Source organism: Candoia aspera, chromosome 1, assembly GCF_035149785.1.
Source record: "Candoia aspera isolate rCanAsp1 chromosome 1, rCanAsp1.hap2, whole genome shotgun sequence".
Classification (NCBI taxonomy): Eukaryota; Metazoa; Chordata; class Lepidosauria; order Squamata; family Boidae; genus Candoia; species Candoia aspera.
Genome location: NC_086153.1, coordinates 321,646,710 through 321,790,888, shown reverse-complemented (window position 1 = coordinate 321,790,888; position 144,179 = coordinate 321,646,710). Strand labels below are relative to the sequence as shown.

Genomic DNA, 144,179 nt, shown 5'->3' with positions numbered 1-144,179 from the left:
GCCCACTTAGCGTGTCTTTTCATGCAACTGACAGTTTTTGCCCCATGAAAGTGTATGCTATGATAACACTCATGATAAGTGTTTTTCAAACTTGGCAAGTTTAAGAATTGTGGACTTCTGCTCCCAGAATTCCCTACACAGCATGCTGGCTGGAGAATTCTGGGAGTTGAAGTCCACACAACTTAAAATTGCCAAGTTTGAAAAACGCTGCTCAAGACGATTGAGAGACTTGGTGAGCACACATAAAGTATGTTTTTCCTCAATTGTGCCTCCCCAACATTGGAAGTGACTGGCTCAGGAAATTAGTTTAGCCAGTTTTCTAATACTACCCTGATACTATCTGAATAAATGCAATGTGAGGTCTTTGATAATTGATTTTTTAAGCTTGGTTGTTTTTTATGAGTCTATTCTTGGTCTAGATTATTCTGTGACAATTGCTTATTTTCTTTCACTTACATTGTGATTGCATTTTAATTTCTTATGTTCAGTGCTTTGAATGGCACATGTCAGAATCAGGGCATTCCTCAAGGCCATCATCAAGGGTTGTTCTCCAGTCCCCACAACCTTTAGAAAATAAGATCTTGGTGTGCTCACTCTATGTATATTCTCTCCAGAAAGATACTTCCAGACCAACAATCTTCCTTTGGGGGCTGAGGTAGAATGCAAAGTTCCTTTGATTTCCTGAGGCCTTTTAAGAACAATTAACCTTGAGTTAATTAGTTTTCATCCTACTTTTACCACGTTTCTTTTAAGCTTTGTATCTCAGAGTTCTTTATTCTAGTTCATCAACCTTATTAAGTTTGCATTAAGGCAGCCCTGGTAAAGTTTTATTTCAAAAAAAAGACTATATATCAAATGCATTAAACTCAAAAAAGCTGAAAGGAAGGAGAACAGTCTAAATAAACAAATGAGTCTTCTAAGATGAAATGCAACTACAGAGATAATGTTGGCACCAGCAGAAGAATGGTTCCAACAGAAGAGAATATCTGTAGCTCAGGGTTGAACTGTGGAGTCCTTGGTGCTCTCTGAGCTTGGCTGTTTTCACTGATGATGTTACATACTTGGGTAACGGAACATCTGCAAGCGAACAACCAAGCTCAGAGAGCACCAAGGACTCCACAGAAGAATGATTGTCTGTGGTAGTAAAAATATACCAGTAACTTTTCTGGTTTTCCCCAAGTGTTATTTTGCAATGTGTATTTTAAGTGATTTGCACACTACCCAGAGAACTGCAAATAGGAAATATAAGACTAAATAATTTGTGGCCTTTTGCCATCTAATACTAGACTATCACCCCAAAATCTGGTACCTGTAATCCACCATTCTCAAAATGGGATACAGCTCTCTGAAGAACATTTTCCGTTGGATTCCAGCTAGCTTGCCAACTTTAACAAGAGTTTCCTCACTGTAGTCACATCCCCAGTCACTGGATGTACACTGCAACCTCTTTAATCCATTCTTCCAAAATCACGGGCATAATGTTCAAATCTTCCCCTTGTCACCACTAACAGGGAGTAGAGGGGAAGTGAAGTAATCCAGTTCCTCTGTTGATCTCTATGTATCTGGACGGACGCTGCTAATGCATTGTTTCATAAACATATGTTGTGTCCCCGGAGTTAAAAGGGAGAAGCCGCCCCTGACACTCTGTACCAGTTACACAGACTAATGCTTTAAATATCACTTTTAATACTAATGTCAGATTATTAAAAGTATAATCCATTCCGCTGATTGGAACTGGTGAAAGCAGAAAGGATAAGAAGGCTTCTAGCTATGCATTAACACACTTCATGGAGTGCAAAGCCACTTTTTTCAGACTAAAGCACAAGGTTCTGAACTAATAGATTTGGCACTTTGCAAAGATTTTTTTTTTAATTTATACCCAGAGTGAGAAAGACAGGGAGAGAGAGATTTTAGTGGAAATCTTAATCTGCCACATGTATTGTGCTGTTGAGCCAGGTGGTAAGTGAGTAACAAGTGCAATATATCTCCAATTTGCTCTTACTAAGCCTCCAGCCCAACTTCTCATCCGCATGCTTTTAAAAACATTGTCATATATTTAAATAGAAACGCTAAGGGAGACTAAAAGGCACTCAGCCCAAAGCAGCTTTGCAGAAATGTGTTGGAGGAGACTAAAATAAAACTTACCCAAATCTCTCAAAGAGAAAGAAAAAGGTGCTCTTTGAGAATCCAGCTGCTTCTCTTCATACTTTCATCCCTCCAAAACTGGGCATTTGTTGTAAGGATGAAATCAAGTTTGCATCAGGCTAAAGGGTGGCATTTTTTTTAACACTGAGGTACAATAAAGGTGACACTTTGGGCATCGAACGTGCTGTCCAGTCAGGCCAAATTGAGTGGTGGGTCCCCAAAGGTTGTAGCAGAAACAACTTCAAGGTTGTCAGCCCTACAAGGAAACTGGACCCGAAAACCGGCTCCAAAGGAAAGTGAGAACTCTGTTTCATGGGCTCTAGCAACACAATCTTGAAAGTCTGCTTGTGCTTTTCCACCCTTCCCTCTTATACCCCACAGAGTCCAGGAGGCATCAGCCTAAGTCCCTGCTTAACACTATCTCCCTTCCCTGGACACAACACCATTGTCCTTTTGGTTTACGGAGTGGATTTTGCATAGCAAATCTGTATAAAACGTTTTATTGCAGCACACACCTTGCCCAAGAGCAGACTATTGCCCTCCACCCATCTAGGACTTGCAAGACAATGTTACTATGTAGATATGTCTTTAATACTCAGTCCCTTAATACTTAGTTCAAGCAGAAGTCTGTAAGTCTGTAAAGGGGCATGCAACCTTCACCTCCTTCCAAACATTCTTACTCTAGTTGGGGTGAGGTGCTGCTTCAGCGTGGTTGTTGTTCTTCTAGTTGCTACTGCACATCCGGCAAAGCTCCAAGCAGGACTCTCACCAGGATATGCTGCTCGCCATAACTTGTGGTCCTGGCAGTTGAATGATAGTCCTCTTGCCTGCTTGGAGTAGCTGCCTATCTCCAGACATTGCTTCTCCTTCCCCGTCTGTATGCCATTTTCTTACCACCCTTCCTCCTACACATACCTCCCCACTCTGTCTTAGCATTTGCTTTTGTTAGCTAAGAGCCTGGGTGGGGTGAGGCTGTCTCTGGATGTGGGCAAGTCCTTGAAAACGCCAGGGTGTGGCTCAGTTATCACAGGCAGCTGGAATGCTGGCTTGGATGCTTGTGAGTGAAGTTATGAATGAATGAATGAATGAATGAATGAATGGAGGAAAATGGGGTGAAAAGCATTTCTGCCTGGCTGCAGCTACTTTTCCCAAGTGCAGACAGCAATCCCAACTTACTTACTTACTTACTTACATTTCTCTGCTGCCCATCTCATACACAATGACTCTTCACTCCCTCGCACCTTTCAAGGCCATCTCCCTGGCTCTCCACATAGGTCCAGCCTGAGCTAGCATTAAATTTTGCCAGGGTCCTGGACTAACCAAGGAGCAAAAGCTGGGTCAGCAAATGTAGGCGAGGCATTTCCCCAGAGAGAAGTTGCACTAAAAACAAGCAGATGGGCAGTTTGGCTTCAGTGGGCTTTAAACCATCATCCCATTTTGGATCATTTCATTGTTAAGTTCAGTTCTGAAAATCAGTGTGACACTTCAATTCCAATCTTCAAAAAAGATTGATTCGATTTAGTTTTTCACATAGATTCAAATTTGATTTTTCAAACTGATTCAGGGAAATGGATTTCTGAATCATCCAATTAAACCACCGGCTTCCAATGCAATTGGACAATTTAGTCTGACCTTCCATTTCAACTCAGAAAGGCAGTCTGGTTTTTGAGAGTTTACCCAATAGGCTATTCTATTCTATTCTAAAGCCTTTGACTGTGTGGACCATAACAAATTGTGGCAAGTTCTTAGTGGTATGGGGATACCAAGTCATCTTCTTTGCCTCCTGAAGAATCTGTATAACGACCAAGTAGCAACAGTAAGAACAGACCACGGAACAACGGACTGCTTTAAGATTGGGAAAGGAGTACGGCAGGGCTGTATACTCTCACCCTACCTATTCAACTTGTACGCAGAACACATCATGCAACATGCTGGGCTTGAGGAATCCAAGGCTGGAGTTAAAATCGCGGGAAGAAACATTAACAATCTCAGATATGCAGATGATACCACTTTGATGGCTGAAAGCAAAGAGGAACTGAGGAACCTTATGATGAAGGTGAAAGAAGAAAGTGCAAAAGCTGGCTTGCAGCTAAACCTCAAAAAACCAAGATTACGGCAACCAGCTTGATTGATAACTGGCAAATAGAGGGAGAAAATGTAGAAGCAGTGAAAGACTTTGTATTTCTAGGTGCGAAGATTACTGCAGATGCTGACTGCAGTCAGGAAATCAGAAGACGCTTAATCCTTGGGAGAAGAGCAATGACAAATCTCGATAAAATAGTTAAGAGCAGAGACATCACACTGACAACAAAGGTCCGCATAGTTAAAGCAATGGTGTTCCCCGTAGTAACATATGGCTGTGAGAGCTGGACCATAAGGAAGGCTGAGAGAAGGAAGATAGATGCTTTTGAACTGTGGTGTTGGAGGAAAATTCTGAGAGTGCCTTGGACTACAAGAAGATCCAACCAGTCCATCCTCCAGGAAATAAAGCCAGACTGCTCACTTGAGGGAATGGTATTAAAGGCAAAAATGAAATACTTTGGCCACATAATGAGAAGACAGGGCACCCTGGAGAAGATGCTGATGCTAGGGAGAGTGGAAGGCAAAAGGAAGAGGGGCCAACCAAGGGCAAGGTGGATGGATGATATTCTAGAGGTGACGGACTCGTCCCTGGGGGAGCTGGGGGTATTGATGACCGACAGGAAGTTCTGACGTGGGCTGGTCCATGAAGTCACGAAGAGTCGGAAGCGACTAAACGAATAAACAACAAACCCAATAGGCTATGGATAGCTGTGGCTGAAAACAAGGCATTTCCTAGCAGCCCTGGATACTGACCCTCTTCCTGGAGCCAGCAAGGCCAAGATTCCCCACATAATGCCAGCCTTACTGTTGCTGCCCTCTTCCTGCTTAGCTGCCTCACAAGCAAAGGTCTGGTTCTGCTGAACAGCCACTGTGATGCAGATTCTGGGCTTTGGGGCAGGCCCATTGTCCTGGACTAGCAGGTAACCAGTTGACCACCAGATGGCAGTAAGACAACAGAGAGTTGTAGCTCTTTGTTGCTGTCTAGTGGTTATCTGGTAAGATGTGATGGTATGTGGGAATGACCTTGAGAGACTGGCCCCAAAGATGCTGCCTAGGGAACAGTCAGATAAGAGACAGCATAGTCCACAGCTGGATAGTGGGCAGGGCAAGAGGTTCAGAAAAGACGCTCCCTAATTTCTAGGCGTGTAAAGGTGATGGTAGGAGAATTGTACTTTCAGACTTGCAAGATTCTGTTAAGGTAGCCTTACTATAAAGTAGAATTAGCATATCTGGTCATGTTTCCTGTCTGGTCTACCTGGTAAGGCTGACATAGCCTGACCATGGTCACCTCTGTTCCTGAAATCTTGAAGCACAGATAGACCAGAATGTGGTGGGCAACCTGCGATCCTAGAGCTATTGATTTGTATTTATGTGGCCCCCAGGCTAATTTTGAAAACTTTGTGCAAGCAAGCAGTTCAGAGTGTCCTTTCCATGGCACCCCACTGGGGAGAAAGGAAGCGAGGAATAATGATTAGAGTTAGATAATTTTGGACTCCAGGTTTAATTGCCTTACAGAACTAGAGGGGAAGGCTTTTAATGACAACAGGTCCTATTTCACTTGCTTCAAAATGTAATTAACCAGCCATGCTGCATTTGAAGTTCTCTCCTCTTTTAAAAGGTCTTTGTAACCATTTAATATCAAGCAGGAGTTCTGTAAAGCACAAGTCTTTATTTAAAGTACTGCATTTAGGTTTTTTTCTCAAATAATTTATCTTAACATGAGAAGGGGCATCAGGCTTTCATCACTGCTGGCTGCACTAAAGTGTTTTCCAGCCTTCCCTGAGTTGGCAGAAAACTAGGGTAGCCTCAAATTTGCTGCCCCGGTTGCTGTCCATCAACAACCCAAGCCTGATGCCAGGGGTGTCTGCAGGGAGGAGGTCAAAAAGGTCCAGATGGCAGCCACAATCATGCAATCAAAGCCCCGCCTCTTTTTTATACATACATACAATAGGGCGGGATTTCAGTCACATGGTTTTGGTTGCCATCTTGACTTTCTTGACTCCCCTGCGGATACTCTTGCCTGGCGATCCCCCGTTCAGCAGGCTTCAGATGATGCTGAGGAACACAGGAGGGGGTGTCGCTTTCAAAACCCAGCACCTCTCCTGCTTTACTGGGCAGCTTCCACAGCTTGTCAATCAGCTGTCATGAGGTCTGGGGAGCTGCTGGGCTTTGGGCAGCTCGGCCCAGCTCTTTCCACCTGGAGGGAAAAGGAAAGGAAGAGTGTTCAGATATCTGGGTAGAAGGGGTATGTCTACCCTGGCCAGAAGTGGCTAAGAGGCAGAGGGCAATTCCCATCCCCATTGGTCACCTGACTGCACTACCAAGAGAATAATCTGCAGAGTGTGTAGGATTTTGCACACCTTTGAACTGCTGCAGGTTAAGCAGGAAAACATTACTACCAAAACGGTTGAGAAATTCTGCCACTATGAGGAAGCTCCAGAGTCTTTGTCCTTTGTCTGTCTGGGGACAAAATGTCCACCTGAACTCCTCTTCTACACATACCCATATTTTCTTCCCATTGCACTATGCGTCAATTATTTTTTTTTCTCCTCTACTGATTTTTATCCATTGAAGGCAACAGTAAACAAGAACGTGTGGGAAAATGAAAAAATATTGCAATAACTCTTGCTATTGCAGGTTACCAGATCCGTTGCCCTGCTTTGAACAAAAATGAACTATCTAGCCTTTCCAAATTCTGAACCATATTTTGGAGAGAGGATCCCCTCCGTGCATGGAACCCATAGCAGCTGCTCTTCCCCCCCACCCCCCTTTAAAAAAGGTTTGGGGGCATTTCCATACATTTGCCAGCTTTGACTGCACTAACCAAGGCAGTGGTTTGTTACAGAATTCACAATTTTTGTTTTATTTTATTTTTGTCTTTTACGAGATGTAAATGCTGCTCTGTAGGCAAGTTCTCAGGGGTTCTTATGACAAGGCTAAGAACAAATTACAGCACATACAGCAGAACAGAGTAACAGTAAAATAGATAGGAGCAACACAGAACCAGGAATACAGATTAACTATGGGGGCAGGGGGAATCAAGGAGGGAGCTCTTCACTTAACTTGCTCCCCCAGTGCTATTAGATGTATCAGAAGCACGTTAAAGCCAGCTTTTAGGAATCCTTTGGGAATCTGGAGCTGCCCATTCAGCACACCACCCACCTCTGTCATTGTACAGGCATCCTGTCTCTACACCAGATATTACCCAGGGGCCTGCTTCATCTAGTATCCTCATTAGTATGGAATACAGTTCCAGAAATGGAAAGGACTTTCAAAAATGGAATTGAGGATAGAATTGGCATCAATAAATAATAAAAATCATGTTGCAAATATAAAACTAGTGCAGGGGGGAGGGAAATAGGAATTGAAATTTGAAAGGGTACCTTGTCTAGCAAACCAGAGGAAGTTGACTAAAAGGGGGCAGGAGCTAATTATATGGAAATATTTCTATTTGCACATTTCACTAGAAGGCAAAGTGGAGTGTTCAACTAATATCTCCACAACTGACAAGAATATTAAGTTTTGCCTTTTCCTCAGCCCAACCACCTCGCTCAGTGTGCGTTCTGTCCGAGTTCCCATTAAGGTGAGCGCAGATCCCAACTCATTAATGAACTGAATTTTAGATATGATAAAGAATTTAGTGGCTGGCGTTAATTAAACTACAAAACAACTCCACTCGCCCTGATTTGCATTCCAAGTTGGAGCAATTAATTCGCTCACTTAAACTGATCAAGGTTTAATTACCATCACTCTGTGCAATTACTCCATAATTAAAGTAATTTGGTTCTTTCCACTTGCTGACACTGTCATTGAACAGCCATTCAGTGTACCAGAAGATGTGATAATTAACGTATAGAATAGCTTGAGGCAGTTTTCCCCTTCTTGTTTTTTCTCTCATATTCTCTCTAAGGGCTGCTTCCCTGATATTACCTGGCAGGTTAAAGGCAGTGGTGAGTCTTTGCAGGGCAGTAGCCTCATCCAACCTGGTGGTCTCCGGATGTGTTTGAAGATTGGAAACAGGTCCTAAGTGAGGTATAATGAACTATTCCAGAGCAACTGAAAGCCCACTCAAGTGGATCTCATTTTCTACAGGACACTCCATTTTAACTCCACCCCCATCAATCAGGAATGGATTCTGTGCCTATGGATGATAGCCAATCCTGCTCTAATGGGGCTCTTGGGGGTATTTGCATGTAAAGATGATGATGATGATGATGATATATATCTGGAAACTGATATTTCCCCCTTGGGCAGAAAGTGCCATTCTGACTACTTTAGAGTTTGAAGAACTGGGTTTGCCAGTAAGGTAATATGACTCTGCTAGTTATAGTATTTCATCAGCTGGCTTCTGTTGCATTATAGGATTCAGATGGACTCTTGAATATATTACAACTGCATGGCTAATCCTGCCAGTGTTGCTGATGCATGCCATCACCAGGCTCCCCTCCTTCCATCTCCAGTCTCAGCATTCTCTTCTGACATAGTCTCTGCCCAAGAAATATGGGCACTTAGCATTTGCTATGTCAGAAATTCTGAACAACTGGATCTGTATCACTGCATTATGACCCCTCTTTGAGGTACTCAGATGTATACCCAATGGGACAGAGGAAAGGCACAAGAATAAGCAGTGAAATTAAAAAGTCAGATCAGACATGGTTATTTAGCAAGGGTTGGAGACTTGAGTTACTGCTGCAGTTCTTATGAGTTCATTGCATCTGGAGCTTAATGAAAATAAATTGATATCTGTAAGGAACTTTTACTGTCAATTTCCTTGGGGAAGTCTGCATAATTTTACTATGATCTTCACAATAGCTTTTGGAAATAGAGTGGGTAAAAGATAGCAACTACCTCGAGTGAGCATTGGGGTGGGGTAGAGATATGGATCCAGGCATCCTCAATCATATGGGTTCCACATTGGCCATGTTGGCTACTTATCATGCAAGTTTATAGTTCCATTACATCTGGAGGATAACCAGTTGGAAAATGCTAGTTTAATGACAATGTGTTTTTAGTTCATTCAGGCTAGAGAAAAGCAGTAATTCTGGGCAGTTCTTTTACAGGGCAATCCGGAGCGAGAAGGGGAAGAAAATTCAGGCAGAGGAGCCATCACATACAAAGCCCTGAAAAACTAATTCTGGGTGGGTAGAAGCTTTTGATAGAAGATAGCTAAAGCAAAAAATAAATGCACAGCTGGGAGAAAAGGAAGACTTTAGGTGCACTCTAGCCAATCAAGTGCCTCTTCCCCCTAGCTACTCTAGAACATCTCTTTTGGACAGATCCACCACAAGAATATCAATACTGGACTGGGTTGCCAAAAACACTAGAGGTTTCCATGTCTGCAAAGGAAGAGCTGCCTTCTCTATCCACAGTCCATTTTCTCTCCGTCTTCTTGGAATTCCTCCTAGGAATTATGAGATGGTATCTTTACTAATCCAATTATTTAAAATATGTATGCATGTATGTATAAACCCATACTGCCTTGGCTTTCCTAGTTAAAAGACCTGAAATATTACTTCAGGAAAGATGGAATTGACAGAAGCTTATCAGAAATGATCTATACTGTAATATATATCACAGTAAGGGTCGCCAGCTGTCCAAGAAAAGAAAAGAAAAGTCTCCTGTGCTTTTTACAGCACACTTGCTCAGTTGTTTTTAAAACATGTGATTCACAGCACCGCTGTTGTAAAACACTGCCTCACTGAAGCATTGACAACAGCATCCTCCAGGTTCCAATAGGTTTCTGAACTGCTCGGACCTACACCCTCTTCACTATGACTTGGGATGAGCATCCGCCTGTCCAACCATTGATACAACTTTATCCAAACAAGATCAATACCCCCCTTAGACAATTAAAAAAATAACCTCACGAGGGAAAAAGCAGTTTAGGTTTATATGCTTCTCCAAACAAAATTCAGAAAATGGTTGTCTGTTCCTCAAAAGCTAGCCTGTGGATTTCCCCCTAGTGCTCTGAAATGGCTGTGCTGTGGAGTAGAAATAACTCTTTTCTGACTTCATATTGCCTGGCTGCATACTCCTCTTGTGTTAATGTTAATAATCCCTCCTTAATGGATACTTTCCCTAAGCCAGATGAGATGCAGGGCACTTTATGGTTGCCTTCCGGCAGATTTGTGTTACTTGGATCCGTTTGTTTTCATTATTTGGAGATTTGAGGATTTGGTCAGTTACATTTAAATGGATTCTCTGGGAAATGGACTTGCTTCTCCCCGCTTGTGCGTTTGATCTGGAAAAGCAGCACTCTCCATCTCAAAAGTTATTCCTGTTTCAGGGGAAGAAGCAGAAATCAATCAAGTCACTTCTCACCAGTGGCAGCTTTCTTCAACTTAGGAGCCCAGATGTCACCATTTTGAATGCTGTCTTTGGGTTCAAAGCAGCTCTTTTCTAACTGAAGCGTAAATCCACATTTCAACTATGTTTTTCCCATTGATCACATTTGACACTGCCAAACTGAACTTGAAAATGTTTGGTGAGTCTCTTTTTTTCCTCAGAAATCTTTTTCCTTTTTATACATAATTATATTATTTCCTAATTGCTTTATGCTGTCTTTATTAGAAAGATTTTAAGAATGCCCTTTTCTTTGTTCTTACTGATGGTATTTTATTGAATAAATTCATATTATATTTTATTTCACTAAAGTATATATGTTGATCAGCATGAGCAGCTATGTATATAAATTTAATAAATCGAATCAAATTTCACTGCCTACCTCCATCTGGTGGTAAATATCAGGCATTGCATGGGCTATCTACCCATCATACTTCTTGAGAATCAAGATAGCCTGACATTATCCCATCTATTTCCCAGCGGGATTTAAACTGGAAAAGGTGCCAACATTTCCAGACAAGGAGGCTACCAATTATTTCCTCTTCCTCTTCTCCTCCTCCTCCATTTTATAAAATTGTACAAATAGCAGTTGAAAGCAAAACTTATTTTCATTCCAAATTATTCAACAAAGGTTATACACTTAAAAAGAAAATACAAATTAAATATAAAAGAAGAAAAAGCAAAAACTCAAGGAAAATTACAATAGTACAATTAGATTTCTCTACTGTTTTACAATAATAACTACAAATTAAACCTAGGCTATATGGACTCATATTGTCCTTCTGCCAATAAAGAACAGTTCAAAGGCTGGTAGTTAACAGATTTCATTATGCCAAACTTTAGAGTCTGATTCACACAGTGTTGTTTTGCAACATGAGATATCCAAGGCTCTTCGTAAATAGGCAGGGTGGGTGACATCTTGGTCTCGGCACTTTCTCCTCAATTTGAACAATTTACTTCTGACATGAGGGTATTCTGTAAGCTTGTTCTCTTTCTTGAGCCTGAATGCTGCTACTCCAGGGCTGATTTCAGGTACAAGGCAACAACAAGACTACCTTCCCCCCAAATTCATAACCTGTAGTTTAACACTGTAGATCAGTATTTCTCAACCTTGGCAGCTAGAAAATGTGTGGACTTCAACTCCCAGAATTCCCCAGCCAGCATGTAGATCAATTCCTGCAAAATGAGATGTGAAAGCCGTGATTCAAAATGGAATCCCCACAGAACCTGAATTAAATATTAAAGATGCATCTAGAAGAAGCACATTGGATACAAAAGTCACAAGATAAAATCTGGCTTAGAGAAATGACCCCTTCAGATCTACCTGTTGGCTAATATGGAGCTTATGGGAAGACCTGGGCTCCCCAAACTCCTCAGTCCAGTCTGGTTAACAGACAGATACGTTAGCTTCTGAGTAGACCAGACAGCTCAAAATCCACTTTTACACACAGAGCCATGTTAGCCTCTGAGCAGAGCAGCCCTTTCAAAAGCCTTGTCAGCCTGAGGGGAACATGGGGCATTGTCTCAGGGATGGAGCGACTGAGGCAGACTACTCTAGCATCTTTCCCACTCGCCTTCACTTGCCCATAATGCACTGCTTCCCAAGTCTGTGGTGACCCCCTTAAACTAGCTCTGTGCTATCTTGAATCTCAGCTCCTGCTCCTGTTTTGAATGACAGATGTGCACATGGCCCACGTGGACTAAGCCAACTTCCCCCTCCATCCTGGCATGAGAAAGCTGACTGCTCAGTCTGGCTAGTTTTGCATGACATCCTTACCCCTAGTTAGTTTAACCCATGCTTTAGTCAGTGAATCCAGTTTTCTGCCTTTGCACAACACACTGAACCATAAATTGACCACATACCAGATTAAACATGGTTAGTTATCTCTTCTCATGAGAGACTGAGATTGATTTCTGTTCCTGTATGTAACTGTGTATGCAAAGAGGTATGAGACACAGAGAGAGAAAGTTTGATTTGTACCATCCACTGTTTTCTTACCATCCAAATTAAGCTTACTATTTTATAGCAAGGACAGGCTAAAAGGTGGTAGACTCACAGATGATAGAAATGCATCACAGTTCATCTCAGTTCAAACAGCTGCTGGTTGCTTGCAATGATGGGATGATCAGAAACAGTGAGGAACAGCAAGGTGAGAATTGTGATTTTCAGCTGCTCTAAGATTCTGTTGCTGCCCCGGTGATCACACCTTCTCATGGAGGATTCCCTAGAAGTTTTGTCCTTGCAGGAAATTCTGAGATCGTTCTGGATCAGGTTGTACTCAGGGTTGGCCAAAGGATTTTAGTTCTTCAGGGGCTGTGAAGTGGATGGTTACAGCCATAAACATTAACAGGACAATTGGTGCTAGGCATGGGAAGGTAAATTAAAACAGCTGGAATGACATGCAGAATAAGACAAGGCCCTTGGGCAGGAGTTGGCAGGATGGCAGCTGGAGTGGATTTCTGCTGGATTTTGCTTGGGAGACTTTTTTTTTATGAAAGTCTGTTGCAACTATTTCTAAAAATGCTGTAATTTTATGACTTAGATCCTGTGCTCATGAAATGAGTTATACAGTAATGACATTGACTTACAGGTAGTCCTTGCTTAATGACACTAATTGGAACCAGAAACTCCATCATTAAGCAACAGGGTCATAAGTTGAAAAACCATGCAGCTTAGCGATGGCAGTTCCAGCAGTCCCAGTTGCTGTTATTAAGTGAGGACCTCACATGACTGCAACTTGTGACTTCCTGCTGGCTTCCCCGTTGACTTTGCTTCTCAGAAGCCGGTAGGGAAGGTCACAAATTGCGATCACATGACTGCAGGACCCTACGACAGTCAGAAGTGTGAGCTGATTGCCAAGCACCTGAAATGCGATCACATGACCGCAGGGACACTGCGACAGCTGCAACTTCAGGGACCAGTCATAAGTACCACTCATTCAGCACCATCATAACTTCGAATGGTTACTGAATGAATGGTCATTAAACGAGGACTACGTATAGGTATAGATATTGTTAAGTAATTTACCCAATCTAGTGATGAGTCTGTGCCATACTAGTGCACACTGCAGCACAAAAGGGAACGAGGTCAGCCAACGTCAGAACCAGAGTCCCTGGGGGTGCAGCCAACCCTCCTTTCATTTGCCTCTTATGCCCACTATCTTACAGGTTGGCCAGCTGTGCTCAGCAGTCTTTGCTGGTTCCTTGAATATATTTCTGTTTCTAAGCTTGGAATATAAGCAGTACAAAGAGATAGTTAAAAATAGGGCCCATTTCCAGTGTTTGTCATATTTACAGAGTGACAATTTCTGGAAGAGATTCAAGATAATATTAAGGCTCACTTAGGCCTTGATCCAGCAAAGCCATAAAACATGTACTTAATGTTTAGCATGCCTGTAGTAATCCTAATGGAATGGTTTGTCCAAGAGTCCGATTAAAAGCTTTGTTGGCTAAATTTAGTACAGGGAATAGTCTTCCGGGGTACTCTGCAACAGCAACCTCTGCTGGGCAGCCAAAGCTACCATTTGTATAACCTAGACCAGTGTTTCTCAACCTTAGCAACTTTAAGATGTGTGGTGGACTTCAACTCCCAGAATTTCCCAGCCAGCATGTTGAAGTCCACATAGCTTAAAGTTACCAAGATTGAAAAACACTGATCCAGATCAGTAATCATCATCATCACTTTGTAATGTATTTATCACCAACCAGCACTGCTTCTGATTCAAGGACACAGTTTTCATTTTCCAATTAACTGCATCCAAGTTTAATGCAATTTTAATGCAGTTCATAGCTGTGCAAATGAAAAGAACAAGCCCATGTTCCTTTAATACTGGCTTGTTTCGTATAGGCATAGGCCCGATGTAGAGTGCAGTAAGGAGTGACTAAGGCTTGAATGACTGTGAGCAAAGCCTTTTGGTCAGGATGTGGTGCAATCAGTGCCCAACATGAAGCTGGGCAAAAGTCCTCCTAGCCAGGTCTGCTACCTGCTCCTCAAACAGGAGCCATGAGTACAGGAAGACCCCCAAATTGTATACTGATTATGTTTGGGGTAATGCAACCTCATCCAGAACAAGAGATGAAAAGTCCCCCAAACAAGGAGCCCTAAAACCCAGCTCCACTTAGTCTTGCTGGTGTTGAACTGAAACCTGTTCTTTCCCATCCAGACCTCCACAGCCTCCAGACACCAAGACAGAGCCTCCACAGCACCCCTCTGTCAGCCCAGGGTGGAGATATAAAACTGGGTGTCATCAGTGTGCTGATGATACCTCACTCCTTGCTATCAGATAATCTCACCCAATGGCTTCATATAGATGTTAAACAAGAACAGGGAAACTGTCGACCCCCAAGACACCCTGCAAAGCAGGGGCTGTGAATTAGACCTCTCCCTCCCTATCAGCACTGACTGGAAACAGCCCTGGAAAAAAGGAACAGTACCAGCCCAACACAATGCCCCCCACTCCCACCCCCATAGCCAATCCAGAGGGATACCATAGTTGATGGTATCGAAGGCCATTGAGAGATCAAGGAGGGCAAAGATGGATGCACCATTCCCATCCCGCTCCTGCTAGAGAACATCCACAAGTGTGATTAATGCCGTTTTGGTCTTGTATGCAGATCTGAAACCCAACTAAAGTGGGTCTAGATAATCCACTTCCTCCAGGGTTCTCTGAACCTGCTTCACAACAACCTTTTCAACCACCTTCTCTAGAAAGGGAAGGTTGGAGACAGGACAAAAATTGTTCAGCACAGTTGGGTCTAGCAATGGCTTCTTGAGGAGGGGGCAGACCACTGCCTCCTTAAGTGACATTTTTTGGCATAAAAGATAATTACACTTGCATTTGTATATGCCTTCCCATTCCCTTCCCCTTTAAGCCCTTTATAAAAAAATAAATATTTATCAGTCTAATTATTTTATGTATAACAACATCCAGAGTCTGCTGAAGTGGGCCACTATAATAAATTCAATTAAATAAATATATTAAATAAAACTCTTAGCACAAATTTAGTAGTCAAGAATGTTCTTCAGTAGTAGAGTACTAATTTTAGAGATTCATCAATGTTCTTTCTTATTCACACCTCTGTTTTGGAGCTCCCTGTGCAAGATCATGGACTCCTTTGGCACAGCACATGCAGACACCTGGTCCATAACTGTTCTTGAGACCTGATCCTTATTACCAGTTTCCTGGATTGTCACTACTATTTGTATTGTAGATGTTAAACAAGAATGGGGAAACTGTCAACCCCCAAAACACCCCACAAAGCAGGGACTGTGAAGTAGACCTTTACTATTTGTACATTTTAATGAACCAGTTTTCAGCCACTGATCCATGTTTGAGTTGGGTGGTGAATGCCAGGAAGTACAGGCTGAAGGCAGGTTCTACCAACAGTGAATGTGGGAAGACTGCAAAGGCCCACTGTTGAATCTGCATGAACCACAATTTGAGAATCACTAATTTATAGAATAAGCCTGCTGTATCAGAACTGCAAAAAATCCAGATGGCAGGAAAGCTTTCAAGCTTTCTCTCTCTATTGCAAACTCGCAATTGTCTGCTGTTTGATCTCCTCCTAGAAGAGTATGCTAGCTGGAGAATTCTGGGAGTTGAAGTCCATACATCTTAAAGTTGCCAAGTTTGAAAAACATTGTTCTAGAACAAACTCAAGTGAGTCTGCAAGAATTCCAACATGTATAGATAGACCAAAGCAATCAAGCAACTGTGCAAGTTAACAAGCATGCTTCATCAATACTTACCCAATGCACTGCACAATTCATGTAAAAATAAAGGAATAAAACTGGGAGGTGGTTATGATTAGAAGCCACTTTATGTCCCAAGAATATGATCTCATGCAGCAGGCTAATCTATTTGTTTTTCAAGATGCTTTAGTTTTAATGTTATAACTCTGCTCTTTCATTTCTATTATTATATATTATGTTTTTAATAGTTATAGCAATAAATTATTGCTATGGAGTAGGGAAAAAAAGAACCACTTTGCACTAGGCTGGGACACTGTCTTCTTTGTCCTTTGCAAGATGTGTGTGTCTGTGTGTACTGTATATCATACACTACACACACATAAAAAAGCATGTGTTAAATCTTGTGCAACAATCAATTCAACTCTACAAGTTTGGCTATTCAAATTACTTTTCCAAAAGTACTTTAAAATGCATTAAGTTATTAATTGCCTGCTGGCACTTTAATCAAATGGGGAAATTGACATAGCCAGAGGCATGTGTCTTTTTGCAGAAAGGAAATTTATTTAAGAAGGAACAGCAGCTCTTACTGCTTAATTTAAACTGAGAAAACTGTGGAAAATCAACTGCTATAGAAAATTAATAAAACATTTCCAGCTGCAAACAGTGACTAATTGTACAAGATGAAGACTGTCTGGAATTAATAACTTGCAATCTTCTGTGTGAAGAACCCCCTACCAGTTCAATTTACTGGGAGATTAAATTACTTCTAAGTTTGCCATATTAAAACAGAACATGAATCAAATGTTACTGAAAGCACATCTATTATTTACTGTCTGTGATATGGATATAATTATTTCCAAACAACCACAATGTAACGTGACCAGTAATATTTAAATGACGTTCAAGCAAATGTGATATATGCCACCATGGGTCCTGGAAAATCACCGCTCCAAATGGACTGCCGTAGATTGTGCTTCCATCTTGCCCCAGAAAGTCATTTCAAGTTTCGGAACTGTCACGAAGATCATTCGCTGGTCCTCATTACTCTCATAGCAATAGAAATATAGATCACACCTTACCCAGAATTAACACGGTTATCATTCTTTGAATAAATAAATAGAGCTGTATGGAAAGGTTCTTCGGAGTTGGATCATTATTGTTTCCCTGTAAGCCATTTTGTTTTCAAATCGGCCGACACAGATGTGCTTGAATTCAGAGTCTTGGGAGCCCTGACCTGACTTGTCCTTTGGCAAATGGTACTTACATACTGCTTCTGAACATGGAAGTTCTTGACTGAAGAAAAATCAAAGAGGCCAAAATCTCAAAATCGAGGAGGGCCAACTGCATATTGCTGTTGAATCCCATTAGACAGGAAGCTCTAGATAAGCCATGTCTGAGTGACATCTTCCTAAACCTCATTACTTTGTCCTGGCTGCTGGTTTGTTCCACAATACCTGGTTTATTTCAGATTGTGGTCCCAAGCTTGGCCTTAAGAGAAGCCATGACTTCATAGACCAGCTGATGGGTAGAAACAAAACAAAATCAGACATTGATGGGATTCCTGGATTTTGCTGAGTTTCTTTGACCCTGTTCCCATGGCACACACCCACTATTAACCTAACCATGGTTTTCTGAATAGACCCCATTTTCTGGTTTCATACAATACCAAGCATTCATCTCACCCAGGCTGGACTCACAAAATCTACCAAGTTAAAATGTGTTTGGCTAGTTAGTGTTTCAAATATTAGGTGAACCCAACCATTGTGATTAGTAAAAGTCATGGTGTATTGCTATTCACAAGGTATGACTCTCACCAATTGTGGCTTATTTAATAAATCATAGTTATTGAGCCAACTCTAGTTTAGTGCAATGTATGAAGTCACTCAATGAATTGTGTGCTTATCAAAGAATCTTCATTAGATTTCTAGAAAGCGTGGAGTTTTCCCAATGTCACTAATGAGCTAGGAGACCTTGGCACTGCTCTGGTTGGTCACTGTGCCTATAAAGAAGCTCTTGTTCCTGGACACTATTAAGAGAATAATGCCCTTCTGCCCTCAGATGAAAGCCCACTGAATAATTGGGTTATCTGAACTAATTAAACAGGCATTTAGAAGCATCAGTTGCTCAAGATCATGATTTCATTTCCAAATAGAATTAGCTCGGTTTAAGCTGGCCTTGAATTGCCCCACGAAGTGGAAATGCATCAACAAGAAAGAGGACAGAAGAGGGTTCAGATTTGCATACTAATTGAAAAATAATTATTACAGCTTGATTTAAAATATGCTTAAAAGTACATCTGCAAATATACATGTATAAAACTCCCCATTTAGAAAGCATTGCTAGAATTTAAGAAGAAACAGAGTCTCTCACCACAGAAAGAGGCTTGTGACCAAGGGAGCTGCTCAGTCCCTGCAGGCTGGCATCTTCAAAGCTTCACACTTTCTTCCCATCAGATCAGACTTGGAAGGAAAAGCTGTTCAGAGACGAAACTGTCCTCTGACAGCCATACAAATAAAAAATTGTCCTTCATAGGGTACATGGCCAATCTATTTTGAATTCCGTGGAGAAAATATATTCTGCATTGTTTTCTACCTGTCCTCTATTAGAATTTTAAAAAAAAATCCTTACTAGGTTCATTTCTTAGCTGGGACCTAAGAAACAGGCAGTTGCATGAAATTAAGTTCTTTATTCTTCACCCAAGAGAAAAAAAAATGACAGCAAGCTGTCAGGTGGGCGATTGCGCAGGCCCCCCTCCTTATGGCACATTATATACATTCCACTCAACTCCTCCTTTAGAATACCACCCCTTACTCAGTTACCCATACTCCACCTCAGCATCATTCCATATTAGGAATTTCCTTCCTTTTAACTTCCTTCCTTCCTTCCTTCCTTTCCATTAAGGAACTTCCTTCCAACCTTGCTATGGCGCCTTGACCATTATTAAACAATACCTTTCCTCTAGAGAAGCTATCTTTGGGATGTACAGCTTATCTTGTTTCTATGGGCACAGCTATCTATCAAGGCCTGTTAGAAAGGGAGAGTAAGAAAGCCAACACAACTCTTCAAGGAAATAAAACACGGCTTCAGAGCCATAATAAAAGTGCAAATGTTCTAATATAATAATGCTAAGTATAAAATATATGAATATGAAATATATTTGTATTTAAGTTTTATATATGTAAAATCTTCTATCACCTCAATCAATTTGATGAACCAGAATGTGCTTTGGAATGTTTAAAAAGGGAAAGAGAGGGAAGAGAATCTTGTTGGAACACTCATGGGGGTGATGTTCCTATACTTATTCAGTTATGTATGGTTTTATCCCCAGCAGTTAATTAAAATGCCAAGGGAAGAATCCCCTCAAGGTCTTCCAGTAAAGAAAGCCAAACTGGCTGCCCACAACTATGTACTTGAACTCTTGCCCCCTTTTTACATGCATCACATTATGGATGCCATCTTAGTGTTTTGATGCCTCTCCCTGCCCCCCATAATGCCACTGGTCCCCCAAATTGGCTTTTTCAACCACTTCCAACAATAAAGATTGATAAATAAATAAAGTTTTTTTCAAACTTTTTTCCTTAAAAAATTGCAGTCTTGTACCATATTTTCATACAAGTTATCGAAAGCCTACCAAAAGAGCCTTCAGCACATGCCAAGACCTGTCCAGAAGCATCTTCCAGATACTGAAAATGTCTCAGGCAAGCAAAGTGTTGCATCTTTGCTCTTTAGAAATAGTGCCCACTTTGCTTCACAAAGCAAATTTGAAGAGGTGTGATGCTTAAAACTTTGTCAAAGTGAAGCACCTCATTGGAGCTTTGCACAGGGTCTATACCCCAGGTGATTCTTCCATGAAAAATGGAGAATAATTTAACCTTATCTAATGCATAACTGAATGTTCTGTATGAGCAGTAGAATGACAGAATATAAATTTCTATAATTAAACAAATACAAATTCATAACCCCCTATTATGTCTTTCTTTGGGTCAATTTGTTCTCCATGTCACACACACTCATACACACTCACACACACACACATCACTGTAGCTTAACCTTCCCCAATTTGGTGTCCTCCAAATACACTTAACTTCGTCCTTTATTATCCCCAACCAGCAAAGCCAAAGTTCATGCTGGCTAGAGATGGTGGGGATGCCCATGACATCCAGAGAACAGTACTGAATGTCAGAAGAAAATGTCTTTGCATTTCTTCTCAGATAAGATAAGGGCAAAGGAAAGGGACACCCTTTGCACTCACCAGTTTGAAAGCTCCTGCCGTCGGTAATTAAAATATAATCTGCATATGCTGGAGCATCAACTCACACAGGTACTGTATGTAAATCAGTGTTTAATATCCTGATCAAATTCATCACTAGTTGTGAGCAGATTGGTCTATTTCCAATCCATGTCAGTTTACATATGTTCTTTCATAATCTCTTCTGCCCCTTTTCCATTTTAATTTGCACTTTTATAAAAAAGATATGCATTTTTAAAAAAATTCTGAACATATTCACATGACTCACAAAGACATCCTTGGTTGTTACAGAGCTGGGAAGCACTTTCACACAACACTGTTCCCACTTTTCAATTCATCCAAGAGAGGTGATTACAGATGTCAACGGGAGCCTGGACAAAGGCGGCATTGTACTGATACAGGCAGGCTCCAACCCTTTGGTACATGATTTGAGATTTCACACATATTTATGCAGCATTTGGACCTTGCAGCATAACAGTATAAGGCTGCTTCTATTGTTTTGAGGAAAGGACTGGATCTTGCAGATACCTCTGTCCTCCACCCTGTTCTAAAGTGGCCATGTAGTCACCTTGAACGCTCCAGTCCTCTTAAAGTTGCTGAGGTTGAGAAACACTGCCCTAAAGCCCTATGCTAATCCAGAATGGCCATCATCGCTGATTAGCATAAACCAGAGATTGAGACTAACCTGTGCTCTAGGCTAAGACAACATGCTTGGTTTTAAATAAACCTGCTCCCCTTGTTCAAGGGCTGTTTATGATGTGGAATAAAGTTAAGATGGCAGCAGGTGTGTTCATGCAAACCAGACCCATAGAGGGTTAGTATGTTGTGTGCAGAGCTCTGGTTTCAAAGGGTGAAAAGTGATTAGGAGTGTACATGGATGCACCAGGAATGCCTGTTGAAAATGCCTTAAACCAAATGTATTTTTCCCCAAAATTGTACAGCAGTGGTGGAGGGCAGCCCTTTGCTCCTGGGAAAATGCTTTAATGTGTTCCTGATAGTTGCTATGTGTGTACATGCATGAGCACTTCAAATCACATTTTATCCTTCATATCCAAATCTTTACACAGCCACAGTGAATGCACTCAGTGTTCCACAAAATACATGTTTGATTATGTACCTTTACCTTGACGTATCAATAATACATCTTAATATCCCCTTTGGTATGATTTTCTGCTGAGAATTGGGTTGCGAAATTTAGCCTGGATTTGGTATCTGTAGTTTCCCTTGACTAAGCAGCAAATGGCTGGGTTCACACAGCAGCCCCAAATCAAACACTCCATCTTATGGCTTGGCAAAATGTGCAAACCCAGTTTTAAAAAGGCAAAACTGAAAGCCCACCTGCATCTGAGTCTCTCCCCATAATTAGCATGTCAAGAAAGCTGGTTCCACAGTGCAGACTGAATGAGACCCTTGAGCTTCTCTGCCCATTCCCTACAGGTGAGTTTGGGAGATGGGAGAAAGGTCCAACCCACTCCCCATACAAACAAAATAACTAAGGAGAGCAAGCTGCATAAGCCCTGAGTCTGAGCCTTTAAACCTGAAGGTCTTTCCCCTGAGATGTCTTCGGAGCTCAGAAACTAAGGCAAGTATCCTGCTTTTTCATCCAACTTGAGCACATTGAAATCCACCCAGTGGTTTGCCCAGAGGCTATGCTGGCAAGCTACTTGCCTTTGTTTAAGAAAGGACAAAATCTACCCTTGAAGCTTCCTCCCGCTTGTTACAAGGGGAATTTCTTTTTATTTAATCCCATTTAGCCTTTAATACCCAACCTGCATGACTTCTTGTTGCTCAGATCACACAGCCTAGCCTAGAGGTGCTTCCTACCTCCTGCCCACCCTTGCTGCTTGATATCATCCCGGCTAGAGTCCCCAGAACAATCACTTTCTCAACCTTCAGGTCATCCTTCCCTTTGAATTCACAGCCTGCCCTTTTCATGGAGAGAGGGCACAAAAACCTGTCCAAATATCAAATGGGTATAATCCGCTTTCAGGAACTTTTGGTGGGACTTTTCTCTGTTTGATTAAAATACCAGGAAAATGTTCTGCATCCTGTAGACACAGTCTCTCTCCTGGGTCACCTTGCTTTGTAATTACAAACTCAAAGTGAAGTTCTTGGATGTCACTCTCTGCTTTGGGTCCAAATCCCAGCACAATCCATTGTCAGCTGTACTCTGGTGCTTTTTAAGATGGTACGAAAAGCATGGAAGAAGAATGCCTGGTTTATTCAGGAAACCCATCCTAGGCCAAACAGAGATTATGTCTAGTGTCTGTATTCATCTGTAAAACACATTTAACACACCAGAAGCCTAAAGCTGTTACTGAATCTATCCCACCATAAAACACATAAAAACATAAAAGGAATGTGGCTGGACCAACATAAAATATCATTTTTCTCCTCTTTAACAGATTTTAGTGCGGTGCCTCCCAGGAGAACTGAAAATGTTATGAAATGTTATGAAAATGACCACAAAGTAGTTAAACATCTACAGCAGTATTTCTCAACCTTGGCATCTTTAAGATGTGTGGACTTCAATCCCCATGCTGCCTGGGGAATTCTTGGAGCTGACGTCCACATAACTTAAAGTTGCTAAGATTGAGAAACGCTGATCTACAGTATTCCGTTGTTTCCTGAGTTATTACACTGGTCATAGGAAGGAGAGCTATGAGGGAGAGTGTACATGGTGGAAAGTATATTTTTACATTTTTTTCACTATAATTACCCAAGAAGTAATGATACATCATGAGATATTACTCCTTTTTTTTTTTTGCTTTTGAGTCAGTTTTGACTGCTGGTGACTGTCTGGAGAAGTTCCTGCAGTTTTCTTGGTGAGATTTCAGAAGTGGTTTGCCATTGCCTCCTTCCTAGGGCTGAGAGTGACTGGCCCAAGGTCACCCAGCTGGCTTTGTGCCTAAGGCAGGACTAGAATTCACCATCCCCTGGGCTCTAGCCTGGTGCCTTTAAACTAGTACACAAAGCTGGCTCTCTCACTACTTCTAGGGCATTATTAAAAGTATTTTACTGTTATTACTTCAAGTATCTGGACACTTGAGAGTCATCTGCTCAAGATAAATATCACAGATGTCAAGAAGAACAACTAAATAAAATAGAGACTCCCTTCACTTGAATTTGACTCCTGGTGATTACAGGACACAAGCATGTAGTTTTGTCAGAAATAATATGGAAGCCTTTTGGCACTGCTTCCTTCTGGAATATTTTTCAACTTCCCAGTCTAATGTATGGCCCTGGACTTCTCAGATGGTTTCCCATCTAAGTACTGATCTGGGCTAACTCTCCTTAACTTTCTAGATCAGCAAAAGTTGACCAAATGCTGCCAGCTGAGCTGGGTCAGTCTATAGGGAAGCACTCCTATAACTGAATGTCACTGTCACTGTGTGCAATGATTCTATATGCACAGAGGAAAGTAATTTGCTTGATGCTGGCTTGCCCATTGGCTTGCGTGTGGGAACTTACCATATGCAAAGGATCATTCAGGCATCTGAGCCCACTCCTGCAAGGTGAAGTTCAGACCCAATTTAGCCCAGGCTGCTAGATGAAAGAAGTCAGCCCTAGGATTTCCAAGGAAAATGAGAAACCTAATTAACTGAGTTTCAAACAAAACCACACAAAACTTTATTTTGCCATTGGGGGTTTTGCCCTTTCTGTCCAATTTGTAATTCCAGCAGAATTCCACATCCGCCCGTCTCGAAAGGAGACCTCACCGATCTGCTCATGTTCTTTTAAGTCACTCCACTTGGCCTGCAGGGGGCATCATAAGTAAATGAAGACGCTCCTTCTGCTGCTGTGAAATTAGTAACCCTCCATTAACTCCAGAAATAAGTCTACGATTTATGAGGGTCATTGCACTGGCATTTATCAAAATGAGCTTTTCTTCAAATTACCATCCCCAAGCCTCCTTGACAATTGGAATTCGCAAATACCAAAATAAATTTAGTAGCCACTCAGAACTTCCCATTCCTAATGCATTCTCTAGAACCTGCTGGTTCATTTCAAAATGCTCCCCCTCTCTCACTCACCCCACCCTCCCTATTCCTAACTAAACACCTATTATATTAATGTTTACAATCCATTTAAGTTCATCAGGGGTGGCTTTGCCAAAGGGCCTTGACTTTACTGGCGTAATTAGAGGATGCATTGCCCCCTAGTGGTGACTCATGCTTACAGAAGAAGCTGTGACTTAAATTGGATGAACCTTAAGGAAAGAGATGGAATTCAAAAACAGAAAGGAAATTACTCATACACTGTGAGACGGTGACATATAAGCACTTAGATCTGATATACATATTGAAGCCAGTTTAGTGGCCTGCTAGAACCACTAAAATGGAGCAGAGCTTATAACACAGCTGAGAAGCTGGCACAGAAAAAGAAAATTATCTTAGATAGCTTCAATGACTTCAGCAAAGGATTGTTACCTTGTCGTGGTGCTGGAGCTTGAGCACCTCAAGGATGCCATGAGCTAAACCGTGAAGGGCCACCCAAGACGGGAAGGTCATGACAGAGAGGTCAGACTAAATGCGATCCCTGGGGAAGGTAATGGCAACCCACCCCAGTATTCTTGCCGTGAAAACTAAATGGATCAGTACAACCAGAGATATGTCGGTATACCATCGGAAGATGAGACCCCCAGGTCGGAAGATGGACAAAATGCTACTGGGAAGGAACAGAGGATGAGTTCAACTAGCCCCAGACGTGATGACGCAGCTAGCTCAAAGCCGAAAGGACGGCTAGCAGCCGACGGTGCTGGTGGTGAACGGCGAATCCGATGTTCTAAGGATCAACACACCATTGGAACCTGGAATGTAAGATCTATGAGCCAGGGCAAATTGGATGTGGTTATTGGTGAGATGTCAAGATTAAAGATAGACATTTTGGGCGTCAGTGAACTGAAATGGACTGAAATGGGCCACTTCACATCAAATGACCACCAGATCTACTACTGTGGACAAGAGGACCACAGAAGAAATGGAGTAGCCTTCATAATTAATAGTAAAGTGGCTGAAGCAGTGCTTGGATACAATCCAAAAAATGACAGAATGATCTCAATTCGAATTCAGGGCAAGCCATCTAACATCACAGTGATCCAAATATACACCCCAACCACAAATGCTGAAGAAGCTGAAGTAGAGCAGTTCTATGAGGATTTGCAGCACCTACTGGACGACACGCCTAAAAGAGATGTTATTTTCATCACAGGAGACTGGAATGCTAAGGTGGGCAGTCAAATGACACCTCGAATTACAGGTAAGTATGGCCTGGGAGAACAAAACGAAGCAGGACATAGGCTGATAGAATTTTGTCAAGACAATTCACTCTGCATAACAAACACTCTCTTCCAACAACCTAAGAGACGGCTTTATACATGGACTTCACCAGATGGACAACACCGAAATCAGATTGACTACATCCTTTGCAGCCAAAGGTGGTGGACATCTGTACAGCCGGTAAAAACAAGACCTGGAGCTGACTGTAGTTCTGATCACGAACTTCTTCTTGCACAATTTAGGATCAGACTAAAGAGATTAGGGAAGACCCACAGATCAGCTAGATATGAGCTCACTAATATTCCTAAGGAATATGCAGTGAAGGTGAAGAATAGATTTAAGGGACTGGACTTAGTAGATAGGGTCCCGGAAGAACTCTGGACAGAAGTTGGCAGCATTGTTCAGGAGGCGGCAACAAAATACATCCCAAAGAAAGAGAAAACCAAGAAGGCAAAATGGCTGTCTGCTGAGACACTAGAAGTAGCCCAAGAAAGAAGGAAAGCAAAAGGCAACAGTGATAGGGGGAGATATGCCCAATTAAATGCAAAATTCCAGAGGTTAGCCAGAAGAGATAAGGAATTATTTTTAAACAAGCAATGCGCGGAAGTGGAAGAAGACAATAGAATAGGAAGGACAAGAGACCTCTTCCAGAAAATCGGAGGTAAATTCCAGGCCAAAATGGGTATGATCAAAAACAAAGATGGCAAGGACCTGACAGAAGAAGAAGAGATCAAGAAAAAGTGGCAAGAATATACAGAAGATCTGTATAGGAAGGATAACAATATCGGGGATAGCTTTGACGGTGTGGTCAGTGAGCTAGAGCCAGACATCCTGAAGAGTGAGGTTGAGTGGGCCTTAAGAAGCATTGCTAATAACAAGGCAGCAGGAGACGACGGCATCCCAGCTGAACTGTTCAAAATCTTGCAAGATGATGCTGTCAAGGTAATGCATGCTATATGCCAGCAAATTTGGAAAACACAAGAATGGCCATCAGATTGGAAAAAATCAACTTATATCCCCATACCAAAAAAGGGGAACACTAAAGAATGTTCAAACTATCGAACAGTGGCACTCATTTCACATGCCAGTAAGGTAATGCTCAAGATCCTGCAAGGTAGACTTCAGCAGTTCATGGAGTGAGAATTGCCAGATGTACAAGCTGGGTTTAGAAAAGGCAGAGGAACTAGGGACCAAATTGCCAATATCCGATGGATAATGGAAAAAGCCAGGGAGTTTCAGAAAAACATCTATTTCTGTTTTATTGACTATTCTAAAGCCTTTGACTGTGTGGACCATAACAAATTGTGGCAAGTTCTTAGTGGTATGGGGATACCAAGTCATCTTGTCTGCCTCCTGAAGAATCTGTATAACGACCAGGTAGCGACAGTAAGAACAGACCACGGAACAATGGACTGGTTTAAGATTGGGAAAGGAGTACGGCAGGGCTGAATACTCTCACCCTACCTATTCAACTTGTATGCAGAACACATCATGCGACATGCTGGGCTTGAGGAATCCAAGGCTGGAGTTAAAATCTCTGGAAGAAACATTAACAATCTCAGATATGCAGATGATACCACTTGGATGGCTGAAAGCGAAGAGGAACTGAGGAGCCTTATGATGAAGGTGAAAGAAGAAAGTGCAAAAGCTGGCTTGCAGCTAAACCTCAAAAAAACCAAGATTATGGCAACCAGCTTGATTGATAACTGGCAAATAGAGGGAGAAAATGTAGAAGCAGTGAAAAACTTTGTATTCCTAGGTGCAAAGATTACTGCAGATGCTGACTGCAGTCAGGAAATCAGAAGACGCTTAATCCTTGGGAGAAGAGCAATGACCAATCTCGATAAAATAGTTAAGAGCAGAGACATCACACAGACAACAAAGGCCCGCATAGTTAAAGCAATGGTGTTCCCCGTAGTAACATATGGCTGCGAGAGCTGGACCATAAGGAAGGCTGAGAGAAGGAAGATAGATGCTTTTGAACTGTGGTGTTGGAGGAAAATTCTGAGAGTGCCTTGGACTGCAAGAAGATCCAACCAGTCCATCCTCCAGGAAATTAAGCCAGACTGCTCACTTGAGGGAACGATATTAAAGGCCAAACTGAAATACTTTGGCCACATAATGAGAAGACAGGACAGCCTGGAGAAGATGTTGATGCTAGGGAGAGTGGAAGGCAAAAGGAAGAGGGGCCGACCAAGGGCAAGGTGGATGGATGATATTCTAGAGGTGACGGACTTGTCCCTGGGGGAGCTGGGGGTGTTGACGGCCGACAGGAAGCTCTGGCGTGGGCTGGTCCATGAAGTCACGAAGAGTCGGAAGCGACTAAACGAATAAACAACAGCTTCAATGAGCATGTCAGAGAAATACAGGTTATTTATCTTACACTCAGCCCTCCCAAGCATAAAGAATCACACGCTTAGACAGATTAGGTTAAGAACTAAACAAAATCTTACTGACTTTATTGTTGCTTCTGCTACATCCATCTTGGTGGAAAAGATGAAGTTCCTTTGTTCTTCTTTTCTTTCTAAATTCTTAGTTTTGCCCTAAACTCTCAGCCCTACAGCTGCCAAGAGCTGCATGGAAGAAAAGGGAATTCCAGGCCCACCACAAGGTGCCCAGAATGGATGAGAGCAGCACACATCCCTGTGCTGCTTCTGGTGGAGAAGGAGGAAGAGAGAGAGAGGAAGTGGGAGTGGCAACAAACAGCTCCCTCAGAGTTGCATTGTGGGACAACTCAATTTACATGTTAATCAGGCATGCTGGATTTGCCTGGACTTCCAACACATTCTTACTGGCAAAGCTCTGCAGCAAGTCAATTATCCATAAAGCTGTGATCCAAATAAGTTTATATAACTTATGCCACATTTTTCAGGATGCCAAAAGATTGTGTAGGTACTACTGCTATTTGCTATGAAGATTAACTTGGCTGCCAGTTTGGGAACAATTTTTTGCTGTAAGCCAATGATGACATCAGGAACGGTTACTGACTATTCTTTCTGACTTCCTGGGGAAGTAAATAACAGTGCGTACATGCCCTCACACAGAGTGATTTATTCATTCTTGAAAAGTAATGTGGGCGGATGCCTCACCCTCCATTTTCCTATGCATTTCACCAACAAAGAAAATTGGGATGAGTCTGAGATGTTTCAGTCTTTTTTAATTTGTATTGCTATATGGAAAAAAATGAAAAAATAGAACATGAAAAAGAGCAGAAAAATAAAAAAGAGCAAAATGCAAGATGAGAAGGAAAATATACCAAAAAAAATTATAAGAAAAAATCCCAATGATAATGTGAAAGAAGATATAGGGGAGAACAAATGCGTACAAGAGAACGGTTGTTGCAAAAACAAAACTAAGCGAAAGGTATTGGAGAATGTGTATAGAGAAGAAAAGATGGCTGTAAAAATGTAATCAAAGAGAGCAAGGAACGTGCAAGGTAAAAGAGGCAAAGACAATGTGGAGCAATTTCGGTAAAGACAAAAAAATAATGTTTTGGAAGTGGAGGAAGAGGGCTAAACAAGGAGCTTCCAGCAGAGTAAATGGAATTACAAATGAAAGTGACAAATTTATTTGGGATGAACTTGGAGTGATGGAGGGAGTATTTGAAGGAACAATAGTCAAATGTCAAACAGGGGAATTGAAACAAATGGTATAGATGTTAGTGTATAGAAAAGATGAAAAAGAAGCTTTAAATGTGAGAATATTGAAAGATGTTCAGCCTGAATGCTATTGATAGCGTTCAGTAGAGAACTGTGAAAATATGGATATGATTTATGTGTCGAGGGGCTGTGCGATTTGTTTAACATCTGCATGAAGACCAAATCAGTGCTTGACTAGTGAAAGAAACTCCATTATTGTTCCTCCATCCAAATTAAAAGATAGCAAGGGTGACTGCACCAACCGCAGGAGGAGAAGTTAATTAAGGATGGCTTGGCAAGTTTTTAACAGAATTCTCACTGAAAGGATATGGCAGATGAGAATGAGTAGAATTTGGGGATTTATGCCTTTCTGCAGGTCACTGAGAAATGTATGAAAGTGAACAAGAAAGATTATTGTATGTTTGTTGATGCAGAGAAACCTATGATAATGAAAAGGCTTGAATTATGGAAGTGAATTATAGCTCTATTTCATGCCTTTAATTTCTTTGGCTTCATCTTACTTCTTTTCTGTGCTTTGCATAATCCGAAAGGGAATAATTGGTGGGTGTGTACCTTGGTATAGTGGAGTACCCCTCTGTTAAGTGGCAGCAGCAAACTGAAACACAGAGGCAGATTCCATTCTCTGAGTCCTCCCACCCGGCCTCCACCAAATTATCCCTGGAGATTTTCTGGTTGGGCCATAGGAATAAATGGTGTGAAAATGCCTTGTCAATTTGGAGCTCTGTCTAGACCCAGTGTTGCCTAGTGGGTTTCAGAATTACTTGTATTAAGGGATAGAAGGGATAAGGTGCTGGGCTAGAAACCAGGAGACAGAGAGTTCTAGTCCCGCCTTAGGCATGGAAGCCAGCTGGGTGACCCTGGGCCAGTCAGCCCAACTCACCTCACAGGGTCATTGTCGTGGGGAAAATAGGAGGAGGAAGGAGTACTAGGCATGTTCCCCGCCTTGAGTTATTTATAAACATAATACAGGCGGGATAGGAAATAAATAAATAAATAAATTAGCTATCAGGTTGGAACCAAACTGGGAGGAATAGCTAAGCTCAAATCCTGGAAAACAGACACATGATTCAAGATGATTTTGGTAAGGTGGAGAGGTGGGCCCAAATGAATGCAGCAAGATTAAATGTAGAGCATTTTCAGACAACCATCCACGTCATTACCCAAAGCTTGCTAATACAACAGAAAACGGTCGGATTAGGATGGCTGTACTTTTATTGCTGTTCTGACATTCACGGTGTGGTTCCACCACTTCAGGGGGTGGGGTTGGTGGGAAGGATGACTGACAGAGCCAACTGGCTAAGTGCTGGATTCCCAACATGGAGCTTGGTGTGACCAAACTCTGTACTCTTATTTTATATTTTTAGATTCAGTCAGTTAATAAAATTGATGCAAACACTGAAGCTGCAAAGCATCCCTTCAAGCATGACCTGTATTTGCAACTATGCCTCTAAGCCTTACTCCTGAGGCATCCTTACAAAACAAAACTGTCAGCAACTGCAGCCCAAAGCTTGATTTGTCATCTTGGATAGAAGTGCTTTATGTTTGGCTACCCTCATCATGGCAACTGACAGCGGTGTCCGCAGGGCGTGGTCAACAATCGTCAAGATGGCAGCCATGATGGCTCAATTGAAGCTCCACTTGTTTTTTATAACTAACAGGCAGAGCTTTGACTGCACCATCGCAGCTGCCATTTTGACTTCTTTTTTTTAACCATACCCTGCAGACACCCCAGCAACTGATTTCTGCAAATGCCTGAAATGGGATCTATGGCTGCAGTAGCTATACGCTGATTTAATGCCAAGACAGAGACCTGGAAGGCAGGATGGAGTGTCAAAAAGGAATAGCCACTTTCTTGTTACAGAAGGAGAGCCACAGAGTTAGTCTACGGTAGCCCAAAATCAGATGGAGTCTGGTAGCACCTTTATTTACTAATACATTTTATTTAAAAGTATCAGCTTTTGTGAGCTGTAGCTCACTTCATCAGATGCATGGAGTGGTTAAACTGCTGTGGAATTTAAAAAGGGGATGGGGGAAGAAAGGATGCCTTTGCATAGAATTTGTTTTTCAGTATATAGTCCATGGTTCATAACCTGGTCATATTAGTTCAGAGGTGGGAGTGGTCTAGAAAAGGTGGACTCAGCAGTTCAGGATACACAAGGGGATTTGTGAGATGTGCTGGCAAATATTGCAGTTGCAGGCAGCCCAGAGAGAAATCAGCAGGCAGGCTTAAATCCATCAAGCAGGGCATCTCCCTCAGGTATTGCCTCATTCTTCAGCTGGCACAGTCGTGAGACTGCCATCTCTTAAGTTCAGGTCTCACCCCTCTCCTGCATCCTTATTTACCTCTTCTCTCTTACCAGGGAGAGCATGAGGGGTCTTTTTGAGGAAATGGTCCAGACCACCAACAAACAGACTGTGCTTATGTTCCCTGTGCTTTCATTATACAAAAGCTCAACAAACTTACTTGTTTCTGAATCTCTAAGTTAACGTTCATCACTAAATCTATACTGCATGTTATACTGTATCCATACTAATGTCTATGTCTACGCTTGTGTGTTTATCTAAGTTCTGCACAATCCTATGAACATTTCTGTTCTTAATTGCCTGAGCTTATAACAAAGTCTTTAGCCATCATTTAGTCACCTTCATGTTAGTTGGCTCCTGCTGCGGTCAACTGCTGTTCTGAACTGCAGCTGAAGCATTAGATAGTCTCTCAATCTGTTTTGTGGATGGGGGGGGGCAGGGGGAGAAGGTGCTTGACCAGCTGCTGGCTGGCTGTAGGCTCTTACAGTCTCTGCTTAGTGGTGAGGCTGCTAGGCTCTGCTTCCCTTTTCAGCTCATCTGCTGTTGGTTTGCTGAAATCTGCTCCTTCTTAGTCATCTGCTAAGCTACACTTTATTCCAGTTTCTCAACCTTGGCAACTTCAAGATGTGTGGACTCCCAGAATTCCCCAGCCAGCCTTGCTTTGTTCTGACAGTGTCAAGCATCAGCTTCACAAGCCCAAATGGTAGAATATTATGGCTCTGCCTCTTCGTATTCCCATTCCTTTTTTAAAATGCCCATGTATGGACATACATGCACAAAGATGTGTGTTCTGTTCTCATGCTTGTTCTCTCCAAATATTTGAATGTTCAAAACTAATCTGAGTAGGAAAGGTTTTCCACTAAGAGTTTCGTACTCACCATTGTTTACATCTCTTTACCTGACACTTTTTATTGATTAGTCTTGTTCTTGTTGCCAGAAGATGGCAGTAATACTTAAACTTTTCCTTCCTGGCTGATTTATTTCACATTATTTGGATAATGCAGCCTGGAAACTGCTGGCTCAAATACTTCCACAAAAATAGTCACACAGCTAGATAATTTTAGAACCTGAGCTTGTCTGGTGCCCCACCCTCCACTCACATATATTACTTCAGCACAGAACTAGGTTTTCTCATCTCTGTCCACACAGTGGGAAAGATCAAGGTACATGGATGGGATTTGAGAGGTCTTTGGGATGTCCCTGGAAGAGCTACGAGTTACAACTGGAGACAGGCCAGGATGGCAAGCATTCATCTATGCAATTGCTACAGGTAGTCCTTGATTTAAGACTTGTTTAGCAACCAAAGTTATGACAGCGCTGAAAAAAGTGACTTAGGACTGATCCTCACACTTACGACCATCACAGTGTCCCTGCGGTCATATGATCAAAATTCAGGCACTTGGCAACTGGCTCACACTTAGGACAGTTGCAGTGTTCCAGGGTCATGAGATTGCCATTTACAACCTTCCCAGCTGGCTTCTGACAAGCAAAGTCAATAGGGGAAGCCAGATTCACTTAATGACCACAGTGATTTGCAAAAAAGGTAGTAAAATTGGGTGTGACTCATTTAATAACTGCCTCACTTAGCAATGGAAGTTCCAGTCCCAATTGTGATTGTAAGTTGAGGACTACCTGTAATTCTTTCCTTCTCTTTTCCTCCTCTCAAAACCGTCTTTTGGAACAGCTTCTACATTTCTGATCTTTCAGGGTGAACCAACAAGCTTGCCAGCTCTGATAACGTAACTCTTTGGCGCATGAGCTGTATGGTATTGGACACTCACTTAAATCATGCCATCATAATTACAGCTATGAGATGTTTTGCTATATAATATGAGGGTTGGAACTATTGCATCAGTTGCCTTCAGCTACCAGTATATTCAGTACAATTCCATGGGATTAAGTAACAGTTTGTGGTGGAAAAAGGACTTTTAAAAAGTAAAAAGCAGATTTATAAATGAGTACTTGTCTGGCTGCAAATAAGAACAAAGGAGGCTGCAGCAGACCCAAATTTATTTTATTGACTGATTTATGAATTTGTAAACTGTCCCATTCATATAAATTTGTGTAGTGCACAGCAAGCAGTCCACAAACATGATAGAACTGATCCACATGAAAACAACTAATAAAAACATCACATCCCATCACATCAGATGGTTGCTCTCTGTCACACTACAAGCCAAATACTTGCTGAAATAAGATGTTGGAACCATTCTTATTTTCTGCTCCATCCATCACTATTTATTTATTTATTTATTTCTCACATTTATAGGGCCGTCCATCTCACACAAGGCAACTCTGGGCAGCGTACAACAATTAACACTTGCCACTTTCTAGGTGACCATCTGGGGGAACTTCACATGGTAGGACATGAGTTCCCGATAAGGGGGTTCAGAAAAGTCAAGATGCATCTGCAACCACGTGACTGAAGCCCCACGCCTTGTTTACAAATGTTGCACATGTTTTACATGATTGCCTGGCTGTGCCCACCATCCTGATGTTTTGCACACACACATTTTGTGGGATACCATAGAAACCATCTCTGCATGCTAAAAATCAACACACCTGAAGTAAGAGGCCAAACTTCTTGTCCTTGACATATTAGCTTTTCCCACATAAGGAGGTATATTGCATGTATCTTATAAGCTGCTCAGAGACAGTTTGGTTGGTGTGGTGTATAGTAAAGGTAAAGGTTTCCCTTCACATTAAGTCCAGTCGTGTCCGACTCTAGGGGGCGGTGCTCATCTCTGTTTCAAAGCCGAAGAGCCGGCGTTTGTCCGTAGACACTTCCGTGGTCGTGTGGCCAGCATGACTACACGGAATGCCGTTACCTGTCCGCTGAAGCGGTACCTATTAATCTACTCACATTGGCATGTTTTCGAACTGCTAGGTTGGCAGGAGCTGGGACTAGCAACGGGAGCTCACCCCGTCATGTGGATTCGAACCGCCGACCTTCCGATCAGCAAGCTCAGCAGCTCAGCGGTTTAACCCACAGCGCCACCATGTCCCTTTGTGGCGTATAAGCCCTGTAAATAATACAAAATCAAAATAAATCAAAATGTTGAAATCCAGGAAAGACTGTACCTTGTATTATTCAGAATGAGTATTTCACAAGTGCATTCTTACTGAAGGATACTCAGAGGCCTACTGACAACAGCAGCACTTCTGAAAATGCTTAAAGCAATGTTTCTCAACCTTGGCAACTTTAAGATGTATGGACTTCAATTCCCAGAATTCTAGCTGGGGAATTCTGGAAGCTGGAAGTCCACACATCTTAAAGTTGCCAAGGTTGAGAAACTCTGGCCTAAAGGCTCAGATCTCTTCCCCAAAAATGGTTGCTATTTGTTGGTGATGTTTGATGCAAAGCATGTGGAATCCAGAAGAGGGTACTCTAAGATTTCCAATGAGTTAGCTCAATAATTCTCCCTAGGATACTCCAGCTGTTCCCAACTTTTTCCCCGACAGGACTACTGCATCCCATGAAAAACTTTTGCAGACCAACCTCTACGAAAACTTGTAATTTATTATTACATTAGTTGCCCGAGCATTTCACGGACTGCTTACTGAATTCCCTTGGACCACAGATTAGCAAGACTGCTTTATCCACTTCTCTTTTTTGAACCTTTGTTGTCATCCTTGCTGTTCTCTGGTATACTCACTCTTTCTTTGCTCTGGCTGACAACAAAAGTCTTCTCCATGGCATGGAGCAAAGGACAGAACTTTTCTCCCTCTTGTGTAATATCAGGCATGTAAATGGGCTCACCCAGGTGGGTAGCAGTACCCAAGGGACTAAGGCTGATCTGGAAAGGAAGGTAGGGTTGAAAAATCCATAGCAGTCTAGAATGGGAAGTAAAACAAACAAACAAACAAACAAACAGATTGGAAGGTGGTGATGGCAAATCATTTACTGTATTTGTTTAATCTGTCAACTCAAGACAGCATACGTACCTAATGCTCCCACCTCCTGTTTTCCCCACAACAACTCTGTGAGGTTGGTTATGCTGAGAGAGAATGACTGGCCCAAAGTCACCCAGCCAGCTTTCATGATTAAGGGAGCAGTAGAACTCACAAACTCCTGGTTTTTAGCCCAGCACCTTAGCCAGTATCCCATACTGGCTCTCAATCACTGCCAAAGCACCACCAAGAAAACTGCATGGATGTGTTCCTATAAGTCACTAGATGTCAGTGTCAGACTGAAGGCAACTTTACTTTTGCTGAGCATGGAGGTAGGGCTAGGGAGTCACATCCTCCTAAATTAAGCCAACTTAATAGAACTTGAGTCATTCACAGGTCTGGGCCTAGATATTTGCTGTTGAGGTAAAGAACCAGAAGATACTTTCCTCCACATCCACCTCCATATTAAGCAGCTGACTGGGTCTCAATACTGCAGTGAAATATGGTCTTCTGCCTCTCTTCTGGGCAGTAGATGGGTTGAGGAAATGCAAGACAAGAAATACCTATTTGGTTTTCAAGATTGGGAGATAGTCTAGGGATAGGATCAGGTTATTTCAGAATTGCCTATCCCCAAAGGTTGCTGCCCATCCCACCAGATTGGACAGAGTAGTCATGCTTCAGGTCCCTTCAGTGAAGCTGGTGGGTCCTAGGAAGCATGCCTTCTCTATCATGGTGCCTGCCTTGTAGAACAGCCTTCCCTCAGAGGTATGGATGAACCTGATCCTGTTGGCCTTCCACAGAAAGCTGTGAAGACCTAGCTTTTCCAAAGATGTTAATGGAGCTCTGGCATAGGGATGTGTAATATGATGATTCTGTTTTTTTGTTGTTGTTTATTTGTTCAGTCGCTTCCGACTCTTCGTGACTTCAGGGACCAGCCCACGCCAGAACTTCCTGTTGGCCTCAACTTGATTTTTCCATAATTGATTTGGGTAACTGTACTGTTTTTTCTTTCTGTTCACCAGAGTTCCACTGGATAGATGGGCAGCTATATAAATCTGTTTAATAAATCCATAAATAAATAAATAGATGATAGACAGACAGACAGACAGACAGACAGACATAGAACCACTGGAAAGCTATTGATGGTACCATTCAACATCTGCCACTTGAGGTGGTTCCTTCAATCTTAATTCTTAATTTCTTTCTCATGATCCCCAGAATGAATTCTGTCTCTTTCATAATAGCTTTCTTCTGAAACCTTAAATCTGTAATTCTTTTTAGATTTTAAAAAAAATGAGAACCAGCCTATAAATGTAATAAATCTTAGTTAGCCACATCAGTATACTGTATGTGTGAAGTTAGATTTTTTAATTAAGTGATGCATACACTTTCTACTGTTGAATTGGTTGTGTTAATAATGCACATTCCCCCAGTCTAGAGATCACTTTTTAAAACAATTCACGCTCTCCTTTTTCCCCTGGCCTTCTCACTACCAACTCATGGTTAAAAATACAAGTTTTTGTGGGAGTCAACTGTTTAACCTGTTACATTTATTTTCATTCTACTTCATGATCTTTAGCCAATTACTGGACCATAAGAGAACCATTTCTTTTATCCCATGATGGCTACGTTTGCTCTAGAATCTAGAGTCTTTTTCACAGTACACCAATAAACAAAATTCCTAAATGAACATCTTAAAGTGATACCCAATCTCGTCCTTAGCAAATTAAAAAGCAAATGCTTTGAGAATAACCTGTCATATCATCTTTACCACCTTGAACTGTGTATTGCTTTGTTTTGTGTGTCCCACAGGGCAGCTTAAATCTTAACAGGTCAAAAACTGGCCTTCTGTTAGATTGCTGATCCTTCTGTCTGAGCAAGGTAGGAATGCAACCCTGCCCAGATAGACAATTACAGAGAAGTTGGACAGAATGGAAACCAAAGCTAGTGGATCCCTTCTCTTCTACGCCCTCTAATCCAACACAACACAAGTCCTTGGTAGGCAGAGAAGTCCAGCTGAATTGCAGGGGGAGATGAGCACAAAGCCCGTGTAAGGCTGGCTCAGGATTTTATAGCTGGTCTTTGAAGGTATTGCTGGAGGAAAAGGAGAAACATCTCCTTTCTGGGAAGTCAGTAATGAATTAACTTTCATAGCGGATAAACATGAAGCCAGTGAGGATCTGTCCACTTTCTCCACAACCAAGACTATAAAGATAGCAGTTGGGCTGGAGAAGGTGGAGTCTGATTACCAGGAAAACTCAGGTTTTTCATCTACAGAAAGAACCTGACAGAAGAGCTTTAATCCTGGTTTAGGCATGATGAGGAAGCTGCAGGATGGTGCTTAGTCCACCAATTTGGGAATAATGAAGATTCCAGTGCTGCTCTTGGGTGGGAGTCTTCATGTCCCCCACTTTATCTCAAGCTACACAACGGTTGGGCTGTTGCATCTGAGTGAGAGTTACTCCTTCAGACTGGCTTCCTTCCATTTAAGTAGTACATTCAGAATAGCAGCTCATGCTGAGTCATACATATAGCAAGCATTTCTGTTGAAAACATGAATCCTTTTTTTTAATTCACCACATACACCCCAAAATTTAAAATGTCCCTCACCAATTGCTGTTCTTTTTTTTTTTTAGGCACAGATGCTTGACTCTCATGTTTTAGATATTAAAAATACAAGAAAGAAGCATCAGAGATACAAGAATGTGGGTTTGGTTGGGATGGTGCACAAAGAAGCCTTGCAGCAGTGTTTGTCGACCTTGGCAACTTTAAGATGTGTGGACTTCAACTCCCAGAATTCCCCAGCCAGCACAGTGAATGGCTGGCTGGGGAATTCTGGGAATTGAAGTCCACATGTCTTAAAGTTGCCAGGGTTGAGAAACACTGCCTTACAGGCTGGAGGTTGAAAGCTGTTGCTTCCCCAAAAGACACAGGGAGGAAAGGGAAAGAGGAGGAAACAGCAGAAGTTAGAAATGAGGAATCTCAGGGAGGAGATGGGATGAGTGAGTTATTAGAAAGCAGGAAATTGGGACTTGGAAGATTCTCCTTCCTTCTATTGTCCCTTCCTCTCTTCTCTTGCGTCACTCTTGCCCTCCAAAAAACAACCCTCGATCCAAGGCCATTTCCTTCCTCTATTGCAATCAGCACTCTAAAAGCAATGGCATCAGAATACTGCTGTGAGACCCTTGTTGTGAGAGGCTGCATGCCAACGCCCCAGCCCAGATCAAACAATTGTCCCAGCTCCACCTAAACCTTGGATGGTCTGAAGAGGCTATGTTTGTTTAAGCCGTCTGGCTACTGGAAGCCTGTCAGAGTGTTTTTTCTCTGGGATTCACTGAGGGAAGGGCAGTTTTGATGGGATTTCCAGATTAGCTACACAGGTGTTAGCAAGCACCAACCTCATGAGAAATCCTTTTCAGGAGCTTTCCAGAAACTTGGCCTGTTCAAACCCCAATCTTTCCCTCACCATGAGAGGCATAGCAAGAATCCTTGGGCCCAAAGACAAGCGTAGGATGTCTTAAAACCCCAACTTAATCCCTATCTCATTCTCCCTATCTGCCTATAATCTTTGTCAGCTGCTAATGTGAATATAGGATGTTTTAAACTGCTATTTATTGTCTTTAATATTATACATTAGAATCAAATTCATTAGGATTTCCTAAGGACTATATGTTATTAAGGATCACTTTGGGAGAAGAATGCATTCCACAGCACTCTCTTTCTGAATCAGGGAGGCCTCTTTAATCTAAAACCAAGCCCTGAGCAAGCATAAGCTGCCCGTGGAATTGCCTCTGAAAGATGGTCTGCACAGGGAAGCTCTATGATTAGTATTATGGCAGCTACCAGATCTGGGTTGCAAAAATCTGGATGATCACTAGATGTCAGCAAAGATACTTGCTATCTTGTAGTAGTTGCCCAGATTTTTGCAGTCCAGATCCGGTAGCCCTAATATTTTGTCACCTGAGGACAATGATAGCATTAAGGAAATGGCAAGACCTCAAGAATTCAGAATAGCTCATGAGTCTGGCTGTGGAGAAGCATAGTGGACAGAACAGACCAGATGTTCTAAACATTCTCAGAATTGTTCTTGACTTCTGGAGGAAGAAATGGCGGACTGAAGACAGCTCCACGAAAAGCGGAGCCAACAACCACGGCAAAGAATGAAGAGCCAGTGAGTAGACCGGCTCTTAGAAACTCCTCTGGACAAGGAGAAGATGGGAGATCACCCACATGCACTCCAAACAGCTGCTCCTCACAAGGAGACTGCAAGACAGCAGTCCCTGGCAGTTTTGAGCACTGGAAGACAACAGGAATAGCCATCTTGCTTGATCAGCGCCTTTGAAAGGACATTAAGTTTGCAAACTTCCTTTTCTAATCACATTCAGAAATTGCTTAACTACTTTTAAGCTATTAGAGACCTTTGGAATGATAAGTCTGAAAATGACCTGTGAGTCTTCCTTCAATCCTTAATGAAAGAAAATTTTAAACGTAAGTTTAAGATTTTTTTTAAAAAATTGAAATAAATAGCAAAAAGCTAAATAAGACTTTGATCCTAAAATGTTATAAACAGATTAAAGGTCCAGATAAATTTGGAACAAGATTTTGGAATTAATTATAAAGAATCCTTCCCATGGGAAACAGATTTGTTTGGACTTTTGCAAGACAAAATAAAGATAAATAATTTTAAAAATTGAACACTACAGGGAACCAAAAAAATTAGTTAAAGGAAAAAAATACACAAGCCTGGTTAACAGCTAATTAACTGGGATGTATAAAATGATGCAAAATATTTTAACATCAGAAATACTGAAGGCCACTTTTGAAGAATGGAGTCAGAAAATAGTATCAACAATGTCGATAGTGACGTTTGCTTCTATGGATAGACTGTGTCCAAAAGATGTTTCAGAGGAACTGGAAGATGAGGAACAAGTTTCATTTGACAAGACAGAGATGGCATCAAAAGTGGATCTACAAATAACAGACTATGAGAATGACATGGAAAAGGATGTTTCACTGGACATACAAAAGAAACCAGTTGATGTTTTAAAAATCAAAGGGACATACAAATAATAAACCAAGAGAGTGACCTGGATAATTTTTTTATATTGAATTTACAAAAGAGGCTTATTAAAATTTTGAAGAATCTTATGAGAAGGGATAAAGAAGAAATGAAAAGAAATCAAGCTCTACAACATTATTTGAATGGACTAAAAATTAAGACTGTTAGAAATAAAAGAAAGGAATATAAAGTTGGTATATTTGATCGTTAAAATAAGATATGTTGTTACTTCTGGCTACCCTTTTTGGACTTTCTGCTGACACCAGGACTGAAAAGATGATGCTTTATGGATTTCTCTATAGATAAGAGATGGGATATGGGATGAAGAGATTATTGGTTGTAAATTAAGAGGGGGTGAAGAGTTACAAAAATTGTTTATACTTGTGATGAAGGTTGGAAGTCACTTCTTTATAGATTTCTTTTCTTTCTCTTTACTATATTCTTATTTTTCTCTTTTTTCTTTCTAATTTCTGTTTTTTTCCTTCTCCTTTGCACCTTTCACTCTTTCTTTCTATTCTTCTTTCTTTTTTGGTCTGTATTAGATTTTATTATTGTAATTAAAATCTTTAATAAAAATCATATACCCCCCCCCCAAAAAGAACTGCCATGTTCTTCAAACTGCAATACTCCAGAAGAAACCTTCTTGAAAAAAAAAGGGCTTCATGCTGTTCTCCCAGACTCCCTTTGTTTTTCTGTTATCCCCCCTATCCCCCTAGGGCTTTATCTAGGGAGGCTCAATGGATGGCCATTTTATCCAAAGAGGATTTATTTATTTGCACCACAAATAAAAGCATAGTCTTTGTGCAACCAATTAAGGGCAAAGGCACCTAAATAATGGCAAATAAACAACCAATTGTCCCTCATCTGCACTTGAGGGCCTCACAGACTTCAGAAGTGTATTATTTCCATGAGCAAGAGTTACGAATCCTGCCACATGATCAAGTGTTCTGCCTTCAGTGCCCTCGCAATGCACTTTAACTTCTTTCCCAGATCACCCTAGGGGCAGATCCCCACTGGGTCTAGAGCGCAACTCAGTGTTTAGCAGTGGAGCAGGTTATGCCCTCCAATTAATAAAACAAAGAATGGGATAAGATTTGTGAACTATCTGGTAAAACACTGCATGAGGCAGAAATTGTATTTTGTTCATATATTATAAGCCTTTGGTCAGAAGGAGGGGAGATGGAAGTTTTTTAAAAAAAACTTTAAAGAGAAGCTGCTGCAAAATTGTAAATGCCATCACAGAGCTACCTGATTCTGCTGGTGCAGTTGAATTCTATTTAGAAAGGCTGCCATTCTACTATTTTCTCATGAGGGGAAAAGTTGGATTCACGTCTGAATAGACATGTGCAGTATTGCAGGGTGCAAAACACATTTTTTCCCCAAAACATTCTATTAAAAAATCCTGCCATTGTGCTATTTCTTTTATTGGATTTCTTATTTAGGCAACTGTGTCTGTTTTCTGTTTTAATGTGTTGAGCTGCCCAGAGTCATTCTGAAATTGGGCAGTGCCAACATCAAATTAATCTATCAAAGAAATAAATTTATTGATTTATTTATCAAATTTTATTTATTTATCAAATTTTTATCACCGCCCATCTCCCCCACATGGACCCTGGGTGGTTCACAATAAAAACAATTTAAAATTTCAATAAAATCATAAATACAACCAATAATCAGCATAAAATGCAACGAAGTCCAAGCCACAGTGGATAAATGCTCTTATAGATAATTGACCAGAAAAAAAAAGAGAGGTTGAAAAAACCTTCTGCTTTGTTATTGTGTGATGAGTTTACTGTTTAATTCTCTGTAGAAGAAGGAGGCTACAATATTATACACACATGGAAATAAGCCTCAATGAGAGGTGCAGTTCTAGTGCTGTCTTGTTTTGGTATAAAGTCATCAGATGATGTCATGAACAAGAGGATTGCAGTTATGGAACATCTGGATTTATCTGGATGGTTTCAATGGACAGAGAATTTCTGTTTTGAACCAGAGGTTTCCATTTCAGAAGGAGCAAGGTATTGCTTCCTGTTTTTGAAGCTTCTTCATTGGAAGGAATTGACTTGCCCAACCTCTAAGTTTCTGGAGTCCTGCTGAAGCAGGAGATTCACATGCTGGGGTAATGGAGACCACATGCAGAATTGTTGACACTCTATCATGACAAGCACTGAAACAGGAGGGAAGAAGACTTTAAAATTACTTTATTTTCTGATGAGACTTAAGCAATGCATGCTTAGACATGGATTTGATGAGGCAAGACAAAGCTCTGAGTATTGGCTGGCAAGCAAGCACTGATGATTCTCTTGCTTACCTCTTGATCAGAAAAGATGAGCACTGCTTGGCTGTACTGCTCCACAAGTGCTCTGGATATACAAACATGACCAGGATCCTGCAGTTGAATATAATCAGAATAACTTGGATCAGTCTAAGATGTTTTTTAAGCTGTTATCAGAAGAGTTGAGGGATAAAAGACCAGTTGCTACAAGTGCCTATATCTAATGAGATTCAATTTTGTGTAGACATGCAGAAAAAAAGTGCCTTTTCAGCTGACACCCTTCCTTAGCAACATGCCATGGAAAAGTGTTTGCAGCTGATGTCCTAGCTTATTTTGGAAATGTCCATGTGTTTGTTTGCTTAGGATTTTTTGGCTTTTGCTGTATCTTTGGCTCCATCAGACCTGGAAAGTGGCCCTGGAAACCTTTCCCAGAACTCGGCTGTAAAAGATTCCTTCACCCTAGTGTAAACATAATGAAGAAAACATAGAGAAGTCAATATCTGGATGCCTTGTTTACTTGGACTTATATAAAGACTATCCCTTTAGGGCTTGAGAGACAGAATACATACTGGAGGCAGGGGGAAGGGGAAAAATACACACTGAGTTCACTTTTCCTGATTCTGAAATGTTTGGCAGGTATGAAGAATTACTCCCCCACAGACTTGGGAAGATAAAACAGCAGAAGAAGGTTTACTCTGCTGGGAAGATTGGGGGGAAAATCTGCCTAGAGTAACAGAAAAGATCTCCCTAGGACAAGGTCAGTGTTGAGAGATATTTAACTTTGCAGCTGAACTACAGACATTAAATAATTCCAGGAGGTCTTATCAAGAAGACAGCTTATCACAGAACTATCCCCATTTTTCTATGGTTATATTCTCACAACATGAGCATAACGAACCTTAGCTACAAATTCTGGTTTCCATAACCAGAGCCCATGCCGTCTATCTGGATTCAAGGTTCTTGGCAAACCAAATAATTTCACTGCCAACCAGCACTTGGGGAGGGGCGTAACACAGAGCATGCAAACGGTCCCTCATGATTGTTTGATTTATTGTGTTATTACTAGTGGAGTCTATGGATGTGGATATATCTCCTGATTAGAAGACAGCAAACCAGTGACTCATGCAGAGAAACAACAACACATTCTCTCTTCTCTTCAATTCTTGTCCTTATCTTCATGGGATTAGATGGGCTCATTTAATTATCCTCATAAAAAGAATTACTGGATTAGCCAATCTAACAAAAGGCTGATTGGAAGAAACTACATACTGTATGCAAAATCACATGCCAAACAATCTAAAATTCATGGCCCTTTAGGAACACTACTGTGTCAAAGTTTGGGAATTACATTTTAAAACTTTAGCAAGTGCCCCAGAACCCCCCAAAGCAATCTGATCAGCTGAGACTGCAGCTTTTCTGCAAATTCATTGTAACGCTAACACTTTCTTTCTCCCTTTCCTGTTTTCTCCACTACCACCACCACCACGACTGCCCCCCACCCCTGGAATTTCCAGGCTCCCTTCCAAGCTCAAATTAAAACAAAAACCATGGAGATTTTCCTCTAAAATTAAACAGAAGGGTCTGCTTTAAATGCTTTAAACTTGATCAATATAGTGATTTTCAATCAGGCTGTGTCCTTTACTATTTTTTTAACTTTATGTTTCAGAGGAAGAGTAACTCCAACCCTCAACAAATCAAAACTCCTGGAAGTGAGGTAGCAAAGTGGTTAACAAATTTCAAGCCCAGTGATTCTCAGGGCAATCCACTTCCTGTCCCTGAAGTGCCATTCCCAGCCAAAAGTAGGGAAGTCATAAAATTATCCTCCAGTTTTTCTCAGGTAGACCAGAAGACATTTTAGGTCAAAAAGTGCATCAGTTCAAGAGAGAGGCATGGAAAATGAGGATTGATGGCTATGCTAGCAATTTTTATTGCTTTATTGTTGTGAGCTGCTCAGATTGTGCTCTGAGATGGGTGGCCATACAAATCTATAATAAAATAAAAATAAAATAAAATAAAATAAAATAAAATAAAATAAAATAAAATAAAATAAAATAAAATAAAATAAAATAAAATAAAATAAAATAAAATAAAATAAAAATATGCTAGCAATTTATTTTAATTCCCTCTATTTTAATTCTGTATAGTAGCTTACAAGATTATTTAGTCCAGGAGTTGGGGACAGAGCAGTGTTCATTTGATTTTCCTGCTGCTTCTCAGCAACTCAATGTGGTTAGGATAAGAACAACCACTGGGCATGAAAAAAGTTGAGATGTGGAGCAAGTCTATACTCTCTCCTCCAATTTTATCTCCACAATTGCCATACAAAGTTGGTCTGAGAAAGAATGGCTAACCCAGTGTCACTCAGTGTGTTTCCATGGCTAAGTGTGAACTTGAATCTCAGTTTCCACAGCTCTAGTCTGACATGATGAGTAGCCACTAATAGCCTTGAACGTGGAAACTCTCCCAATTAGCAGTTGTCACTATACTTGTGGTAGCAACATCCACAGTTTGATTCATTTTAAGTTGTACTTTTTTTTGTCCATCCATAAGCCCCACATTCAGTGTCCTTATACAATTCTCCCAGTACCACATATCTACAGTTCCCAAACTGTGCCCCATGGCACTGTGGGGATCCACAGCAAACTCATATGGGTGCTGCGTGACGAAGTTCTATTCTTAGCGGGTGCACAAAATAAACTACAAACTACTCTATTTCCTTCCCTGGGTGGGCCTCAGGAAATCATTGACAGGTACTTCACCAGCCCTGTCAAAGGAAGAATATTGGACAGTGTATGAAGAATCTGGTGATGTTAGAACAGGATTTGATCAGGTAATACTTTGGCCTCTAAGAGATAAGGATGGGATCCATGTGCATGCTAAGGAGACACCTGATGCTTAAATCTAGTCTAGATAAGAGCAACACAGCTCACGGCTCTCAAGATGGCAGAACATCCATTTTTAAAAAGAAACGTAACACATTTCTTAAGAAAACAAACCTCAGTTTTGCCTAGCATTAATCCTTTAAAATTTGAGTGTCACTGGAAAGTTTTATCCAAAGGCCAGTTTCATAGTTGTGATGTGAACTTAATGCAGCTGGAAATAATGCAGGGAGTATCTGTGTTCGAGTACTGGAAGGCACCCAAAGTTCACTCAGACCACACAGTGAGACTTATTTCATAAAGGAAAAAAGTTCTCTCTGAAAATAGGTATGTGCACAAATGAGTGAGATCATTTAAGGGCATTGCACATGTCTAATTAACGGTATGAACATGTAATGAAGACATGCTCGGAAACTTCACCGCAGCCTCTCAGCACATATGATATTCTTGAGTATACACAGGCATAGCTGCTTCATGGTATATTCTGTGAGTATGACTCTTGAGAGGTGATGATCAACATACAGTATACTGTAGGATTCACACAGATTCTCAGGGCTTTGTTGTCATGAATGAAAATGGCTAAATCCACAGGTCTCCGGTCAAAATCCTTCTTCATTTATTCATTATAAAAAGGACAAATCATACAACTAGACCATATTCATTGTTCATTTAACCATATAGATTTTTTCCTCAGGATACAAAAAACTCTCTCTCTCTCTCTCTTTTGGCATCTCCCTTTCCATTTGCATCAATAGTTTTGTATTTTTGCAAGGAGAAAAAATTAGATGTTCATTGTCCACACCTGCCTCATTTATTTATTTATTTATTTACTTACTTACTTACTTACTTACTTACTTACTTACAAGGGCTTATACACAGCTCCAATCCAAAAGGACTCTGAGCAGCTTATATTGTATTCCCCTGTTACGGTAACCATGTGAGAAAGAAAAATAAAAATGGTATAACTACATAAAAATTAACAATTACAACTGAAATTCCAAAGCAAGCTTTGGTATCGAAGGAACAGTCCAAGACTGAACAAATCCCATAGTGGGCTTGTCATTCATGGCAGTTCCACTCTCAAGGTTTAACGGCTTTCCTAAAGCTTCACAGGTTGGGAGCTAGTCTGATCTCAGGAGACATGCCATTCCAAAGAAGGGGGCTGCAACAGAGAAGGCTTGACTTCATGGTCCTGAGGATGAGCATTCGAAAGAGAAAGGACTTTGAGCAGCCCACTCATCCCTATTTTATGAGGTGGGAAGAAGCCAGTGGGAGACGGCTGTCCCGTAGATGTCCAGGTCCTGAGACATGTAGCCTTTTAATACTGTCATCCACCGCAGCAGGGGTCTCCAGCCGTAACAGTGGACCATGCCACTGGATTAAGGTCTTCTGCTGAGAGAGTGGGACTGCCCCTGTGCAACAGCTGCTCCACTTAAAACTCCATCACACACAGGTTTCTGTTGTGCAATTCATCTTCATCTACAATCCATCTGCAATTCATCTACAACAAAAGAGGAGCTTCTGATTCAAATATAAAACAAAGCATTCTTAATATGATTTTTTTTTTTAAAAAATAGCAGGAGTCTGATTACATAATATCAAGTGAAAAATCATAGGTCTGGGTTTTTTTTTAAAAAAAGGTTTCAAACTGGAATCAAAGAGGACAACAAACTCAACACTAAGTAAACCTTTCTGGGAAGAATTCTAAACCAGGACACCACACCAGGAAGGCGCTATCCTGTCCTAGGGATCACCCACTTCAGCCTAGGGAAGAGGCATTGAGGTACGTGTTGTAGTAACCAAATCCTTTAGTCTGCTTAGGGTTTTGACCTCACCCCATTCACTGCAGGCTTTGTTTTGTCATCCACACCAAGACCAGCCAGATAACTCCCATTGAAAAAGTCTACAGCAGCAGAATATGCCAAAGTGGCAAATTCTACTGCCACCATGCCCTCACTACCATCACCACCTTCTCAAAAAAAAAGACAAGACTGAAAAAAAGTTATTCACACACTTGAACTGCTTTCTGGAATTTTTTTTTCTAAACAGTATTGCCAATTTCTGTTCCACCCCCACCCCCCAATAATAGCTATATTCTTGAACATGAAATTTTGTCACCCTAGTTTATAATAATAATAATAATAATAATAATAATAATAATAATAATAATTTAAAAAAATAAAGTCAAGTCAACCAAGTCAAATCCAAGTCAATATAACCTTGTCTCCCTCCTGAGGAATCTGTATAATGACCAGGTAGCAATGGTAAGAACAGACCACAGAACAACAGACTGGTTTAAGACTGGGAAAGGAGTACGGCAGGGCTGTATACTCTCACCCTACGTATTCAACGTGTACATAGAACACATCACGCAACGTGCTGGACTTGAGGAATCCAAGGCTGGGGTTAAAATCACTGGAAGAAACATTAACAATCTCAGATATGCAGATGATACCACTTTGATGGCTGAAAGCAAAGAGGAACTGAGGAGCCTTATGATGAAGGTGAAAGAAGAAAGTGCAAAAGCTGGCTTGCAGCTAAACCTCAAAAAAACCAAGATTATGGCAGCCAGCTTGATTGATAACTGGCAAATAGACAGAGAAAATGTAGAAGCAGTGAAAGACTTTGTATTTCTAGGTGCAAAGATTACTGCGGATGCTGACTGCAGTCAGGAAATCAGAAGACGCTTAATCCTTGGGAGAAGAGCAATGACCAATCTCGATAAAATAGTTAAGAGCAGAGACATCACACAGACAACAAAGGTCTGCATAGTTAAAGCAATGGTGTTCCCCATAGTAACATATGGCTGCGAGAGCTGGACCATAAGGAAGGCTGAGAGAAGGAAGATCGATGCTTTTGAACTGTGGTGTTGAAGGAAAATTCTGAGAGTGCCTTGGACTGCAAGAAGATCCAACCAGTCCATCCTCCAGGAAATAAAGCCAGACTGCTCACTTGAGGGAATGATATTAAAGGCAAAACGGAAATACTTGGGCCACATAATGAGAAGACAGGACACCCTGGAGAAGATGCTGATGCTAGGGAGAGTGGAAGGCAAAAGGAAGAGGGGCTGACCAAGGGCAAGGTGGATGGATGATATTCTAGAGGTGACGGACTCATCCTTTTGGGAGCTGGGGGTGGTGACAACCGACAGGAAGCTCTGGCGTGGGCTGATCCATGAAGTCACAAAGAGTCGGAAGCGACTAAATGAATAAACAACATAAATAAATAAATAATCCAGGATTCTATATCCTTTACATACCATTTTTTTTAATCCATTCAATCATGTCCGGTTCTTGGAGACTGCCTGAATAGTCCTTGTGGTTTTCTTGGCAAGGGTTTTTGGAAGTGGTTTGCCATTGTCTCCTTCCTAGAGCTGAGCACGCGCGACTGGTCCAAGGTCACTAAGCTGGCTTCATGTCCAAGGTGGGACTAGAACTTAGTCTCCCGATTTCTAGCCTGATGCTTTAACCACTACACCAAACTGGCTGTCATTCCATTCTGAATCTAGATTCTTCATGTACCTCTTAACCCCACCCTTGTCCCAAGCTCCAGCTTCAGGGTTAAGACAATTTCTTGTTGTTCATTAAAGCAGATAAATGAAAGCTGTCCATGCTTGAAAATAAGGCAATGAGGGAGGGGGAAGACATGAATTATAGAGTCCCTGAAGAAACTTTCCTATGAAATATCATATTCTCTCTTCTGATTAATAATGGAAAAGGAGTAGGCAAGGGGAAGGTTTAAGAAATCCCATCACAATCCTAGATGCGACGTCTTCTATAAAAGCCTATTCAATGCCTTCTCCAGATGTAATAGAACTGCATCTCCCAGGAATTGCAGACTCAACACATCTAGAAGGTCCCAAATAAAGGAAGATTGCTCTATAAGCCCCCTGCCAATTATTAAGACATCATTAATCAATCAACGACAGGGAGATGGATTGCCAAGCCACTTGGCCACAAATGAAAGCCAGATCTATCCCCAGTTATCTCAGTACATTTACAAATAATGTCCCTTGATTGGTCATGCACAGTAAAGCACAGAATACTGATGCCCTGAGACCAATTTAAACATACATCAAGTTCTTTTGAATGGATTTAGTCCATTTTTTAAAAGTGTCAGTAGGGAGGCAGCTTTTTCCATTTGCTCTCCTCTGCAGCAGCTGTGCTGTGTTGGACCTTTGGCCCTGTTTCTTCGCTGGGGACAGCTGTACCAGCACCATGCACCAAAAGGGTCCCTAATCAATACTGTGTGCTAAATCTATGATTATCTGCCTGAACTGCTCCTGCTGGAAATTGCTCATAGTCCAGGCTGGATATCTGCACTGATCATTGTAACTGCACAACTAGGGACTACAGCGGGACTAAGCCCAGCGCACCTTAAATAAATATTGTAACCCAGATTCATGATGATTTACTAACATTTACTAACATTTCTCTCAGCACAAAAAAGGCTAGAACTATAATTCCTGATCTCCTTATAAAATTAAAACAACTGGATTTCTAATAAGTTTTGCTGATGTACTGGATGAGAAAACTCATGATCTGTTTGATTATTCTTCTCCTGCCAATCAAGGCCAACTCCAGGTTGGAGAGCCTTTTGCCTACTTTAATACCTGCTGGGCTGTGGTTTACATTTTTGTTTTATTGGCCTCATACATGTGACAAAGTAGCCCAAAGCTTCAGCGAATAGGTTAGAACCTGAAAATGGAGGATCATAGCTGCCCAAGGCCCAGGAAAAACAGTAGCCCCAGTGAGTCCTGCCAGAGACTGTCCAAAGGCTGCATTCACACATTACATTAAGCCAAAATGTGGCTTGTTCATTTTGGCTTGCCTGTTGGCTGACCCCAGTACCTTGGTTTGTATAAATCATGGTTTATAGCTTAGTGGGTTAAATAAACCCAGCAAATTGTCCTTCAACAAACCACAGTGAAACAAACCACATATTAATGCAATGTATTATGTGATACTCCAGTTGCTGTTTTCCCCTTTCCTTTCAAATTTTTCTCCAAATCTTCTCTCTCCCACGAGCTTTGGGTTTCTCTTTACATACATAGTCTATATACATAGACTTTCTCAAGGAAAGCAAAGGGACATCCACTGGCAGGGGGGTGACAAAAAGTGAAGGCAGATGAGACTGTGCAACCAAGGCCTGTGTGATGAATGTAAAAAGGGCATAGTGCTTTGATCACATGGTTGTGGCTTGGTTCCCCCCCTTTCCTCCCCCCAGATACCCTTGCAAAAGAAGTTAACAAATTAGGGGTCCCAGTGATGCAGATAGATAACTGTAAGCCTTGTATTCTGACCTTGTGAGGATATAGATCTAAATCTGGAATCTCAGGAGTCAGGAAGCAGTAATTCAGGTGCTTCCTTATAGCCCAAAATATGTTTATTGATGCATAGCAAGTACAAGTTGAATACTATAGAAATGTGAAGGAAGATCCTGTCAATTTGAAGGCCAATGCTTGTTGCAGAGAGAGATGAGATAGTAAAGTGAAGGGCAGATTTGCTTAACTTACCTTAACTTACTCTTCACCCCCTCTAAATTTACAACCAATGATCTCTTCATCCCATATCCAATCTCTTATCCATAAACAAATCCATAAAGCATCAACTTTTCAGTCCTGGTGTCAGCAAAAAGTCCAAAAAGGGTAGCCAGAAGTAACAACGTATCTTATTTTTACCCTGATCAAATAAACCAACCAACAATATTCCTTTCTTTTACTTCTAACAGTCTTAATCTTTAGTTCAAACATAGTTGTAGGATTTGATTTCTCTTCATTTTTTCTTTGTCCCATCACAGAGTTCTTCAAGGCTTTAACAAGCCTCTTTTGTAAATCCAGTAGGAAAAAAATTATCCAGGTCACTCTCTTGATTTGTTATTTGTATTTCCTTTTTAAATTTTAAAACTTCAGCCAGTTTCTTTTCTAGATCCAGTGAAACATCCTTTTCTAAATCATTCTCTTGGCCTGTCAGTTGTAAATTTGCTTTCAATACCATCTCTACCTTATCAGGTAAAATTTGTTCTACATCTGACATTTCTTCAATAATATCTTTTGGAGATAGTTTGTCCATGGAAGCAGACATCATTACTGACACTGTTGATATTGTTGCTATTATTTTCTGATTCCATTCTTCAAAAGTCTCCTTCAGTACTTTTATTGCCATAACCATTTTGCATGCCTGTGTATCTTTCCTCTATCTAAAATATTTAGTCCCCTCTAGTATCCAGTTTTTCAAATCATGAATTTATTTATCTACGCTGTGTCTTATAAAAACTTCCAATCTGGCAGGAAGGCAAATACACTTTTTTTGAACAGTGATCATTACAAAGGTAAATATACAAACTGTGCTAAGAGATCTCTGTTGTCCCCTTGCTGGTTCTCTTGCTTAATATCTTGGCCTCTTTTCTGGGGAAAATGAATGCTCGCATCTTAAGGCATTGTCTGCTTAGGGGTCCCAACATTAAGCAAATGGAAAAAAATGAAGGAAATGATTTTCCCCCCTTGAAAGCTACCACAAATCCTGAAGAAACCAAAAACACATCTTGTGAAGAGAATGCAAGACTTCTTGTGAAACAATTTGCACAAAGGTTTCTGCAAGCTGATTCAAAGTATTCACTTTAATACCTAGATAAAAATGGATTTTTTTTTAATATGGTTGAAGTTTAGCAGTAGCAGAATGACATCATTCAGCACAACTGAATGCTTAAAATAAGTTGTTCAGCAAATATTTGGCCAGTTTAGCAAATGTGACAGATAACTAACAAGCTGTCTGCTAAGATCAGTGTTTTGAAGGCTAATTTTCTATCATTAAGAACTAGAAAAACCACACTGGGTATACTCCTAATTTATGAGCTATGCTACAGTTTGACTGAAGAGAATCATATAGACATGAGAGCAAAATTATTCCATTAACAAAATGGACTCAATAGCAAATTAAAATTTTAAAAGTGGGATAGAATTCAACTTCCTCTAACTTATTGCCATGTATGTTGAACAATGACTCCTGTAATTCCCAGCAACAATGACTAACTTCCTACTCAGAAAACTAATGCTTGCAATAATTAAGACTGTGCAAAGCTTTAAAAAATGGTGAGTATCTACTGACACAACCACTTTGCTAGCCTTTGATGTACAGAAGACACTTCTGCTGTCACTTTTGGCCAGAAGTGAAGTGTCCCACCTTGATGCTCCCCACTGAAAAATTTAAAAGGAGATTGCTCCAGCAATTAATGACCAGAGAGCTCAGCACAGTGGTGCCTCTTCATGTAAACCTAGTGATTAACCTTTCTGTCTCCATTTTCCTCCTCCTCCTCTTCCTCTTCTTCGTTTTGCTGTTTCCCATAAAGTTGTTGAAGGGGACAAGGAGAAGGGAAGAGAGGCAAAGTAGATTAAGAGAGCATCTTTTCATGAACATCCAAACAGAAAACAAAAAAAGAAAGAAAAGACTGTTTGGGAACTTATTTCAGGATATGCATGCTGTTTTAAGTCAGTTCTTCAATGCCACTGCTATCAAAGTAGGCTTCATCATCAACTATATTAAGCTGTGAAAGTCAAGTTATTTTAGGAAGCAAACTGAAAAGCTTTAAGCTTTATCGCCTCACCCTCAGCATAGATTGCTTTGTCAGGATGAGGCAGCCATCTGCCCATGACTTCACAGCCAGCTGCATGCTAAATGCAACGTTGCAACAAAATGCAAACCAGTGTAGAACCTCCTGTGGCCAGGAAAAATTTAAAAAATGCAAAAAGTCCAAACCATGAGATTCATAACCAAAGTTGCCTTTAGGGCATGTGGGCCTGGACACCTGAGGCTAATTGCACCAGGACAAAAATCAAATATGACAGCAGCTAGCAAATATTACTTTGTCTTGGTTAATTAAACTGGATGCTCTAATAAAAGCCTTGCTAGGTTTATTTTGCTTTAAATAAGGTCTTGAGGTTTTGCCTATCCTGGCTTCTTTGTCAGTTAGAGGCTTCCGCAAACACCCCATAAGCGGCACACGAAGACCATTGCACCCTCCCACGCTTTACCTGCTGCCTACCTCCCCACCCTCCCGAAACTTTCACAAATTGGTATTTGCTGTTTCATAAAAATACAGGGGACGCACATGAACAGTTCTGATGTTTTGAACTCTTGTGACTGGAAGGCAGTCTTTGATGTCTGTCTCTCTACAAATCTGATGGAACTTGTTACAGCAACAGCAGAAAAGTGGGACAACAAGAACTATGCATAAAAATATACAATGTGTAACATGGTCAAATATAATGATGTGAGTCCTGCACTCTTTTTCCGCAAAGCTTTAATAAAGTTATGGAAGACTCAAGGCTGGTGAATTAATTTTTTTTTCCTGGGGAAAGGAGACCCTCACCTCTCATACTGTAGTGGCAACCTGCCAGTCTGTTGCCAGCTAGTAGAATGCTGCTGTGGGTGGTATCTCCACTACATGTAAAATGTCTCATCCCCATTACAACGACCTGTCCTACCTGGCCACACAGAGAGTGGTTATGGACCCCGTCTGTAAGAGAATTCCGCCTGGCGGGGTCCAGGAAGTGGGCCTTCTCTGCAGTGGCTCCCGCCCTGTGGAACATTCTTCCCCCGGAGGTGACACACTCCTGGACTTCCGGAAAAAGCTGAAGACCTGGCTCTGCCATCTCGCTTGGGGCAGGAAAGGGGTAGTCATTCTTGGGGACGGCTGGCGCCCTAAAATGGCCGTCATATACACGTGAACGGAATTAGAACTTTCGCCATCTGGATTTTATTTTATATTTTTATCTTGTATTTATATTCATATTTTATGTATTATTTATGGTTTTATTGTATTTTAAATCTTTTACCTTTATTGTAAACTGCCCAGTCTCTCCTCTGGTGGGAGATGGGCGGTGGCAAACTTTGATGAATAAATAAATAAAAGCAAGCCCTGCCCCTTCCTCCTGATAGATATATAGAGATAGATAGATAGAGGATCTCGTAGTAACAGCAAAAGTAGTTCTCTTAAAATTACCACAGAACAAGCTGCATCAGCTCCCAAAGCTATCATTAGGTGCATCTCTACCAATCTGTAGGCAATTAACATGGTCTTCAAGGGATCCTTTTGATCCTACTCTATCAATAGGACTTCAGGGGTGTCTGCAGGGCATGGTAGAAAAAAGCCAAAATGGGAGTCATGACAGTGCAAGGAAAGTTTCGTCTTTTTTTTTTTTATGTGAAGCAGGACACCCCCGTTTTGGGTCCTCTGTTTTGTCCCACCATACTTGATGAAGTCATGTTTGGCCCATTCTTCCCTGTGCCCATTTGAGAATGTACCCTTCCTTTGCCCACTTTGGTCTGCTTCCCTGAGATCCTTAAAAGACTTTTCCCCTATATCACGTTCTTTTGTCACATTAGGCTTTTTATCAGGTGGATATGAACAATCAAGAGCCTAAACCAGCTTCCATTTATTCTTCCCTAACCTTGATTCTGGCAGTTTACACAACAATGTGGTTGTTTTGTTATGTGCTTGGTCTCCATTTTATACTTTGTATTTATTTATTTATTTATTGTATTTACTGTTATATGGTGGGTTTTTTGATTTTTTAAGCTGCACACTGCCCAGTGTCACACTGTTGGGCAGCCTTATCTTGTAAACAAACAAGGCTAAAACACATTTGGGTGGATAGTGATTTTGCTTATTATAGGAATCCGTCTTTGACTTAGCATGTTGTATGAACGAGACCATCATGTTAAACTGTGATATGATTTATTTGGGCATAGCATGTTATGTGAACAGAGAGATTGTATTCATTAACTTAGATTCAGGATTTAGCAGATTGTGTGAACCCAGTCCAATTATCTCCCCAAACTACAAAGCTGCATGTACGCTTTAAGTAGGTTTTCTCCCTCCTCCTTGCCCCTAACACAGGAGGCTAATTTATGCTGCATGTTGTTGTTGTTTTTTTTCCAGAGAACTAAAGAAATTAAAGTCACCAAGCCAGCCACTGTAATCTTTCCCTTGTGTTCTTGTCTGATTTCTTTGGGGTATTACTAAGCATTTAGTAATATTATTACTAAGCATTTAGTATTACTAAGCAGTTAGTAAGCATTTTACATAATAATCCTATTAATAGAAGTGATAGGCAGCTTAATGCAATATGAGATCATCCACACTAGAAGAGTAAGTCCAATATTAATCATTAGCTAAAAGAGCAAATGAAGACTCAGTTCTTAGATTTATCACACCCTAAAGCTCCTTCTTGATCAAGCTAGGAATATTTCATATAAAAGAAGCCGAGACAGACAGATTCTTGGGAGAGCAAGTCACAATGATAAGTGAAGAAATTCAATATCCAGGACCCTGAGTATTCCACACATTTACAAACTTTATTTTTTTTAGCATAGGAGTTGTCAGGAATGAGGTGAAGAACAATCCTGCGTCAGGAATGAAGCTCCAGTTTTTATTGTTCTACCCTATTGACAGAATCTTGCCAAAACTGAACAGAACTAGTAAACTCTAAGGGAAATACTCCAGAACGCTAAGGCAGGTCCTTTCTGATCTTCTTGGCTGGGTGCCCAAGGCTTTCTACACGGTGCATGTGTTTTTTCCCCCTGGAAGGGGCCCCCTCCTTCCTCGCCAGCGATCTCTGTAACAGGAGTCATTGTATGGAAAAACTTCAGTATGGTGATACCTCATAAGGCCATTAGGTAGGGAAGAGTTTGGCTGTAAGAAAAGAAGACTCTGTCCTTATGTTGCTTCAGCTCCTAGTTACCATTGCCATCACTTTCCCTTCTCTGAAGTTCTAGGACAGCTTTCCCCAATCTGGCACCCTCCAGTTTTTGGAGTATTTCCAGCCAGCCCAGTTGGAGAAAACTAGCTTATATTTCCATAGAAGCTGAGTGAATCCCCCATATGAAACCAGAGAATGCCTTCAAAACGTAAGCTAAGACCTTTAAAAACCCTATGCAAGGAGCCACTCTGGGCATGAACGGGGAGGGAAGGTGGTTACAGTTGATGGGCACATTTGGAACTTTGAAAGCATTTCCTTAGAATCATAGAACCATGGAATTGGAAGAGACCTTCAAAGGTCAGACTAGATGCCCAGTCTGAATCTGTAATTTTAACCCATTGGTTCTGGCCCTGCTCCCTGGAACAATACTGTAGAGAATAAGTGCATTCTTCCTATGTGACAATCCTGAAGATTGCTATCACACTTCCACTTAGTCATCCATGCTGGCCTCTTCAGATTTCTCCCATGTTTCTTTCTTAAGGGGATTGTTTCCAATTGTACTTTCAGCATCTCATTTCATAGAATTTCCCATTCTTCCTGGGTACTTTTCTCCTTCAGGGTTTCAAGCTATTGGATCCCTGGAGTTCATTTCCTCTTTTCAATCCCTATACATCTTAGAATAACTTAAACCCCTCATTATCATTATTGCATGCCTCTTTAAAAGACTGATTCAGAAATCCTGTTTCATATCTTCTGTCCACCCAGGTGGTCTATTATGAACTCCCTAAATGGTATCACTTTTCCTTCCTTCCTTCCTTCCTTCCAAAAATGTATAAGACTACCCAACTCACACACGATGACTCCGGGCGGCTTACAAAATTAACCATAAAAACACAACAGACACCACCCAGCAGCAGCAAACACATTCGTATCAGCCACTTGATTGGCTCTTTTAATTTTTCCTAAATACTTTCAATGGGATTTCCATGCTCTGATTCCTAAACTTCTGTACAAATATTCTTTCTATAGGGTCTTGCACTTGTAGCCTTCCCAAAATGCCCTCCTTTAAGAAAAATTGCCATGGTGTGCTTGCAAATTGATAAAAAGGTTACTATTGGAGGCACAAACCATAATAGATGGTTTGCCTTTTATTAAAAGGCAAATAAGTGAGATTGCTTACCACTGTCTTCTCTAATTTGGAGGAAGTTTTCTACAACCTCCGTTTATTTTCATCATTTCCGAGGGGGAGGCAGGTGAGCATATTTCCAAACAAAACAGTGAATTGCAGTGATTCATCATTTTCAGAAACATAGGCTGCAGGGATGTTTTTGCAAATAAAGATGGTGTTGGAAATTAACAATTACAGAAGTTTCCAATTTAATTGTTTTAATTAAAAATATATATCCTGTACCAGTACACTGCAGGTACCTCTTGGTTGGTGGGATGTGGGCAGCAGTAGTCTCTAGATTGCATAAAATAGTGGATATGGCTAAAGCTAGTAAATTTATCTACTCCTCTAACTTACGTGCTGTATGAACATCTTGATTGACCAAAGCCTTATTGGGTGGTAGAAATTACCATCTATGGACCCACCTGTGATGATCCTGGTATATGGAAGATATACCAACCTGAAATGTAAGAAGAGTATATGCTAGAGCATGAATCATGAAAGAAAACAAGTATGTTCTCCTGAAACTAACAGAGAGAATATGTACTGTAAACAAAGGTGGACCGATTAGTACACATAAGGAAGTGAAAGAGTAGGTTTAATTATGAATGAAATGACTACAGTATATGTCAAAGAGTATGAGTTGATGTTAAGCATATTATTGTAGATGCATATAAAAATAGGCATTCAGAAGTTTGTGATAGTTAACATGTTTTGCACCAGGGAATACTGATAATGAAAGAACCATAATTATTCTCTTAGGTGACAAAAATAGGTGGGAACTGAGACAAGGATAGAAAAAGTGACTGAGCTATTTGGTAGAAGCATGTGTAAGAATAAATAGAATCATCAGTGAACAGTTCAGCACTTATCAGGAAGGAGGACAACACTCGATATGCAGACAATGTACTGTTAGGTAAGATCCTGAATTATTTGAAGAGAATATTAGATAGTTTGCATGATGTAATGAGGACCATGGATCAGAAAATTAATGTATCAAAGACCTAGGTAGCTTGGGGAAAATGGAATGGAAGATCGCAAGTTATCTGTAAATGGCAAAAAGTAACAGTAAATAGATGAATTTGTGTACCCAGACAGTAAGTTTACTAAGATGAGAAAACTGAGAAATTTTAAGATGTATCGGTGTTGATAGATGATAGGGGGTAAATAAAAGATGGGTCTGTTGTGAAGAATAAAATGTTTGTCAAAAGAAGCAAAAATATCTGTGCATTTCTACCCACTTTATCATATGGAGGAGAGAGGCATATCTTAAGAAGTATTACAGTTCAATACAGTGAGAATGAGTTATTTAAGAAGTGTCTGTGGTAAAAGAAGATACAGGAACAAGAAGGAATATGGTAATGAATGATTTTTTTAAAGTGAATTGAATAAAAAATTGGCCTATACAAAGTAAGTACTTTGAGGTAGTTTGATCATATAGAGAAAATTAATGAGAACTTAATTATAAAACAAACTTTTCTTCAGAAAAAGGGAGCTAAGGTATAAAGAACAATATATTAAGTGGTGTAAGTAAAAACAAGGATGGTTTGAATGATGGAAAGGTAGAGAGGGATGTATGTTATGTATGCATGTATGTATGTATATACACTAATCTGTGTGTGTGTGTGTGTGTATTCATTCATTCATCACAAAACCTGCCTTCTGTTAAAAGACTCACAAGTCTTAACCTTATTTGTACTCCAAATAATAGTCACATTAAATATTCTGTATGTCCCAAATTACATTATAATGAATTTTCACTGCAAGTATTTGAAAGTGCATGCAAAACTATATGCAATAATCATTCTGAATGGCGTGTTCAGTCTGGTTATGTCAACTGGATAAAATTATCAGGTCAGAAGGAACAATTGTAATAAGGCATAATATCTTCCTGCTGCTTGGTCTTAATGCACACCTATTATTAACAGCCTCTTGGTAGATTTCACTATTGTTTTTCTCTTGAAATCTCATACATAAGAACTTCCATCATTAATATATTCACTTCCAGAATTCTGAATGGCAATAGGTCCTTGTTGCTCCAAAGGACCAACATAAAGCTGCTAAGATTCAGATCTCCATGTACCAAGTGTCAGAATAGCTGTTTACTCAATAGCCTTAAAGGGTAATGCTGACTTTAATTCACAAACCAAACACTGGATTCCTGTAATAGCTCTGAAAGATGAAGAAGAATAAAAAAGAGTCAAAAGATAATACTGGAATATTTTTATTTCCCCCCTCCTGTAAAATGGCTTGTACTTCCAAAACATACAATAGTTAAATTATGTTAATATCCATTCGCACTGATGTACAAAAGGCCAATTCCACAAATATAATTCAGAACATTAACAGCTGATAACACCCTGAAGTAAATATTGCCATGCCCATCTTTCCAAGTGGACTTGTCGAAAATGAGATAGGATCTACATCCAAATCTCTAGGACTGATTTTGATTAATGAGTTCTCCTTTCAAATTAGTCTTCCTACTAAGGAAAGTAGTACCTAATGTAGGAAAAAGGTATTACATTAAAAAAATTAATTAGCTGGATAATTATTTGAATGAACTATTCTACCAGGATGAGTTCCTTGCATATTTATTTATTTTACCATGCCTGATCAACAGCTAATACAATAGTTTCAAAATGATGTTCCTAGAAAGCTGAGAGACTCCCTTAAATTTATTACTGAGGGTTCTTTAATAAGATGCCAAATGATTGCTCACTCATCATTACTGATATTCCCCTCCAACTTCTAGCTAGGAATCTTGATGATGCTTTAGGGAAGGGGTGAAAAATGTAGCTGAACTACAACTTCTGTCATCCCTGTCCACAATAGATGAGGACTGGCTAAAGCATTGTCCAGTAATATCTGCGTGGGCCCAAGATTCCAATTAAGAGAGGCCCAGATTCCTATCATGATTCCAGGAAACACTGCTTTCATAGGACAGAATACCCCAAAGCCCGGCTAACACAAAAACCAATCAACACCTTCTGTGCAGACTGGAGATTTTTAGTAGTCATTTCTATGTGGAGAAAGCTATCAGGAAATTTGTAATTACCAGATAAATTCAACACATTAAAATTGTGTATAAAGTGGCCTCCAAATATAAAGTATCCCTATGCAGGTCAACACTGTCTTGTATGAAGATTGAGCACATTTCATTTATGTACATACATACATATACTGTATATACACACACCTAATATATCTGACACAAATTTGTTTTTTAACTTTATGGAATAGACCAATAATATACATTTTGCCTATTCAGAATCATTCAAAGATACAGTAAGATCTAGAATCATTTAAGACTTTAAGGTTACTACAATGGTTGCCTGCATAGAATGGATTTTCTGTAGGAATGTGCAAACTGTTCCATGCATGGAACAACTGCTTTGGCTAGCCAGTATGCAAACCAAACCATTTGTGTTTTGTAATCTTTGGACTATATATAGAAAAAAACAATGCTGTTTCAAGCAGTAGTTTGGGGAAGAGCAGGAGGGAGACTGGAGGCAGGCAGGCTGTTGGGGTGTGACCACCAGAGCCATTAGAAGTGGGGAGAAGGTGACAGACACCAGCCTTACCCTACTCATTCCATAAAATCACTCCTGGATCTTTATGGGATCCTTCTAGATTTTTGTTTCATCCAAAATCCAAAACAATAAAATACTTTCAGGGTTATTTCTGCTGTACTTCAGACAATCTAAAATAGCTTGGCAGAACTTTCAGAACACGGTAATTTGTTTCAAGTTTGAAACAAAGCATATTTTCCATTTCACACACATCTCAAGTTTGATGCAGACCTGATTTTGATGCAGAACTGATCATCTCAGTTACATGGCCAACTTCAGGTTATCAAGGTATTTTTAACTCATTAGCAAATCAGGCGCAGATTCAATCCATGGCACTCTTACTCAAAATATTCTTAACACTGGGAGTTCAAAAAAGACACTGGAAAATCTTCTAGAACAACTTCTTGGTAATTATTCCAGCTGTTGGTACAATCTTCCATCAGTCATATTCTTACCTTGGCTCCGAGCAGGAATTCATCTTGATCACTTTCCAGTCATATACCAACTGTTGTTAAAATAATGATATAATGCTAGTAATAACAACACTTAACTAAGTTTAAATCCCAGATGTCCCACATAACCTACATATCAAGCACTGCTCCTGCTTCTGTGCTCACAAAATGTACGCACCAAAGCTAGAAGGTGCCTCTCAGTGAAGCCAAGATATTTTTTTGTATAAGGTATCTGAACAACCTAGGTTGTTTTGTGAAAGAATAATAGCTTTCTAACTACTTACAAGTATCATCTTAAGAACAATTTAGGACTATTTGAGATTTTTTAAAAGAAAGGAAGTTACTGCCCTCTTTCAATGTTTCAGAGATATTTATCATGGGATTAATGTGAGTAATTTTTGACAATTTTGGGAATGAACGCTGGACTAGATGAACAACTAAGTATTGATTTCTCTAATCAGATTTGTAAAAGCATATGTACTGGAGAGAATAATCTGAATTTGCTTGAAGTAATCTCCATGGAACATTCAGCCTTCCTAACTCCATCACAGGGAACTGAATGACTTAACATTCATCATCTCTTTACAGAATTTATTAACTGTTCATGTGCCATTGCCTGGAAACTATAAGAAGAACATATAAGCATAAACAGGAAAATGGATATGAAGCTAGAATATCTATTTAATTATTGCTTAGACAATAATTAATTAGTTTAGTAATTATTGCTTAGACAATAATTGCTTAGACAATAATTAATTAGTTTAGTAAAAATAGATAATCACATTGCTTTTAGTGCACATAGCATATGCAAATCCATCAGTTGACAAACAGCAACTATTGCTGATACGGAATAATGCAACCTTTCAATGGCATAAAAAAATCTGTGGTGTTACAATTTCTAAACTGGCACTATTTAATGATGGTAGTGATCAATATATATGCATATAAATAAAATGTCCTTATCTGCTTAACAAAAGGGATGGCAAACACATATCTTGACTTATTTGCATGGGTCAACCTGTTCAAACGTATTTTTGTATTCGTAATTTGCTTGACAGATTCTTAAAAATCACACTATCTCATGAATTTTCAGAAAAAGCTAGCATACATTTCCCTGAAATTCAAATTGGAAGGACAACTAAGACTTCAGAAAGTTTGCTATTTATACTGTGAAGAACAAAGTACATCACCAATGAAATAAATATTGACTTCTAGAGCAGAAAAACGCAAAAACAAAGAAACACTTCCTCAGCTGAACTGACTAGGAGGAATTGTCCAGAGAGACTTACAAGATTCTCCAATTAGTTAACACAGATATTACTGGATCTCCCAACACAGATTAGTGTGCCTTGCACTGACTTTTGAATGAATATTTTTCAAGATATTACCTTGGCTATTGGAAGCAGCAGGGAAGAAAAAGCTGGCACATGCTTCAAAAATTTCATATTCATTTTATAGGGCAGTTTTTCTCAACCTGGCATCCTCCAGATGTACTAGAACTATAATTTCAAAATCTTTGGAATTTCAAGGACTAAGAATCCTAGGAGTGAGAGCCCCAACATACCTAGAAACACCAGATTCAATAACTTGTTTTACGAAAAAAGCTCCAATTTGTTTCAAAATATATAAATTAGTAAGAGTAAACTTAGTAAGAGTTAATTTAGAGCAAACCCACTGGATAAATTTAAGATACATAGTATCTCAAGCAATTTTTGCCAGTTCCTGAGTATACTTTGAATCTACGTGCAATGGGGGTGGGGGGTATTGACATCATCCAAGCATTAAAACAATAGTGTATCAACATCCCCAAAAACATTTTGAAACAAAATTCAGAGTCATGCTTCTCTTTTAAAAAAGCACCAAAGTATTTCTAAACTGCTCCATGACCAAGGAAAGAGTCAAGATTTCTCAATCTGACATTAAGAAATTACAAGAAAAGAAGGTTGATGATAACAAGCACCATTGCAAACATTCAAAAAGGTGCACAGAAAATTTTGAGGGGTAATATTGGTTGAGTTAGCATGACACATGAAACTACAAAGTACCCAACCACATTTTAGCTCGGAGTTTTGTGCAATTTAGTCTGTGTTACCCCTTTCAGGTGAGCCCTATAAACCCATAGAATTAGGTGAAGCATGTTATACAAATATGTCCATTTAAGTCAAATATAGACTGAAAATGACTGATTGAAAGAGTACACTAACAAGTTTATAGCTCTTTGGGGAAAAGTTCTATGAAATGAGATAGTCATTTAAAACATGCAAAAAAAGCCACTTAGTGGCTTGCTTTGCACTAGAATTGGCTTGCTGTTACAAGTGCACACAGTTTTCAATACTCCCTTTTTCCCCTTCAACACGGAATCCAAACGAAATGTCTTCTATTCATATCTGGCAAGCCTGAGGCACTGAGGGACCATCACTGGATGGTTTAGCATTGGTCAGAATTAAAGAATTACTAAACAAGAACTACATTTCAGGGGCAGAACATGGACATGTAGATTGCAGCCTTAATACAAGCAAAAGAAAAAACAAGAATTATTTTCCTGTATGAGGAATGACAGAGCTGTATAATATGTGAGCCAATAAACAAAAATTCAAAATAAGACACAAAGCACACTTTGAATTAAGTTCGTACAACAGGGGCTTTAAATTCTATTCATACAGTATTGACAAAGAGACTGCTGCAGAAATCTTACTTGAAGAAAACATTATTGCTGACAGGCTCAGGAGAACAATATCCAAAAACATTTTTAAAATTCCATTACTTACAAGAGACTGAGAATGCTCTTTTAATAAATTTCTATGCAAATTATATAGGGAGCTTTTCATATAGCCAATAGAAGCCCTCTGAAACAAAAAGAGGAGCCAAATCAAATTAGTCTAGGGAAAAATGGGATTCAGGATCCCTTCCAGTATGAGGAAATATAGGAATGCTTCTATACATGCTGCTCAGATCACAAAAGGATTCAGAATTGTACAATGAACAGGTTCATAAGACCCACTAGAAAGGAAAAAATATCTGGAGCAACTTTCACAGCTGGAGCAATTAGCATAGCAGGATCTCTCTCTATATATATATCTTTGTACATGAAAGTGTCAAACATGGTCACCATGTTCGTTTGTTTTGACTTTTTAAGTTAACAAGAACAGTTTTTTAACTTTGATTTTATAGCATTTCACCAATTAACAGGAAGCCATTAGAAAGGGACTAAAAGAATCTGCACTAAAAGAAAACAGCTAATCAAAATCTGAGTTACGTGTTTTATCATGGAATCAAAGCAGGGCGCTGTCTCATTTAGAAGGCACTATGATGAAATATTTTGAAAATAACTGGCTCCCCCAATCTATCACATGGGGTAGGCAAGTTACAGAGTACGGGATTTGATGCAAAATACTGCAATGAGTGAAACCTTTTCAGACAAAAGAAACTAATATTTCAATTTAAAAATACTGAACTTTTTTATACAGCAAAACTGTATTAAACATTGGCAGATAAAAACAAACATGCCCCATCAGTCAATGGGCGTGGACATATGAAGTGTTTAAAAGGTTAACTTACTATAAAATATTACATCTTATGTCTGAACAGGCCAATTCAAGTATATATACAATATATTAAAATCACATAAATTATGTATTTAAACAAAGGACAAAGTAAACCAAGGGATTGCTCTGAATTTAACAGGAGATCCAAACTGCAAGGTTTACTTCAAGATATGCAATTAATTTCTCTCTGTTAACGACTATTTTTCTATGCCAATATGGAAAATTGAACAAATTTGATAGCATGAGTACAAAACAAAAACAAAAGAAAAATAGAATTGCTATCACAGAAGATACAATAATGTGAGAATAATTTTCAAAACAAGCAGTTATTTGTCCCCTTTCCTACCCACTCCCATACTGAATAAAGAATTTCAAGTTACTTAGGACATGAATTGATCCTGGATATTTAAAAGGGTTTTTTTTTCAGTTGCCACTTCTAAATTAAACTAATACTAGAAAGAAAGGAAAAATAGTAAACCAAGAATCAGTAAGTCAACAGTACGTTCGACAAGATTTGCACATTAAGGGAAACGTAAAAGAAGCAGGTGCTACAAAACCACTTATTTTTAATTATTATTTCAAAATAATTACCAAGAACTTAAACATGTGAATCATTAGGAATTCTTCTGCAGATGGTTAAGACTGAAGAGGGCATCAAACTATGAGATCAAGGGCAGTTTGTTTATGTTCTACAAAAAAAACAATCCAAAACCTTTCCACTACTGTAGGAAGTGCAACTACTGAAAAACTGGATTAATAACAAGTTGCTACATTTCCATTTGCTCACGGGTCCCAGGCATGCAAGGGCAAGTTAATACAAGTAAAGCCAAAAGGCAGAATTAGAAAGAGATGAAAACTGTTAAAATGGTACAAGTAAGCTGGATATGCATGAAAAATACAAATGACACCAAATGCAAGACTGAAAAAGACTTGTCATACATTGTGACTTACCACCACTGAATTTAAATGAGATACATTTAGCATCACTACACTGGTGAAAGAGCCATTTTTTCATTGCTTCAGCCCATGGTGCTGCAAGAACACCTTAAAAGAATGACACCTAAGCAGGGCCAACCTAACTAGGAAAAACATGTATGAAAGACTCATGGCAGAGCCATGGATACTAGGGAAAAGAAAAATGGTTCTTGTGCTACTCTTGATAAATTGACCTAATGCTAGTCCTTACAGGACAATCCTATGCTGTGTTAATTGAGCAAAATACAGGGCAGAATGATACTACAGTTGAGTTGGCTCAGAAGAGTCAGAAGCAAACAAAGAAATGATTGTTTTGCATACACTGTCTTAAACCTATGTTGGAGCAAATAACCTGTATCTCAAACTTCCCATATTATGTTTTACAAGCATTGTTTAACATGGGAACTTCTATATTAAAAAAAGAAAAGGAAAGGAAAAAGAATACAGAAAGTCACCCATAGATAGAGATCCCCAACTTTCAAGTAACTGTGTCTCTTGGACAGCTGCATTAGACCACACTGCAGAATATTTTTGTGCTATGTTCGTAAAACCAACCTTTTGTGTTCACTCTATGTTCAATGCATGTATTAAGTGAACATTCACTCAGGTTTACCCAAAACATTTGATACATCCTCTTTGAGAATGAATCATTCAAGTTAACTATATCGCAAATTAAAAAGAGAGGACAGACAAATTACATTCTGTATGCTTTTTTTAGATTGAAAAAATATGCGTTTTAAAGGCTTGTCATTCAAAGTGTAGAAGAAAACATTTCTGTTAAAAAATCCAATATTAAAAAAATCATTAAGACACTGGTATTTTTCTTCTAATCTTACAAATCTTACAAATATACTACAGCTTAACCAAAAAAGATGTCACCATGAACATGCTGCTGTTCAGCATGCAATGCCACTGATAACTGTTTGGTTCCAGGTATCAAAATACCTTCACATCCCAGCTCCTAATCCCACCCCAAAGCCCTCATTAATAACAATCTTATTTTTAAAAAAGGTAAAATCTAGAGTTAGTGGCAATTCTTTATCTTCACAGTAAATTGTTAACAAAGTGAGCTGTATAATGGTCATCTGTAAAATGGCATCAGTCAACTGGACCCTGAAAAATAAGTTTGATGCAGTTCTGATCTCCAGACAGCTGGGTAGCACAGAAAGGGCAGGCAGCATGGAATGCATGAGTACCGTGTGGCAATGGGATCTGAGACCAGTATTTGGCAGATTTTTCTGAGCATACATGCCCACAAGGAGTGAAAGCATAAGTTGGTGGACCAGCATCAACATAAAAGCCTGCCTCACACCCAAGCCAAAGAGGAACATATGGACCAACAGTTCTGCACATGGGACACTCACGCTCATTGGCTTCTGTATCACTGCGGTGTCCCCAGTTATGATAACCGTGAACATGGCCACAACTGAGGTAAGCCCACGGTTGTTTTTCTTCTACCACTTCTTTACGGTTAATGCTAGGAAAAGCCAGTGTATTCAGCCCCACAGGACACTGGGGCCTTGCAGCATTGATTTCTTGCCGTAGAGCCTCAATGTGTTTCTGAGTTGGTGTGTGAAATAAGCCATCTGCTGTTCTCCACAAGAGCGTGGCCCCACACAGATCAATGAGAGAACCATCTTGTAGGATGTTGGTTTCATTTTCCACCTAAAATGCCAGGCAGAAAAGAACAATTTGAAAACAATTCCTTTTGCAATGTTCCCCACACTACTGGAAGCAATGAAATGTTTATTCTCCCCTTTAACTTCTTGTATTATGATGAGCCATCCACCCTTCTCCTCTTTCCGGTGTAGAATATGTAGAATAGCATATTATACACATGCCATTCCTGTGAGATAATGGCATGTGTATAATAAGACCCTGAATAAAAGCTAGAGCAAAAGACAAGTATTTATTATTCTAGCATAGCCGTTTCTAACTTCTGCATTCTCAAGGTGTGTGATTTAATCTACCAGAATTTCCTAGCCAGCACAGCCTCTGCCAAGAATTCTAGGTTCTGAAGTCCACACATCTAAAACAGTCTACAAGTAGGTAAAGACTGCAAAAGCAACTTCTTCCTTAACCTTTGTCGTCTCCATCACAGTTTAAATTTTGATAGCAAGTTATTCTCTCATTTTGTATATTATTCTACAAGGGGATCATTGTTGGCTCTACAGAGACATTTTTACGTAGTAGTACTATACAAAATATACCCTGGGGTAGAGATGCTATGTTGTAGTATGAGTTTTTTTTTTAAGTTAACAGGCACTTATGATAACATAAATCTACTTTCATTGAGTGATCCCTTATGTTGGCAAGTTTATGTAAACCTACAGAAAAATTCACCACACATTTACAGCAGACAGCATTAGGTATTTTCAAAATCCATTCATCCGAGTTTTATCAAGAGCTAGTGCCAGAATTTCTTCAGGGTACATAATATATCCCATGTTTGGATTTAAATGAGGCAGAAAGGTCATACTGCAGACTCTCTCAAACTTTTTCAGACACCATTCATCACAGAAACTGCAAGTTGGAAACGATGTAAAGTACATTTGCTGTCTAATATTCAGAACAACACTCTGTTTTGGGCTGCAACATATATTATTTTTCCCTTACAAAACTGACAGGACAGTAAACCACCATCCTGGGACATCCTGCAAAGGAACAATAGTGAGATATACTTCCCAATAAACATCCATCCGATTTATAAGCTGCCTCAATTATCCAAGTCGAAGGAAAATTAGTCATGTAGAACATAATCAAACAATAAAACAAGTAGAAAAAATGCCTTGCCCGAGGGCCTGTCAAGAGCGCCACATTCCAAGGCTTGCCTAAGCAACAACAATGTTGGGGCTGTGTGGACTTTGGAAGAGGAGATAGGTGATACTATCTCATAGGGCAGGTAAGGTTTCAGAAAAGAAGCATCTCTGTGGTCTGACAGAATTTTTATGATGGAACCTGAAGCATCCCACTGTACTAGATCGAATAATAAATGGAGAGAGGTATTCCCATAGATCACCAGGCCTTGAGCCATGAAGGGCTCTACACACCCACTCATTTAGTGACCATTCGCAATACGACAGTAATAAAAAAAATCATTTTCTGACCAATGCATGCACTTACTACCAGATTTTGTGCACCTGACAACAAGGCATGCAGGAGAGAGTAATACTGGCATAGCTGTACAAGAGAACTTTATCTGAATGAGACATCAGTGTCAGTGATCTTCGCAGTCTCTCTCTCTCTTTCTGTCACGTGTTCACTTAGCAGCCATTTTGCTTAAGTACCTGATTGTTGGAACAGAACTTGGTTGCTAAATGAGGAGTGGGTGTAGATGATGGCCAGCACTTTGAATTCCACCCACATGGCAATTAGCAGCCACTGTAGCTTGTGGAACAGAAGTAAAACTAGAGTGTACCAAGGTATGCCCATATCCACTCACATCACAGTCTGGACCAAATGTGGTTACCAAATGGTCTTTAAGGGCAGCTCCACGTACAGCACCTCGCAACAGTCCAACTGCAAGGTGATTAAGGCATGAGTGACATTGAGTAGTGCCTCCTAACCCAGGAAAGGTTCTAATGGTGCACTATTGGCTCTTTGTGAGCTGCAGTGATTTCCAGTGCACCTCTGGGTGCAACTCAAGGTGCTGGTTGTCATCCATAAAGCCCTGCTAGGCACAGGATAATGTTACTTGCAGGACTGCCTGTCTCCTATGCTCTCCACCCATTTCACCAGATCCAGCACGATAGGCATGCTCCAAATCCCTTTTGTTAAACCATTTATCTAGCTGGAGTCCTTTCCCCCGAAATCCCTGTGCAGCTTCTCATTCTGAAGGTAAAATGTTCTGTTGTAAGGGCTTCCAGGTGGAGTTAGTGTTTTCTGCATTCTTGCTTACCTCTGTAGAGTTTTGTTGTTGTTGTTGCCTTGTCCCTTAGGCTTTTTCTGTATGATCTTTACTGTTTGCTTGCTTAACTAAAAGCCACTTCAGATGTTCTTTTTAGCAGAAAGGCTAGAAATTATTTTAAATCATGTTTTTAATCATTAACTTACTAGCTTGCCTCTTTGTTGAGCAGATCTTGTCTCCCGTAGAGTATATACATCACCGCAGACTGAAATTTCTCGCCAAACACCAGGCTTAGATTCTTCAGTGAACCCCCCTTTAGGATGCATGACTAGAACACCATTAGTTGTTAATCCATCCATGTGCCCATCAGGATTCTTCCATTTTGCTGCTTTTTCCTAGACAGAATGCCACAGCAAGAAATAAAACATAAATTATTCAGGCTTTCCACTCTTGATGTACCAACCGCCTAACACAGTTGAATAGAAAAGCAACCACATATCAGAGGACAAATAGAAGTATATAGCTTGGAATCAAAAACAGATTACCAATCATTTGGACTAAACTCTGTACAACTAGTACTATTTTTGCTAACAAGCTTGCTTTATCAATTTCAAAGAGAAAATAAGGTTGTCTTATTTATGGCCCTTCCAACAGATCATATACAGTAGCTTTATTTGGCTTTATCTGTAAACTGCTTTAACATTTTTTAAGAGAGATGCAGAAATAATGTTAGTCAATAAATAGTATGTAAGTGGAACTAATTCTCTGAGATTAATAGGGAGAGGAAAAGGAGAGGATGATGTCTGTTTTGAGATATATAGCAATCAAAGAAGAAGCCAGATAACTTTTTCAGAGAAAGAATGGACAAATTCTGACCAAACTTGCTAAGCAAGCACTGTTTGTATTAGCCAAACTAAGTTCTCATTTCTTGCTTCATTTTTTTTAAAAAAGTAAAAGTGCGTCTCTTTTATACCATTGCCACTGGATATACGATCTTGTTATATTGCTGACTGCTTTCTTTTGTTTTTAATCCTACATACAAACAGAGTACATAAGGTGCTCTGAGTTAGCAGTGATTGGCCCGGCAAAAAAAAAAGAGGACGCAAGCAAGCTTTCTACTTCAATCTGAGGTTTGGGAGAGTTGCTACCAGTTTTAATCCACAATATTGGATAAGATGATCAAGCATTCTGCAGTGCTATGCATGGGGTTGCCTTTAAGGACCACCCAGAAGGTTCAATTGGTACAAAATGCAGTGGCCCAGGTGCTTGCTAGTGGACACATACTACACCTGTTTTGCGAACCTGCAATGGCTTCCCATCAGCTTCCAAGTGCAGCTTAAAGTACTAGTTTTAACCTACAAAGTTCTATGGCTTAGTGCTGGGTTACCTTCAGGTCTGCATCTCTCTGAAATCAGCACAAGCATTTTGATCATGCTGGGAAAAGCAGCTGGTCGTCCTTTGTTTTTGGGAGGCCAGTGGGACTGGGGCCCAGAGGTGTTTTTCTGTTATCAGCCTGACTCTCTGGAAATGCATTTAGCCCCAGCTCTAGAAGCTTCTTAAAACAGAGCTTTTCGGACGGTGTTTGGGGGCTGATGCCAGATGCCTTCTGGAGTGTAGGTTTGTCTATTTTGACTGTTGGTTTTATTTTCATTGTTACTGCTGTTTTTCTTTTATGTTGTGAACAGCTGAGAGTCAGTGTGTGATTGCAGTGGGAGAATGAGATATATAAATAAATACATAAAGGTATGACTATTTTCAGTATGCTTTATTCCCATTTTGTAAAATGGATGGATTTGCAAGAAACAGCCATCACTCTGGGAGAAGCTATTATGTGAAGAAGCCCTTCCTCATGTGACACGGAGATCATGTCCTGGCTTATATGGAAATTTGGTATACTCACCCCAAGGAATATGTTTTTGGAAGAGTCAAATCCTGCAGCAAAGATTCTGGCTGTATATGGTGCATTCCTATCACAGACAATGCGGCATGCAAACCTGGAAATAGTACTTTGGGTGATCTGAGTTTCATCACTGTTTTGGCTGCTGGAAATCGTATCTGTTACAACAAAATCTATGGGGCTCTCTGTTGATCTGCCAACCTGAAAGTGTTAATAGCACATATTCAAGAAATCCCTTAAGCGAAGCACTGTGAAGAAAACAAGTGAACAGTTTAACTGTTCTTCACACAAGCCCTCCCCACTAGAAATGGGCATACAGTAGCTCAGTGGTAAACTACATGCTTCAGTATGCAGAACATCTTATATTCAATCACAGTTGGGAGGATCTGAGGCAGCAGGATGGGAGAAAGACCTCTGCCTGAGGCTTGAAAGTTATTACCGTTCAGGTTAAATAACATTGTGCCAGATGTACTGTTAGATGCACTCAGGAGCTTCTTATGTTCACAATTAATATAACTTAATGAAGGTATCTGCATATTTCCTCTGCCCAATCCCTCAAGAACCTTTGCCCCATCATGTTTTATTTAAGAAGATGTACTATCACAGTATATTAGTATTTGATATCCTGGACTTAAATCTGACATCAATAAACTTGCAGCAAATGAAGTATGAAATATCTGAATCCCACAGACACTTTTCGAAATCTGTGCCTGAACGGCTGTGTTGTTTTAATTTAATATTCATAGAATTTTGTCTGTATTGCCACAGGTGAAATTATTATTAGCTAGACATTTTATGTATATTTGATTTTTCCCTTTCTTTAGCAGAGGGCCCAAGGTAGCATATACAATGCTCCTTCTTACTCTTTCTCCCCACAACCACCACCTTTAATACAGTTTGGTCTGAGAAATTACTTCAGTAAATATTTTCTAGATCCAATTTTTAAAATTCATCTAGCCAACTCTCTGGGTGAAGTAGCTTATGTAAGTTACAGGAAAACATATACCAAAACTTAGTAGTACTGCTGCAAAAAATTCAGTTGTATTTTTTTAAAAATCTAACATTTGTCAGATGAATTACCTGAAACACCACATCTGCCATTCCATGCATTGTTTGCCATTCAGACAGACATAACACTACTTGATTGCTTTATCTGGTAGCTTTCATACAAATAGGTGAAAAAAGTGAAACACATTGCTGAACATAGTGCTTTTCTCCCATTCAGCCACTGAATATCCATCTGACTTATTTTGTCAACTATCAGACCAGTGTTATAAATAAGCTCCAAAAAACAACTAGGCTGCTAACAGGGAGGAAGGAGGAACAATCCCCTCCTATCTATGGCCAACATAGAAGTGCAGGCTATTTTTTTAATGGCCTTCTGTCAAGCAAATTGGTGAAAAAGTGGAACGATCTGTCTCTCTCCATCAGCCTATTACATTTCCATGCTAATTATGGAGGAAGAAGCTTCCTGTCCTAGCATGGAAACAAAGTGCACTGGCAAAGAGGGGATGGAGCAATCCAGTCTGTTCACTCGCCTGAAAGCAATTCCTGGTTGTCCAGACTACCAGAGAAGGCTTAAATATAAGGCTGTATCAGATAGTTGCCATAGTGAATATACGAAAGCTCAAGGTTGAGTTGTTGGGTTCTTGGCATTCTCTGAGCTTGCTTCTCTCCCTGCAGACATTTCATTACCAGGCTAGGTAACATCATCAGTGCACAGGAGTGGAGTTTGCTGACTGTTTAGATGAGGTAGCTTGTCCTACCAGCCTTGATTGAGATATCACTTCTTCCTGGATTGCTTTATGAGTTAGATAGTGTTTCTTCTTTGATTGTTCTTGTTTATCTGGTGCTGGTTCCTGTTTATCTGGGTTTTGTATCAGATACTATCAACTATTTCAAGACTTTATAATTTCAGTAAGCATCATCACTCTCAAGTTGGTTCAGGATTGCTTATATGTGATATAAACATATATTTTTTACATTCTAGACTACAGTAAATATATAAGAAGTACTTAATTGTGGAACAATGGTGAAAGCAAGGGGGATATGATCTGATTAATTCCTAGATGTGAGACCCTGTCAAATGAAGCCAGTCTGAGGTTTTCAAAGAATAAGCAAGATATAAATTTGAAAAATAATGCTACATGTTCTGGGCTTGAAAAATCACTGAAGTGGGGAAAATCATTTAAAAAAAACAAAGAAAAACCTAAACATTTACTGGATGAACAACTACTTCCAAATAAATCTTGAAAAAGCACATTTAACTAAGGGCTTTCTGGATGCTTCTGAGGAGTGGGGAGTTGGGATATTTTTGTGGATCTGTTACACTAGATCTGCTACAGAATAGACATACTTTCAAAATAATTTTGGGAAGACCAATACATTAAAGTATAAACAATGCAGTTGCCACTAGTTACCATTGAGAGTGCTTTCAAAAATGTCTGAATAAGATCCATCCAGGCTCAGGAATATTATTCTAAATACTGCTCATTTGTCAACCAACTAATTTTCAAAAGCATGATCAACTAAGTAAATAGTCTCTTGGGAGAGATGGGCAGTGGCAAAATTTGACGAATAAACAAACAAACAAACAAATAAATAAATATGCATTAATTGTTCAAAATATCTGCAACACCAGGATGTTTCAAATATTCCACATGAAAAACTCTTCAGTGGCAGAAAATCTATGCAACTGAAGTCACATATCACTATCATGAAAATATTATTTTGTTGCATGCACTAAGCTAGGAAACCACACAGCTGACCACAGCTTCCTAAGGTATGTTCGTGTAACTAGTAACGGATAACTAGGAAACAGGTCTCTGTTGCAATCTATACAGAAACTGTACCCTTTCCTGTACACAGCCGTAAACTGTACAGGGAAGCAATTAATATTCCTCTTCAACAACTGTAATTCTTCTTTAATTATACAGATTATTTCACATCAATTTTGTAGTATCTAAGAACACTGCAATATTGGGATCAATGGCTATTAGCCTTTGAAGTCAGTGTGATTGCCTCTGAAGACCATCTACTGGGAGACTAGTAGGCTTTCCTTGTGTAGTTGGTTGGCCACTACGAGAACAGACTGCTGGACTAAATGGGCCAGAAGTCCAATCCAGCAGGGTGCTGCGTACGTTCTTAATGTCAAAGACTGAGGCAGGACAGAGCATAAAAGCTTCCTGAGAGGGATTTTTATATGGCAAAATTTCCAAACCATAAGGACACATATGATACAGAAAAATCTGTAGGAAATCTATTTTATGATACCACAAGCAGCTATTTTTATGTAATGTTAGTACACTTACCTGAAACATATCAGTATCTTTATCATGTGTATATTCTACTACAACCGTCTGATTTCGTGACAGCGTATAGGAGATACTGTGTTGGCCCTTACAACTGATGGCCTGTAGAATAAAACAATCTCTGCTTTATTTAAGTAGCACCTCTGACAGGGAAAGGACACTATAACAACAGTTATAAATGCAATTACAAACATGACTACATTCTTCAAATGGAGTTTTCAATTTTATGTACACTACAGCATATTCCACAGCTATTAAGTATAGTCACAGGAACTAAAATAAAAATAACATTTCTTGGAAACCAAGAATCACCTCCCATGTAAGATACAATCATTTTTCAGTTTTTGCACGGGACAGAAGGTAGAAAATATTAAGATCTGCACTTCAATATTTTTTTTAAAAATATGCATTATTTTTCAGATCCACTTCACAAAGTCAGGAAAAGAAAGCGCCCTCCTCTGATTTCAGTTCCACAGTACTTTTTTCTATCTTTTACACTCGAAATATTGCTTGATGCAGGTTTTCTGGAGGAAATTCATATTTTATATATAAAAACCTACTTCTACAGATTGTATTTAACACTTTCTTTCAGTTTTTATACCCAAATCCTACAATACAGTATTTGCTGCCACAAGAAACTTTATAGATCCATCTCCTCTTTTCACTCTGTGAAAAGCACTATACAGACTACTGGTGTGACTAACAATTGAGCACAATTGAGACAAATAAATCTTGAACGCAATAATCCAAGCCTCTCCCTCTGTCTCAATACATACCTAATTTTAAAATATTCTATGTTCTTGATCAAAAAATGGGGAAATGTCTGTAAAGAGCACACATAAACCAGGTATGGTTAACTACAGCCGTGGTAGCCTGATACATAGTGCTAAGGCAAAACCAAAGCATATTACAGCTTAGCATTATGTATCAGGCCCCAAATATCTGCCTCCAGAAGAGGGGGATGTATTTTCTTGCCCAACTATCAGATGGTTTTTAAATAGAAGTAACTGGTCAGCCCAGTATGGATTCGGAAGCTAGGAAGGATTGGTCCTGGTTAGTACTTAGGCTGGAGACCACTACAACATAACAGAGAAGTATAATAAACTACGAAGCTGAAAAACATCCTGGAAGAAGACAACAGCAAATTGCTTCTATACTGTTCCCAAGAAAACCACATGTACATGTCCTCAAAGTCACCAAGAGTACTATTCTACTTGAAGAATTATTTCTTTTTTTTTTTTAAGGGCTTTACATGGCATATATGCATACAAAACAGAGGCAGCATTTTCTGATTTTTAAAGATTTCATGAATAGATCAATTAACACCAAATATTTTAAAGCACAAATAGGTATAGTTGAAAACTGTCACTTATCTATTGGTAAAGCAGAAATTATTGTGCAACAATGATAAAAAAAACTAAAACGAATGTTTCAACTTTTAATTATGTCGGTAAGAATTCTATAAATGTAAACTATTGACTCTTTCATCTTTGTTCTTTATCCACATCAGCTACATCCCCTCCCATAATAAAGGAGAAAGTGTTAAAAATATTAAGTGATTGACAGATGGGTTCAATGCTTAGAACACAGCCCAATAAGGAATCTGTAATTCTCTGTTGACAGATGTGCAGTGCTGAATCAGGGAGGTACAAGTTGAAAGAGATCAACCAACAATCAGGGCTCCACACCCACCATCTCCTATGTTTCCAGTTAATCGTACATATTATATACTATGCTGTGTGTGCATGTGTGTATGTTTATGTATAATGACTAAATGAATTATTATTTAAACACCACTTCATTAATTTTACAGTAATTAACAATAAGAAATCTGTGGATACTATTTTCAAATGCTCTATACACACACACATTCAGTGATAATTACTTGATCATTTTGTTTCACACAACAGAAATTTGGCAGGATTCAAAATAGTCAGAAAATGCACTCTGAGTAATTTTATTATCTCTGTGAGCTATAAATTGAACGACATCTTTTTATGGTGAAATACCTCAAATCTAATTCACAGTTTACAGTTAGATTATCTCTCATCTTTCTATGGGTGCAAATTAACAACGATAAAGAGTTTTTTTAAATAAAATATCAGAAAGAGCTTCTGATCTTCAAGGGGCATCAAATAAGTCAAGATGGCAGCTGCAACAGTGTGACAGTCCTGCCCCTGTGTGTCATAACTGCCATGTGGACTTTTTGACCCCTACCCTCCAGTTCTATGGATGCCTCTGTATATATTATATAAACAAAGCCCAAACCTAATGCACTTGAGGTAACTGGCATCCCAAACAGAAAAATCTGTCAGGAAAAGCTTTTCATAGAAGCAATTTAGAAAGACAAGCTAAGGCCTCCGACAGAGGAGATGGGCGGGGATGGATGGATGGATGGATGGATGGATGGATGGATGGATAGATAGATAGATAGATGTTTCCCATTATTCTAAGAGTGCAACTTCCAATTGTCTGACAGTCATACTGGGCTCTGTGCAATAAGTCAAAAGTTCCATTTCAAAAGTGGGTGGGGCCAGCCTGCCAATACTTAAGGTGCCATTTTCCCTTTAATATTCACAAACTCCAAAAATGCAGAAAAGGATAAAAAATGGGTGGCATCAATTTTAACCCTATAAACTCTGGGAGGGGTAGTAGGCTTCAGTATTTGAATACCTGGTGTATGAAGTTATTACCTTAAGTGTGTGTTCCCTAATTTTTCCATTGTTTATGGCTGCAAGCTTATTATCAAAATCAAAATACTTACCTTTGCTTTTTGTACTGATATAACATGGCTATTTTGAAATGTTTGATTATACTATGAAACAAGAAAGAAGATAAAGAATGGATATTAATAAACTACCTAGTCATATAGTTAATCTATTTTAAGTGTTCCATAAGTGTTAGAAATTACTAAATCTTCAAGTGGGCATGATATAATTTCCACTAAAATAAAGGAAAAAATTCTGCCTAAAGCCCATCTTGCTCAGAATTCTGTCCTTAAAACATAGACTAAAAGAGCTGATTTCAACAGGTAAGCCAAATGTGTTCATATGAATCAGTTACAGAGCTGGCTATGTATCTATATGTTCACAGATAGACAGTATTGTACATCTGCTAATTGCCCCATTTTAAATGGCATAACCATGTTCATAAATCTCTTAAATATCTCTTAAATTCAATCTACTACATGATTAGCCTATTGATAGGTAGCAGTTAACAAATATTTGTACTGCAGATATACTTAACCAGGTATAGCTGAAAACCATTCAGCCACTTCCAGTCAAATAATTAGAATTAAGGATGGGTTTGAAAGGTTATTTGGAAACAGTTGATTACACAGTACAAGCCAACCCCTGCTTCATAGATTGGCATTCTGAAATATCCTTTAGCACTCTGGTTTTTTTAGTTCTATTTTCTACTAGGTAGATTATACATATGTTCCTCCCACATAGATACAGGGTGTCCTTAATTCCTAATTACAGAAAATTAATGTCCTGTGCTTCTAAAACAACTATTCATTTAGTACTGCTTGTACTTAATCTTATTTCACTGAAACCATTTGTATAATTCAAAAACAACATTCATGGGAGTTTGGTCCCTTTATCAAATTTCTTTCAATATCTCTTTCTAAATACTAAAACATTCTGCCCATTTGGTTGGAATAAAGGGCCTATGGGCTAGATAACTCATTATTCTTGATGGTTAAGTTACGTTCTTTAAAATGGAAGTTCAATGGCTATTAAGAAGAAAACAAAAAATTATTCACAGCTTTAAAAGGAGTTGCCAGTTATCTTCCTTAAATGCATAATGCTTTCAGTTTTCAAAGAATACCAAGACAGGTGCAGAGACAAGAATTAACATAATGAATAGGCAAAGCTAACAAACTTTTTCTTGTTACCATATGGCCCATTGGGCTCTATCTAATGCAAGCTTTGCACCCAAAGCAGAGGGACACAAATTTCTGCTAGCTTACCTACATCCCAAACTGCAAGATGCAAAAAGCCTCGCACCACATGCAAGTTATGCCTCTATCCCACACCACTTGGCAAACAAAGTGTACTGCTGCCCATCAACTCCTGCTCTGATCAGAGAACGGAGAAAGAACTAACACCGTACAGCTTGTGAGGATATGACTAACTCAGTTCCAGTAACAGTGTTGTTTACTTTTTCCCTCTTTCTTTCTCTGCTTTTGATTACTTATTTCTATGTATCAATTGAAAGGGAGAGCCAGTTTGGTGTAGTGGTTAAGGCATCAGGCTAGAAAGCAGGAGAGTGTGAGTTCTAGTCCCGCCTTAGGCATGAAGCCAGCTGGGTGACCTTGGGCCACTCCCTCTCTCTCAGCCCTAGGAAGCAGGCAATGGCAAACCACTTCTGAAATCTCGCCAAGAAAATTGCAGGGACCAGTCCAGGCAGTTGCCAGGAGTCAAGACAGACTTGAAAGAACAAAAGAGGAAAAAAAAGTAAAAAAAAAATAGTTCAAAAAAGTACTATTTCTTAACAATGCTGAATGTTTAGCAGAAGTTCAGAATGCTAAAAGGAAAGGAGTGTCACACTGCTTTTTTATCCAATTATCAAAACCACAACAGCAAATAATGCTATACACAGTGTTACACAAAAAATACTACAATGATTTATGCTGGAGTTACATACTAGTCCCTAATTCTTACTTCAACAAGGACAGAAACTACAAAGTAACTTTAAGAAAGATGCGTTATTTTCTCAGTGGGATGATATATTGTGCTTTAGACCTGTCTCATTCAATTACAACAAGAACAATCGAGATAATATTCCAGAAGTGTTATGCTAATATTCTGCATCATAAATTGCATTCTTCAAATTATAGATTATTAAAATGCAAATATCCCCCTAAAAAAGAGACAATGGAAGATTTACATAAATGCACAAATGATCAATCAAAAAAATCACAACTACAGGTTGGCAACTTGTTCTTCACTGTGATTTCTCTGTAACATGTGAAGGGAGGAAAACAGCTAGGTGTAATTACAAGCAATGCAGTGGACAATGAAACACAGACAAGAGCACAGGCCATCCAAAAACAGCATCTGCTTTGATCTTAGTGTCTAGGTAATAGATAATGTTTGAGACCAAGTAGCAGCATGATGCTCAAGATCCTGCAAGGTAGACTTCAGCAATTCATGGAGCGAGAATTGCCAGATGTACAAGCTGGGTTTAGAAAAGGCAGAGGAACTCGGGACCAATTTGCCAATATCCGATGGATAATGGAAAAAGCCAGGGAGTTTCAGAAAAACATCTATTTCCGTTTTATTGATTATTCTAAAGCCTTTGACTGTGTGGACCATAACTAATTGTGGCAAGTTCTTAGTGGTATGGGGATACAAAGTCATCTTGTCTGCCTCCTGAAGAATCTCTATAACGACCAAGTAGCAACAGTAAGAACAGACCACGGAACAACGGACCGGTTTAAGATTGGGAAAGGAGTACGGCAGGGCTGTATACTCTCACCCTACCTATTCAACTTGTACGCAGAACACATCATGCGACATGCTGGGCTTGAGGAATCCAAGGCTGGAGTTAAAATGGCTGGAAGAAACATTAACAATCTCAGATATGCAGATGATACCACTTTGATGGCTGAAAGCGAAGAGGAACTGAGGAGCCTTATGAGGAAGGTGAAAGGAGAACGTGCAAAAGCTGGCTTGCAGCTAAACCTCAAAAAAACCAAGATTATGGCAACCAGCTTGATTGATAACTGGCAAATAGAGGGAGAAAATGTAGAAGCAGTGAAAGACTTTGTATTCCTAGGTGCAAAGATTACTGCAGATGCTGACTGCAGTCAGGAAATCAGAAGACGCTTAATCCTTGGGAAAAGAGCAATGACCAATCTCGATAAAATAGTTAAGAGCAGAGACATCACACTGACAACAAAGGTCCGCATAGTTAAAGCAATGGTGTTCCCCGTAGTAACATATGGCTGCGAGAGCTGGACCATAAGGAAGGCTGAGAGAAGGAAGATCGATGCTTTTGAACTGTGATGTTGGAGGAAAATTCTGAGAGTGCCTTGGACTGCAAGAAGATCAAATCAGTCCATCCTCCAGGAAATAAAGCCAGACTGCTCACTTGAGGGAATGATATTAAAGGCAAAACTGAAATACTTGGGCCACATAATGAGAAGACAGGACACCCTGGAGAAGATGCTGATGCTAGGGAGAGTGGAAGGCAAAAGGAAGAGGGGCCGACCAAGGGCAAGATGGATGGATGATATTCTAGAGGTGACGGATTCGTCCCTGGGGGAGCTGGGGGTGTTGACGACCGACAGGAAGCTCTGGCGTGGGCTGGTCCATGAAGTCACGAAGAGTCAGAAGTGACTAAACGAATAAACAACAACAAAGCAGCATGACAAATGCTCTGTAGGTCTGCTGCCAACATCACAGCTGCTCTAGAAGAATGGACTCCTGCAGCATCCAGAATAGGGAACCTTCTAATTGTTCCTGTGACTGAAGAAGCTATGTTCTGAGGTGAAGCCAGAAAGCCCTTCTTAGGCAACCTATTACATAGGAATAAACATTGTGCCTTAAAGGAATGTACCTAGACTACATAGTAAATTAGAATTTGGCAAATGCCCAAGAAATGCATGGATAATTCTAAAGGTATTATTGGAGAAGGAAAAAAGGTGCATAAAATAAAATATTGATTCAAATGAAAAACTGAAAATCTTTAGGAAGAAAGGCAGTATCTGGGAACAACTTAACATTACCTTTGTGAAAAATAACATATGGTATATCCAATTAGAATGCTGCCTAGCCTCCCTGAAGCACCAAGTTATTGCCAAGAGAAAACAGACCTCCCTAGTGGAATCTGACACAGTTCAGAAGAAGCTAAACACTCAAAGGGTCAATTAAAGCAGAGAAAACAACTGATACACACCATGAAGGAGGCACTGGTAGATAAGGCAGGCAGACCTCATAAAACTCTCCTATTAGGAAGGGGAAGCAATTCATAAACGAAAACAGAAGGAAGCTTATGTGATGCCAGGTATATTCTATTACTAATCAAAGTTACACCACATATCACAAAAGATGTTGAAGATTATGAATGCAGGGACACAGATCAGCAAATACTCATAAAAGTGGATTGATTGTTATAGAGATGTTTTCCACTAGAAGAAGAAACTGATTTTGCAGGGAGTCCAATGTAACCCCCACAAAATGAAGTAATTACATAAAATCAAATGAGACATTTTCAGATTCACCGCTGAGAAGTGAATGAAGAATCGGTGTGTTGTATACATTGAGAAGTAGCTAGTCTTCTGAAGGTACCAGAAGTAACCAAATCATCAGAATAGAGAAAAATCTGTAATTCTTGGATACACAGATAAGACAAACTGACTTACAACTACTAGGAAAAAATGAAACATTGATAGTGCAAATCAACAACACAGCAAAATAACTTCAATTTCCTATTATGGTAGTATGAAAACCACTTCATTGGCTTGTTTTTTTTTCCAATAAAATACACATGGTCAAAACAGTATTGTCATTAAAAAATGAACAAATACTGCAAACAAACAAAAACAAAGCTACAAGCTCATCTTCCTTCAAATAGACAAATTAAAGCAACGGAAACAGGCAAGGAGTACAAATTGCAATTGGAGAGGATGATGTTTTCAGCAAAGCCTACATCCATGAGTCTCAAGCAAGATTCCAGGATTAACAAAACGTAAAATATATTTGCATATGGATTTAGCACCAATAGAAACATATTGCTCTCATATTATAAAAAAGATTCTATAATCTATATAGAAATAGACTACAAATTGGAAATTGGAAGCTTTTCAAAAATAAGACAACAGTAATTGGCAACAGTTAGCCATGCCTTCACCACCTCCAGGAAACTGCAATGCACTCTACTTAGGGCTGCCTTTGAAGCCTACCTCAAAGCTACTATTGATAAACAACAGCATCAATAATAAATTACACACTATTACCATGGCACAGTACCAAACAAAAACAAAACAAAACAAAACAATGATTACATATTGATTCAATAAAACTAGCTCAGAACTCAGTAAAGAAATATGTGTACACAAAACAATCAATACATTTAAAACAATAGCCTGGGGTAAGACAGAGTATGTATACATCTATAATTATTTAAAGCAGGTACTAACCTGGACTTGTCAGCTAAATCAGAGTATAGCCAAACCCTATACTAGCCTAATAATAATAATAATAATAATAATAATAATAATAATAATAATGATAATAATAATAATAATAATGTCTTTTAACTCCTTTTAAAGGAAATAATATTTCTACAGGGCTGAAAGGAGGAAGGGAGCTTTTTCCAGAATCATGGGGGCAGATACCTAATGGCCCAGAATCTAAAGACCACAACCCTGGAGCAAGTAAGAAAAGGAAAGGAGAAATAAGGCAGATTGATACATTAGAGATGTATTTGAGGCCTCTAAATTGCACTCTGGCTTGTTTATATGTAGCAGCTTGCTAACTGGATACTCCACTGATCAACAAACAATTCAGTGCTAGTAAAAGAAGGAAGGAGGGAGGAAAGGAAAGGAAAGGAAAGGAAAGAGAAGAGCCCTACTATCTAGTGCATGCATTCGGGGTGATGGTGTTAGAAACCAAAGCTTTTTTGTGAGTACCCTATCCCTACAGAACCCCCAAACCTGCTGTGCTGCCTCCCAGTGGCGGGGGAGGTGTTCCTGGGAGGGATGAGTGAAGAATGTTGACAATGTATGCCAAGAGTATATATTCCCAGCAGGGTCAGTCAAGGCATTAAGGTCATCCCAGCCTAAAGGAAGCAAGCACCTATATTGGGCAGCAACGATATAGGAAGATGCTGAAGGCTAAAGAAGAAGAAAGACAGCCAGTTTCCATGATATGATCTTGAACATATATCCACCATTTTTAAGGAGAACATCAGGAATCACTCTGAAGTCCTGAACCTCATTGATAGAGAGCCAGAGGAATTAGAGAATTAACTTAAAGAAGTTATTAAGGATTAATGTGAAATTCCCACTTCTGATTTTCCTTTTATATCATGAAACCTGAAAGCAAGGGTTCCCTAAAGAAGTATTAATTTTAGACCTTGAATCAATGCTTTAGTTGCCATTAGACAATACTGTACAACTTTATGAAGGAATGTAATACTTTACAGGGTACTAAACAGAGTGACCCCACAGCACAGAACAGTTGGGTTGAATATTTATACCTCAAATATACATATTACACTTAACTACACATGTACACATGGGACGCGGTGGCGCTGCGGGTTAAACCGCTGAGCTGTCGATCGGAAGGTCGGCGGTTCAAAACCGCGCGGCGGGGTGAGCTCCCGTTGCTCGTCCCAGCTCCTGCTCACCTAGCAGTTCGAAAACATGCAAATGTGAGTAGATCAATAGGTACCGCTTCGGCGGGAAGGTAACGGCGTTCCGAGTCGTCATGCTGGCCACATGACCCGGAAGTGTCTATGACAACGCCGGCTCCAAGGCTTAGAAACGGAGATGAGCACCACCCCCTAGAGTCGGATTCGACTGGACTTTACGTCAAGGGAAACCTTTACCTTTTTACACATGTAAAACTATATGCTTTGTTCACAATTCACACATTACTTCTTGCAATGGGTTTCTCTCTACCACTAGATCTGTCCCACTCAGCCCAAAGTGATGCAGCAATTATTGCCTTCAGTTTGCATTTGCTGCTACCACTTTTTTCTCCTCTCAACCAGGGTTATAGAAACAAAACCAAAAAAGGAAAAATGTCTTCCCTCTTCAGCAGTCTGAACAACATGAGGACTACCAAGACATGTTACTAGATTACAACACCCAGGACACAAATTGGTAGCAGAAGTATCTGTTTAAAGTACTATTTAGAATTTATTAAGAACACCCAATGGCAAAGGAAGGTATCAATACATATTAGGTTTAAAGAAAAAGATCAGACTTCAAAAGAAGTATGAACAAAGTAACAATGGGTAGGTCCATCTATGACAGTGATTAGGCAGGGAAAATTAGCTTTGAAAGAAATCAAGTGCTTGTTGAGCATATACAAATAAATAAAACCAAACTATAATGCTACATCTAGTTATTCACGACACTAGGAAGTCAACATTAGTTGGATTCCTTCCTGTCGGGGGAGATAGGCAGTGATAAAATTTATAAATAATTAAACAAACAAACAAACAACCTGGAAGATTTCACTCACAGCGGGGAGGGGTTGAGTGGCTTACACTCCTTTCTTTCCTTTCCCACAGCCAACTGCTGTTCTCAGGAAAAATCAGAAGAAGAAAAGCCTTCAGCAAACCCCTCCCTCTCTCTAGAAACTTACATTGCTACAGGCACCCATAGTACCTGCATTATATCATAAATAAAATGGATAACACATGCTGGTAAACTAATGTGATTATGATGATTATGTGTCAGTCACTTTTGACTCCTAGCAACCACATAGATAGATTTTCTCCATGATGATCTATCCCTAACATGGTCTTTCAGGTCTTCCAATGGTGCACTCATCGCCGCTGTAACTGAGTCCATCCATCTCGCTGGTCATCTTCTTCTCTTTCCTTCCACCTTTCTCAGCATTACAGCCTTTTCCAGAGAGCTGTATCTTAGCATAATGTGTCCAAAGTAGGATAATTTGAGCCTGGTCATTTGTGCCTCAAGTGAGAACTCTGGGTTGATTTGTTTGATGATCCATTGGTTTGCTTGGCTGACCATGGTATTCTCAGGAGTCTTCTCCAACACCAAAGTTCAAAGGTGTCAATATTCTTCCTATCCTGCTTCTTCAAAGTCCAACTTTCACTTCCATAGAGTGTCACAGGGAATACTATGGCTTGCACAATTCTGATCTTTCTAGGTATAGACACATCACAGCATTTGAGTATCTTTTCCAAGGCCTTCACAGCTGCTCTACCAAGTGTTAGTCTGTGCCGTATTTTTTGACTGCTTGTTCCCGACATTAAACAGTGTAAAATTAGTTTTATATATATATTTCTAGTGTATGTGTATGTATGTGTGTGTATATACACACACATACACAGTGGTGCTTTATTTCTGCATAAATATGACCTAAAACGTGATCTGTTCACTGCAGGGACCACGGTCCCATGATCCATTGCAGCCATTATGGTTGCATGATCCATTGCAGGCATTATGGTTCCATCACAAGTAAACTCTTGCCTGTCAACTAACTGGAGGGCAGTTCATATGGCTCTGAACACGTTCACACCAAATCAGCATATACATAAAAGTCACTAAACACAACAGGTGGCTGGTAGAGTCATCCATGCTTGTCTCAGGGAAAATGGTCATGATTTCAGAGATTTCAGCAACATGGTTATCTCCCTTGGCTGATCTGTTCACAACAGAGGCTAAGAGAGGAATGAGATGCATCTTCTCCTAACTTCAAGCCAGCAGAGCAGAGGGAATTAATGGCTTGGTGGCACAGTGACCAGGACTGTTTTATGTTTCCTCATATGCTTCCTCAGTGTAATCCAAAGTAGTACACAAGGTGAAGAGACTGAACTTAAGGCTTGGGTGATTTTAATTGCTCAATTTTCATCCAAGAAGCTGTGGTTCTCTGCTCTAGTTGAGATAAGTGAGGAGTCTCTGTGGTATCTATTGAAATATCCAATAATCCTATCTCAAGGCTCAGATCTACATCAGGAAACAGGCTGGTGAAAACTTGGTACCTGAAAATTGAATGGGAAGATCTCCTGAAGTACAGCCTTCCAGGTCCAACAATGAAAAGCATCTTAGTCTCTAAGCACTCATGGAGAAAATCTATGTGGTCACTAGGAGTCAAAAATGACTTGATGGCACATAGTCAATCTCTAAGTATCCAGACACCACCAAGATCAATTGACTTGCCATGCCTCTGAACAGTAACACAAAAGACAAATATTTGTGACACCAGCAATTCCATAACAACTGGAGTTCCTACAAGCAGGATTGGAGAGGGGGCTAGCAGTTAATACATTATGTAGACTTGGGCTATATCTTTCTAGATAGGCAAAGGGCATCTGTATCTGGCCACCTTCATGTGCATTACTTTCTTGGAGGTGCAAATATGCTCTCTCCCTAGTCATTCACTGTTTTTCTTTGTGGGTCTTGTCATTAGTTTTTGGGGGTCCAAGTACTGTTCCCTTTGAACCTATGAGACAAATCACCATTAACATCCTCACCTGGAAGTTAGGTGCTAAGCACAGATTCTGGCTTCATGCTTAAGGTGAATTCCAAACTCCAACAACAACGAAGAGACTGTGCTTCCCAATTTCTGCCTAGATTCTTCCCACCCTAGAGAATGAACCTGGCATAACGGATATTTTATTATCATTTATCTTGTCTTTCTATAGGTTTGTGGGTTCTTCTTCTACTCCATTCATAGAAATGCATAGAAACTTAGAAACTTAGCTTCTGGTATGTTTTTGTTTACTTCTTCTCATCTGTCACCTGGTAACCATTTCTTTATTATGATTCATCCATTCTTCTCCCTCTGCCCCGACCTGAGTTCCCTACTACTTCCAGTACTTCTCTGGCTGAATTCAGTTGTTCTCAAAAGGCCTACCAATTACAGTGATATTTCATAGTTAGCTCTGAATGAGGTTGTACTCCCTTGTGCACAATTGAAACTCTTGGATTCAGAGTTCCTGCTCAATAAGCAGGTAGCAGCTGTGGCCAAAAGAGCTTCATCTTGTTTGCCAGTTGCTACCTTTCCTGGAGTGGGAGGAGTTACTGCCATTCATGCTTTAGTCATCTCTTGACTGGACTACTGGAACTACATGGGGTTGCCCTTGGAGAGTTTTCAGAGGCTACAGCTGCTCTGGAACCCAGTGGCTCGAGTAGTTATCGGTGCACTCCAAAGTAGTCATGTAACACCTTTACTTTGAGAGGTGTACCAGTTGCCGGTTGGTTTCTGGATGCAATTCACCTTTAAAGCCCTTCAAGGTTCAGGACCTAGATACCTTATAGGACTTTTTCTATTCACCCAATAAGATCTAACAGAGTGGGCTCACTACATGTTCCTTCAATTAATGACTGCCATATTCAAGGGTTATGGAAGCATATTTTTTCAGTTGCCATCCCCTCCATATACTCGAATAGCATCCAGATGTCTGAAAAATCCCCCTCCTCATTTTTAGAAAATCATACCTAGTTATTTCACCAAGCCATGGGAGCTGGTGAAATATTGTTCTTTGAATAAGCAAGGTTGTTATGAACTATAATAAGTATCCATTCAGGTGAATTGGCTTTTACTGTACTGAATGGGATTATGGTTTTATATATGATTACAATGTATGGTTCTTTTTAAAAATTGATTAGGTGCTTATTTGTTTTTAATCAACAGCATACTTTTCACATTCAACCAACTGGAGTGGCCTTTGTCTTGCAAATAAATAAATAAGTAAATAAACACATAAATAAAGTTATTGCCCATATTCTTCCACTGATGCAATGTCACTTCTCCCCCTTTAGCCTTTGTACTTCTTCCCTAGCTATTGTGTGAATTCCTTTTAGTGCCCGGCTGTTTGCTAGTGCTTCAGATTGTTCTTGGCTTAGTGAACATGGGACTGTTTTGCTAATGTCTTTTCTGTCAGCATTTGTGGATACCCTCAACTGTATCAGAGCTCTTTCTAGATGCATTCCAGACTTCTTTTATGACCTCCCAGTAGCCAGCACCATTTTTACTGGTTCTGCATCCTGTAGTCAAGGAGCAGGAGAAATGAGAAGACTACCTCCTCCTCTCCAACCTCCTCCTTTTTTCAAGCTACCCTGCCTTGGACTTTTAGAATTATAGTTTTGTCAGACTGCACATTACGGCTCTTCAGCTCCCATCATACCCACATACTAACACCTCTTGGCCATAACATTAGCTCAATTCACCCTCCCTTCTGGCCTTGGTTGTTGTCACTTTCATACACCAGACAGTACATTCACTATCTTTCCTCTCTCACACAGAGGCAAACATTTGAGGGCCTTTACCATTATGTATAAAAGGAAAAACTATAAAAAGGAAAAACTGTATCAATCATGACTTTAGAAATAAATACAGATGAAATAGTAAACTAAGATGACTTTTAAAAAAAAGCAAACCTGTTCCTTAAGAGTATTACAAAAAAGATCAGCTAGCAACAAGAGATATAATTCCTTCTTAATCATTTGTATCAATAATAGATTTTTCAGTTAAAAAAAACCCAAAATCTGACTTTATTTTATTGTTAGTTATTTGTGAAGCACTTTAAATTTGAAATATTTCAAGCTCAAAACATCACATTTAGAAAACAAAACTAATTTTTTAAAGTTCAACGTGGGTTTTGTTCTGACTTTGCCAAAAGTACTCCAGAGTTGTTCTGAGCCTCGAAATGCCCCAAAACCCCTTCAAATGGGTGGGGGTGTTTTGTTCTGAAACAGTGCTTCTTTGAGTCTGGACAACTTTTGGAAAACTGGTATAGGATTGGATATTTCCAATAAGATCAAACAGCTAGTGTGAATTAGAAATAGAATGTTAGAGGTTAAAGAACATTCAAACTCAGAAGTTGCAGATTTGAAACATTTTGTCATTCTCTATTTTTTAGCCAAGATGAAAGAATTCTGAATACTAACATCATTGTACTGAAAGAGCCAATAAAGTATTCTCAATGCAAAAATATCTTCTAGCACCAGAAAGGGATAAGCACTAAAAGACCTAAACACATTCAATCACTGCTGCTCTGCAAAAGTCAGCATTGTCTCCCAAGTTCTGAGAATTAGTGACAATACCTTAGATGCTTGAGGTGTTGAAATCACATGAACAGTGCTAGGTTTGACGCCATTTGCTTTAGGTCTTTTATAAAGGGCAAATCTGCTTTTCCTACGACCCCGGTCGCCATTAGGGAGGCAGCCATTGTACCTATGAAAAAGATAAATGTGTTCATTATTTCCATGTGCTGAGCATGTAGTGAAAGAGAAATTTAAAAAGTCATTGTAGACATGTATATGTTTTATATTCAGCAGCAATAAAAACTTTTTACCTCTAATTCTTCACAACTCTACACTTCTGAAACTGTAAATAGTTCATCAAATGTTTTCATTGTCTGGGATGCTTAACTATATACACTACTTTTACTAATCTTCTTACTATGCAAAGAACATTGTTTTGTTTAATTAAAGCACCAAATCTAATAAATCAAGCCAGGGGCAGCAACTCTCAACTGTCTCTTATAAATAAAAGGCCCCAAAACTGTTCAACCAGCCAAGTCTGTAACCCATTACCTAAAAGTTAACAAAAATGAAACAGTTCAGATGAATTATTTGATCATAAGTTGCATAATTCAGTTTCTAATATCTCTCAACCCACCCCCCAGCACTCAACTTTCTTAATTTAAAAGGTTTATATAGCTGCTCATCTTAATGAACCATAACCTTGAGCAGCTCACAAAACAATAAAAAATATAAAAAATCCAATCACAATAAAAATTCCTGGCACCTAGGACAACATTGTCTTAGACATCAGCATTCAACTTTGTTTGGCACCAGCCTTATTCTACCCTAACACTGTAGGAAGAACCAGCTATTCAAAGCCTTCTGGAAGATGAGGAGAGGAGGGGTGTGCTGGATCTCAGGAGGAAGGGTATTCTCCTGCAGTGGCAGATATGGAAAAGGCACATTTTCTAGGTCCCACCAGATGATGATCAATGAAAGCTTATTACTGTTGAAGGGTCTCAGATGTGGCTGTCTAGACCAGTGTTTCTCAACCTTGGCAGCTTGGAGAGCCAGTCTGGTCTAGTGGTTAAGGTGCTGGGCTAGAAACCAGGAGACTGAGAGTTCTAGTCCCGCCTCAGGCATGAAAGCTGGCTGGGTGACCTTGGGCACTCTCTCTCAGTCCAACTCACCTCACAGGTTGTTGTTGTGCGGAAAATAGGAGGAGGAAGGAGTATTAGGTATGTTCACTGCCTTGAGTTATTTATAAAAAATAATGAAGGTGAGATAAAAAAAAAAGATGTGTGGACTTCAACTCCTAGAATTCCCCAGCCAGAAAGGGGAATTCTGGGAACCCAGCAAGGCTGGCTGGGGAATTCTGGGAGTTGAAATCCACACATCTTCAAGCGACCAAGGTTGAGAAACACTGGTCTAGACACTATATTCTGGTGCCCTATGCTTTGCTTGATATTCTTAGAAATCTTGGCTCAGGACTTTTTTAGTTTGCATTTTGTGTTCCAAAAGGCAGTCCAGCTAGCATAGACTTGAAGGTCTAACCAGGAACAAAAGAGATTTGAATGCTTTATATATATATTTGTGCCTTCATAAATAACTGAAATAAGGAGAGTTTACTATATTCCTAAACTGATTAGATTTGACGAAATTCCTCTGAGAAATATTAGAACTGTATACTGTATATCCTTGCCAACAAACACAGTTACGTGACTCTTTGAAATAGCCAACCTAAAGCTCTAACAGAAAAATAATCCATTATAAAGTTCTATCATCTGTCTGTATGGTAACAAAGCAGATGCCAGTGTAACTTGGGGGTCCTTCTGGACTCACAACTCCTGCTTGAAGAGTAGGTGGCAGTCGTGGCCAGCAGGGCCTTTGCGCAACTCCATGTTGTGTGCCAGTTATGCCCTTTCCTGGATCAAGAAGCCCTCTGAACAGTCACTCATGCCCTGGTCATCTCCCACATAGACTATTGCAATGCGCTCTACACGGGGCTACCCTTGAAGAGTATCTGGAAGCTTCAGCTGGTCCAGAATGCAGCCGCGCGAACAGTTATTGGTGCCCCAAGATCGGCATATGTGCCACCACTGCTGCGCGAGCTGCGCTGGGTGCCAGTTTGCTTCCAGGTCCAATTCAAGGTGTTGGTTATGACCTTTAAAGCCCTACATGGCATGGGACCAGGTTACCTGAGGGACCGTCTCATCCCCTTAACATCAACCCGTCCCACCTGGTCATGCAGAGAGGGCATGCTACGAACCCCACCAGTAAGGGAATTCCACCTGGTGGGGTCCAGGAGGCGGATCTTCTCTGCAGTGGCACCCGCCCTCTGGAACATTCTGCTGCCAGAGGTGAGGCAGGCCCCTTTCCTCCCCACCTTCCGGAAGAACTTGAAAATCTGGTTCTGCCGCCTCACCTGGGGTGGGAGGGGCACCAGTTCCTCTTGGGGGTGGCTAGTACCATAGATCTCTCCCCAATAAATAAGATCTTCACCTCTTGGATTTTATATCTATTTTATCTTTATTTATTATATTGTAATTCATATACTTTTAATTTTGATTTTATTGTAAACCACCCAGAGTCCCCCTTTTGGGAGAGATGGACGGTAATAGAAATTTGAAAAATAAATAAACAAATAAAACAGTATCTTTCTTTTTGTTTCTAACATCTTATCCTTTGGTAGAAATATAAACAAGTAAATTCCAGGGATCTACTTTCAAGTCAGGACATTTATCCTGACTCTTAGAAGGCATAACCCAGAGTTATTAAGTGCTCTAAGCAGAATGAATAAAAAGCATTTTTATTTAAAGTGGATTTCCTAATTTAATTGGATTTTCAAATCTGTTACAAGTAGTCCTCGCTTAATTATGGTAATCGGGACCGGAATTTCCATCGCTAAGTGACATGGCCATAAAACATGTTGTCATGTGACCGGGCTGCTTAGCGACAGAGATTCTGGCACTTCCCATTGCTGTAATTAAGCGAATCACTGCGGGTCATTAAGAGAGGATGTCACATGGTCACTATTTGCAACCTCCTGCTGGCTTCCCCACTGACTTTGCTTGTAGGAAGCTGGCAAAGAAGGTTGCAAACTGTGATCACATGACCGCAAGATGCTGCAACACTGCAGTTGCAAGCTGCGTGCTGAGCACCCAGGTCATGATCACGTGACTGTGGGGACGCTGCAACTATCGTAAGTATGAGAACTAGTCATAACTACCACTCGTTCAGCACTGCCTTAAGTTCAAATGGTTGCTGAACAATTGGTCGTTAGGCAAGGACCATCTGTAAAATGTTTTATAAAAGTGTAAATATATATATAGCTGAAAGATATTAGTAGGGCTATGTAGCACTTCAGATTTGAAAGGGAAAAGATGCATCAGAGCATGCATGGATGCTCACTCAGCATGTGTAAGGTACCCTTTAAACCAAATGCATCTTTTCCTGGGATCATCCTGCAACGACGAAGGTAAGTCACACAATCCCACAAAGATCTTTTTTAAAATTTTGCTGAAGGTGTTACATGAACACCAATGCAAGTGCTGAAGCACCTTTTTGCCTTTGAATCCAAAGCAATGCATCACTCTATAAATGTAGCTTCTGATTCTATTCTATTCTACAAACTGCAACAGAAATGACAGGTAAGTTAAATAGGCTCAGTAACCAACCTCACTTTAAAAATGGTAAGATAAAGAAAGTTAATGAACAGACAAACAATATTATTTGTAGAACAGAAGAGCTTACAATAGTTATTCTTTGACAAGAGAACAATCTCACCATGGCAAAAATAACCTCTCGGTAGCCACAAAAATTAATTGAACTGGGGCTGGTTAGCTACCTAATGACTTTACAAATATATATCTGCTTTGTGAAGTTCTTGATGCTCTCTGAGCTTGGTTGTTTGCTTGCTGACATTTCATTACCCAACTAGGTAACATCATCAGTGCTTATATCAACATATATCTGCTTCCTGGGAATTATAATCATAATTCCATTTCTTCTTATACAATTAATCTAAAATGCTAATTACTTTATACAGCTTTTCCTGGTAACAGTTTCAGCACTATGCCATGCAAATTTGGAGCACTGGACATAATAAACTGGGCATTTGCTTCAATAGGTTTTTCCCGATGCTTCCAATTTCATGCATGTATAAGATAAACTGGTTACTTTGATTTAATGTTATTACAAATATAAATCCAGTAAATAAATATATCCAGCAAACCTATATCAGACAAAGAGACCTCCAGGCCAGAAGATATTTCTCTAGTTACTGGGGAAAAATATCAAACTTCCACTAGTAGATTTAGAGGTGATAACTTGGCCAGATAAATAGTGCCACATCTGTTACCAATAGAGAAATACAAGTTCCTCACTTTACAGGGGCACATAAAAATTAGAACATGGAATGTGAGGGGAAAAAAAGTGAAAATCTCAAAATGAAAATGAAGCATATCAAAACTGGATTTTTAGGAATAGATTCATTTAGTAGACTTCAATGGGCCACTGAAAGGGCACTAATCCATTTGAACTAATGCAGTTGCAAGATACTTAAAAGACACTGGATACTGCATGCTTGTCTATTTCCTAATAAATTATAGAATCATAAATATTAGATTTAGTGGATATCCAGCAAACATCAATGTTATACAAATATATGCACCAATTACAGCTGCAAAAGAAGAAGACACTGAGGAATTCTATGGTAAGTTCAAAAGGTTCTAGATGGAATATCAAGAAAGAACATAGTACTATTAATAGGGATGGAAATGCAAAATGTGGACAAATTACAGAAAGATTTGGATTGAGTAATAAAGGAGATAAAGTTAATAAAGTTTTGCAAATATTCTTTTTTAAAATTGCCAGCAACTGCTTCAAGCAACACAATGACAATCTCTATGCATTAACAACGTAAGACAGTCAATATTTGATTTCATAATGGGAAATGAAGAAATGCAATCCAGTCACAGGGCATTTGAGGCACAGAGTGCAGAGCAAACTATATACTATTGATTTCAAATATACAGGATAAACTTTAAAAAGATCATGTGTACCAGCAAGATATGACGTAAGACCAGAATTAAAGATCAATGTGAGGAACAGATTCAGCATACTTAGCTTATCTGATAAAGAATCCAAGGAGTTTCAGGGAGAGATAAGAGACACTGAAAACCAGAAGAGAAAAAAATATTCTCAAAATTTCAAAAGAAAATTGGCTTTCAGAATAAGCAGTTGTGATAGCCAAGGGAAGACTAAAGTTGAAAGCTTTAGGTGACTAGAACTGTGCATTGTCAATATATGACTTTCTTATGTCAGTCAAGCAAGAAAGAAAAGCATCTTGATCAAGAATGTCAGCAAATGGAGAATTATCATAAGAAAAAAAAAATATTAATTTTAAGCTGGTCAGAGAAATCTCAAGAAAATTTATAACTAAAGTAAGAATAAAAGAGAAATCACAGGAGAAGCAAAGTAGAGACAAAATTAAATTAAGGGAAGATGACGACAATTATGATGATTAGATTTTAATCCTGCCTTATATATATTTTGACCAACTCAAGGCCAAACTTAATATTCCTGCCTATTTTCCTCACAACATCCCTGTGAGGTGGGTTGGGTTGAGGGAGAGTGACTGGCCTAAAATCATCCAGCCAGCTTTCATGCCTAAGGGAGGCCTAGAACTCCCAGTCTCCTGGTTTCTAGGCCAGCACCTTAACACCAAGGTGAAAAGACTATGTATACTGAAATACTTTAGAAACAAAATTACTGAACAACAGAAACATTTGCAGAAAAAATATATTCAAGGGCTGTTCCCCACAAAAGATACGATGAGCAATAGACCAGCTATTAGACAGGAAAGTTCTGGGACCAGATAAAATGCCCACTGAACTATTTAAAACTGCAGAGGAAGAGACAGTTAAAGTGCTAACAGTTCAGTATTGCCCATCCTGGAGAGCCTCCAGGGAAGTGGGTTAAGATGGTGGTATGTTTGTGAGACAGGCAGTGCTACCCCTTTATTTGAAAGAGGCAAGGGCAACTCCTCAAGAAGCCATCACTTCATTAAGATATACTAGACAATTATTGGCCTGATTTCAACCTCCCCTTATTGGGGAAGACTGTGGAGACACTAGTGGCATCGCACCTACAGAAGGCCCTTGAAGAATCAGATTTTCTGAACCCATTTCAATCTGGTTTCATGTCTAGGTTCACCACAGAGACTGTGTTTATCTATGCTCTCTGGTGGAACTGGGATAGCAATAATGGAATAATCTTAGTCCTGCTTAATCTTTCAGTGGCTTATGGTACCATTGATTATAGTATCCTTCTGAGCCATCTCCAAGGATGATTCTAGTCCAGGGGAGAAGAGGTTGAGCCCTAGACCCCTCAATTGGGGATGCCCCAGGGCTAGATACTCTCTATATTCTTATTCAACATCTACATGAAGCTGCTGGGTGAGATTATCTAGCAGCACTTGTCAGGTTTCATCAGTACGCTAATGATACCCAACTGTACGCCTTGACTCCTGGCAGAATAAGTGATGTTGTCAAAGTGCCATTCATGTGCCTGGACTGTCCAGTTCTGGATGGGGAGGAGCAAACTGAGACTCAATTTTGAGTAGTTGTGAGTTTGAAGGGCAGCTGCATTAGTTGTCAGTTGGCTCTGGGTACAGTTTAATGGGCTGGTTATTACTCCTAAAGCCCTTCTTGGTTCAGGACCTGGATATCTGTGGGACCATCTCCCCATAATAAGGTGGGCTTGCTACATGTCCACTCAATTAGAGACTATCATCTTCATGGGTCACTTAAGCATAACCACCCCTTTCTCTGGAAGAGCACTCTTCCTAATATGTGATTACCCCCTTCCGTCTTCACTTTTAGAAAATTGTCGAAAAGCTGGTTGTTCCATCAAGCTAGGGAAGCTGGATTACTGTAATTGCCTCTTGGTTGGGTGGGCAGGTTTTCTTTCCTTACTGTTGATGTTTTTAATTGCAACTCCCAGCTTCATAGGAATATTTCTAATTGTATGATTTTAAGCCCAATTACATACTGGGGAGATGTATGCTGCTCAGAGCTGGTAGACTGGAGTGGCCTATAAGCCCAGGAAGGGAGGGAGGGAGGGAAAGACTATGTGGTTTTGAGATTAGAAAAGTTCAACAAACACACACACACAGTATTTAGCTAGCTAGCTATCAAATTTATCACCGCCCATCTGCCTAGAAAAGGGACACTGGGTGGTTTACAATAAAACATAGATAAAACCCTATAAAACAATAGAATAATTATAATATGTAATAAAATATAAATGATAGGAACCCGATGGCTAAAAGGACTCTATAACCCGCAAGCTGAATAGGGGCAACCTAGGAAACTAGCTATCCACAAAGGTGACTATTCTCCCTCCCGCCCCAGGCATGATGGCAAAACCAGGTCTTTAATTGTTTTCTAAAGTCCAGGAGAGAGGGGGCCAGCCTCCCTTCCGGGGGAAGGATATTCCAAAGGGTGGGAGCTGTTGCAGAGAAGGCCCACCTCCTGGACTCCGCCAGATGGAATTCTCTTGCAGACAGGGCCCATAGCATGCCCTCTCTGCACGACCGGGTGGGATGGGTTGATGTGATATATTGTATGCAATAACATACAAATGGCTAAACCATTGCACTAACTCCACACACTATTTTGCTTCAGATCTTACAAAGAAAAGAGCCATACATAGAGAAATGTCAATATAGAGGCAGGCTTTAGGAAAGGCAGATGGATACAAGACCAGATAGCTAGTATCAAATGAGAGAGCAATAGAACACAAGAAAGTGATTACTTTTGATTTATTGACAATAGCAAGACTTTTGGCTCTGAAGTTTATACTAGAAGATGGAAGACACTGAGACTAAGGGGCATACCACAACATCAGATTCTTCTTCTGAGGAACCACTACAATGAACAAGAAGCAATAACAACTTGAGATAAGCAGACAACACTATTGCATTAGCTGGAAGTAAAAAAAACTTAAAGGAGTCATTTTGAAAGGAAAAGCAAAAAATCAGGGTTAGTTTAAATACTACAAAGGTAATGGTAACTGACTTCTTAGGCAAAAAAGTGAAAACAGTTGTTAATTCAGTTTTCTTGGACTTAAGAATAGATAAAAGAGATCAGTGTACTGAAGAAAGGAGAGTAATATTAAACTCAGGCAAGATCATGAAGAATACTGTAAGGACATTTCAGTCTCAGCAAAGTTCAGACTAATTAAAGGAATTCTCTTTCCAGTGTAACTACTATGGAAACTGGACAAAGAGAAGGAATAGATGCCTTAAAGTTAATGCTTTAAGGTTACTTACTATGAGTAGAGTATCAGGTTGGCTATTCCTCAAACTGATAATCCACAATCAGAAACTCACATTATTTTGGTCATATGAAATAAGTAGATGATAGACAAGAAAAAACTATTATCTGTGACAAAGCTAAAGGAAGCAGAAGGTGAAGACAACCAAAAGTTGAAGGACAGAAAGATCATATTTATCCACAAAAGAAGGATCTCTTATCTAGGAGATGGGTTGATCAAGTATACATAAATGGAAATTCTGCTAGATAGAGGGATAACAACTCTGATTAACAAGTGCTCAAAATTTGTCACAGAATAAAAAACAAATGATTCAGAAGGATAACTTTAATAATGATTAAGTGTTTTAATAAATATTGTATTTATTAATTATCATGACCTTACTAAATATTTACATAGATGACTTAAACTTTTTTTAGTTTGGCTATGTATCGCTTAATTATGGCTAGAGATTTTAATCAAGTTTTCAATCCTTTATTAAATCACAATATTGCTCCATCTAAATCCAATTCTAGTACGTGGAAAATATTAAACATCGGAGGTTAATTAGGTAGCTGCACGTTTTGTTGTTGTTTATTCGTTTAGTCGCTTCCGACTCTTCGTGACTTCATGGACCAGCCCACGCCAGAGCTTCCTGTCGGTCGTCGACACCCCCAGCTCCCTCAGGGACGAGTCCGTCACCTCTAGAATATCATCCATCCACCTTGCCCTTGGTCGGCCCCTCTTCCTTTTGCCCTCCACTCTCCCGAGCATCAGCATCTTCTCCAGGGTGTCCTGTCTTCTCATTATGTGGCCAAAGTATTTCAGTTTTGCCTTTAATATCATTCCCTCAAGTGAGCAGTCTGGCTTTATTTCCTGGAGGATGGACTGGTTTGATCTTCGTGCAGTCCAAGGCACTCTCAGAATTTTCCTCCAACACCACAGTTCAAAAGCATCGATCTTCCTTCGCTCAGCCTTCCTTATGGTCCAGCTCTCGCAGCCATATGTTACTACGGGGAACACCATTGCTTTAACTATGCGGGCCTTTGTTGTCAGCGTGATGTATCTGCTCTTAACTATTTTATCGAGATTTGTCATTGCTCTTCTCCCAAGGATTAAGCGTCTTCTGATTTCCTGACTGCAGTCAGCATCTGCAGTAATCTTCGCACCTAGGAATACAAAGTCTTTCACTGCTTCTACATTTTCTCCCTCTATTTGCCAGTTATCAATCAAGCTGGTTGCCATAATCTTGGTTTTTTTGAGGTTTAGCTGCAAACCAGCTTTTGCACTTTCTTCTTTCACCTTCATCATAAGGCTCCTCAGTTCCTCTTCACTTTCAGCCATCAAAGTGGTATCATCTGCATATCTGAGATTGTTAATGTTTCTTCCAGAGATTTTAACTCCAGCCTTGGATTCCTCAAGCCCAGCTTGTCGCATGATGTGTTCTGCATACAAGTTGAATAGGTAGGGTGAGAGGATACAGCCCTGCCGTACTCCTTTCCCAATCGTAAACCAGTCTGTTGTTCCGTGATCTGTTCTTACTGTTGCTACTTGGTCGTTATACAGATTCTTCAGGAGGCAGACAAGATGACTTGGTATCCCCATACCACTAAGAACTTGCCACAATTTGTTATGGTCCACACAGTCAAAGGCTTTAGAATAGTCAATAAAACAGAAATAGATGTTTTTCTGAAACTCCCTGGCTTTTTCCATTATCCAGCGGATATTGGCAATTTGGTCTCTAGTTCCTCTGCCTTTTCTAAACCCAGCTTGTACATCTGGCAATTCTCGCTCCATGAACTGCTGAAGTCTACCTTGCAGGATCTTGAGCATTACCTTACTGGCATGTGAAATGAGTGCCACTGTTCGATAGTTTGAACATTCTTTAGTGTTTCCCTTTTTTGGTATGGGGATATAAGTTGATTTTTTCCAGTCTGATGGCCATTCTTGTGTTTTCCAAATTTGCTGGCATATAGCATGCATTACCTTGACAGCATCATCTTGCAAGATTTTGAACAGTTCAGCTGGGATGCCGTCGTCTCCTGTTGCCTTGTTATTAGCAATGCTTCTTAAGGCCCACTCAACCTCACTCTTCAGGATGTCTGGCTCTAGCTCACTGACCACACCGTCAAAGCTATCCCCGATATTGTTATCCTTCCTATACAGGTCTTCTGTATATTCTTGCCACCTTTTCTTGATCTCTTCTTCTTCTGTTAGGTCCTTGCCATCTTTGTTTTTGATCATACCCATTTTGGCCTGGAATTTACCTCCAATGTTTCTAATTTTCTGGAAGAGGTCTCTTGTCCTTCCTATTCTATTGTCTTCTTCCACTTCCGCGCATTGCTTGTTTAAAAACAATTCCTTATCTCTTCTGGCTAACCTCTGGAATTTTGCATTTAATTGGGCATATCTCCCCCTATCACTGTTGCCTTTTGCTTTCCTTCTTTCTTGGGCTACTTCTAGTGTCTCAGCAGACAGCCATTTTGCCTTCTTGGTTTTCTCTTTCTTTGGGATGTATTTTGTTGCTGCCTCTTGGACAATGCTGCCAACTTCTGTCCAGAGTTCTTCCGGGACCCTATCTACTAAGTCCAGTCCCTTAAATCTATTCTTCACCTCCACTGCATATTCCTTAGGAATATTAGTGAGCTCATATCTAGCTGATCTGTGGGTCTTCCCTAATCTCTTTAGTCTGATCCTAAATTGTGCAAGAAGAAGTTCGTGATCTGAACTACAGTTAGCTCCAGGCCTTGTTTTTACTGACTGTACAGATGTCCGCCACCTTTGGCTGCAAAGGATGTAATCAATCTGATTTCGGTGTTGTCCATCTGGTGAAGTCCATGTATAAAGCCGTCTCTTAGGTTGTTGGAAGAGAGTGTTTGTTATGCAGAGTGAGTTGTCTTGGCAAAATTCTATCAGCCTATGTCCTGCTTCATTTTGTTCTCCCAGGCCATACTTACCTGTAATTCGAGGTGTCATTTGACTGCCCACCTTAGCATTCCAGTCTCCTGTGATGAAAATAACATCTCTTTTAGGCGTGTTGTCCAGTAGGTGCTGCAGATCCTCATAGAACTGCTCTACTTCAGCTTCTTCAGCATTTGTGGTTGGGGTGTATATTTGGATCACTGTGATGTTAGATGGCTTGCCCTGAATTCGAATTGAGATCATTCTGTCGTTTTTTGGGTTGTATCCAAGCACTGCTTTAGCCACTTTACTATTAATTATGAAGGCTACTCCATTTCTTCTGTGGTCCTCTTGTCCACAGTAGTAGATCTGGTGGTCATTTGATGTGAAGTGGCCCATTCCAGTCCATTTCAGTTCACTGACGCCCAGAATGTCTATCTTTAATCTTGACATCTCACCAATAACCACATCCAATTTGCCCTGGCTCATAGATCTTACATTCCAGGTTCCAATGGTGTGTTGATCCTTAGAACATCGGATTCGCCCTTCACCACCAGCACCGTCGGCTGCTAGCCGTCCTTTCGGCTTTGAGCTAGCTGCGTCATCACGTCTGGGGCTAGTTGAGCTCATCCTCTGTTCCTCCCCAGTAGCATTTTGACCATCTTCCGACCTGGGGGGTCTCACCTTCCGATGGTATACTGACATATCTCTGGTTGTACTGATCCATTTAGTTTTCACGGCAAGAATACTGGGGTGGGTTGCCATTACCTTCCCCAGGGATCGCATTTAGTCTGACCTCTCTGTCATGACCTTCCCGTCTTGGGTGGCCCTTCACGGTTTAGCTCATGGCATCATTGAGGTGCTCAAGCTCCAGCACCACGACAAGGTAACGATCCTTTGCTGAAGAGGTAGCTGCACAGTAACTGATAAATCTTTTAGAACAAGAATATACTTTTTTGTTCGGTTCTACATCAGAGTTATTCACAACAAGATTATTTCCTGGTATCTTAATCCTTAGTTGAACAGGTTAATAAGTGTAATATAGGAACTCTAGCTATATCAGATCATGTCTGATCTAATTATCTCTGCCTATCCAATAAGATCAGGCAGTGCCAGCATGCTTCAGGTCCTGTCTCCTAAGCAATTTCATCCTATGAGAGTGAGGAGATAAGCTTTCTCTGTTGCTGTGCCTGCCCTATGGAATAGTAGTACCCCAGAGATCCAGATGGCCCCAATCCTGCCTGCCTTTCATAAGGCTTTGAAGACCTGTTTGTTTCCCAGGCACTGGGTCATGAGGATTTGTGAACCCGTCTGGTTTGATTATTCTGATTATGCCTCTCACATAAAATAGGAAAAATTCTCATTCAATATAGTTATCGCTTTGATGTTATAAGACATAAATTGAGTTATTTAGGCCAATGCTACTAGGGATCTAAAACAATGTCTTGAAATAAGGTTTTTCCAACTTCCTTCAGTGAGGTTTATGTAACTGTGATCTTCAAGGTTGGTAAAGATCTTGCTAATTGTTCAAGATCTTGTCTGATTTCCTCATGCAAAAATATTGACAGTGACCCTGGTGTGCAGACGATAAATAATATTACCTTTGATTATCCATCACATAATACCTGGTTTTAGAGAAGGTTGTAAAGCATCTGATATTAGATTGCTAATTCTGGTGCAGAATATCCATTATGGCAACCAAAGCTGTTTCAATACCATACCTTGGATGAAAGCCTGATTGACATGGGTCTAGAGATAATCAGTATCATTCAGATGCATCTGAAACTGTGAGGCCACAACTTACAGATCAACATTCCCAGAAACTGAATATCTGAGACCGGCCATAATTGTATACATCCCGACAGGGTTTCTTGAGTGGAAATTTCAATTCTGTCTCTTTAAAGCCATGTGGGGGGAGGGGAACATATCCCTCTTGCAAGGAAGAGATCTCACCTCTACATACATTCTATCCTCAGCCTTGAGATTTACAAGCTGAAGACTTCCATGGAAGAAATGGCAAACTGAAGAAAGCTCTGCAAAACACGGAGCTGATGATCGTGGCAAAATGAAGACCCGGTGAGTAGACCAGCTCTTCGATAATTCCTTTCTAGACAAGGAGAGGGTTGAGAGCACCCACAAGTGCTCCAAACAGCTGTTCCTAGCAAGGAGACTGAAAGACAGTGGTCTCCAGTGGGATTAGAGCTCTGGGAGAGGAGGGAATAACCATCTTGCTCAAACCGTGGTCAGCGCCTTTGAAAGGTCACTAAGTTCACATACTTCCTTTTCTAATCGCTTTTGTAAATTGCTTGCTAACTGCTTTTTGGCTATTAGGAACCTTTGGATCAACAGGTTCTACAGCACTGGGTGAGTTTTCTTCAATCCTTAGTGAAAGAAGTTTTAACTATAAATTTAAGAACTTAAAAAAAAACATCTGGAATAAACAGCAAAAGGGTGATTAAAACTTAGATTTTAGAAAGTTACAAATGGACTAAGGGTCCAGATAAATTTGAAATAAGATTTTGGAACTAATCATAAAGAATTCTTCCCGTGGGAAAATGCTTTTGATTTTTTTTAAAAAAATAAGACTTTAAAAAATTGGACACTAGGAGGAAGTAGAAGGAATCAAAGATTATAATTAAAGAAGAACAGCCAAACTCAACTTACATATTACAGAATTAAGCAAAATATTTTAACACTGGACATATTGAAGGATATTTTTGAGCAATGGACCCAGAAGTTAATTTTAATAGTGTCTGCCTCTATAGATAGTGTTTAAAAGATGTTATGGAAGGGAACAAATTCTACCAGACAAGATCAAGACTGATTTGAAAATGGATTTAAAACTGACAGGCTACAAGAATGACATGGAAAAGATGTTGCACTGGCCATACAAAAGAAACTGGATGATGTCTTAATAACTTAAAAGGGATATACAAATAACAAACCAAGAGAGTGACCTGGAGAATTTTCCTATACTGGATTTACAAAAGAGGCTTGTTAAGAGTTTTGAAGAATTTTGTGAGAAAAGACAAAGAAAAAATGAAAAGAAATCAAGTTCTATGATATTCTTTGAAGGGACTAAAGATCAAGATTGTTAGAAGTAAAAGGAAGGAATATAAAGTTGGTTTATTTGATCAAGGTTAAAATAGATATGTTATCTCTGGTAACCCTTAATGGACTTTTGCTGACATCAGGACTGAAATGATAAGGCTTTATGGATTTGTTTATAGATAAGAGATAGGATATGGGAAGAAGAGATCATTTGTTGTATTTTAAGAGAAGTTGATAAGTTACTAAAATTGTTTATAGTTGTTTTGATGAAGGGGGAAGTCATTTCTTTATATATTTCTTTTCTTTTTCTTTACTATATTTTTCTTTTTTCTTTCTTTTCTATTTCTTTTTTCTTTCTATTGTACCTTCTACATTTTCTTTCCATTCTTTTTTTTAGTTTGTATTAGTTTGTAATGTTGTAATTGTAATCTTTAATAAAACTACTTTTAAAAAATGAGGTCTACAAGCTGAAAAAAATCCAAAGCAACAGGAAAGTAACTGCCATAGTTACACTGCTATAATCTGCCCTAAGACTGGAGCCCCCACAAAAATGTATTCAGTGAAATTTGCCCACAAAAAAACAATACAAACTTTTCCCAGCAAACTGATTGTTCTTTCTCCCTCCCTCCAACACGGCCTCTCCTGTGCAGATGCAAGAGGTAGAGAAGCAAGCTCTCTTTACAGCTTCTCCACTGCAGTGAATTAAAAATCGGCCTCATTCTGTGTTTAATCTGATCTATCTCAAGAGATTTCCCATTTGTGCTGCAGCTGATATCGCGACTGCTCATTGCTCTCAGTTCTCTAATAAACCAAGGCTCTGCAAGAGAGAGCATGGTCCTTAGGCACAATAGTATTAACAGTATGAATTGTCTCCATATTCTACAGATCATCAGAACAGTAATACTGAAGGACTGTGACATTCTCACAGAAAACCTCACTCTTACTCAGTAAGTAATTATTCTGTATTGTGAATATGAAAATGCTTTGTAAGGTCCAAAAAAAGCCAGTGTGAGTCTATAGCATATATATAAACCAGCGATACTTGACTAGTTGTTTTCTATCCAAAATATAAATAGCAGGTTTCATGGTTTTGCTTAAAAGACCCCAGTCAATTTTATGGACCTTCTGTTAATTCAACACTGTAGCAACAAAAAGAGTGGTCAAGAGGACGCAACACTTAACAAGCAAAAATGCAACATGTTAAAGTCTTCTCATACTAAATCATAGAAAAAGCATTAGTTTCTGCTTTTTAAAGACATGGGAAATCTGCCAGAAAAGAATAGTGCTTGAATGCCATCAATAATACTTCTGTCATTTATAAGGATATTTTAAAAGATAACTTGCATTAGAGAAGCATGGATTAACTAAAACACAGCTATTCCTTGCTTTAGGGAATACTGCATCATGCATTCTCTTACAGATTACAGGGCTACAATATTTTCAACCCTTGAATTCAGAGAAGCCACAAAAAAAAAAGTCTAAATAACTTGCCTCTTAAACCCACTTAACCCAAAAAGCTCCAAATAGTTAAATAATTCAGAAAGTTCTCAGATACAATGTTTTGAGGGCCTACTAGATATTTTCCAACTTCTTTTCAAAAGAAACCCTTTCTCTTCTTTTATGTGGCACATACCATAATAAAGGCTATGTATATTCCATGATTTTATACAAGTACCAAATAATATACTTGCACAAAAGAGAGCTAATGTGATATGACAATTATCATGTAGAACTGTTGAGATCCCAGTTCAACTTTCATCTTAGCTGCTGAGCGGCATTGGGTCACATTCGTTCAGCCCAAAAGAGCCAATGTGGTACAGTGGTTAAGGTGCTAGATTAGAAGCAGGGAGATCTAGTCCTCCCTTAGGTATGAAAGGCAATTGGGTGACCTTGCACCAGTCACTCCTTCTCAGTCCTAAACAGCATCAGGCTCTGAAACAAGCCAACTGATAAACAAATCCAGTTGTTGCATCATTTGTTGACAGCTTTGCTGTAAGAACTAGACAAGCACAGCACAAAAACAAGCAGATCCTGCAACCATGCAGGACAAATGCTAAGAAAAACAACAACACTCTTTCAGCCCAACCTAAAGTTGTTGTAGGAATAAAATAGAGATCCCACCAACATGTGCAATCCAACAAAGACCAAAACAAGCCCTGTTCTTGCTTAACTTCCTGTACGCAATACTGTAATCTCTTGTCACCGGGTTAGCAGACTGTTACACTGATCGTAAAGTGCACCATAACTTAAGGATCCTAGAAGTGCAAGCAATTCCAAGGCTACTAAAACAACCGAGCCATATCGTTTATCAGGAGAGGTTTCATTTGCAGGTATTGTCATTAGATGTTAAAGAAGAGGAAGAAGTGTGTGTGTGTTTGTGTGCACAGACGTGTGTTTTCTTCCTCATTGTTATTTGAAAGCATGCAAATGCAAGTAAATAGGTACCGCTTTGGTGGAACGGTAATGGCGTTCCATGACTGTCGTGCTGGCCACATGACCATGGAAGCATCTTCGGACAACACTGGCTCTTCGGCCACGAAACTGAGATGAGCTTCTTAAGTGTTCCATTTCTAGAAATATGCTTTTTCAAGCAGGGGGAAGTATCCTCCCTCACAAGAGTCCCCACTGGGAGATAATTTTTGCTAGTTGTGATTATGGTCCAGTATAGTAATGCTGGAGGCAAACATGTGTTAATACAATGCATGTATTAAAAATAAGGAAGTGATTGCCCTGCTTGCACAGAACAGATCAGGCCCAAAGATTTTGGATTTACATAACTAAGAGATCATTGTGGTTTCTGTGCAGCTTTATCAGCAACGTATTATGCAACACAAGGCAAACAAACAAATAAGGTGTCCCAAGCATTTGTACATATAAGATAGGGAAATGCACGCCAGTAGGTTTACTTGGAGCAGCTTTGCCCAGTCTTCTGCTCTCTAAATGTGTTGGCAACTAAGCCTTCTGGAAATTGTATCTTAATATATTTCAATGCGTCTGGATAGCACAAGATTAGAGAAGAATGCCATAGAAGATATAGAATGGAATATATCTCTTATGTCTTAAACATTGATATTTCCTATTCTGTTAAAAAAAATGGAAAATATATGAACTAGAAAAAAAAAGTTTAAATCTAAAAAAAAAAACCTATTATTTATAAACTCTTTTCCAATGCAAATTTTTGCACTAGAATGCAAACAGTACATTATTCAAGGATATTTGCTCAAAGTAGTGTATGTTCCCAATTAGTTACCAATTCAAAGTGAAGTATCTAATTAGATAGAAACATATGAACAATTCTTGTTACTCTGAATGTATTAGAAGGATCTTTTTCTCATTTAATCTGGAAAGCAGAAGGTGGAAGTTAGCTTCCTTGTATTAACAAAAACAAAAACAAACCCTCAAAAGCTCAAATTTAGGTTAGAATTCCCCATAGTAAATGCTATTTCATACAGGCAGCCTTAATATTAAAAATCCTCCTCCTCACTATTAAAAAGTATATTGTTAGTAAATAATACACAAAAGATATCTATTTTCAATAACTGTAATACCCAACTGCAACCCAAGTAAGAATGTAACCAACTATTCCCAAACACTACTTTTCATCATACAACAAATAATCCTCTAGTTCCTTAGAGAATAAATATATTATTACATTCTCTTTCATGGATCACACAATACAAGTTATACATTCTTATTCTGAAGTTCAATTTTAACAATCAATTAGACATGTTAATATATTACCCCACCCATTATATGATTTAATTGTGCTTCGTCTACATTTATGTTTTTCAGACGGGCTGGGCCAACTGCAAATTCCAGCGAAACAAAACTCTCTAGACATTTCCTTTCTAGCCTCAGGGCTACAAAACTTCTTTAAGATTACTCAAGCCAAGAGTGTGCAAGAACAAAACTGCCATACTCTACCTAGAGGCAAAAATAAGCTTGTCCATTCTTAGATTTCTTCCAAAAATTTAAGTCACATTTCAAGAGCATTAAACTACTAAAATAATATTAAACATCCTCATTTAATTTAACATTTATCTCCCTGGTAAAAGCAGATCAAGGCAGAATACTGTTCAAAGAAAGTAAAGCAAAATGAACAAAAGCAAGTTAGGGATTGTCTACAATCCCAAACAACATGTAGTACAAAAACCTACCTAGGAATAAGTTCCAATGAACTCAGTGTTACTTTTTCAAAACAGACATAAACTGAACTGCATCAGTAAGTCTGAAATCATATCTAGAAAGATTCCTGTTACTTTGCCTTAAAAAAAAATAGAAATAGTGCTGTGGAACACACAGCAACAAGTGAAAATCATAATGTATTTCTTTTCTGAAATATACCTTACAACTGGGTAATCAGAATGGCTGTCATCTGTCAAAATTTTTATAGACAATTAAGGATGCAATTCTACAACCACTGCCAATTTCATCCAAGAATAGTATTAGGTACCAAATCCTTTATGTTTACTGCTATATAAAATGTTCCCCTCTGATCCCCAACGATTGTGGATGCAACAATTATTTTATAACTTTGAGACACCCAGCTATAGAAAGAGAAAGCTACCAGGATTGCTTCCCACTACTCCATCACAGACAAAAAATGCAACCTGGAGAGGTGACCTCTTTTCCAGAATGGCAGAAGTAAGGAAAATCTACTGATAATGGCTCATTACCAGACACAGTTTCAAATCTAATTGTCTCAATCAGTTGTGCCAAGTGGAAATTTACAATTACAGTTGTTGTTGTTTATTCGTTTAGTCGCTTCCGACTCTTCGTGACTTCATGGACCAGCCCACGCCAGAGCTTCCTGTCGGTCGTCGACACCCCCAGCTCCCCCAGGGACGAGTCCGTCACCTTTAGAATATCATCCATCCATCTTGCCCTTGGTCGGCCCCTCTTCCTTTTGCCTTCCACTCTCCCTAGCATCAGCATCTTCTCCAGGGTGTCCTGTCTTCTCATTATGTGGCCCAAGTATTTCAGTTTTGCCTTTAATATCATTCCCTCAAGTGAGCAGTCTGGCTTTATTTCCTGGAGGATGGACTGGTTGGATCTTCTTGCAGTCCAAGGCACTCCCAGAATTTTCCTCCAACACCACAGTTCAAAAGCATCGATCTTCCTTCGCTCAGCCTTCCTTATGGTCCAGCTCTCGCAGCCATATGTTACTACAGGGAACACCATTGCTTTAACTATGCGGGCCTTTGTTGTCAGTGTGATGTGTCTGCTCTTAACTATTTTATCGAGATTTGTCATTGCTCTTCTCCCAAGGATTAAGCGTCTTCTGATTTCCTGACTGCGGTCAGCATCTGCAGTAATCTTTGCACCTAGGAATACAAAGTCTTTCACTGCTTCTACATTTTCTCCCTCTATTTGCCAGTTATCAATCAAGTTGGTTGCCATAATCTTGGTTTTTTTGAGGTTTAGCTGCAAACCAGCTTTTGCACTTTCTTCTTTCACCTTCATCATAAGGCTCCTCAGTTCCTCTTCACTTTCAGCCATCAAAGTGGTATCATCTGCATATCTGAGATTGTTAATGTTTCTTCCAGAGATTTTAACTCCAGCCTTGGATTCCTCAAGCCCAGCTTGTCGCATGATGTGTTCTGCATACAAGTTGAATAGGTAGGGTGAGAGTATACAGCCCTGTCGTACTCCTTTCCCAATCTTAAACCAGTCCGTTGTTCCGTAGTCTGTTCTTACTGTTGCTACTTGGTCGTTATAGAGATTCTTCAGGAGGCATACAAGATGACTTGGTATCCCCATACCGCTAAGACCTTGCCACAATTTGTTATGGTCCACACAGTCAAAGGCTTTAGAATAGTCAATAAAACAGAAATAGATGTTTTTCTGAAACTCCCTGGCTTTTTCCATTATCCAGCGGATATTGGCAATTTGGTCTCTAGTTCCTCTGCCTTTTCTAAACCCAGCTTGTACATCTGGCAATTCTCGCTCCATGAACTGCTGAAGTCTACCTTGCAGGATCTTGAGCATTACCTTACTGGCATGTGAAATGAGTGCCACTGTTCGATAGTTTGAACATTCTTTAGTGTTCCCCTTTTTTGATATGGGGATATAAGTTGATTTTTTCCAATCTGATGGCCATTCTTGTGTTTTCCAAATTTGCTGGCATATAGCATGCATTACCTTGACAGCATCATCTTGCAAGATTTTGAACAGTTCAGCTGGGATGCCGTCGTCTCCTGCTGCCTTGTTATTAGCAATGCTTCTTAAGGCCCATTCAACCTCACTCTTCAGGATGTCTGGCTCTAGCTCACTGACCACACCGTCAAAGCTATCCCCGATATTGTTATCCTTCCTATACAGGTCTTCTGTATATGCTTGCCACCTTTTCTTGATCTCTTCTTCTTCTGTTAGGTCCTTGCCATCTTTGTTTTTGATAGTAAGCCATAATGTTTATAACTGTTACGCTGCAATTAAAAATTCAGCTATAAGCACAATGTATCATATTCTGAAATCAGAACTGCAGTGATCATTTCACAGTCAAGATGTATCACACACACCTGCGTTTTATTCTCCCTGCAGGGATTATCTGCCTCTTATCTTTTTCTGGTGGCACTAACCAAGCATTTAATTTATTTGTTATTGCACTATCAAATATAAAATATGTATTTATTTCACAATATATATAGCCCACCACATTCCTATATTGGATATTTCAGTGAGACAACAATCTAAATATACCTCCAAATCAACCATGAAGCACTTATTGGAAAAAAGATAAAAGGTTTTAGAACAGCCCTCAAAATCCCCACACTTGAATATTACTTAAAATATTGGAGAGATATCTAAAATGCAGTCTAGGCAAATAGACCCAATAATATTTCTGATCTAGTAAAGTTGTGCAAGGAGGAGTGAGAAAAAATTCCAAAAGCAAGAACAGGAAACCTTAGCTGGCTATAGGAAATGGTTAAAAATGGTTATTTCTGTTAAAGTAGGAGCTACAAGGTATGGTCTGGAACAGTATCCAAACTTCTGCATCTGCCATATTGACTGTTTTCTTATTTTTAATCTGTAAATAATTGTACTTAAATAGTAAGCATACATTCAAATTTGCAGAAAGATATCCTGTTTAACTTTGTACTATACAGACAGTGTCAGCTTCTGCTCATGTAAGGATTCATTGAAGCACACTGTACAATTTGACAAGGGGCTGCCTAAACTTTTACATACAACTGTATTAAGATTTAAATGAAGCTCTGATCACACTCTGGTATTGTGTCATAGTATTGCAGATTTATATACACTTCTAAATGTTTCACAAATTCTCATCACCAGAGCTTTTCTGGAGTCTAGAGGGTACATTACAGTTCTTATACTGAGAATTCTCAGCTTTATATTACTCTGTTGAGGTACAACTGACAGGATCACACTGGTACTAATAAAACATGGCCATTTCATATGTGCTACAAAATACAGAAAGCAAATTTTGAATTCCCTTGAAGTACACTGGCTTCGCATCAAACTATTATGCCAGAGGACAAAGTTCATCCAAAAGATAAGCTTCTCAAGTACCCCTTTAATTTACTGCATCTTCTGTGAAAAATCAATTATTTGAAGAGGGTAGGACATGGGTAATGGCTATTGAGTTGTTGAGCAGTCTGCAAAGTGTGCATTACCTAAATATTTAAATAGACCCAAAGGATGTGAACAATTTCAGGGCAAAAGGCCATTATCAGTACTTTAGCTGGTTTATAGTGTACCAGATGGGAATATGGTCTATTTTAAATATTGATTTATATTAGAGACAAGTTATTGGTTGCCATTTATATAGTCCACTAACATTTAAATCATTTTTGTGTACAAGGATGGGGATTAAAATATTTGATTATACTTCACGTAAATTGTACAAAGCACTATTATTCAGTAACCCACCCACCCCGCAGAATGCCAGTCCATATATGACTGGCACTTCACATGTTCTTCAGCATCAGCAAATTCCTTCTGTACCCTAGGATGCAATTCATCTGGTTCCGGAGTTTAAAGTCCAAGTAATTAGTATTCTTTGACCATGGTCCTATTAGTCTCAAGTCCTTTTCTTTTAACCTCATCTTCACAGTTCCCTACAGAATACATATCTAATCCTAGGGAAGACGAAGCTAAAATAAGAGTTATACAGTCGTGGCAATGTAGGTGATGCAACTGCCAGCATAGGGACAGTTATTTTTTTTTTCATTTTCTCATTACTGAAGTTGTAACAAAGTTCATATATTGTACTTCTAGTTGTTTAACCATTGTTTATAGTGTAAACCACAAATGACTGGGTTGGCATAACATGCTAAGTGAAAAACTATAATTTATAACTCAAACAAGCTTGATTCACAAAACACATTAAGCCAAAACCAAACAAACAATATTATATAAACCCTGTTACTGTTATTTTTAAAGCATAGATTTAGTATTATCTTAATTATGACACAGTCAATCAACTGTGGTTTTAAAAAATCAAGGTATAGCCTGATATTTATTTCTAGTACTTATACATATGCAATCTAAAAAGGTTTTGGAAAACAGAGAACTCTATTAGATGTCCTTTCTAACCACACAAATCGCAAACCACATAAATCCTTTCTAATCCTTTCTGATCACACAAATCATCCTTCTCAGACAATTCAATTTGTCTGTCCAAATGTATACAAATACATACTTTATCACTACATCAGCCATACAGTATTAAAAATACACCAGATAATCCTCAGACATGAATAGGTACACAATTTATCCTTACAAAAAATTATTGCTGAACTAAAATGCATCTACTCTTTACAAAATATTCTGTGGGTAGATTAGCAGAAAAATAATAGTTGCAATAAGCACATGCTTTCTAACACAGCTGATTTTTGTTCAAGTTTACATTTGTACAGGTATCCCTATTTTGACACAGATCAGGGTAAAATGCTGAGCACCTTATAAAACTGCCTTATATGTCATTGTTTTAGTTAAACTTTAACAGTCACTGACAAGTTTTTACAAAATACTTTCCTTGAGACAATTCTCTTGTGGACTTAAATATAGTTTAAAAAAACATTAACTGAAGCAAAGAGTTTTTTTTAATCTAAAAACAAATTAATACTGGTTAAAATAGATAAAACTGTAAAGGCACGAAGAGTTCATAATATCAGTTTAGTGTATAAAATGAATCTTAGTGTATCTATCTAAACAATGTACAAATAAGAATCTGCGTTATTCTGGATAGTTCAAATGGTTTCAGCAGAAGTTTTTTCTTTTACAGTCTTCTTAATCCAGTACTTACTCAACTGTTCATATCTCATATTTGACAAATATTTATCAGCAGATTAACACAATATACTACCACATTCTCTCCCATCCCAAACTATAAAATATTCTTGTCTCAAATATCTTTACAAGTATATACTTTCCTGTGATATATTTACCTTGGTATAACTCCCCAAATTTGGAATATCTATGCAGCGTCTTTAACACCTTTTACCACTTCCTGAGGTCTTCCTATTTAGCAAATCATGTATTACTCAACCCCCCTTGCTTTATGGTTTTTGTTTTTGCTGAGTTCTGCTGCTGTGGTGTCATTAGATACCAGGGTCAGTGTTAGGGTAAGAAATATAGATGGTTTTTATCACATTATTTGCTAGCTTTTTCTGAAAAACTTTTTTTTGTTTCATGGCATATAATCACCTCCTTTTTCTCAGAGATTTTCTATATTTAATTCATTAATATCATCATCCAAATTGTCCAGGTGGTGCTTCCTCTGTCACAGTCCAACATAATTTCATTTAACCTTAGTAAATAATGATTTGATTCAATTTTACTTTTTATTATTTATGTCATTTCCAGCTCAACCAATCATTGACACTGAAGGGAAATTCATTAGAGAGAAATTGATTGAATAAATCATTTTTCTGCCAGCGAATAGGTTTTTCATTGTCATCAAATATAGTTTAAATAGTCACATCGTTAATCCATAAACCATTCAAGATCTCTAATCATCTATGGATATGATTACCTCATTCACAACCTTGTTACCTAGAGTTCCTCATTCTCAAGCACAATTTATAGCAGAAGATTACACAATTACTTATTCCGTCCTTTTTAAAAAAAATGCTGAACAGATGTTCAAGCTGTTCTGTGATTATTTTCTACTAATGATCCAACTCTGGGAAGAAGCAGCATTATGCTATTTATGGAATTACTGAGTGATTGAGCTTCTTGAAAAGGTGTTTGAGAAGAGATATAAATATTCTGAGTAAAAACAACAAATTTAAAATCTGCAGTTTCTCTGTATTATTGTAAGCTGATTTTGTTTCAGTCTCAAATTCTCATTCTTGGTGTTTTTTTAAATAGAATTTTAACTTTAATAACACATTTAAAATGTGGCATGCTACAATCAAGCCAGAGTAAGATTAAACATATCACTTGTTCAAACTTAAATACTCATGCATCTTGTGCATCTTTAATGTCCCTTAATAACTAGCATAAGTAGTCATTCAGCATTAAAAATCTCAAGTGCTTCCACAAGACAGTAGGGGGTGGGGAGATAAGAGATTATAGATATTCAAAACAAAAGGAAGGATAAATTCAATCCTGCAAGCTTTTGTGGGTGAAAGCTATTTACCATTTCACAGTGAAATAAAAAAAAATTCCACAAGCCTGACAGAGCTTACAATTGGTTCATGGAAGGGAAGGGAAGGGAAGGGAAGGGAAGGGACGGGAAAATCTCATAACAAATATTTGGGAACAGTTCAGATTGCAGTTAATTATCCTGAACTTACATATATTTCTTCCAAGGCTTCCAGCTGTGTAAAGCAAACAATGCAGCATTTTTTTTTTACCTGAAGTAAAGATTACATATTGAACAGAGTTCCAGAAGTGACAATGTGGCTGATCCCTAAACAAGCTAATCCAGGTTAAACCTGATTACTTCTTGGACAGCAGACCACTAGGAAATCCTTCATAGGCTAGAGTGCAGAGTAAACTAATTTCACAAAAAGGTGGCAATGGCAAACCACTTCCATAGTGTTGCCAGGAAAACTAAATTGATATTCCAGATGGCTGGCAGCGGGGCGTGCGTTCTGGGCACCAAGCCACCCGGCGGGCAAGTCACCAGCCAGCCGCAAAGCAGCGCACCTTGGGTTTCGCTGACCCAGCGGGCACAGTGGAGGCAACCGCTCTTGGCCCTGCCCACTTCAGAGGGAAGTTTTTCCCCTCCACCCTTTCTTCTTCTTCCGGATCACTTAAGTGAGATCTGGGAATCCAGAGAGTCACCTCAGATACTAAGAAATATCATGGCTGAACCAGATTACATAGATGAAGACAATCCTGAACTAATTAAGCCTCAGAAACTAATTAATCCTATAAAATCATCCCGGAATCATCAGGATCTTCATCGAGAACTCCGTATGAATCAGAAAAGGGGTCTTGCTCCTCAGAACAAGCCAGAGCTCCAAAAAGTGATGGAAAGATGAAAAAGACACCAGGTTTTCAAACAGAAGGAAGAGGAAGCACAGAAGAAGAAATCAGACTTGGAAATAGAGCTTCTCAAGAGACAACAGAAATTAGAACACCTTGAACTTGAGAAGCAGAAAACCCAGGAGGAGCAAGAAAACACCTGAATTTGTCAAAGTGAAAAGCAACTTGAGAAGAACAGCCCAAGAATCATCAGAAGACTTGAAGCTGCAGCCCCAGTGGCAGTGAGGGAGTGACTTCTACAAGATATCTGGCCCATTTGCCCTGGTTTTGGTAAAAAACATGGTCAATACAAGGTCAATTTCTGGAAAATTGATATTCCTGTATGGTCATCAGGAGTTGAATTAAACTTGATGGAGTCTTTATATTCACTTCACATATATTCTCTGAAAAATATTTAGAATAATCAACTCCTTTGGAATCAGATTTTGTCAAGTTTCCTTATGCTGCCAAATGGTGTCATTAAAAACAATCCTATGAGGATCTGCTTAGAAAAAAGGCTTAGATAAGAGAAAGGTCTCTGCTACTGATGCTTTTTTCAAGTCCAATCCTTCTCCATCATTTATGAAATAAGCATACAGCTGCTACAATACACTCAATATTGTTATTTCATAGTAAATTTTCCATACAGTGAATTTCATTTCAAAGTTAGTTTTCATACTGTTTATTTGATCAACCAAATGTTACACACTTTTAGCTAACAAGTCTAAACTTAAGACTTGCTGGGACTCAATAAACAAAGATTTAAATATCTTACATTCAACGTTTATGGTACTCAGAGAGAAACTCCGAGTTCAAACAGCAGGGCTGCAGCATAATACCAAACCAGTGACGCAGATTCCCACCCCCCACCACCCGCTGAAGTACACCACGTTTACCATTTCATATATTCACCACCACCATCATCCAGTGTTCTCCATCACACAGCATCCAGAAAAATAAAACAGCTATCAGTATAATTAATACACATCTGGAATGGCATAAAATTGTTAACAGCAAAAGTACTCCAGAGTCAGACAACAGTCATCTCTAAATCAGAATCTGCACAGTGTAATCTCCTTTTACATTCTCCACTGTAATTTTTTTTTTTAAAAAAAAGCATACTAAAGGGCATCCAACTTAGCGTGAACGCTGCCATGTAACAAGTTCAAGAATTATACCGGTAATCCAGCAGGCACACACAAAACTCCAAGGAAACAGCCAGCTATTGGTCCAACAAATATCCTGAAGTACCAACTATATATCTAGTATCTACAGAAGGTAATGGCTCAAGATAACAAGGTTGACAAGAGCCAATCCCTGACCCGGATCTACGGAACTGAGGGCCAATTAGCAAGCTCCCGGCATTATCACAATATTTCACCCTTTTGAGGTCTTCCCCTACACATCTAACACTTTTCACCTCAGGCAGAAGATGGAGAAATATGCAGATGGGAGAGAATAAGCCACAGGCAGGAGTAAGACCTGCTTAGTCCCAGTGAATAGGGTCTTTTTTTCCTAAAGTCAGTAGATCAAGGTTATGATAATCTCACTGTTAAGCATTCAGCATGGGGCTACAAACATGCTAGTACCTGCCTGCCCTTCCTTCCTCACCCCTAACTCCCTTCACTTTCTCTCTTATAAGAGTACTCACTTCCTCATCTGCACCGATTAATTCCCCACTTCCCCCACCCCTCTATCACTATTAATACGCCGGCATTCGTTTTTCCCGTGCAGGGACTTCTAAACCAGCAAGTCTTTCTTCCCCTTCCTCCTCCCCGCTGACCCTCAAGACCCACCATTCCCGACAAGCGGATACAGGTCTGCCAGCCGCCTTCCCGCTGCATCAAGACCCCCTCCCCTACTTTCAAAAAGTGGAGGGCGACGGAGCCCCCCTCTCCGAAACTCGTTCCGGAATACTTTCCGTCCAGCCCATACTCCACGCCTTCCCGCCCCAACGAACTTTTCGGGCGGCGGGACAGAGGCAGCTAATTAAAATGTTCCCGCACCTCCTTTCATCGCCTACGTCCCACGCCGCCCTCCGCGCGCGCCCGGAGGCCCTGAGAGAGACCCGACTCCCAACCTCTTCCCGCTTCGAAATGTTTTCCAGGCATTCCTAGAGGGAACTATCTTGCCTCGCTTCTCCTCCGCTCGCCACCGGGCAGGCCGACCTTCCACCGATCTAGGCGCGTACCTTCCCCCGCTTTAGCCCTTTCGGCGCCCTAAGTTGCCAGGCCCTCTTGCTCCCCCCGGCCCTCCTCGCCCTCCCTCAGGCTTACGCCTCCGCACCGTCGCCCGCCTGCCCCCAGCCGTGGGCCCGAGGCCTCGGGGTCACCCGCACCACGCAACTCTCTCGCGGAGCAGCTCCCACCCTCGCCTCACTCTCAGGGCCTCTCCCCAACCAAGGAGCCCCCGCGGCCGCCCCTTGCCCGAAAAAGCACCCGCTCCGGAGGCAGCGCCGGCAAAGCCCCCTCGCACGCGGACTGCCCACCAGAGGCAGGGGTCTCCTCCCCACTCGCGCCTCTCCCGCGACACCCGCCCCGCCACCCTCAGCGCCGGCTTCCCCTCAGCCCCAAAGCAGAAGCTGCCCCGCCGGAGCCCTGACGCGCCGCAGCGCAGCGCCCCAGTCCCGCGCCTTGCCCGCCTTACCCCAGAACCACGAGCTCCCCGTATTTGACGGGCTCCTTGTTGGGCGCGCAGTGCTCCTCCTGGCTAGGAGAAAACATGGGGCCACCGCCGCGGTTGTCGTCGTCGCTATAATCCCATGCGGAGCAAAAATGGCATTCACAAAAAGAACAGGAATAATAGTCATCAAACAGGACGTCTGGCTGGAGACCTTTCCTTCATAGTCCGGCTCTCCTTCACGGAGCGAGCGAGCGGTCGGGCGAAATGACCGGCTGCGTTTGCTTGGTGCGCCCGCCGACGCGGACCCTTCGCTTCCCTCTCAGCGCTCGAGCCAACAACGACAGACACGACTGCCCGAGGGGGGATCAGGAGAGACCAACTAGCGCCTCCTCTACCCAGAAAGGAGGCGTGGAACGGCCCCTCCCCTCGGCTTTCTCCGGTCCTTCCATGCTTCCCTCGCTTTCCCGCAAACGCCGTGATGGTATCTTCCAGTCTGTTATGTAAACATAGAGTACGAAAAGGAAAAGGGGGAAGTTCTTAAAGGGGTGCTGCCCTTTTAAATCAACGTTTCCTTCATGAGAAAAGACGGGAATTGCCTAGCGCCGTCTGCCGGAGGCTTTGTCCCTCTCTCTCCGCAAAAGCCTTTCCAATTGACTAAGTGTATTTCTTTCCTGCCTCGAATAGGGATTACTTAGTGAATATGAGCGGTAGCTTAAGGGTGGACAAAAAAAGTATTATGTAATTAATTTAGGGGACTCTCTGCCACAAGGTTGGGGAATTCTGGGAGTTGAAGTCCACACATCTTAAAGTTGCCAAGATTGAGAAACACCGGTCTAGCTGCAGGAAAAGCAATACTGTAATACCTTGAAGGTCAACAAATTTATAATGGCATAACATTTTCTGAACTACGTAGCAGAAGCATGACCTATTTTGAAATAAATTTAATCAGTGAAACAGTGAAGATAAAGGGAAATTAAACACAGAAGGTAAAAACAGTAATTTTTAGTGGTGGCTGTGCATAAACGAGTTCTGGGTGTGATACCAAGATTCTTTCATGGGTGAACTGGTTGACAAAAAACTTTATTTAAGCCAATGGGAGATACAGAGTTGATTCACTGTACCTTAGCTACTTCATCTTGACATCTGTCTTTGAAGTTCAAAAATGCCCATGTTTAAGGAAGCGGCAGACTATCCAGAGATGTTCATCCATTGTTTTTTAATCTTGCCAGTTCTTGTGTCAGATATGTGGCCATTCAGAACTGCAGTGGGGTATTTCAAACTATTGTCACCACTGGAAGACAAAGCAAATGTAAAATTTTCATATTGTTGATGACATTTACCATGAGGTCTGTTGTTACCAGTGAATAGCTGTCTTAGACTGGGTAACCTTCTATAAAAAAAATTAGAACTTCTGGAGTAGTGTTCCTATAAAATGTTAGTTTTTGAGGAAGCATAGAAGGAAAGGGATCTGATCTTTATGCTGTAAGTGTGAGCTTTTCTGGAACATTTGGTTGGCATCCATGGAGAATGCGGCGGCCTCAGTCTGATCTTTACCAATATTTTCATGTAAAATAGACATGCAGCACTTCCACAGTGCCACAGCTTCCTTGCCAGTCCTTCAAAAGCAGTTTGAAACCACTCTGCATTCTGCTTCACTGCTACCAGCCATAAAAACTGAGAATGCCTTCAGCCAATCCATTCTTCCAGCTGTCCAATGGAATAGCTGGAACAACATCATTCAGTCAGTATCCTCCCCCACATCTTTCATTTGCATTTTCCATATTTCCCTGGTGCTTTTCCACCCCCAAAATCACTGATTGCTATTTATGAGGGGAAGATGCAGAGCCTTTGTAGGGAGTGGGAAGGGAATGGCTTAAGCCCAGGACAAGGGAGGTAGGGTAGGGCCAGTTTCTGATAATGGCAAAACAGCTCCCCCACAAACTCTGCAAAGCTTCGGCTTTGCAAATAAAAAGTTTGCCATGTAGAGTGGGAGGCAGGGGATTTGACTCAGCTACTAAATGCGGACAACAACACAGGATCACACAGCTGTGGATCTGAGTGTGGAACAATGCAAAGACCCTGTACCATACTGTCTATTCTCATTGGGCCTGACTTACCAGTAAGCTACAGTTCTTAGTTCCTAGTTCCTTAGAAGCTAAATGATCCTTCCTTCCTAGCATGCACATTTGTATAAGAATAGAGCACAGTGCTTCTATCAATTGATTGATTGATTTATATGATTTATATAGCCACCAATCTCACACAAGTGACTCTGGGCAGTTTACAAGGATTAAAAACACAGAAACCCACAACACAGAATGCTTGCTTAGAATTCAGCTCCCCAATTTGCAGGAAATGTGGATATGATCAGGCTATAAAAGGCAACCCTAAGCCCAAAAGCCTTTAACTAGGTTCCACTGAGTTCAAAAGAATTTAAAATACATGTAGAATTATTAGAGAGAAGCCTCTCTAGGCTCATGGGGCTTGCTTGTGACTAAACATTCTTAACCATTATATTTTTTTTTTACCTAAATGTCTCCAAAGCCATGCGCAACATGTGTGGGCAATGTTCTGAGTCACAGCTAGGCAGCCATATTGTTGCCTATCATGTTGTGCAGATTTAGCCCATACTTATAGTTCAGTCTTCAGTGTGTTGTGGGAACCCCAAAATGAGGTGAACTGAATAAACCCTGGCAGAGCTAACCACAGCCAAGGTAAGCATTTTGTGCAAATCCAAGCCAATAAAAACAACAAAACAAATTTAAGAGCATTTGATCAACAGCTGTAATGATAGGTTGTACACCATGTGCTATACCAATGATTAAACCATATAAATTATTTATGATATAATTAGGAGAGGAAATTGTATTCTAATTGTAACAAGGACAGAAGAGGTCTGTGGATCTGTGAAGGGTGAGGAAAAGAGGAGCCCTTTATGGAAATAGGAATTCCAGAACCTAGGAGGCCTTAACTGGAAAATGCTGGCTAAGAGATGTTAGAGATTGTAGCCCAACATCAGTCTGGAAGAGACTGATCTAAACATAATATAGAATTGCTTTATTTATTTATTTAATTTATTTAATTTTTATCCCATTTTTATTATTTTTATGAATAACTCAAGGCAGCAAACATACCTAATATTCCTTCCTCCTCCTATTTTCCCCACAACAGCAATCCTGTGAGGTGGGTTGGGTTGAGAGAGAGTGACTGGCCCAAGGTCACCCAGCTGGTTTTCATGCCTCAGGCGGGACTAGAACTCACAGACTCCTGGTTTCTAGCCCAGCACCTTATTAACTGAGTACAGTAATGTATAAAAAGGTAGAAATTCCCTCAGTTTGAGCTTAATTCCTAGACAGGTCCATGTCTTTTTCTTTGGCAATCAATACTGTATATGGAAATGGTTTTCACTCCTTTCATCCAAGATGGTTTTCAACTCCATAGTCTAATGCAGTGTTTTTCAACCTCAGCAATTTCTCCATGCTGGCTGAGGAATTCTGAGAGTTGAAGTCCACACATCTTAAACTTGTTGAGGTTCAGAAACATTGGTCTAGTGTACAACTCTGAAACTTCCCACTGATTTCCTATTCAAGTACTCCTTAGCTTTTCAAGATCATTTCGAGTCACTAGGTACTGCTATCTTTGGGGGCAGGGGAAGATAGAAGTGCCTTAAAGATGTATAAATGTATCTTTACACACATTTCATGAAGATATGTGATGGTAGTGATGGTGGGGATTGTGTTCTGTGATCAACAACTACAGTGGTACATCAGCTTTACATGTGGCGCAGAGTGGTAGGCGGCAGTACTGCAACTGAAATTTTCCCCACAACCGGAGTTCAATCCCAGCAGAAGTTGGATTCTTGGGTAGCCGGCTCAGGTCGACTCAGCCTTCCTGTTAATGTTTTCTACTACAGATTAAGGTTACTATGGTAACTAATCATTTTGGCCGGGTGAAAAGGTTGAATTCAACTGTTCCCTTTTCAGATGTTGATTTTTGCACCCGGGGGGAGGAACTTGCCTGGACTTGTTTTAGTTTCTGTTTCCTTTCTGTGCAGGCATGTAGAGAGTCAAGCTGGTCTCACTGAGAGCCAAGCCTTTTAAATATGTTTTTGCTTTCTGTAAATAAATTATTTTTATAGAAATGCCTGGTGTGTGACTTTTCTGATCTCTCCTGGGCCAAAGGCTTTCCCAGCAATCTGCCAACACTTCCATCCTTCCAAGGTCAGTAAAATGAGTACCCAGCTTGCTGGGGAAGGTGACGACTGGGGAAGGCAATGGCAAACCACCCCGCTCTATAGTCTGCCAAGAAGACGTTGCGAAAGCGGCATCCCCCCAAAGGGTCAGACGTGACTCGGTGTTTGCACAGGGGACCTTTCGCCTTTTTTTTCCTGCAAGGTGGAATGTTCCAGAGGGTTTGAACTACAAGTTCCATCACTGAAGAATGTCATGTTGGGGAATGCTGGCCTATATACTTTTTCTTTATGAATTCAGTTAATGTAGGCTGTATTTGTACAATATTTGTATATGGTCATTTATAGGTAGACAAAGCCTTTTGGAAAGAATCACTGTAATTAAAGTAGAAAAGTAATGAATAGGGCCAACAGAAACCTAGTCTCCCTACTTTGTTGGGAGGTTTGAAAGGGATATTATGGGAAGCAAAGGTAAGTGAGATCATCAGTGGATACACATAATAATCAGGCACCGAAAAGCAAAATTGGGCAAACCAATATTCCGTAGTACACAATCAACAAAGTATGAAAGAGGCATGTTGAGGTGGTTTGGTCTTGTAGAGAGAATGAAGGACAATCTAATTGAAAAAAAACAAATATATGGAGGACAAATGAATGGGTTGAGAAGAAGGGAAAGGTTGAGAATGTTTTCGTTGGATGGAGTAGATAAGAAATGAGTAGTTTAAAATATAAAAGGCAATATATGAAGCAGTATATGGACATGGTAGAATTAAGTATGGGAGGAAAGGGAGGGAAAGGGAGAAAATGAAAAGGTAGAGTGCATGGTATTGATATAATATACTTATATTTTAGCTGCATTTTCTTTTCCTTGTCTTCTCTTATGCCTATTAGTTTCTTAGGCTCTTAGTATTTCTTACTCCTTTTCTGTGCTCTGCACAATATAGCTTAACCAAGCAGAAATGATGTGATGGGTATGTATGCATGTGTGTGTGTGTGTGTATCCACAGAACTATACTGTATCTTCTTTTGCAGGATGGGCAACTTGTTGGCTAACAAAATGCATGCAGTTCCCCACACACACACACAAACACATATACACACACAACTCCTTTTTTGCAACTCATTGTTGAGATCTCAGTGTTGAATTTCAACAACAAATTGATAAGGCATGGAGATGCAATTTCCTGTCATTTTTCTGTAGAAAACCAGTAAAAATAGATATAAAGTCTAGTTTAAACAATCCTTTCCCTGCAAAAACAAGCAACAAATAAACTAAAAAACTCTAAAAATCTCAACACCACCTATCATGGGGCCTTCTCCCACATAACAGAACTATAGCAGCAACACACAGCATCTTTTTTCTGCTGTGTCTTCATGTTGTTGCCTTCATCACATCCCCAGTCTATGAGTGAAACAGGCTTAAGTCAACCATATTAGTGTTAGAGGTCTATTTTCCCCTTATTCAAACACAGACTAAGGACAGCTTCAAGGTACATAGCCTTTGTTAGGCTTTATCACCTTGGAGGCGAAGTCAGCAGACTGCAGTGAGTTGAAACAGAGAAGCTGAGGTAGTGTAGAGATCAATAAGGGGGACAGCAATTTTCAAGCTAGGAAGTTTTCTGCTGACTCAAGCAAGAAAGGAGAGTGCAATGTGGGAAGGCCCTTAGTGGATGTCACCGCATCCCCTCTCCAAAGTGCAAATCTCAAACACCCAAAAGGTGCTGTTACCTGCTCTACAGCATCTGAAAACTACAGCCTAGCTTTGGGGACAAAGGTACCTTCATGTGACACACAAGAGGTAAGTATTTGCCATCTGAGTCAGTTGTTTCAGTTGGCTTAATGGTAAGGCTAGTCTTAGCCTAATCAAAATTCCAGTCATCCCTCTAACTAATATCCTAAGCTTGGCAGATACAGGATTTAAATGGATCTTCTCCTGGCACCCATCTTCTCGTGATATCAGTCTGCAAGGTTTCTTTTATGTATATAGCAGTATCAGGGAAAAGAAACCTACAGTTGGTACATCATATGGTTTTCAAAGCTGGTGCCCATTTAAATTCACCATGGCTTGTCTGGGGATCACTTTGTTGAACATGCAGCTAAAGTAAAATACATTTTCTCTGGATTGTAATTTATCAGCAATTAGAAATGACATTATGAAGTCTCACCCACTTATTCAATTTCATCTTCTAGGACTAAAATAAATTGTCTTGACTGCTGGGTTCTTTGTTCAGGGAGGTTTTTTTTTAAAAAAGAACACTCTGTTTTTATGAATATTCTAAAGTAAAATGTTTTAAAATCCATGTTTCCACTTTGGAGTCATTTAGATGCTGTTTAATCTTTTTATTTTTTATTTTTTCTCTCTCTCTTTAGGGATTTGTGTTTGTAAATGCATGTGTGGGTCTTCTCTTTAAAAGGAACACTTTCTCTTCATCTTTCCTGTTTGCAGACTACTGGATAAAAGGAATCAATTAATGTCTAGCTGGAACATGTTTAAGAACCTATCTTTAACCTATTCTATTTTGTTTTTCAGAACCGATTATCTAAGATAGGAACTTTTGTCTTTGTCTTACCCTACTTAATTCTTAGAAAACTGATGTGCTGAATGAATTTGAACATTGATTAGTTGATGTTCAGACTGGCATGTAAAATCCATAACTGCCCTCTGGGCCGTCACTTAGGATCCAGTGTCTATGATTCAGTGGTACACAGTCCTCCGTTGCTTGTCAGATTAACTCTCCCTGCTCATAAGCCTGGGATAACTTTCTCCCCAGTCCCACCCCTTCATCCATCCCCCTTTATTAACAATGTGCTTCTTCCTCTCCCTTTTTTCAGTATCTGCTTCTTCTCCCCTCCTCTTCAGCTTTCCAGCCTACTTCCTGGTGTCCTGTTTTTATTTACCCCATTGAAACCATTACCTCCTTCTCCCTTTGCTTGCTTTCAGGTCAGATATCCTACCCACAAGCTCAGCACATTTCTGGCCATCAGGCTATAGCAGTCCTGTCCTCACACCCTACAGAAATTGACCTTTAACATCTTCACAGATTTTAGATAATTAGAAGGTTCCTAAACTTCCTGTTCAACTCACAGCAGCCCTGCCAGGCATTACTTGAAAAAACACATGCATTCGTATTATCTAAAGCACTGGTCCTGCATATAAATCATGAGTACTGAGCTTCACTAATGCTCCAACAATAGCCACAGAGTACATGTTTATTGTATATGGGACCATATCAATGGAGGATGAGACCTGGATGGGCTTTCATTACCTAAAAACATACCAGTCCATCTTTAGCACAGCAGTCTGAAACTTGCTTACTCTGAAGTAAACCTATGCACACTTACAGAGAAGTAAGATAAATTAATTATGGGGGCAATTGGAAGATGAATAGGCCCATGCTGTTAAACACGCATGCTCGCTCTTGCTTCCATTTGAGAAAAATATGAAGGCTATATTCCACCGGTGGTCCACTTGTTTTGGCCAATGAACTCAGCGGACTGGGATGACTGGCAAGTGTAGATTTATTAAGATAACCCTCAGTTCTACTCACACCTCAGTATGTTAAGGCAACAGTATTCATCTGTTTTATGGACACCTCCGTAAAGGTACTGGTGCCCTCCGAATGTGTAGATTTTCTGCTCCCAAAATTTGCCCCAGTAAGGCCTTGGTCATGTTGCCTAGAAATTATAAACACTGAATCCAACACATCTTGAGAGCACCAACTGGGGAAGCTTTGCATGGTAGACATTGTAGGAGAAGAGCAGCATTAGTCTATGGTAGCAACAAATCAGGAGCAGTCTGTTAGCACCTTTTCTGACTAAAAGATGTTATTCAAAGGCAAAAAAAAAAAATGTTAGTTGGAAAAGGTATCACCAGACTCCTTCTGATGAATTGGGGAAGCTGTTGTACAATAGTTTGCACTGGTATTTTGCTGACTTCTAGTCCATTTCCTCCCAGGCAGGGATGGCAAACTCTTTCTGCTAAGGGTTGCAGTCCCTCAGAGGCTATTTGTTAAAGGGTAGACAGGGAATTGCAGAATCAAGCAGTACCAATAGGTAAAGCTGTCATGCTCCCAGATCAAATGTTCCCAGAACATCTGATCAGACTCTCATGCATGAATGAAGTCAACACGTGTCGAGACTTGCGAGTCAGTAGAAGTGGGAGGCGCATGCCAGCAGTGTGAAAGCATCTTGTTTGCACTATCTCTGGCATCCAAGGTCAAGCTGCCGCGCCGTTGGAGACATCTGCACAGAACTGAACGAACTGGCACGAGAAAGGGGGGGGGGCTGCATACCAAAGAAGGGGGAGGGGGTTGAGTTCATTGGGCTGTTTAACCAGGAGAAAGAACGAGAACTTCTATTCGCAACTTTTTCACTGTATTGCATACTACACTCCATTAAAGAGATTTCTACTTAAGCCACGTATGAATCGAATTTAATGGCAAGCTGAATAAGGCAGTCATCACAAAAGCTTTCCTTCTCAACCAAGAGTAACATTCCTCATACAGTTCTAGGGCTAATGCAGTTCTAGGGCCACAAATTGCTCAATCCTACCCAGCCCCATGGCACCCCAGTTGGCTGAAGTTCCGCAACTTTATGGTAGGAGCAGCAGCCACGGCCTTAGAACCTACCCCACTCTGTGCTTCAGTTATAAGACAGAAGCAAACAGATATCGGCTTCTGTTTATGCACCAAAACTCATTCCATTAGTGTTTGTAGAACAGATTGTGGTGGGGAGATAAGCTGACTAAAATGGGTGGGAGTATAATTTTCTAAAATGGTTGTACAACTTTTCTCCAATAATTTAGCCACTGTCTCCATCTCATTCTCACTTATCAATATTGGTGGGTTCTTGACTTTTCTCATTTTTCTCTTTCTTTCTTTTGCATAATCATTTATTTTAGTCTTTACATGTTTTATAATAAAATTATGAACAAAATTATTTGTGGGTTCCAAAGATACTAGAGAAATGACCGTAAACCACTAACAGCACTCAGTTAATACACACGTTGGTCCATCAGGAAAATGAAGGGAGCAGGTTTCAGATTCTTCCAGGCCAATCAAAATTATTAGCCTGCTTGAGTAAGAGAAGTAGCCTTGACTGAAACAATATCTGGCCATTAATTGTGTTGGCGCAGACATTCTGCTGCTTATTCCAGCGATAAGGAGGAAATGGAGAAAAGCAGCTAATCTTTAAACATGGAGAGTCCTCCTATCTGCTTCCAAAGAGAAGGATGAGATTTTATTAAAACCAGGAGCTGAATTATTACATAGTTATCTTTTTTATTAGGATGAGGCTGCTAAGAAAGCTGTGCCATAACTCACTGTCATAGAAAACACACACTTTGGGGTAAAACAAACAAGAAATAAAAAGAAACCAGCTGAGCATCATTCTTGTATCTTCCTCCTGTTTCCCACATTTGACCCCAAATGCGGTTATCTGAAGATTTACATTTCTCTTCTCCTTTCTAAATTAAAATAGTTATTTTTCATACATGTCTCAATACATAGTATTAGATAAATCCAAACTAGCCAGAATCTTGCTTTAGCATTTAGGGCTTGAGAACATAAGAGCTAAAAGCACACAGGTAGATTGTTGAGGGCTGACTACAAAAAGACCTGGAATCCAGCCAGGAGTGTCCACAGCAGAGTCCAAAAAATCAAGATGGCAGCCAAAGCCCATGTGATTGAAGCCCTGCCCCTTTTTACATGCACACATTGTTATGGCCACCATCTTGAATGTTTTCCCTCCTCCTTGCAGATACCCCTGACCAGCAACTGAATGATACTATTCATTCAAAAGGAACAAAAGCAATAGAAAGGGCAGAAGAGTTACGTGAATGGGGTGAAGTTATCCATTCTTGCTCAGAAATCCAAGTGAATGAAGTTGACAATGCTGTAGTGAACTTCTGGTGTAAAATAAGTGGAGGAACCAATAAAAGCAACACTGTTGTTGGTGACTATTATTGTCCTCTCAACCAAGGAGAAAATGTGGCAGTTTCCCAAAAGTAAACTGCAGGTATTCTGAAGATGCATGAAGCTGATACAGAGCACAGTGGTGTGGGCAGTTATGTGTGTCCTCAATCAGTGTACATTATACCTCTGCTCCAGGATCTGCACTGGTTGCCAGTATGCTTCCGGGTTCCATTCAAGGTGCTGGTGGTGACCTATAGAGCCCTTCATGGCATGTGGCCAGGTTATCTGAGGGACCGCCTTGTCCTGATTACGTTTATCTGTCCCATCAGTCCAGCAGGTCCAGCAGAAGAGGCTTGTTCAGGGTCCTGTCTCTTAGGGAGTGCCATCTGTTGTGGTGCCTGTCCTTTGGAATGTCATTCCCCCAGAGACTAGATTAGACCCGACCCTGCTGGCCTTCTGTAAGGCCTTAAAGACATGGCTTGGTCAATGAGCTTAGGGATCCAGCTATGTGGTAGAGCCTGTGGAATGGTTCTGTTGATTTGTTGTTGGTTATTCTGTTTTTAACATTGGCTGCTGATTATGCGTGTTGTTTTTATTGTTATATGTTTTATGGTGTTTTAAACTGTTATTAGTTGCCCAGAGTCATGAATTTGAGATGGGTGGCCATATAAATTGAAATAACAAATAATAATGAAATGATAAGTTATGGAGCTGGGAGATTTTAATTACCTTCTATCTGTTGTGAGGCAAGTCCAGCAAAGCATGGTCCCTCCAGGAAATTCCACACCTGTCTTGCTGACAATTTTCTCCTTTAGAGATAATGGAAGGCAGAAGAAGATCAGCTATCCTATATTTAATACTGATTGATAGGAAGGACTTCATTGAGGAAGTGAAAGTATATAAACATTGGGCAAAACTGACCATGTAATGATGAAGTTCTTGATCTTAAGGGAAATTAAAACTGAACACAGTCAAATACATATCTTGGACTTAAAAAACATATTTTAGTAAACTCAGAACAGTGGTTTGTGTCATCAAAAAGGGGGGAAAGGAGTATCCACAAATTACAGACCAGCCAATTTAAGTCTGATGCCAGGAAGATTCTGACATTTATGCCCAGAAAGATCCCAGATCAGATGATAAAAAGATTGATCTGTAGGTACCTGGAAAACAATGTAGCAGTAAGTCATTTGGGATTTTTATAGAACAAATCTTGCCAAACCTTCTTAACAGATGTAGGAATGCTTTAAACTTAACATGGCTGTGCCAAGTCAGATGTGATTCTGGGTGGCTAACATAGGATTAAAATTAAAATGTAGATCAATAAGATAAAAAATAGCACAAAAAAGCGTGGCATGACCAAGGCCAACTCACAATCATTCAGTTTTCCAATCATTACAGACGGGCTCATCCAGTATCCTGGCCTTGGGGAAGAGCTAGATCGTCAAGGCATTATGGAAGGCCAATAGGGTCAGGGCCATTTAAATCTCATGGAGGAGACTGTTCCAAAGGCTTGCCTCCTGGTACCACCAGATGACACTATTTTTGTGGGATGGGCAGAGACAATTGGACATAGGTGGTTCCATAAGTAACCTAACCCTGAGCCATGAAGGGTTTTATAGGTGGTAACCAGCATCTATAATATACCTCAACTTCACCAAAGCATTTGATAAAGTACCTATAACATATTGATTAGTTAAATATGGATTGGATGGCATGTCCACTAAGTGAATACACAGCTTGCTTGGAAATTGTACTCAGCGTGTTCATCAATGTTCCTTGTCAAATTGGAGAGAGGAATTAAATAGGGTGCCACAAGGATCAGTCCTCGGTACCCAATTCTTCTTAATCATTTGGATGATGAGGTAGAAGGAATATTTAGCAGATAATGCAGAATTGGGTGGGATAGTGAGTACCCTAAAAGTAGACATAAAACTGAAGATGTATTTGATAGGTTGGACAAAAGAGCTGCAAGTAACAGAATTAAATTTAACAGAGACAGGCCCCAAATTCTTCACTTAGGAAACAAAATCCATATGCAGAGGTATAAGATGGGGAATGTGTGGCTTGGTAATGCTACTTGTAAAAAAGATCTTGAAAATATAGTGGATTGCAACTGAATATTAGCCAGCAGTGTGTGATCTAGCTACAAAGAAAGCAAATGTGATTTCACACTGCATCAGCAGAAATATAATTTCCAAATCATGCGAAGTTATCATTCCAATCTGTTCTGCTTTGGTTAGATCCAACTTGAGTAGAGTATCCAGTTTTGGGCACCACATTTTAAAAAGGATTTTTGAACCAGGTTCAGAGAACGGTAACAAAGATGATCAGGAGGACTATAAACCAAGCCTTAGAAGAGCAATTAAGGCAGCTGAATATGTTTAGAGCTGAAAAAGGACAACTGAGAGGGAGTTGAACATAGAGTTCTTCAAATACTTGAAGAAGGATGACATCTAAAAAGGTCAAGACCTATTCCATCTTATTCCAAAATGCAAGTCATGGAATTATGGACTTGCATTACAAGAAAACAGATTTAGATTAAACATGAGAGAAATCTACTAACAATAAGAGTAGACAGTCCCCAGAGTGGTGACGGACTCCTCTTTATTGGAGATGTTCAAGCAGAGGCTAAATAGCCATCGGTTACAGATGCTTTAAATTGGATTCCTACACTGAGCAGCAGGTTGCACTTGATGGCTAAACTGGACTTTGATTCTTTGACACTGAGTTTTGGGAGCAGCTGCCCTAGGTGGCAAATTACCAGGACAACAATTTGGAGTAATTTACAAATGCCAATAGCTGGGTTTGCACACTATTCCAAACCAAAACTGAGCAAGTTATATAAGCCTTCTCTAACCCATTTCCTTCCACATTTGTTGGACAGTTCTGGGAATCTGACATTTGCTGGCTGGGTATTCTGGAATTTGCAATCCCAGTGTATTTAGACAGCACAGGTTTGAGGAAAGCTGCACTATATGACCATTAATGTACACAAATGGATTTTAGAGAACCATGTAGTGTACTCACAAAATATAATTCTCCACATAACAATTGGAGACACTGATTTTGAGCTTGTAAAAGTGCTAGTCATATAGAATAACCTAGTTTTTCTGGTATATTCCTATCCAAGAAAAATAAATGCTCTCTTTAAGTCGTTTGACCTTTGTCACACTGAAACAGGATGAAGAATAGTCCTCTTCTCCATCTGTGAAATATTGGACAGTATGTGCATGATAATAACTGGACACCCATTGAAGCTCATGAGGATAAAGAGAATCAGAATTACTGCAAGGAGATATCATATGTATTCTGTTTTGGAGGTTCAGATATTCAGGCTATTCCGCAGACCACAAAGCATCCAAAAACTCAATTCTGTTGCAGCAAAGCTGACTTTTATTTAAAAAAAAAAAGAATTTGAAAGCATTTGGACTTGTATTCTTCTGACTAGTTGCAGGAGATACCTCAAGAATGGAGATAGAAACTTTCTCTCTGTGTGTATATTAGCATTCCTAAGAGCAGGAATTTACCGGATAAAAGGATTAGTGAAGTGAAGGAGATCTATTTACAGGAAATACATTATAAAAATATGCAAAACCTAGCACCTGGTTAGCGACATCTGTCCAAAAGAGGCTCCAGTGTGTGTTCTGTGAATGTATGCTTGGGAAGAAAGGCAGAAGGAAGTGACCTCAGATTAGCAATCCCAGAGACAAGGAGTAGAGAGAATGATAGATGGAGGGGGGCACACAGTAAATCCTTACCATTCTATCTATTCTTTAGGTCAGTAAGTCATGGGATTCTGTGCAGAGTCAGCATCTCTACTGGATTTGGGCTCCAACAGGGACAGCAGGCATTCAGTACCAGATGAATATCCTACATTCTTGTAGACCGGTTGTCCATTGCTTTGACAGTGACTTCTCCAGAATGGTCTCCTCTATGGAATTGAAGCTGGCAAAAAAAAAAAGTGTAATATAAAATAATAGCCTCTTGTTGTTAACTTGTGCCTAACAAAGTAGGTACTTATTTAAAAAAAAATAGAACAAGGCCATGCATCCTGGATTTAACTAATCAGCCTCCAGTTGCTCCCTGGGCTCCAAAGCAGAGATGCAGAATCTGGATACCTGGTGGTTTCGGGCACAAGTGCAGGACTCATTCCAAAGGTTGCCATTAAATTATAATTTTGAATGGTAGAAGAGGAAAACCATTAAATACCTAAGAAGTAATCAAAGAATCAGAATCAAATTTATTTTTAAAAGTGTGTAAACCAGTAATCTTCAGACAGCCAGTTAAGCTTTCACAGAATCAATAAGATTTGTTTGATTAATTAAAAGGAAATGCACTGTAATAAGTCTAAATGAAGAGGGCTGACCTCAGTTTAAAATACTATCTATCAATAGTTGTAATAGTGATTTTAAAAAATCAGTATGTTTACCCATGCCCTGTCCCTATAATTATTGATTTATGAATTTTAATTGATGCGGTGCAAAACCTGGCAATCTTATAGGTGATAAATGGTTTCTTGTCTGACATAAGAAAATCAGCAGGAAAATTAATTCTTCCTTCTTTTCATTTTGACCTATAAAACAGGTCAATGAAGGGTTGTTGGCTGCTCTGGTAATAGGGGCAGTGTAAAAGCCCTTGTATGATAGCCTCAGGGGCACCTGTGCTACAGGGACAAGTTCTTTCACACACAGGGAGTTTGGTAAATGTCCCATTAAGAAATGAGGAGGGCAAAGTATCAAGCCTATGTAATGGAATGTGAGAATGACCTTGGAAGATGGGGTGGGGGGGTGGAAGAGGTGCTGCCTGGGGAATGCTCAGATAAAAGTTCAGGGGGGGGGGCGCAGCTGTGTAACAGGCAGAGAAAGAAACGTAGAAAGGATCCGCCCTAGCTGATCAGGCGGTAAAAAGGGACAGTGAGAGATTTGTACTTTCAGACTTGCAAGATTGATGTCAGCCCCACCCAGGTAAACCAGACAGGAAACGCAATCAGATGTACTACTTCTACTTCACTGTTAGGCTACATTAAAGTAATCAAACAGTAGGGGCTAAGGGCAGGATCTCTCCTCCCCAATCACCACTGACTCCCCAATCATTACTGACCCCAGAGAAAGGAGGAGAACTGCCCACCCCCAATCCCCAGAGCAGGTCCAGAAGGATACATGGTCAATGGTATTGAAGGCTGCTGGGAGGTCAAGCAGAGCAAGGATGGATGCACAACCTCCATCTCACCCTCACCAGAGATCATTTAAAAGCATGGCCAATGAAAGACCATCTGAAAGTGTGACAAATTGAGCTGGAATATGGTTAGCTTCATCCTGAAGTTCAATATCTTGGACTTTACTCTGATTCTTCTTTTAATTAAGAGAAGCAGTTGCTTAAGTGGCAAGCCATAATGGGTAAGTTTCCCTCACATTGCTTGTTACCATGAGGATTAAATTGATCTCCAGGACCAATGGAGAGAGAAATCATATTAACTATACTTAAATAAAGTAATTTTAATTTACATTAAATTAAAATCAAATGAAATGAAGTTCAAATTTAATGTTTTTCCTAGCTCCATTTACCTTCTGGAATGCAGCCCTTGGTAGGCCAGCTGGGGGCCAAGTATGGCCTTTGCCTCCTACCCCGGAACTGCCCTACAGAGTCTACCATTAGAGATAGGGCGAAGTGGGAGAAGTCTGTCTGGGAATGCTAGCACTGCTTGAACCTGAGACCGTCTGCAAACCACAGACTGTATTGTTAAAGTAGTGCTTTCATTAAAAACTTTTTAGCTTTGCACCCTGCCTTTTCTCCAGGAGCTTAAGGCAACATACATGAGGAGCTCTCTTAATTTTCTCCCTGTAAGACAACCCCATCAGGTACATTGAGCTGAAAGAGAATGCCTGACCTAAAGTCATCCAAGGAGTTTCCATAGCTGAAGGCAGACCTAAAAATGAGTCTCCCCAGACCTTGACCAACACCTTAGCTGTTACATCAGCCTGGAGATCCTCATCCAAGAGCCTTTCAAGAAGAGAGAGCACAGAAAACTTGTGTCTCACCTCCAGTGACCATATTTTCCTCGAAAAATAAAGGACAAACCTGAAAAAAGAGGCAAATCTGAAAGAGGGTCATAAGGAGAAAAATTGTTTATAACTTTGCTTTACCAAGGAAAATTCAAGAGCAAAACCAAGAAAAACTTTGCAAAAACACATATTCTAATAAAAATATCTAAAATCAAATGGTATATGTAAATTTACTTTAAAAAGACAATTTCATTTCCATATTTTTCATGTGGATGTGAAAGACTGTGCATTAAGTGGTACCATTTGTACGGTAAAAGTTACAGGACCAAAATAAAGGACAAAAGTGAGTTTTTGAAAACTAAATAAATCTAAAGGACAGCTTTCTGAAATAAAGGGCTCTCCTTTGTAATAAAGGACGTGTGGTCACTGCAACCTGGTACCAACATACGGTATGTAATGTCAGGGATACCAGAAGCTGTAGTCCCAGAGACACGTTGGCCGAAGATAACTGAAGGCCATCCAGTCGGGAGAGACTGTTTGAGTTCCTTCCTCCTTCTTCCTCACCATTTCTGAAGTCTTGCCAGGCCATTCTGTTTATGTCAACTCTGTCCTGGGGAAGGGGTTAGGAAAAAAAATACTTTCCTATTTCACCAGTGGGCAGGACGGATTGAACTAGACGTCTCAATCTGTCTTTCTACGTATGGATTAACCCTCCCTGCATGGTCTCCTGCCGTGAAGCACGCAACCACAATTTCCAACAGTTGCAGACATTCCTCCTTGTAACTGAAGCAACAAATGCTTTCTCAGCAGCTCCACAGCAGCAGCCACTTAGGAGTGTTCTCACAGCTGCAGTCGATTATCGGCAAGAACTTTAAATATCTCCTGGGGCGGGGCTTTGGGATTACTCACGCTGGCTTCCTAAAGTGGTAAAGAAGGGTTCTGCTCTTCAATGACATTTACAAATAGCTTTGGCCAAGCTCCTTTTCCCCAGCTATTGGCATCATTGCAGTAGTTTTAAAAAATGGCTTTCATTTCAACAAAATAAATGAGGCTTCTGCTTAGGGTTATCACCTCTCCTATAGGGAGGAACTCTGAACATTGCTTATGTGTTTTATGGCAATGCTGTAAGGAATTCACTGGTGCTTGTGATGAACCTCCATGATGCCACAGAGGCTTATTTGCAAAGTCCATGGAGCTGAAAAGCTCAGTTAATGTGTGCATGTCATCTTATTTCCCATCAGCACTGTACTTTAACCAATCTCTATGGCTTACCTTGTAATCCATTCCCAAATGAATATTATTTTGGTTATTCACAAACATGGATTTGGAAATCTAGGCCATAGAACTTGTCAGTAAAGCTTTCTCTAAAGCCCTATTTAATTTTCCCAAGTGTCTGCAAAAGATTTTTTAAAAAGAGGGGAGAAGATGGCATGGCAAGAGTAGACCTATTTTGCAGCTCCTCTAGTCTCCCATCTTTGTGATCAGAGGCTGGAAAAGATAGTTAATCATAAAGTAAGTGTAATTTCAGCAACTGAGTGACACAAGCTGGTTTAAATTTAAGTAAGCTTACAACAAAATGTTCTACCACAATCATAGATCAGTGTTTTTCAAGCTTGGCAACTTTAAGATGCTGGCTAAAGAATTCTGGGAGCTGAAGTCTACACATCTTAAAGTTGCCAAGTTTGAAAAAACGCTGTGATAGATTGCTCCATGGTCCACATTCATACAACATGTTAGTTCTACTGTGCTTACTCTCAGTTTCTGTGTGTGTATATGTCACTGCGATTAGGAGGAGATAGGCAGCTCAGTTGGAGGGGATGAAAGGATGAATGAAAATTTCAAACCAAAAAGTCATTGCAGTGAAAGGGTTTCACAATTATAGCTAAAAGGAAAATAGAATGGTTTTCTTCAAAGCTTTTTCTTCAGAAGAAAGACAGGTCTGCTGTGCTAAATATATCAGAGCTGAAATCATAATCAAAAGCAGAGCTACACAGTGCAGTTAATGGCTGGGCCATAAATCCCAAACATAGGTTCAAAATATGAGCAGAAATGAATCATGAAGTTGTATCATACATAACATTTGTTCCATAAAGAGATAATGGTCTTAGTCAAACTGTATTTGTCATTACTATTATTTATTTCAGTTAATATCACCCATTTTGAACTGGGCAAGAGAGTGGTATATGACACCCCATAAAATAGTCTAGTGTTGTTCAGATTCTTTATTAGGAAGGAGGGGATTTAAAAGGTATTGCCATTTTTTTAAGATTGGAGGGATTTGTGGTGTATGTATGCATATACTTAAGTAAGGCTCCACATTTTATTTTCTTTTACCTCCTGGGTAGGACCTCTCTCCAATCTTAAATGTTAAAGCAGGCCTTGGTGCTGAGGTAGGTCCTATGGGACTTCTCTGCTGAAAAATTTGTGTTTTCTCTTGTATTGTAAAAAAAACCAACCTTATTAATGGGATGATATCTGAATCTCATTTGTGTTATCTAAAAAGCAGACCCTAGACATGGACTGCAAGCTGGAACATGGTATTACATAACTGAAGGAAGGCTGCTAAAGTATATAGGTATATATATATGAGGTTTATGTTGTGTTATTCACCAACATGGCACTAAGAATGTTAGCAGTTCTTCAAACTGCATGGACCGGGAACACCTCTGAATTAAGCATTCACTTGCTTTTCTTCAGCTTGTCAAAGGACCCTTGAGGATTTTCATCACAGGTGAAAAGGTATTGAGCAGATCACACTTTTTCTCATTAAAAAAGAAGGGGTTAAGCCTAGTTTATACATTTCTCCAGCTAAGGCCTATCTATCTAGTTAAACCAGCTCCCAAGTTGCTCGGTCACTAGAAGTACTAAAGATGATAGACCTGTTCTGTGACACAATCAGACTTCTATTAAATGCACAGTTCCAGGAAGAGATGCAGGCAACTTAAAATTCAAGAATGCAAAAAATTATTGCAATAGTTTGACTTAAAAAGTGGCTGATTGACTAGGAGCACATCCAGACATCCCCCAAATTCAGCTTGAAGATGCCAGTATTTTGAGCCAGTATTTTGATAACCCCATTACCAGATATTTTTATTTTATTTTAAATATTTTTATTTTAGGATTATCAATATTTTAATAACCCGAAGCAGAAGAGCCGGTTTGGTCTAGTGGTGAAGGCACCTGGCTAGAAACTGGGAGGCTGTGAGTTCTAGTTCTGTCTTAGGCATGAAAGCCGGCTGGGTGACTTTAGGCCAGTCACTCTCTCTCAGCCCAACTCACCTCACAGGGTTGTTGTTGTGGGGAAAATTAGACAGGCTGAAGAGCTTGCACCATCCCACAGAGCAACCAGCCTGTCAGCCCCAATCCGGTTTACTGCTTGCTTGCAAGGCTTGATCGAAAGGAATGGTAATGGAGGCTGCCCAATAAAGCAGGAGCGGAACAACCCCATCCACTCTGCAGTTTAGCTAAACCCACTTCTCTAACCATCTGGCAGTGAAATGTCTTTAGGTCCTTTAAAGTTTCTTGTAACATCTGGTTTTGTAGGCAGAAATACATTTTGCCTGATTTCATTGATCAATTGATCAATTGATGGGTTAGATTTATAGTCCACCACAAGCTCAAAGTGGCATACTTTGCACTCATTTCTCCTAAATGTTCCCGCAACACAACCCTGCAGTGTCATTTGGTCCAAGAGAGTGTGACTGGCCCTAAGTTACCCAGATTATAACACTCCCAGAGAAGTGTATGGAGATGGTGTTGAAGAAGATACACGACAGCCATTACGAAAACATCCATTTAGCCTGGAAGGACAGGAAGGGGCAAGGGAGAAACTCAAGATTGCCTGCCTTGGTGCTCTTTGGTGTAAGAGGGAGGAGAGAGAAAATTTGTCAGACTTCCAAGATTCTGTATTATACCCCCTGATAATGAAGTCGGATTCCAGATGTTCTTAGGGTGGCTGTTTCCTGACCTGACCCACTGTAGAGAGCCAAAGAGATGACCTTGGAGAAAATATGAAGAAATAGTTAGAAAAGCAAGAACATGCTTTAACCTCCAGAGAAAGTGTTAGAAAGAATTTCAGACCGGCTCCACCCTAATTCGCTGGGGTATAAGAGGACCGAATGGAAAACACAGACTTTCAAGATTCTGTCACTGTACCCCATAACAATAAAGTATAATTCTAATCAAATGTGTGGAGTCTGTTTGCTGACTTGGCCCACCTCTAAGGGCTGACAATTCCAACCAACCTTCCACCTCTCCCCCACCCCAATTCTACACCACTAACTGATCCCACCTACCTCCTTTCTCTCACCCAGGACTGGTACAGACACATTCCTGGTCTTTCACCCCAGGAGCCCCACACAGTGACCCTCTCTGCATCTCACTCAGAGAAGGATGCAATTCTTTCTCCTCCCAGTCATGGGCTTGCCCAGGTAACTCTGCTAGAGCTGTAATGATTGCCAGCTGGCTTCTGGGTACAATTCTAAGTGCTGGTTGTCACCTCTAAAGCCCTGCCTGGCTCAGGATTTGAAGATCTACGGACTGCCTATTCCCAGTGACTTCTGCCCATCTGAAGATAAATGTCAAGGAAGGCTCCCTCTAGGTCCCTATCCCTGCCATCCTCAGGGACCACAAGGGCAGGTCTTCTCATTCCCTGTCTCTGGAATAGCGTTTCCCTCTTATCTGATCTGATCAACCCAACTGTCTTAGGTTTTCAAAAAGCAATTAAAGCCTGGCCTTTTCAGCAAGCCGTCAGGGTCTAATAGGTTGAATTTAATTTCTCCTGCAGGGAGAGCATCTGTTAATTGGTGATTAGAGGCCCCTCATGGAGGAGTAACTGATTATATTTTTACTGTTTTCTTATATTGCTTTAATCTTACTCTTGAATTTAGGGATGTAAAACGCCAAGATTTATACGTGATTGGAGCAGCATGTAAGCTAAATAATAAATTGCTCCAGCTCTAACAATGAAGGAGTGAGGGTAGATTCTGAACTGGGGAGCAGTCTTGGGAAAGCATTTCTTAGACAGCTACGCAGGGCTCCTTCCAACCTCACCATGCCCCTGCATCAAGTGCTAATCAAGAAGCCACAGCCTTTGCATTTCTCAGTTTGCATACCTTTCTTTACCAAGTTCAGTGTTTCTCAAGCTTGGCAGCTTGAAGATGTGTGGACTTCAACTCCCAGAACTCCCCAGTCAGCCTGGGAGTTGAAGTCCACACATCTTCAAGCTGCCAAGCTTGAGAAACATTGACCTAGTGCAAAGTCTTCTGATCAGGAATGATCTTACCTAGCATTTAAATTCCTGGACTTAAGAGGCTGGCTGAGATTCTTCTTCGCTCTTTCTAGAGGGTACTGCCTACAGGGCATCTTATTGATGTCTTTAAAAAAAAGATTAAGTTTAAGTATATCTAAACAGGAAGTTGGCATGCTGCAAAACAAGGCAACTGGGGTTTGGTAGCATTTATTTGCAAGAACATCACTGGGCACACAGGTGTTCTTAAAGAAGAAACAAGGTCAATGGCTGCAACCCAATGTTTTGTTTGGAAATGGGCCCACCTGCACAGAAGAGAGGTATTTCTGAGAATGCCCACATGGTCTCAAAATTCCAAATGGATCCATCAGCTCAAACATAATTGAGGATCCTTAAAATAAACCTTTTGTAAGTGAAAGTAGTTTTGACTTGAAGATTCTTGTTTCTCCATTGTTTACAGTCTCCCACTATTTCCCTCAAACACTTCTTTCCTTCTTATTTGAACCTGAGTTGTTTCTTTGTCTTTGAGAGATTGGTGTAGATTAGGGCTACCAAATCTGGGTTGCACAAACCTGGGTAATGGCAGCAAAGTGTTAACGTATTCTCTGGATCTCTATGCTGTTATCCAGTGGTCGTGAAGATTTATGCAGCTCAGATCTGATAGCCCTAATCAGCATTCTAATCTTCCACACCTCTGGTCCTGTTAGATGCATCCTGGACTTCAAAGTTCAGTCCCCAAGCCAATGTAGAAGAAAGGCAGATAAATACTGCTTAATAATGAAAATACTTAACAATAGTGCCTATGAGAGGGATCTAGGTATCCTGGTGGACCTTAAGTATGAGTCAGCAGTGTGCTGCAGCTGCCAAAAAAGCCAACACAGTCCTGGACTGCATCAACAAAGGGATAGTATCAAGATCACAGGAAGTGATAATACCGCTCTATACTGCACTGGTGAGGCCACATTTGTAATACTGTGTCCAACTGTAGTCACCACAATACAAAAAAGATACTGAGGCCCTAGAAAGAGAGCAGAGAAGAGCAGCAAAAATGATAAGGGGTCAGGAAGCTAAATCCTATGAAGAACAGCTAAAGGAACTGGGAATGTTTAGCTTAACGAAGAGCAGAGCGAGGGGAGACATGATATAGCAGTCTTCCAGTACTTGAAGGGCTGCCATAGGGAAGAGGGCACTGATTTATTCTCCATAGCACCTGCAGGTAGGACAAGAAGCAATGGGTGGAAGCTGGGCAGAGGGAGACCCAACCTGGAAACAAGGAGGAATTTCCTGACAGCGAGAACTATTAAGCAGTGGACCAGCTTGCCTCCTGGAGTTATGAGTGCTCCATTGCTGGAGGTTTTCAAGAAAAGATTGGACAACCATTTGTTCGAGATGGTATGAGGACTCCTGCCTTGGGCAGGGGTTTGGACTAGAAGGCCTCCAAGGTCCCTTTCCACCCTATGATTCTATGGTACTTGGACATCCTGACCCAAGCACTACTTAGGAGCACAGTACCAAGGAGACCATTGGACCATCTTTTGTATGAATCAGTTCCTGTGAATGAAGATACAGAGTACAGCTATCACCAGGCTTCTCACTAATACCCCCCTCTCTTTCTCACGTTTCCTTAGTTGACCTGGTATACGAAAAGGCCCTTTTGGTTCCAAAATATTCCAAGAGTGCAGCCTATCACCCATTTTGGGAATCTGAGTCCATAAAAGGAAGACTGTAACCAACCAACTCAAAGCAACTACCCATCAGTTTTGCATGCGGAACAAGTCTCCAATTATGCAAAGGTCACTGCCTACAGATGGAGTTGGAGCATAAATCATTTCTGCAATTTTTTCTTCCTTCTTTGAACTGGCCTTTCTTCTTGTTCTTCTGCCCAAAATGCATAATAAAGATGTTTCCTTTCTTTCCAAAATAGTGGTTGTCCCACATATAAACAATCATTTATCAAGAGCCATAGCAACGAAGTACTGTGTGCCATGACAGGAATTTGCATGTCTGCATCTGATATTTCTTTGGAAAGGCAGTGGGAGTTGAAATACCCACCACATTCCATTTGATCATGATCATGACACAGATTCAGCCACTCTTTGAGAAATCTTTTCTGACAGTGCAAAATATCTGGTCAGTTAGTAGATCAATAAAAATGTGGTGAAATGGCATCTTGACTTGCATGGATTTTCTAGTCTGCAAATATATAAAGCTTGGTCAAGATGAACATGAACTATAGGAAAAACTGTGAATAAATACAGAATATCTTGAAAAAGTTGTGAATGATAAAAACCTCAGGGTTGGATTTCACATGCCTTTGCTTCTGAATACATCATTAACATTAAGGTTATAGTTACATATTTAGGAGAGATAGGGCTGAGCCAAGAATGGCAGTTAATGGTGGGTCATTCAGAACACTGGTTAGTAAAATATGATTTAAGGCAATGTGTGGATTCAGCCGATGTAGTGCCATAAATTGGGCAGTATATAATATCAAAGGAAAATTCAGCACCTGCCTGACCACAGTTCCTTCATTAACCTAATTTATCATTGCATACTCCTGATACTTATCTTTTGCCCACTGTATTTAAAGACCTTTCTGCAATTTTAAACAAATGCACCTGCCAAATCAAATGAATGTTCCTGCTTCCTACTAGCAGCTGCCCACGTCCAACATGCTTGGCCTCCCATTGTTTGTATTGATGAATGATTCAACAGACCTTGGGGCTGAAGGGGCTCCCTTTCTCAAGTCTTTCCTTCCTCCACTGCCCTTTGCCCATGGAACATAGCTGGCACCATCAAGTTGCAAAGACAAAGCCTCTCCTTTTTCCTTTCTCATTCTCCTGGTCTTGAAATGCAACACTGTTAACACGGCAGCAAAGAAGCAGAAAGCACAAAAGTGACAGCAGTACTGGACTCAGGATGATAACCATTTCTCTCTACACACCCTATACTTGCATGAATTTGGAACATCCTTGTGTTTCATTTTGAAGCCATTAGGGGCCTGCTAGAACCACCTAATGGAGCAGAGCTTAACACAGCTGGGAAGCTACACACAGAAAAAGAATATTATCTTAAATAGCCAAATTCATGCAAGTATCACCCATCCTTAACTTTTATATGCATGTAGCCATAATGGTTCATAAATCTAAGGTCACAGTACCACCTGCAATATTTGTTATATTTTCAGAAGATTTGTGAAAGTAGAAGGAAAATAATAGAATATTGGGGAGCAGGAAGATGGTTGGATCGCATGAAAGGAATTGTAATCAAACGGCATGGAGGAACCAGGTTGGAGAAAGCTGGATGATGGATTCCATGGATGCATTTGGGCCTGAATGTACCAGAATGAGATATGGTAAAATCTACTGCTATGGATTCTACCAGTCTAAACACCTTGAATACTACCTCCTCCTTGCTCTGCTATTTTCTGTTGAAAGAGGTGCAAAAGCACAACATGGAGTTTTAACCCTCTTCCATAGCCTTAAGTAGCACCAAGCTTGAGGTAGCATCCTGACAATGATATTGTGCCCTGGTATGCATTTACAGCTGACAGCAACACTGTTGTCCACAGTGGATGGCAGTAAGATGTTTGCCCTTTTAAGTGACCACAGTGCTTTGATATAGCATCAATTGGGGCATCTAAAAAGGCAGCTGATTCACCAACTACGTTGAATCAAAACATATCTGTAAGGGCACTTGGGCTTACATCAGCCTTCCCCAATCTGACATACCCCTTAGATGTTGGGTCTGCAACTCTCAGATTCCTAGCCAGGATATGAGTTAGAGTCCATGTTAGAGAAAATAGGCTTATATAGCTCCAAGTGCTGACACTGCCCTCAGTGGTAAAAGCCGTTGTGCCATCTAAGGGATTTGCCACCTCCTTTGTTTTTAGATACCAGAACTGCCTAAATACATATTGTACATTTACACTCTGCTTATGGTTTGCCCAAGTCTGGTTTAAGAACAATATGTACCAAAACTCCACTAAAGTCGATCAGAGTCTCACATCACAGCATGACACCAAGAGGGTATTAGAAAAAAAATAGATCTAATCCTTTGGGTGCTGTCTTAGCACATCCTATGCATCTTTTTTCTTACCATTCCTCTGCTCTCATCAAAGGCCATTTGGTTTCGCTTGGCATCTCTGCAATTGGAATGCAGTCAGCCATGACAGCAATAAGAAAAAAGATTACTTGACTCTTGGGAGACCTTGCCAACCTATTCCATGGGGCTAATAGCAGGGCAGAAACCCAGCTGAACTCCAGCTAACTGATCCTGGAACAGCTATGATTTATCTATTGTCAATGGTTGGATCTATACTAACATTTATCACATCTCTTCAACAAACAAGACTGTAAAAATGATTGTGAATTGTTAAGAGTCAGAAGCACCTTTTCAGACCTGGCATCCACCCCCTCCAACCCGCAATTTCTTTCCCTTCTCTCAAGTATTTAAAATTAACACCTTGGCAGAGAGCTTTAAGTTGGGCACAAATGG

At 40.0% G+C, this 144,179-nt stretch overlaps 1 protein-coding gene and 1 pseudogene across 1 annotated transcript; one reads left to right on the top strand and one right to left on the bottom strand.

Annotated features, from left to right (window-relative positions):
- Positions 1-60,429: 60,429 nt before the first annotated feature.
- On the bottom strand, positions 60,430-118,758 carry PELI2 (pellino E3 ubiquitin protein ligase family member 2). The gene is made up of 6 exons (XM_063290490.1): positions 118,353-118,758; positions 90,078-90,207; positions 75,320-75,421; positions 72,012-72,209; positions 70,318-70,506; positions 60,430-67,929 (listed from the first exon to the last, which is right to left on the bottom strand). The coding sequence occupies exons 1-6, from the start codon at positions 118,427-118,429 to the stop codon at positions 67,363-67,365; spliced, it is 1,263 nt and encodes a 420-aa protein (XP_063146560.1). The 5' UTR covers positions 118,430-118,758; the 3' UTR covers positions 60,430-67,362.
- LOC134488604 (protein FAM107B-like) lies at positions 115,479-118,307 on the top strand (annotated as a pseudogene).
- Positions 118,759-144,179: the final 25,421 nt, after the last annotated feature.

Bases quoted from the DNA above. Each gene is read 5' to 3' on its own strand.
- PELI2 (XM_063290490.1), bottom strand. From the start codon at position 118,429: ATGTTTTCTCCTAGCCAGGAGGAGCACTGCGCGCCCAACAAGGAGCCC. The intron at 70,507-72,011 runs GTGAGTATACCA...CATTCTGTCTAG, and splicing joins CCAAAAACATATTCCTTGGG to GAAAAAGCAGCAAAATGGAA. The intron at 67,930-70,317 runs GTAAGTTAATGA...CTGGCATTTTAG, and splicing joins CTCAACAAAGAGGCAAGCTA to GTGGAAAATGAAACCAACAT.